We start from the raw sequence: 133819 nt of genomic DNA on the forward strand, positions 1-133819 counted from the left end.
GTGTAAGGACAGAGGATGTGAGGGTGTAAGGACAGAGGATGTGAGGGTGTAAGGACAGAGGATGTGAGGGTGTAAGGACAGAGGATGTGAGGGTGTAAGGACAGAGGATGTGAGGGTCTAAGGACAGAGGATGTGAGGGTGTAAGGACAGAGGATGTGAGGGTGTAAGGACAGAGGATGTGAGGGTGTAAGGACAGAGGATGTGAGGGTGTAAGGACAGAGGATGTGAGGGTGTAAGGACAGAGGATGTGAGGGTGTAAGGACAGAGGATGTGAGGGTGTAAGGACAGAGGATGTGAGGGTGTAAGGACAGAGGATGTGAGGGTCTAAGGACAGAGGATGTGAGGGTCTAAGGACAGAGGATGTGAGGGTGTAAGGACAGAGGATGTGAGGGTGTAAGGACAGAGGATGTGAGGGTCTAAGGACAGAGGATGTGAGGGTGTAAGGACAGAGGATGTGAGGGTGTAAGGACAGAGGATGTGAGGGTGTAAGGACAGAGGATGTGAGGGTGTAAGGACAGAGGATGTGAGGGTGTAAGGACAGAGGATGTGAGGGTGTAAGGACAGAGGATGTGAGGGTGTAAGGACAGAGGATGTGAGGGTGTAAGGACAGAGGATGTGAGGGTGTAAGGACAGAGGATGTGAGGGTGTAAGGACAGAGGATGTGAGGGTGTAAGGACAGAGGATGTGAGGGTGTAAGGACAGAGGATGTGAGGGTGTAAGGACAGAGGATGTGAGGGTGTAAGGACAGAGGATGTGAGGGTGTAAGGACAGAGGATGTGAGGGTGTAAGGACAGAGGATGTGAGGGTGTAAGGACAGAGGATGTGAGGGTGTAAGGACAGAGGATGTGAGGGTGTAAGGACAGAGGATGTGAGGGTGTAAGGACAGAGGATGTGAGGGTGTAAGGACAGAGGATGTGAGGGTCTAAGGACAGAGGATGTGAGGGTGTAAGGACAGAGGATGTGAGGGTGTAAGGACAGAGGATGTGAGGGTGTAAGGACAGAGGATGTGAGGGTCTAAGGACAGAGGATGTGAGGGTGTAAGGACAGAGGATGTGAGGGTGTAAGGACAGAGGATGTGAGGGTGTAAGGACAGAGGATGTGAGGGTGTAAGGACAGAGGATGTGAGGGTGTAAGGACAGAGGATGTGAGGGTGTAAGGACAGAGGATGTGAGGGTCTAAGGACAGAGGATGTGAGGGTGTAAGGACAGAGGATGTGAGGGTGTAAGGACAGAGGATGTGAGGGTGTAAGGACAGAGGATGTGAGGGTGTAAGGACAGAGGATGTGAGGGTGTAAGGACAGAGGATGTGAGGGTGTAAGGACAGAGGATGTGAGGGTGTAAGGACAGAGGATGTGAGGGTGTAAGGACAGAGGATGTGAGGGTGTAAGGACAGAGGATGTGAGGGTGTAAGGACAGAGGATGTGAGGGTCTAAGGACAGAGGATGTGAGGGTGTAAGGACAGAGGATGTGAGGGTGTAAGGACAGAGGATGTGAGGGTGTAAGGACAGAGGATGTGAGGGTGTAAGGACAGAGGATGTGAGGGTGTAAGGACAGAGGATGTGAGGGTGTAAGGACAGAGGATGTGAGGGTGTAAGGACAGAGGATGTGAGGGTGTAAGGACAGAGGATGTGAGGGTGTAAGGACAGAGGATGTGAGGGTGTAAGGACAGAGGATGTGAGGGTGTAAGGACAGAGGATGTGAGGGTGTAAGGACAGAGGATGTGAGGGTGTAAGGACAGAGGATGTGAGGGTGTAAGGACAGAGGATGTGAGGGTGTAAGGACAGAGGATGTGAGGGTGTAAGGACAGAGGATGTGAGGGTGTAAGGACAGAGGATGTGAGGGTCTAAGGACAGAGGATGTGAGGGTGTAAGGACAGAGGATGTGAGGGTGTAAGGACAGAGGATGTGAGGGTGTAAGGACAGAGGATGTGAGGGTGTAAGGACAGAGGATGTGAGGGTGTAAGGACAGAGGATGTGAGGGTGTAAGGACAGAGGATGTGAGGGTGTAAGGACAGAGGATGTGAGGGTGTAAGGACAGAGGATGTGAGGGTGTAAGGACAGAGGATGTGAGGGTGTAAGGACAGAGGATGTGAGGGTGTAAGGACAGAGGATGTGAGGGTGTAAGGACAGAGGATGTGAGGGTGTAAGGACAGAGGATGTGAGGGTGTAAGGACAGAGGATGTGAGGGTGTAAGGACAGAGGATGTGAGGGTGTAAGGACAGAGGATGTGAGGGTGTAAGGACAGAGGATGTGAGGGTGTAAGGACAGAGGATGTGAGGGTGTAAGGACAGAGGATGTGAGGGTGTAAGGACAGAGGATGTGAGGGTGTAAGGACAGAGGATGTGAGGGTGTAAGGACAGAGGATGTGAGGGTGTAAGGACAGAGGATGTGAGGGTGTAAGGACAGAGGATGTGAGGGTGTAAGGACAGAGGATGTGAGGGTGTAAGGACAGAGGATGTGAGGGTGTAAGGACAGAGGATGTGAGGGTGTAAGGACAGAGGATGTGAGGGTGTAAGGACAGAGGATGTGAGGGTGTAAGGACAGAGGATGTGAGGGTGTAAGGACAGAGGATGTGAGGGTGTAAGGACAGAGGATGTGAGGGTGTAAGGACAGAGGATGTGAGGGTGTAAGGACAGAGGATGTGAGGGAAGGACAGAGGATGTGAGGGTGTAAGGACAGAGGATGTGAGGGTAAGGACAGAGGATGTGAGGGTGTAAGGACAGAGGATGTGAGGGTGTAAGGACAGAGGATGTGAGGGTGTAAGGACAGAGGATGTGAGGGTGTAAGGACAGAGGATGTGAGGGTGTAAGGACAGAGGATGTGAGGGTGTAAGGACAGAGGATGTGAGGGTGTAAGGACAGAGGATGTGAGGGTTAAGGACAGAGGATGTGAGGGTGTAAGGACAGAGGATGTGAGGGTGTAAGGACAGAGGATGTGAGGGTGTAAGGACAGAGGATGTGAGGGTGTAAGGACAGAGGATGTGAGGGTGTAAGGACAGAGGATGTGAGGGTGTAAGGACAGAGGATGTGAGGGTGTAAGGACAGAGGATGTGAGGGTGTAAGGACAGAGGATGTGAGGGTGTAAGGACAGAGGATGTGAGGGTGTAAGGACAGAGGATGTGAGGGTGTAAGGACAGAGGATGTGAGGGTGTAAGGACAGAGGATGTGAGGGTGTAAGGACAGAGGATGTGAGGGTGTAAGGACAGAGGATGTGAGGGTGTAAGGACAGAGGATGTGAGGGTGTAAGGACAGAGGATGTGAGGGTGTAAGGACAGAGGATGTGAGGGTGTAAGGACAGAGGATGTGAGGGTGTAAGGACAGAGGATGTGAGGGTGTAAGGACAGAGGATGTGAGGGTGTAAGGACAGAGGATGTGAGGGTGTAAGGACAGAGGATGTGAGGGTGTAAGGACAGAGGATGTGAGGGTGTAAGGACAGAGGATGTGAGGGTGTAAGGACAGAGGATGTGAGGGTGTAAGGACAGAGGATGTGAGGGTGTAAGGACAGAGGATGTGAGGGTGTAAGGACAGAGGATGTGAGGGTGTAAGGACAGAGGATGTGAGGGTGTAAGGACAGAGGATGTGAGGGTGTAAGGACAGAGGATGTGAGGGTGTAAGGACAGAGGATGTGAGGGTGTAAGGACAGAGGATGTGAGGGTGTAAGGACAGAGGATGTGAGGGTGTAAGGACAGAGGATGTGAGGGTGTAAGGACAGAGGATGTGAGGGTGTAAGGACAGAGGATGTGAGGGTGTAAGGACAGAGGATGTGAGGGTGTAAGGACAGAGGATGTGAGGGTGTAAGGACAGAGGATGTGAGGGTGTAAGGACAGAGGATGTGAGGGTGTAAGGACAGAGGATGTGAGGGTGTAAGGACAGAGGATGTGAGGGTGTAAGGACAGAGGATGTGAGGGTGTAAGGACAGAGGATGTGAGGGTGTAAGGACAGAGGATGTGAGGGTGTAAGGACAGAGGATGTGAGGGTGTAAGGACAGAGGATGTGAGGGTGTAAGGACAGAGGATGTGAGGGTGTAAGGACAGAGGATGTGAGGGTCTAAGGACAGAGGATGTGAGGGTGTAAGGACAGAGGATGTGAGGGTGTAAGGACAGAGGATGTGAGGGTGTAAGGACAGAGGATGTGAGGGTGTAAGGACAGAGGATGTGAGGGTGTAAGGACAGAGGATGTGAGGGTGTAAGGACAGAGGATGTGAGGGTGTAAGGACAGAGGATGTGAGGGTGTAAGGACAGAGGATGTGAGGGTGTAAGGACAGAGGATGTGAGGGTGTAAGGACAGAGGATGTGAGGGTGTAAGGACAGAGGATGTGAGGGTGTAAGGACAGAGGATGTGAGGGTGTAAGGACAGAGGATGTGAGGGTGTAAGGACAGAGGATGTGAGGGTGTAAGGACAGAGGATGTGAGGGTGTAAGGACAGAGGATGTGAGGGTGTAAGGACAGAGGATGTGAGGGTGTAAGGACAGAGGATGTGAGGGTGTAAGGACAGAGGATGTGAGGGTGTAAGGACAGAGGATGTGAGGGTCTAAGGACAGAGGATGTGAGGGTGTAAGGACAGAGGATGTGAGGGTCTAAGGACAGAGGATGTGAGGGAAGGACAGAGGATGTGAGGGTGTAAGGATGTGGACAGGTGTAAGGACAGAGGATGTGAGGGTGTAAGGACAGAGGATGTGAGGGTGTAAGGACAGAGGATGTGAGGGTGTAAGGACAGAGGATGTGAGGGTGTAAGGACAGAGGATGTGAGGGTGTAAGGACAGAGGATGTGAGGGTGTAAGGACAGAGGATGTGAGGGTGTAAGGACAGAGGATGTGAGGGTGTAAGGACAGAGGATGTGAGGGTCTAAGGACAGAGGATGTGAGGGTGTAAGGACAGAGGATGTGAGGGTGTAAGGACAGAGGATGTGAGCTCCCAAAGCGCAGAGCGACACGCCTGCGCTGAAGGTGTGGAGGAGGAGGAGAGGAGAACCGAACCCAAGCTGTTAAACGGTTTAGAGAGAGAGAGAGAGAGAGAGAGAGAGAGAGAGAGAGAGAGAGAGAGAGAGAGACACACACACACACACACATACTGCTGCTGTGAGGTTAACGAAATGGCGAGAACCGGGTAAGATCTGAACTCTGAAGGAGCCGCTGTGAGGATTACCGTGCAGCCCCGCTCATCTGACCGGTGTACCGGGAACCACAGTCTGCACCAGTGACTGAAAGGGGACAGACCACAGCATGGCGCAGGGTGACGGTCGTTTGTGCACCTGGCAGGTGCTGCTGACCATCTCCATGGTCATCACCCCTCTGTCTGCTCACGGTAAGTCCACCATTACATTACATTACATTACATTTTTTTTTTTCCACACCTGCATTGGCATATAATGAGGACAAATGACATGTCCATGTATGCGGCATGGGGATGCGATAGAACATGTGAAATGTGTGCATTGATGGGTAATGGCTATTCAATCATGTCTTTATTGGCAGCAGTCTATTGATAGTAACACGCTGGGTATTGGTGGGCTGGTTTTTTAATTGTGTGCTGTGTGGACACTGATATCTTATTTTAGATGCATTGATAAAACATTGCAGTGTGTTATTAATAATGTCATTGGGTTCATCACAATTGCATTCAAAAGACATGTCAACCAAGCTGACAAATCCAATTGTATATGATCTGATATTTTTCTTCCCACATATTTGCTGTCATGGTGAGAGCTGCTGTATTGGTTAGTTAATGACACTTAATGAGACATTCAGAGTCTGGGGAGGAAAAGAAAAGCCTCACCCTTCTGTGGTATTTAATATGAAAGGCAATGACTTGTTTTAAATGTTTTAAATGGAACATCTGTATGAAGAAAAATGAGAGAGAGAGAGAGAGAGAGAGAGAGAGAGACATTTGACAGTTCAGTCGTCTACCGGCGGTGCGTCGCCAGGACAAAGGCGGGATTAGGTGCACCGCAGCCCGGCTACAGGAGGCCTATTCACGGCGCTGAAAGGATGAATTCCTCCAGACAGTCAGGGGGAAGCCCGAGACAACCGTGCCCAAACACCTCTCCCCTCCTCTGCCTTCTCATTGGCTGCCCATCCCTTGAGGCAGTGTGGAGACGAAAATCTGGCATAGGGAAAAAAAAAAATAGGGAAAAGTGGAAAATCTGGGGAAACGAGAAAATGATCCCTGCCCAGCAACAGGGTGGCTCACTGTGACATGTTGACCAAGACACGCCAGTCTCTGGGGTTTAAAGCATGACAGACAGGACGTCTGTCATGCTTTAAACCCCAGAGACCACGTGGCTGTCCACATATGTGTGTTTCATTAAGAGTATTCACTTTTCTCACCATCTGGGTGGAATATGGTGAGAAGTGCTTATAAAAGATCAACAAATGGGGTAAATGAGCATAATGATTCTTAAAGCACATGGGTGATGAAGAAAAAAGCAGCAATTGTTCACATTTGAGGAGTCGGAATCAATTAAGTTTTGGCAATTTTGCTTAAAATGGTTCAAACAATTAATTCCTTTTTAAAAAAAAAATGGTTGCAGATTACGTAGATCTTAATCAGGTAATCATTTCAGCTCTATGTCAAACCAATAAGCCAATCCACAAAACCATACAGAAACAGATTGTCCTTGATAACCACGTAATATGGATCAAATCCAGACACGGGTACTCTGAGAGAGTGCATACTGTGAGGTCCATCTGCCCTGCAGCCCCAGAGAGCTCACGATATGTCACAATAGATCAGATCAGCAGCATCCCCTTGAATCCTTTTTATTCACATGCGCACACACACACACACACACATTTAGAAAAGGTGAGGAAAATAATATATAGGCATGGATATAATGGGCGGATTCTGCAGGTTGACCAATCATTAGTTGGTTGTAATTTAGGCGAATTGGAGTAGTTGTGCCTCGTGTATTATCTTGGACCTACATCTAAGTGCTGACTGAATATGGTGGTGGAGGTAAGAACAGTGTGTGGTTGTGCACAGTCACAAAGTAGGACTGGTTGTGTCTCCATCCAGCAACAGTCTGCACAACGACACCTATCTACAATTCCAACTGTGTCTTGCTGGTTAGGCCAAAAGGCTGATGGGAATCTGGACTCTAGCCAATCACAGTGACTTCAGGTATGATGTGTCACCATGGTGACACGCTCGCCGTGATGCCAGAGGTGAAGAGCTGTTAAAGGCACAAATCTCACCATTTCGAAGACAGAAATTGCTCGGTAGGGGCATGTGCCTTCAATTTGCTCGTCTTGCTCTTGTAATCTCTTCATGTTCCCTTTTTGCTCTTGTAATCGCTTCAAGGCTGCCATCTGCTAACAGGATGCTGCATTGAAGTCTCAACAGAGAACAAATTGGCAGATTGAACCTTTAAATGAAATCTGAATCAGTTGTAATCAGTTTTAACTGGAGGAGCATGTCTATCTCCTTCACAAAACTGTGAAGCATTCAAGTTCATTCCACCCAGGTTTTCCCAGAGATGGAGTTGGCATCTTACACTTACTGCCTGGCAGGCTGATTGATTGAAAAACAAGAGAGCGCAAGAGCATGAACACTGGATTCTCTGTTTCCACTGCAACTCCCTCGCTCCACTCTTCCTTTCAACATGGCACCTCTTTACATCTCACCATGGCAACTGCAGTGTGTGTGTGTGTGTGTGTGTGTGTGTGTGTGTGTGTGTGTGTGTGTGTGTGTGTGTGTGTGTGTGTGTGTGTGTGTGTGTGTGTGTGTGTGTGTGTGTGTGTGTGTGTGAGGTGGATCTCGTGGTTCCTCAGCCACCACTAGTCTTCGTGACTCGAGGCACGTTCAGATGGTTTTAGTATTAGCGCTGAATGAAGTGCCAGACACTGAAAGCAGTGATCTCATTGGACACAGTGCTTTCAGGGTGGCAGTGGGAGAGGAGTCATCCAGCCAAGTATTTTTTACGCTTTGGCTGTTTGTGGCCAGTGGAAAAGTGTGAAGAAGTGGCTTTTTGAAATTCTGTCAACTGCAGGGACTTCTGTCTTTCTTTCAGCTTTGTCCAAAAGTAACAAAATCCACTTACCAAAAACTCAAGTGCAGTTCAGAAATGAGCTTTAGAGGCGCTGGGTTTTTATAAATTTAGAACACGGTCAGGCTAGATGTTTCTACTAGTTTCCAGTATTTGTGCTAAGCTGAGCTAACTGGTTAATGTGATATCTATACATTTAGCATAGAAAGACGACAGCGCTATTCATTTAGAAAGCAAATAAGCAAATTTCCCCAAATGTATCCCCAAATCAATATATCCTCTACTACCTTACAGCATCGCTATCTTGATTCGAGTCACATTATGTTTACACTAAGTTGAATACACAAACCCCAGATTCCATGTTTTTTCCAATTCTTTACACATTTCCCAAAAATTCACTCTGTTAATTTTGGTAAATGAGAAGAGTTCTGTGGCTTTGAACAACGTGGTTGCACAGCATGACTTTGTAATCACTGGCCCATCGGTGGCCTGCTGTATGCTAAAAGGTTTTAAGACCTCCCTATCCTCTGTCTTTTCCTCTCTGTGTGTGGATATTTCACACAAGATTGCTAAATACAGGAGAAGTGTCTGACCAGTCAGTCTCTAACCTATTGCTCTAAATCCTAATCTAATCCTCACCCAGTCTCAGTCACCAGAGCACATTAGTCAGTCACTCAATGTGCCTAATCCTACATCACTACAGTCCGACTACACGTCAGTCTTCAGCTCTTGTTCTGATTTCCTTGACAATTCATCACTTAGCTCTTAAACCAAAGCAGGTTTTTTTTTGCTGAAGCGCACTTTTCAACAAATCAGCTCTCTGATGAATACAGATTTTGAGCATATAGCATATTTTCATTGTATTCAGCTGAATTTACGACGAAGGATATTGTGACATAACAGTATTATTTTATAAAACCAGCCTGATACAGCCTTAAGGCATCTCTACTATACTGTAGGGATCCATTTAAATTATTCATGTCTCATCCTTGGGCCATAATCTTTATCAAACAAAACACTGTCAGTACCTTGGGATTAGCTCCAATACAAATGAGAAGAGATGGGTTAAAGGCTCTTAGATAAGGTCTAATAAAATAAAAAAAGACACAATTAAGATTAATTATGGGAAGTGTAGCACTTTTTTATTCATCTTGACCCATGGTTGATATCTCAGCCTCTAGTTGGGACAATTTTATGATCAATCTGTCTCTTGTGAGTCCTTAAACTTTATGGAATTACAACATTAAATTACTGGATTACTTCTTTAATGCCTTTTTTTGTGTCTGTCTGACAGGGAGGCATTCACTGACCAGGCATCATCACCACCACAACCAATCATCTGTCCACAAGGAGGCCCTGAACACCAGAATGGTGCTCAGTGATGACTCGGCTGAGAGGGACCACCTGATCGGAGCAGGGCTCGGGGCTAAACTCCCACTCAGCTCAACCAAACATCACCATTCTCACAAACATGCCCACCTAGACGTTGAAGAGGAGGACTCACCTGAGCTCACTGCTGGAGGGGCGGGTCCAGACCAGCCGGGAAACCCATTGTCCGATGACGTCATCACCGTGGAGTTTCACAGCCCCGCACCGGATATTGTGCCCTCTGATGTTGCCCTGGATTGGGCCAAAGCCCCCAAAGCCCAGAAGCAAAAGGGGGGAGACCCAACTGCATGGACGCTTTCTGACTTTTACGACTACCTGGCCCCTGATGACGACCTCTCTGCGCTAGATACGACTCCAGAACCTGAGCCCACGCCTTCACCCCCGCCTGAAATGGAGGACGAGAATCCACTCCTGGCCGGTTCTCCTGCTGCCCCTGAAAACGTGAGGCCTAGCGTGAAAAGCGAGCCCTCCTCGCCTGCTCCTCCCATGCCGGAGACGGATAAAGGTGATGGGTTAGGTTTAGGTGGCGCCATGGGGGCCGACGGCTGCAGGCTGGGCTTTGTGCGCTCTGGTCCTGGGGTTTGTGTATCTCAGTGTGACGTCGAAACCAATTTCTGCTTCAATGGAGGAGTGTGCACGGTTGTGGCAGGAATGGGAGCCTTCTGCAGGTGGGAAAAACACAAATATATGTTAATTTCACCAGCTGTTTTTTTTTTGTTGATTGGTAAATTGTAAGGAGGATTACACAGTCTTCTTTTCTTCAAAGTGGTAATAAATGAAATAAATGTCAGTTGTTTTAGTCGTATTAAGAAGCAGGCAGGGACTTTTTAAAGGAAAACAAGTACATATGTACTGTACAGTATGCAAGCGGCAGCAGGGGTGTTTGGGGATTTTGTTGGGCGCAAAAAACATTCCCCCTTTTTTAATTGTTCCAATATGTTCCCTTTCCAACGACAAAAGAAAATATTTAGGACAATTCAGACAGGCTTACAGACCGTGAAAACACAGACACGCGCATAGAAAGAAGGTTGGCTTAATGTGTTGAGAGGGTTCGTAGAGATCACAGCCGGGTCGCCAAAGGATTAGCTCAGTTTTGGAGGTAAAGAGTGTGTGTGTGCTCATAGCTTGTTGACAGCTGATGTAGACACACACAGAATGCACATATACAGTATAAGGACAATACAGTAAGGTCATGGAGGGACGCACACACACACACACTCCTTGTGCACTTACACACACACATTCACACAGACACACACACACACACACACACACACACACACACACACACACACACACACACACACACACACACACACTCAAGCACATACACCACGCCTTCATAGCACCATCTGTTCTTTCCAGTAGACTCAGTGTAAGCTCAGAGGTAGACTGTTGCTCATCTCATCATACCTGCTGAGTAACAGCACACACACAGGTTTACTCACACTCACTCATGCGGGGACATTACAAACACGGGTTCAAACACTTGCATGTAATTGTACAGAGAAATACGTGAATATGGAAAAGATGCACACACAATCACACATGCACGCACGTATGCTGAGCCTTTGATCTCATTAAGGGCTAGGCGGCAGGCCGAGTCCCTGCTTTGCTGGACAGACCTCAGGACAACATGTCATCAGCTCTGAGTACCATTTTACACTCTTTACTCTGGCTTACATGCTTTGGCTATAAATATGGTAAATACGGAAGTTCAGTGGGTTTAAATCTCTTGGCCTTTTTTTTAAACAGCAGGTCAGCAGCATTATTTAGTGCCGTTTTTCTGATTGCAAAGTGTTTAATTGATCAAAAAGGCCAATATCACCCCTTTTTTGTCACTTTACATCCAGGTGCAATGTGCAGGACTACATCTGGAACAAAGGCACCCGCTGTGATTGGGCGGTCACAGAGTTCCAGGTGATGTGTGCGGTGGTGGGCGTGTCCTCCCTGGTGCTCATCTTCCTCTTCATGATCATCGTATTCTTTGCCAAGAGGCTGCACCACCTCAAGAATGAGAACAAGCGCCTTCGCAAACGCAGGTGTGTGTGTGTGTGTGTGTGTGTGTGTGTGTGTGTGTGTGTGTGTGTGTGTGTGTGTGTGTGTGTGTGTGTGTGTGTGTGTGTGTGTGTGTGTGTGTGACTGGGAGGTGAGAATGTAAAAATATGTGTTACTTGTTCCACTATGTGACTGGGGCTGAAAGAGGTTGGTGTGACTGTGTAAATGTGTCAGTCTAATTCCTGTCAGGCCTTACAACCTGAGAAAGAACGTTGAAATCCAATGATAAAGAGGGCATAGGAACAGTAGAGGGGGAGAGAGGTAAGAATGGAGTTAAATGGAGATGAAGTCAATTGTCGACAGTAAATGGTAAATGGTGAAAAAATCCATCTAATCCATCAAATTAGATTTTAAAGTCATGTAGTCTTTAGAGATGATCTAATCCTCTTTGGTATCCACTGAATTATTTATGTTCTTAGAACGTGATGATATATTTTTTGTGAATGATGTGTGTGTCTACCAGAGGATTTAACCCCGCTTTCACTGTGCAGAGCAACGCAGTACATGGACCACAAATATGAGCTGCAAATATTTTTGACACAAACACCGCTTATCTTTGCCCTCCTGCAGTAAGTACCGCCCACAGAGCAGCGAGCCACAGACAGACGGCCTCTCCGTTTCCACAACAGCCGACGGCTCACAGCCAAACGTAAGGAAACTGTGTGACACCCCTCCGATCGCTCCCCAAGCTCACACTCACAACCTGGCGTATTATGACAACATTATCTGTCAGGTACGCCCAAACTCTGCTCATTTTTATTCTCCTTTTTGTCCCCTTCCATTCAACCTCTTTGTATTCATCATCTTCATCTAACTTTTCAGTCCCAATCTACGATTTATTTTCTCTTTGTCTGTCTGTTCTATTCTCCGTCTGTTTTCCTCTTTGTTCATGATGTTCACTCCTTTGTTTTCTCTCTGCCAGCTTACATAGTGATTTGACTTTAATATCTGTTTGTCTTTCTGTCTCTATGCATGGCCATCTATCTGTTGCTTTTCACAGTAGTCACACCAATTAACTTAAACTTGTAGTGTTATGCACACATCTGTGTAAAGTCCCCTGTTAAATGATATTTCCACCAACAATTTTGATTGTACAGTATGTGTGTTTGATGCTATCCCCATCAGAGGCCATCAACAACCAGCTATACCTGGGAATATAAACCCAGAAACTCTTATAATAACTTCCAGGTAAGCACAGTGAATACAGCAATCTCCCTCCCTGGCTTTGAACCCAGTGTGCAACTGCTAGATGCCAGATTCGGCCCTCCATTTACTGCAAACCTCACTTCCACAAACTCTCTCTATGCATCTGAGCTTGTATCAGCTGCATTCCAGGAACACTGTAGATAGAATTGATTAATCACCTCTTCGCCAGGAGTCCTGCAACTAGTAGTTAAGCTGTGTGATGAAATAGCTAGTTCCCACATTTGCTGCATCTCTTATCTGTGCCTTCACAGCTTCCTGAGAAGCTCGATGGGAAAGCTGGGCCTCCATTTTGTTTTAACTGCTGGCTTCGTACCGATTAAGCTCAGACAGCCATTTTAGGGTCCCTGTGTTGCAGGTTTCCCCTTTCACCAATTCTCTGCAAAAGGTTGTGCATGTAGTGCTTCTATAAAGTGAGTTGCACAGCAGCATTTGTGTCATTGAATATGAATCTGTAAGCACAGAAGCATTTATTTAATTCCATGTTTCTCTGTGTTTGTGGGGGTTTGTGCCCCTGCTATGGTATACAACAATCACAGCAATCACTTAGTAACCCAACTGGGTTAATAAGCCAACGCAGTATATAGGGTAACCGATGCATGCCTAAATTCTCAATCTTAATAAATAATGTTGAATCTTGTTAACCGAGGCAGATATAAACAGAGATTAACCACAAATAGCATATAAATCCATAACAGAACAAAGACATTTTGCTCCCTGAACTATAAGCTTTTTGAACTTGTTGTCTCTAGTGTGAAAGGGCGTTTAGCGAGTTTTGTCCAGCGGTAGCCAGTGTGACCGATCGATGGTGCCCTACTTACTGCCTGCTGTGCCCATGACCTTCTGATATCTAGGACATGCCAATCAATCGATGGCTTGGTCATTTACAAGCTGACACATGCAGACCTACACAACTGTTTTGTTTTCATAGACAAGCAAAGCTCTTCAAATGATTATTGCATGCATTTGACATTCTGCAAACACAACAACAGACGGATTGGATTTTCAGAATCATATATTAATTTGCGGTCCATTAGCCATTCCTAGCTGGGCTAAATGAAGTGAACACATTGTGACTTGCTTTTTTAATAAAAACACTGCTCTTAGAGCTCCGTTGGCATTTCGGTACAGTGGTTATAGATGTGTGTCTGTGACATCCGGATGCTCTAAATGTCAGGTCTGGAGGCTAAAAGGCCCCTGCAGACACTTGGTCTGCAATGCAGTTTTTTAAATGTCAGAGGTCTGATTGATATTTCTTTTTAAATGCTAAAGCCTGATTGGTTGATTAAATAAAAATCCAAGCAACAGGTGCAGTATCAGCCCATACAGTTACCCGTATCAGCTCAAGAATTATCATCTGTAGCATGAAGAAGAGCTTCCTGGGAGATTTCTGCTTTGTATATTGCTGAATTACACATTGTAATCCTTAGTTCATTCAATGGTAAGTGAAGTCCCTTGTTTAGCAAGTCAAAAGTGCTTAGAAAACCCAGCATGACCAATGCTGCTGGGATGTTCTTGTCATTTATAGTTCTAATATTATGTGATTCCTTCAATACACATGATGTAGCCAGCCTCTTCTTTTTACCTCTTGGCTAGGGGCTTACCTGTGATGATGTAATGCATCACAGAAGTTTATGCAATCATTCTATTTTGTGCAAGTTTTGTTGCACACTGCGTTTGCCAGAGGACAACTAGTGGGGTTTCCTGTTGAATTATTTCCTAGAACAGTGAATTGGACATTTCAAGAAATGTTGCCCCATCCATTAAAATGATGTGTAATACACATATTATATACAAGATATTATACAAACATGAATTATGGTTGGAAAGGTACTAAGTATTCAAGAGACGCGTGCAGAAAAGCATTTGTGGCTCCGCACAGACTCCCACAGGTGCACACACACTAAAACATACTTACACAAGGAGCTGATGCACTTTGCAGAACATCACTTTGCAGAACATTAACTCCCCTATGTCCTATGTGTCCTGTGTGTGTATATATTCACGTGTGTTTGTACATGTCAGTGCAAGGCAAGTGTAAAAAGTATTAAACCCTCCCCACAGGATGATCCTCAGAAGCAGGAAGAACCAGCAAAGTCCCCACAAGCCAAGGAAGAAGGGTCAATGAATATCCTCAACTCTCATTCCCCCAAACACGAGAACAACCGTCCAACGTCTGTCGTCCACGACCAGGGCCACACCCCTGACAACACCGAGGAAAACGCGGAGGTAAACTCGCTCCAGAACAACCTGGTATAATATCACTATATGTCAAAGTGTGCTGCTGGAGAATCAGATCAAAAATATTTAACGAGCACACAAACTACAGAAAATTGTTATATATTGTTGTAAAGTGCATACTGCGTATTTTTAAACAGTCCAATCAGGCCTAATGTCAAAAAGTAAGCACAACATGAATTAAAGGATACAACTTGAGAAGCACAATAGTCCTGTTTACAAGGCTGCCATGCCGATGCTGATCACATAGTGGCGCCTCCCTTCTTTCCTCTATCGCCTCTTAAGCTGGACTAAAATCTCTGGCTTGGACCAACTAATGACTTACTTTCCTCTCATCTGATGCCCTGCCTTGGTCTTCGGCCAATGAACTCTCGCTCCTTCATTGTCTCCTCTCCCGTTTCCCCAAACCGACCCCCCTTGCCTCTGCCTGCCCCGCCTTACTGTCTCTCTCTGCCCGCATGCATTGTTGTTATTGACGAAAAAGTGTCTGAAAACTTAATATTTGCAAAAGAAGTAAGTGGAAATTAAGTGAAGCTGTATTTGCGAAATATTCATGTTTGACATTGCTAATAAGTGGATTTGTCTAGATTACATGAGGTCAAAAGAATTGCTTGAAGTTGATATTTGAACCTATATACATATATTACACACGCTGTGTCTTGGTTTTCAATGTGATTTATAATACTTTAATGTACTTGAGGTTCTTTTGTACTTTTTTGGGTATGGAGGATTATAGTTCACAGTTGTTGGAATAAATCTTTTTAATTTTATCCAGCTTGTCCCTGTGTGTTGCTATGAGCACTACTTTCCTTCTCTTTCTCTCTCTCTCTCTCTGCATGTCTGCTCATGATAAAGCTAACTACTGCCCAAACTGCTCCCCTGCTAATAATAACTGACTGCACGGCTGACCCTGCTTTTGTGCTACAGTAGGCTGCTCACAGATTACACCTCGCAAACAATGTGCCCATTCAGCACCACGGACAGCTCTCCAAAATGAATGGAAGCTACCACAGGAGCTTGAATTTTTTTTTTGAATACTCCCTCTCAGAACATCTCAGAAAATTTCAAGCTGACTTTTTAATTAAAATCCCAGTGTTGTTGCTGGGAAAACAATGAGTAAAACATGATATTTAGTGGGGACCCAAAAAAACAAAGCTTATTGGCGAGTTAGTATTGGATTTATAGTCATTCAATGGCCACAAACACGATTCCAAATAAATGATAATGTTGCTCCATTTGCTGGATGTGTTAATAGGCAAGTATTGTCGTTTTTACTTAAAAGGTGATAATAACATGTCAGTGTTGTGTTCGCAACTTGTACACACTGCCCCCAAGTGGCTAAGGAATCAGTTGTTGCAGATTTAAGATAATGTGTCTGTGCCCAGGAGGTTTATTGTCTCATTATTCATCAATGCCTGTATTTCTTTGTAAATTTTTCCATTTCTTCATTTTGGCCTCTGTGACTGTTCCTACATTGTTCCATCCTTCTCTACTTGCCATATTTCCACATCAGGATGGAGTCACTATTGGCCTGGAAGTCCTCCTCCCCAAAGAGGCCAGGCTACACTCAGAGACCAGCTCGCCTCTTCAGTATGACGTCTTCCTATACAAGGTGGCCAACAATGGAGACTCCGCCTCTCCCAGCCAAGCCCCTCACACTCACAGTGCCAACTCTTACTCCTCTCACCCAATTCCTAAATCGCCCAAAACACCCAAGACGCCCAAGTCTGCCAAAGTGACTAAGTCGCCCAAATCACCCAAACACACCAAGGAACACCCATCCAGTAACCATGAACCCTTGTCCGGGAGGAACTCCTCAACTTGCCGTCAACCCTCACCCGGTCGCCACCCATCACCCAGTCATCACTCTCCTCCCGGTGGCCATCCTTCACCCACCTGCCATCCGTCTTCCCATCACTCTCCCTCTCAGTACAAATGCAGGCCCACCTCCTCCTCCACCCCACCTCAGTTACGCAAGCCCAAAGGTCAGTCGCAAGGTCCCGGCTCGGAGTGCTCTGGGACTGGGAGAGAGTACCAGAGTGGCCACCTTCGTCCGTCACCCTCCTCCCCTCACCTCACCCAACCTCCATCCCCATCCAGGGTGAAGTACAGCCCGGTCAGCACCCGGTCTCTGCCACCACTCTCTTGACCTGGCCTCCACCCAGCCTAATACATTCACACGCACAAACATCTGTCTTAATCTAATCTAACCAACGGTATGTCCATCATGGCTTTAACTTTTTAATTAATGATATATAGATTATCCATCCATCTACCATCCATCCATCTTTGCACCTTGAGAGGAGGAGCATGTCACCTGGTCTGGGTCCATGGAGCCAGGAAACTATAACTGGGACAACTCTTCATACACCACACTCTCTCAAACTCAGACATGGATGCCCCGAAATACACAGATACAACCACGGGCAGTTGCTGCAGCCAAATATTCACACCTTCATGTAAATAATAATAATCTCTCAAAGCTCAGGTTACTGCTCACACAAGCACAAAATGAACCACTACATGTGAATATGCTCTGCTAGCATGGTGCCAACGTCAGAGACTGCTGAGGATATTGTTCATTAATGTTTCATATAGGTTAAGGTCATTAGAGTTAGTATAACAAATGGTTTGTATAAATGTTTTGCTATACAGTGTGTAAGATTATTTCATGTTTTCACAGGCTTTTTTGTATGTTTTTCATGTTTCTAATCCTCAATAAATAGATAATACAACACAGCATGCAGTATTGTATTCTAAAGATGGGAAAAGCTAAGAGGAATGAAGAGAACACAGACTAAAAAAAGCAGCAAGACTAAGAGAAGAGAGAGGTTTTTCCATTAGTTGTTGCCAAGCGGCGAATTAAAAAGATGTGACGGACTCTGTCGCCCCCTCGTGTCCACAGCAAATACTGCAGCTCCAGGCACATTTCAGGTTTAAAGCCATCAATGAACTTATAAAAGCAGTGAATCACAGAACTCTTTTGCTAATGCTGTGACTCGTTTTTAATGGTCTGTGTATCTCTACAGTAAGAACTAGTGTATTGATTATGTAGCCTACGTGTGAGTCTAAACTGACCAAAACTTCATTAGCAGGTAACTTATCTTCAGTTGTTCAATTTACCACAGCTGATTAACGTTATCTAATTAACTCTAGCTACCATTATCAGTGCACTTTTCCCTGTTGAACCTTATTTTGGTCGCTCGTGTATTATTAGAACAATCGTAGACAAATTGATTAATTGTTTGTACATATATGTAATAACTTAAAGTAACATTATAGACAGATATAAATTACATTTTTGAAAAATGTGTTTAACTTGGATCAGGAAGAACAGGCACAACCAGGAATCTCCTGTTAAAATCTTTTTTTAATCAAGTGGACAGAATAATATTTTTTTACAGGCAGGCTGCTAAAATTGTATTTAAACATTAATAAAACACATTCACAATGGCAGTAAGAGATGTTTAATTACCACGTGGGGCACTGTCACAAAACCAAACACAAAAGATACATTCTACCTTTTATTTTATGATTTTGTCTCAAAGGGAAATATGCGATTCATAGAGCAGAGATGGATGTTTTAGCAGAAAAGAACATTCAAACCTGTCAGATAAAACAGACTAACCTACTCATACTGATTTAACAAAACTGGAAGTATTCAGTCAGGATCCATCCAGTTCAAACACACAGAGATCATTGTATTTCTTTTGAATCCTTTCATAGCTTCTCTTGCCCTTTTCCCCTCATGTTGTTACTGTATTATTTATAACATGAAGGGTAGTGCTTCTACCCTCTCTGGCGTTCAGGACGTGAATGTGCTTACCTCTTGCAGAAGGCACTTCTGTTTCTTCAGGCAATTCTAATTAAACATCCAGGGCCCATTTCACACAATGTGACCTCCTCCTCGGTGGTTAACAGCTCAAGGCTGCAGTGTCTTAACCAGCTTTTGTTCTCTGACTATTTCCTGGCTGAAAAGCACTTTCTCATTCCAGATGGATCAGGTGAAGGTGAACTTATCCTTCCTGTTGTACTCATTCATCAGAAATAGGCTGTGCTGACATGAAAAGAGGAATTGACAGGTTTTAAAGTGTGTCTGTATCTCTCAGAGACAATCAGAGCCTCTGAAGAGCCCTCCTGTCCGGCTCCACCTGCAAGGTGCTTACAGTTTGTCCTTTCCTCAATTGTCAATCTTTTAAGCCGTTGACGCATTGGGAAATGCCCCGAGCTCTTTCTAAAAGGACATGTGGTCACAGTGGGCCTAATAACGTTTCTTTTTGGAGTGACATTGAAACTAAAATAGTACTTACTTAATTGGAAATATGATGATGATTTTCTTGGAATCTTATTTCTCTATTGGTGCATGAAATAAAAAACATTTTATTCAACATTTTAAATAACAAAACAGCTGCAATAAAGGATATGACACATATCCGTGTGTATATAGATGACCTGTCCATTCATTAAATCCATGTATAGTCACGATACATGATGCATTTTATTACATTAAAAAGCAGATTATTGTGGAACAATACCCAAATAAAGTGTCTCTCTGCAAATTTCGGTTCCTTTTATCTTAGCGGGGTCCACGTTTGGGGGTCAAGTGATGGTTGCATGACCTGATTAGAGTGCAGGTCAAAGGAATAAACAGAGACTTTTTTCACTTTCCAGGTTTCTCCTGTAAAGAGGTCTGTTGTCAAAAAACGCAACCAGATGTAGGTCAGCCTGCTCGAACAAAGTAAAAAAAAACAACTTTCAGGCTTAGTCTGTGTGTATCACAGTCAAAACTGAGAGAATATTTAGAGAAAGAGTGACGTCATACACAAATAAATTGTGAATGGGGAAAAACATGCTCATAAATTATTTTATTTTTTAATGACTTATTTATTGTCCACATCTATTCCTTTTGTGACCAACTGAGCAGAGAGATTTTTCAGATCTTTGAAGTCCTAAACTAGCTGCCTGTATGTAGAAACTCAAAACACCACTTTTCAGAATATTCCAGCAATGTTAGACAATTTTAAAAATAGATCAGTATCACGTTATACCATGAACAATTTATGGTTATAACAAGATATTTCCACTTGATGACATCACATCACAAGGCTATAATATGTTACTGTTTATCTTGTTATAACGTGAAACATTTCAAGTAAACATGAAACTCATGTTTGAATGAGGAAACTGTGCGCAGACAACGGAATACTTCTGGAATATGGCTCATTTACACCATTCATGCTTGGGTTAAGACATGCCCAAGGCTGCTTAACTCCTCTGAGATGTCACCTTGTGCAACCTCCTCTCTAACCTGCTCCACTTCTGTGTGTAGCTGTGTCTGTGTTTGTGTGTATGTGTGTGTGTGTGTGTGTGGGTGTGCTCAGCTCCTGTATAAACCACTGAGTGGCAGCGTTGCCCCACAGTCCAACGTGCACAGCTGCTTTAGATACAGATAAGACCCCCTGGCACTTTGAAACCGCTGATCTGCATCTTCATTTGCATTCACTGTCGGTCGACTGAGGGAATGTATGCTGATTCAACATGATACCGTGATAATTGATATTGTTATCATGTAGATATCAGGATGATCTCGGATGATCTTGGGTGTTTAAAGCTCTGCAGGGGACGAGATGAGAGCTGGGATAGTGCACAGTTGTGTGCCTGTGAGTGTGTGTGCACGAGGAATCATATGTGATCTTCAGTTAATGCTGAGCTGGGTTGATGAGACGATATCTCTGCATACTGTATGTGTAGATTGTGTGTGTGTGTGTGTGTGTGTGTGTGTGTGTGTGTGTGTGTGTGTGTGTGTGTGTGTGTGTGTGTGTGTGTGTGTGGTGTATTGCCAGCTGGGAGCTACATTACTGCCTCTTTAAGTAAGGCTAAAAGTTTTTTTGCTGACCCAAAACAGATGTAATTTCTCTCTCTCTCTCTCTCTCTCTCTCTCTGCCCTCCCTTCTGTCTTACCCCCACCTTCTCACACACACGCGCGGTGCACGTGCACACACACACACACACACACACACACACACACACACACACACACACACACACACACACACACACACACACACACACACACACACACACAAATTGTCTCCTGAGATGCCTACATAGCAGACGAAGGATTTTATAATTAGTAGAATAGCCTTCCCACACAATGCAGTGAATTTACTTTATTTTCAAACAAAGCCCAATTTGATTTTAATCAAAGCGTTGATTCATCCGTTTGTTTACTTTCATAAGCAAAAGCAATATTAAACATATTTTCTGCCTAATCTGAAATAATGACTATAATAATCCATAAAATCTGGACAATATGATTTTTAGACTTTATTTATCTAATGTTCATCCTCAACAGAAACATTAACTACATTTGTATGTATTTGTGTATGTTTTGTTATGTAAGTTTTTATGTTTTCATGCTTCTTAATGTATTTTACGCTCCACAATATTAAGAGTCTCCCGCCCACTCAATGTCTCTCTCTCTCTTTTGTTGTTGCTTTTGTGTCCGCTCCTCTCTATGAGTCAGGCTAAATGGCTTTCTATTCAGTAGTGAGAAATGTCATCACTTTGTTGCAAAGGTGTTTGCAAAGGAAAAGTGTGTACTTTGTAAAGGGTAACTCCACCCAAATCTCAGAAACTAATATTCCCATTTACACATCTTGCCATGCAAATAGTTTGGGTTTTATTCATCTTGACTGGTTCAAATGTCATTTTTTTATTATTATTATTATTATATTTTATCTCCATTGATTTCCTTTGAGTTTACCTGCATACCTAGGTACCACTATGTGTTGTATATGTATGTGTGTGATTTAGGTCTGGTGATTTTCTATACCTTTCTATTGTCAACAAATCCCATGAAATGACCAAAAATGTAGTTGTTGTCTAAAATCCATTAACAACAATGAGTCACATGACGTGTTCTTTTATCACGATGAACATGGGGACTGTAGTTTATTTTGAGTCAATGCCACACGCACCATCCTGCTTCTGTAAATACCCACTTACACACCAAATGCCCATTAATCCGCAGCTGAAAATAGCCCCCAACAAATTCACTATTTACTTCTGTTGGAGTGCCTAGCTGGTTTAAAAATAACTACACAGATTAACCTGCTCCCAGAGTGTCAAATGTCAGACAGGAAGAGCAGTTAACTCCTCTCAAAGTCTTCTCTCCCTCCTTCCCCTCCTTTTCTTCTGCTTCTTCTCCTCCTTGTGCTGCTGTCATTTAGGTTTTCACCCGCGGTAACATCCCTCTCTCATTTTGACCCCCCTCCTTTCAGCCTCCTCCCCTGGCTTCCATATTGATTTACTTGGTATCCCGTCGTCACATTCTTGCGGTGAAGGTTTCCGGCTGAAAACCGCTGACATTTACCTCCCAGTCACCGCACGGCTCATTTAAACCCCACAACACAGTGCACTAGCTTTTACAGTTCATGCTGGGAAAGTTAAAGGATGATTGCAGACATTTTGAACATCCAATGGTGTAATGAACCACTTTGCTATATCTGAGAAGTGTGAGTCAAAGGCCTGAATATTTTTGGTAAACAACTATGGTCACGTTGGTGTTTGTTCCCAAACTTCGCCTTCTCCTTGTTCCCCGTTTTCATGCCGACTCTACCTTTCATTCCTCCCTTGGCCCTTGTTACCATGGAGATGTCTCAGCCCTAAGGTGGACTTTAATTGAGAGTTAAGAGGGAGACAATGAAAGGCAGTGAGAAATACTTTTTTTTAAGGTCAAATAAGAAGAGCCACACACACACACACACACACACACACACACACACACACACACACACACACACACACACACACACACACACACACACACACACACACACACACACACACACACACACACACACACACACACAACATATCTGAGGGCAGGATAGGAACACCTGTGGAGAGGTAAGTGGGAACCCAAAGGCTGCACCCTGCTTTCACCCAGTGGTGCTGGAAGGAAGGAACCCAAATTTACCAACAAGGGTGGGAGGCATTACACACACCGCACACACCGCACACACAAGCAGACACATGCTCATGAGACGCAGGTGTGCACAATTGGGAGGGGCTCTTACCACAGCAGGACCACCGGCAGTGAGGCTTAGAGCGATGTGCTGTGATTGTTGTTAATGTGAAAATACAAGCAGGGTTCGTCTCTCTTTTCCCTCCTAGACCTGAAAAAGCCTCTTATTGGATTAAATTTTAACAAAGAACATCATTCAAATATCTGTACTTAAGAATCACTTCATCTCCATCGAGCTGTGGAAGCTTGAAGAAAATGTATGTCAATAATTTAAGGGTTTGAGTTGACAATGCATGTTCTGTGCCTTGATAGAAAGAAAACATCATGCAATACATGATGCAGTGCAAGAGCTCGAGATGGAACAATCAGTGGCTCTATTATAAACTTCAAATGTCACTAAGAAGCCTCTGTTTGCCGACTGTGATTGTATTGAGTCTAATAAAATAACTTCATATTCTCTTTCTGGTGAGAAGATTAATCCTCATATTAATTGACTTGAGAGCTTATATAAATACGTTATAATTCCATTGCCTGCTGATGCTGAAGTCGGTGTGAAATTGCATTAACATTCTCTCATTTCCCTCTTCTCTCCTGTTTAGTGACTCGCTCCCGTCACCACTGACTGTTACGAGTGGCTCTCTGACTGAGCGAGTTAATGTGTTCAAGAGCCAGCTGTCCCTCAAATAACACACTCAATAATTCATATTGCACAAACACACACATGCTGATCTGTGAATATGTGTGTGTGAGTTAGTGTGTGTGTGTGTGTTGAGATGCAGGTCACTTCAACACTTTTTGTGTAAGCTCAGCAAAGGAAGTAGCAGCATAAGTGCTGATAAGTCGAGGGAATAAAACAATGTGTGTGTGTGTGTGTGTGTGTGTGTGTGTGTGTGTGTGTGTGTGTGTGTGTGTGTGTGTGTGTGTGTGTGAGTCACAGAAGGTGTATGTGTGCAGAGCAATAGGGATGGAGGCTGTGTATGTGTGTTTGTCCTCTTTACTAATGGAAATCTGATCTCTCCCGAGTTTACCCAGCAGAGGTAGAGAAGTAGATCCATCATGTCAGACTGAGGTAACAATCCCACGGCGACCTTCCCTCAAACGCTCCAAGTTATTTCTCCCCAAAATGTTTACATTGAGCCAAAACCTTTCCCTTCTCTTTAATTTACAAACGCAAATGCATTCAGGGATCAGTTATCAGACAGTTTGACAGAGAAGAGCGCACTTAAATATGAAGATATACACTTAATGATCTAGATTTGTTTTGAATCTTGTCTTATAGGCAAGAAAAAAGTCTTCATAAGCACATTGAAAGTCTTTCATGTCTCTGAATGCTGACCATTAAAAGTGCACACTATTTGGCAGTTTTTATTCTTTCCAAGCTGTAGTTGTTTTGTTGTATATTAGTAAGTGCTAAAGGTACAATTTGTAGATCTTTTGGTAGTAATGGAGTATATTGTTCATAACTAGGTTTTCATTAGTGTATGATCACCGTAGAATGAGCCCCTTCCCATCTTCATAGGAAACGCGTCCTCTTCACAGTCCCCCATGTTGCACTGCGTTTTTTCTATATTAGCTCAGAACGGACAAACCAAACACTCTAGCGAGAACCTTTTGCTTTACGCTACTGCTCATGTTACCGTAGTTCTCCGACAAGCTTGAGAAACTGTGGTTACATGAGCCGCAGAGTGCAAAACTGTGGTACTGCAAGACACCGTCTGACTTCTATTACTCTATTGAGTATGGCCTCTTAGCCAAGCGAATGGTGTTACCACGGTTCTAAACACACTGTCAATTAATTGATCAGTTGATCATCTGAAAATGTATTTGCAACAATTTTGATAGTCGATAAAATTGATCACCCAAAAATTCCAACCTCTCAAATGTGAGTAATTGCTGGTTTTCTTGTTGGACAAACAAACAAAGAAAAGCATTTACAAAACGTCAACTTGGGCTATTGGAACTTGTGAAAGGCATTTTCTCCTTCTTTCTAACAATTTGTAGATCTAATGATTAACCAATTAATCACTAAGAAAATAATCCACAGATTCATCAATCATGAGACCAAGCATTCAATGTTCATTTAGGGACCCAATTAGTCATATCAAGAGGCTAATAGCGAAAATGGGTTTTCAAAATCATCTCAAATACGCATCTCTGATTTTCACAGTTCACACAGCTGCGGTCTGGAAGGGAGATTTAAGCAGGTTAGTCTGAAGGCCAGGTCAAATGTTTTGGCCTTATGACCTTGACATCAGTGTTTGACAGCACTGTTGTGGGTAAACCAGTGATGACAGTGGAGTAACTGATATCAAAGCACATTTATTGATCCCTCTAAATACATTATTATACACCATAGATACTGTACTTGAATCCATCCAAATTTTCCAGGTGTTTTTTTTCTTCTTTAATCAGGTCATTAGTTAAAAATAGTGGAATGACACACTAAAAACTGACTGACTTGCTGTTCTTTTACCATCCAAGCACACAGTCACACCAGGCTGGAGTTCATCTTCTCCTCTTTCTGCTCTGCTGCTTTAACAGGCAGCGAACCCCAAACCCTCCCTCCCCTCTCTCCCCTCGTCCACCCCCACAAGAGCCTGATGGTGTGCAGGCTCCACAGAGCAGGACTTTCAAACGATATCATTACCATTTCAAAGAAACCTGCCGCTGCGTTATGGACCTACAAGCTGTGGCATGTTATATGGAGCGGGTCGTTGTTTGCCACAAACTAAATCACCTCCTTACGTATTTTTTATCCAAACGACAACCAACTGCTGTATGTCACGCATTTCTCCTGTGAGGAGTCACTACCACTTGTTTCAAACAAAAGCCTTGTTTTTGCTGCTGTCTTTAACATGGCTGATATACAGCAGAGACCAACAGAGAGAGGGGCTGAATCACATGCAGGCGTCTGAGGATGCACTTACACTAAACAAGACTCTAACGAGGATATGATTCTTATTTTATTATTTCTTGCACAAAAGAAAGAGGAGGGGTCCCACACAGTGCAGGACATAATCCGCCAGCCCACCAGCTTGAGGCATTCTTATTTTAATACTGCTAAACACAAACACACAGACTTAAGCGCCCAGCAGTTCCTGCTGCAACATTAATGCCCTCATTTATCCTCTTGTGCACACAAATGTCAACCTTTGTCATGCAGCCTCCATCCCTGCCTCTCCTTTTCTCCCCCCTTTTGTCACCCTCCACACCTTCACCAACAGCCTCTCCCACCCTTCCATTTCTCCTTTGTGTTTGCCTCCATAACTTCTATCACATTCATTCCTCCATCCCTACCAACACTAGATCCTTTCCCTCCTGTTTGTATTCCTCTCTCTGCTTTGTGCAACTCATTGTAACCAGCTCGCTCTCACCCCCCCTTATCCTGCACCCCTGCATAGATATTGCACATTTCTCCACCACATCTGCCTCTCTCGTTTTGTTTCAGTCCTTTTTTCTTCTTCTCTCTCTGCTTGGGGATCCTCTAGTGACATCATCACTCCGACAGTTACCATGGTTTCGGGGGGAAAGGGAACGTAATAAATGTTAAAATCAAACAGACAGGCTCTGTGCTGTTGCATCTCACACTAAAAAAAACTAGAGGGCACAGATCAAAGCAATTACTCTTTATTACAAGATCCAGACATGGTTTGTGGGTTTAGATGAAAACAAGACATTTGTGTGTGTGCGTGTGTGTGTGTTTGTTTGTTTGTGTGGGTGGTCAGGTCAGTGTTAACGATGGGTCTGTGTGAATGAACAAGTTATCGTCGTACAGGTCTTCGTCCAGGTCGCCTTCCTCTTCTGTGAAATAGGTTGGGAAAGGAGGGCTGAGCAGGGAGGAGCTCCTGGTTGGCAGGATAGTGTCTCTTATCTGGAACACACACACACACACACTCTTTGTTTTATTCATTTCTAAATAGAATATCTTTGCGTTTTGGACATTTGGTAGAAGAAAACAGGCACTTTGGTAACCTGGTCACTTTGAGGTCTGTGTAACCACTATGTTCTAACATTTTTTCAAATCTTTTCGGCAGTTCTCAAACTTTTTCTGAAGCAGGAAAAACTTCAAGAAATCAAAGCCATATTTTTGATGCTATTTATGGTTGGCAACATAACATTACGGTGAGTCATTACCTCTCTACATGGTAGTTTTCACTGTTAGTGGCAGAGTCTGCTATTCCTGCCCTGAATGCAGATGAACATGAGGCAATTCTCAAGGGAACGAGGCATTCATGTACAGGTGTCATCAAATCAACGAGGATTGAAATCTTCATGATATAATTATTCTTCCTAGTAGTCTTGTTACAACTTTACATTTTAATCAATGATTTACGATATTGTGGGAAAATCGGTGTTTATTACGTGTACCAACATGAATCATAATTTCTTTCCTTGTGGTCATACTGCAGTGGGTCTAAAAGCTTCTTTTCTTTTAGTTGTAGCCTCTAGTTTTAATTTTAATCAATAAAACAGTTATTCCTCATTTACATAGAGACATTAGAGCTACAGAGAACAATAAAAACAAACAATGAAAAAACATTATAAACCTGCATGTTCGCCCTTTAGGGCAATATAATATAAGTGAATCTAGGGTGTATATATATGTGTGTGTGTGTGTGTGTGTGTGTGTGTGTGTGTGTGTGTGTGTGTGTGTGTGTGTGTGTGTGTGTGTGTGTGAGAGAGAGAGACAGCTGAGATGGGTGAAATGCAATGCACATTTGTATTCATTATCGCTTGTCTGCGAAACAAATAATAGGCTGAGTGTGTGTCCGCGCACACACAAAAGGAGAACACAACGTGCTGAGTAGGGAGATGGATGCTGTGGATAATATTAACATCATTAAGATGCGCACTCCCATTCCCTCGCAGAAGAACACACTAACAGATGCATACACACACACACACACACTGCTGATCCAGCAGTGTCATGAAGATGGATCACAGTGTCTTGCAGGTGTGAAGGTGTTTTACAGGTGCAAGGTCACTTGGCTCTGTAAGAACACTAAGCATGCTGGGATTGACCTTCGATTTCATACTTCACAAGTGTGTCTGTATATGATTATTTTTACCTTCAACACACAGTTCCTGTGGCCGGGGACAGAGCCGTTAACATACAGCACGTTATACTTGGTATTGACCCTCCATACCTGGAAGAGAGAGGAGGCAGATGAGCAGAGGCAGAATTGAACTGACGTTGCAGTCGAGGACAAAATAGTTCAAAAGCCTGACTGTGTGCGTGCGACCTTGTGAACGTTTGTACCTTCAGTCCAAAAGCTGTGACAAAGATGTTGCCCATCATGCCGGGCATCTTTTTCCCTTTGAAAACTTTGGCTGGATCCTAGACACAGATTAATAAAAGACACACACGCTCACATGACTGGATTATGGGAAGCCAACTGTTCATATCTGGCATGGATGAGCGTCTTACACAGTATGTGTGTGCGTGTGTGTGTGTGTGTGTGTGTGTCTTACCCCTCCAGGTCCAGAGGCTCCTGGTCTGCGATGAGTTTTGGTTTGGCCGTGGGTGGCTGGCTGACCTTTGAACCCGTATCGCTTCATCACGCCTTGAAAACCCTTACCAATGCTACACACAAACACAACAAAATTCATGCTCATATTTTTACATTCAAGTGTGTTGACTTGTTGCCTCAGAGGATAGAAGATAAAAAAGAAAAACAATCTTCAAAACGTGATGCTGGAGTAGTAGGAGCGGAAGCCAAGAGGAAGCACCAGAGAGGAGGGAAAGCTGGCAAGAGAATTAACTTACGATTTGGCTGTGACGTCCACAAATTGGCCTGGACGGAAATGTGCCGCATAAAGAGGAGTGCCTGAACACACAACAAACAAGATTACATTGCAAGATTTGTACAAAATAAAAGGAAAATATAGTAAATGAGTATGTATTTACGTATGAGCTAATTCACATGTGTATACCTGGCTTGATGAGGGCGTTGTCTGAGACTTTGAAGGTGGTGACTTTCTGTTTCGGGGGCACGCCTGCATTCCTGAACATCTCCATCTCCTCTTCAGACCTCTGTCAAGTCAGAGTGACGGGAAGAGAGATGATTGTGAGGATGGGGATTTAAGTGGTAAAAGAAGAACGAGCAGCAGTTGGACTTTGGCATATTAAAATGAACAGTGGGCCTGTTATGACTGTACAGGAGCCAAACACACACACACACACACACGCGCACACACACGCAGGCATACGCACGCACACTTGGCAGTGAGCTTCTCTGACATTTGCTTTCACTCGGCTCGCTCTCATCTCAGCCCCTCCAGTCACTCCAAACTCTCTCTCTCTCCCTTTCAACAGAAGGGTTGAAAATCAGCCTGCCAAAGCTTCTCACTCCGACAAACTCTGCCGCTGACTGAGAGGCGAGTGGCTGTGTGAGAGGGATTCTAAACAACTTCACATTTGACACCGGCCCATCAATCTCTCAAGACCCAATGAATAAATTACACTTTGATTTATTCATCCTTGTTCATTAATGGGGGTTTTTTAACCTTAAAAAGACAGATGCAAGATTACAAAACGAAAATGCCTCCTCATTCATACTAAGAGGTGATTTTCTTAAAAAACAAACAAAAAAAATAGTTTTAACTGTCTATCCTTTTTTAGAAACAGAGGAGCCAATGATGCTGCCTGTCACTTTAGGCTACAGTGTTTTATTACAAGGTCAGATATGAAGTCTGATGCAGTGATGGGACCTCAGAGTTTATTACGAGCATGAAAGACAATTTTCAAATGCGTGTGTGTGCTTGTCAATGTTTGCAGGAAATAGCAGCGATACAATCTATTGGATCCAGTTTATTTAGACGCCTGAGATGACAATGTCACCGATGGTTAGTGGCCGAGTATAATGTCCCGACTATGGATCCGTATTCATAAACAGTTTCAGAACTGGGAGGCCTGATATGAGCTCAATGCTACAGGGAAATGACAAAACTAAGTTATGCTTCCATAAAGCTGTCACACTGATAGGATTACATTTTTTATGATTATGAAATGTAGCCAGAACTAAAATAAGCAAAAATGGACATTGTGATGCGACTAAAGATATGGCGCTGGCCGCTCTGCTGGTATTAAGAGCATAGTGACTGGTATGATGAGATATGATATTCTCAAAGGTTACTATTTAGTACAAATTGAACAGTTCAACATGTCCTCAGTTTCAGCCTTGTTTATGATTCATGTAACGAATACTAAATATAAAGTAATTGTCTAAAGTGTTGCCATTTTTGAGTGGGATTTTTTCGTGAATAATGAAAACAAAAAAAGGGGAATGCATTTCTATTTCTTGTATTATCAATTACATTTATTTTTAAGTTGAGTAGTGATGCATTTTTCAAGCAAATATGCAAACCATAACTATATGACGTGTAGTAATGTGGTAATAAAGCAGGGGCATTTCAGTTTTCTATTGCATTACATTACAGTCATTTGGCAGACGCTTTTATCCAAAGCGACTTACAATAAGTATTACTTATCATAAACATAATCCAAGTAATATTTTTATCTAATATCATAATATCACATATCTCGCTCCACTATGTTCACCAGCTTGTCTCTACTAACTTTGTATGTCTGCTATTTGGTGTTGAGCAAGAAGTGTACAGTCTTTTTTGTGTGTGTGAAAACAGCTTTCTGCTGCATGTGAAAACGACGTCTTAAAAGCGTTGTCAGTGAACCAAAACAGTGAATGGGCAGACCAGACAGCTGAACAATGAGCTGAAATCCACGATAAAGCTCTTTAAAGCAAAGGGAAGCAGATTAAAGTGATCTACAGATTCATCACTACGAGCAAACCTTCTCACACACGCACACACATTGTCCTCTGATACCTTGCCTTCATTAAATATTGATTATAGCCTGCCTGAAAAACTAGACAAAATGACAGCTACAATAATTTACTCTCCAAACACATTCTAAGTAACATCATAATGTGTCAACACACCCAGTTTCAAAGATAAGATGAACAAACATGTATTTTTTAGGATATTAACAGCTGTTTCTTACATGGAAGGGTGATACGGTTTTCCCTCCTACCATGAGGGCAGCGGTGTGTCCATCAAATTCTTCCTTGGACAGGTGCTTTATTACATGGCAGTCCTGCACCTGGGAAAAAGAAGAGAGGCTGGATTAACAAAAGTCATAGTCTGATTGAAGCTTTCACTGTAGAAACTTGTTTGCTTCTGACCTACAACAAACAAATACGCATTATCTGAAAGTCCCTGGTGTGAAACACTTAAATATGGGGCAACTGGCTTACGCACAAAACCTCACTATCACTACATTTTTGCTAAATACAACAATAGGATGACACCTACAATTAGAGGAACATGATACAAGGCAAGTAAATCAGAGGACGAGGAAAGAAGAGAAAAATATATACCCCACAAAAATGTCAAAATGTCATTTTACAAAGAAACAATTAAATCTGTACTCATTCACTGACTAATTACATACTTTCAGTTTTGCTTCAGATAGAACTTGTAGCACAATGCCAACGTGGTGGGAGTATTTTCACTCTGAGAAAGTAAATTTAAATGCTCTACTTTTCATCTAGCACAGACTGTTCCCGTATCAGCCTGAAAGAAACAAGTGACTACATGTGAAAAGTGAATCAGCAGATTGGTGAAGTTTCTGTTTGTCCTTGATTCTGATCTGAAGTGGAGGTGATGACAAAATGAAAAAGTCTGACTATTAACATTGACATCTTACTCAAATCGCAATAGGAGTTTGTTGTGCTACCCACTACAGTGTGTCATTATCAATAAATAGGAGAGTAAGCACACACGGCTGCAGTTTGCAATCAATTCGCTTCGCTGACGGTTTTGTCGATGAGTGAATCGTGATGTGAATAAACATCAAATATCTTCAATATTTGCTATTGTTCCCCCACACTCTACAGGACAATAAACCCTGCTTTTCATTTCATTATGGATCACAAACGCACATTATCATTCCTGAAGAACGCCTGCTGTTGTTGTGATGCAAAGCTAAGGCACAACCGGTGTGTGTGTGTGTGTGTGTGTGTGTGTGTGTGTGTGTGTGTGTGTGTGTGTGTGTGTGTAGCTGTGTGCTACCTGTAACATGGTGACTACATGTCTTTCGCCTGATTTCGTCCAGATAGGAGCCATCCCCAACTTCACGGCTACTAGCCCAACTCTTCGGCTACCTGTGCAGAGGAACAGATGAAAAGAAGATTCAGGTGTGAGCGAAACAGAAAGGGGATTCATGATGCACACAGCTCTCACCGATCATGACACCTACCCTGTGTCCACTCATGGCGCTGCCAGGGCTCATCTTTGAGGGGGTTGAGCTTATCAGCCGTTTGCATCCTGCCCTCCTGTGCCATGCTCTTTCTCATGTACTCCTGGTTGTCCTCTGTGAGGTTTTCATCAAACCACGTTGAGGTCTTTACTGTCCTAACACAACTCACCACATGGGCAGGACTACAAGAAAGAAAATTCAGGGAATTAGTTGCAGTTATTTCCCAGTAAGACCATTACCTATGTCCAGAGCTCACAACAACTCTGTCCAATCAATACAAGAGTATCAGGTAGCATACTGAAAATAATAATTATTTTTGCCTTTTCGCTTAATGCTACATTCTTTTTTCCAACTAATTTCTGTTATTTCAATGGAAAATAGTTAGATATGCCCATTGCATTGTAAAGAGTTTGAGGGGACCACTTTGGATAGCTTCTTTATTCTCCAAACAGCCCCAAACTCAAGCATTATGCAGTTAACAATGTTACCAAATAAACAAACCATAAGCAGCACATTTTCACATTTTAGAAGAACCCTTGACATTTTCCACGAACTAATTTAACAACCGATTATCCAAATTGTTGTCCTTCATTTTCAGGAGATCATCATTCCAGGGCTAATCTATGCATTCACTGCATAACCTGTAGTGAAAATTGCCTCGCTGGCTCTATTATCATACGACTCTGTCACTTCAGTTGAATAAGTCAGTTCAGTGACATCACTGATATGAATAGTTAGAAGGTTCGCACAGTCACAAGAACACTTTGTGCGTTTTGAGACCATAAATATGCTTCATTTGCACGAGTTCAACAAAAGACACTGTTGCCAAAGCACAGACGGGAATAAAAAAAGTTAAAAAGGACTGAATGAACCATGGTGACATTTTGCCCACGACTGCTGGCAGATGGGCCCCAACACTTGACTCATCTGTTACTGAAGAGTGCTTCATCACTTCTTTCCTTTATAACACTCTCTACATTATTCATTCAACATTATTCATGCAATACAAATATTATACCTACATTCCAAAAAAAAAATAAAATATTATACCTACATAAAACCTAGAGAAACACAGACATTGTTACATTGATTATGGGACGAATTATAAAGACACATTTAAGTAATCTATGGTGGTATTAAATGATAACAGTAGCTGATGTATTTGCAGACACAAGGCTAAGATATAAACAACAGGAACAGCGTAGAAGTAAACTGAGAACCTGTACAGTGAACGCATCACATCAACCTACGTACTGCAGCCAAGTACAGTTCAGGTACATTAAAACCACTAGCCAGTTAGCATTAGCCACCTTTCAGCTGCTGCCCGGAGAGACATGACTCGAGTTCCCCGCTGGAGAAGAAGCCGGCAGCTCCACGACGCCATTGTGCTCTTTTATGTGCACACTTACATATAAATATTAAAAAGACTACACAAAATCTAGAGGTGCTTGAGGTCTCACAACATACGCGACCATGCCTTCGTCCTGTTCTAAAGTCACCCTGACTGTTTCCGGTACGTCACCAAAACAGTTCCGCTGCACAGAGGGTCATGAGAATGGTTCCGCACAACTCATTTATTTTATTTTATGATCTGATATTTAAAAACGCAATTGTTTTTTTTTTTTACAGTTATGTACAGCTTCATGTTTCTTAAGGTTTGATACAAATAACCCAACAGAAACGAAACTAAATGCTGAATTTCAAAGTTCCTTTTTGACCTTGGAAACAACAATTGACATTTTCACCTAAAGGTCAACTCAATAGTTTTGGAGCTGGATTTTGCTGTTGATGTTGATGTTTTCCATTTCCATTTTTGAGTTCTAAACATTGCATAAAATAATAAAGAACAAAGATAAATAAAACAAATAAGCATGTATTGTATATATATTGTATTGTATTTTGAAAGGCATCAAGTAAAACACTGATTCTGGGTTTCTTGATGTCTCGGGAATTTTAACTACAAACTATGTAAAATATGAGACTTGTTTTTAAATGAATCATTAGTATTATTGACTTATAGTCCCAGGTTATTGTGTTAAATATAAAAAATATAGCTTTAGATAATGATCTTAGATTTTATAATAGCCCAGAAAAGAATAATATAGAAGGTACAATATTGCTCCTTTTCGGTGGTTTCTCCCAGCCTTTATACAACTGATCCACTCTGTGTCTCTCTGATGTTGTTGGTCTCTGAAAGAGATATCAGGCTGCTCCTCTGTTGAATACTGATCTGACTTTTAGAGACCGAGGCACGTATGGAGTGTACTCCTAGGGCTGCACAACTTTGGTTTGCCCTAATTAACTATATGGAGATTTGTGAGATAATATATTCTTGTATTTTAATTTCTGTCTGGGAGACGTAGAGAGAGTGGAAGAGAGATGTTGTGGATTAAGGTGTCAGGAACCAGCACTCCACAATACTTGAAACTGCCACACACACAAATAACGGTGTCAACTCACAGGGCTGTCCATAAGAGACAGAGAGAGAGGTATGTGATATCTAACCGCAGTGGAGGTTTTTTGATTTATGGCACTTGGGTACACATATTTACAGTGGGGCAAAAAAGTATTTAGTCAGCCACCAATTGTGCAAGTTCTCCCACTTACAAAGATGAGAGAGGCCTGTATATTTTCATCATAGGTATACCTAAACTATGAGAGACAAAATGAGAAAAAAAATTCCTGAAAATCACATTGTCTGATTTTTAAAGAATATATTTGCAAATTATGGTGGAAAATAAGTATTTGGTCAATAACAAAAGTTCATCTCAATACTTTGTTATATACCCTTTGTTGGCAATGACAGAGGTCAAACGTTTTCTGTAAGTCTTCACAAGCTTTTCACACACTGTTGCTGGTATTTTGGCCCATTCCTCCATGCAGATCTCCTCTAGAGCAGTGATGTTTTGGGGCTGTCGCTGGGCAACACGGACTTTCAACTCCCTCCACAGATTTTCTATGGGGTTGAGATCTGGAGACTGGCTAGGCCACTCCAGGACCTTGAAATGCTTCTTACGAAGCCACTCCTTCGTTGCCCGGGCGGTGTGTTTGGGATCATTGTCATGCTGAAAGACCCAGCCACGTTTCATCTTCAATGCCCTTGCTGATGGAAGGAGGTTTTCACTCAAAATCTCACGATACATGGCCCCATTCATTCTTTCCTTTACACGGATCAGTCGTCCTGGTCCCCTTGCAGAAAAACAGCCCCAAAGCATGATGTTTCCACCCCCATGCTTCACAGTAGGTATGGTGTTCTTTGGATGCAACTCGGCATTCTTTCTCCTCCAAACACGACGAGTTGAGTTTTTACCAAAAAGTTCTATTTTGGTTTCATCTGACCATATGACATTCTCCCAATCCTCTTCTGGATCATCCAAATGCTCTCCAGCAAACTTCAGACGGGCCTGGACATGTACTGGCTTAAGCAGGGGGACACGTCTGGCACTGCAGGATTTGAGTCCCTGGCGGCGTAGTGTGTTACTGATGGTAGCCTTTGTTACTTTGGTCCCAGCTCTCTGCAGGTCATTCACTAGGTCCCCCGTGTGGTTCTGGGACTTTTGTTCACCGTTCTTGTGATCATTTTGGCCCCACGGGGTGAGATCTTGCGTGGAGCCCCAGATCGAGGGAGATTATCAGTGGTCTTGTATGTCTTCCATTTTCTAATAATTGCTCCCACAGTTGATTTCTTCACACCAAGCTGCTTACCTATTGCAGATTCAGTCTTCCCAGCCTGGTGCAGGTCTACAATTTTGTTTCTGGTGTCCTTTGACAGCTCTTTGGTCTTGGCCATAGTGGAGTTTGGAGTGTGACTGTTTGAGGTTGTGGACAGGTGTCTTTTATACTGATAACAAGTTCAAACAGGTGCCATTAATACAGGTAACGAGTGGAGGACAGAGGAGCCTCTTAAAGAAGAAGTTACAGGTCTGTGAGAGCCAGAAATCTTGCTTGTTTGTAGGTGACCAAATACTTATTTTACCGAGGAATTTACCAATTAATTCATTAAAAATCCTACAATGTGATTTCCTGGATTCTTTCCCCCCATTCTGTCTCTCATAGTTGAAGTGTACCTATGATGAAAAGTACAGGCGTCTCTCATCTTTTTAAGTGGGAGAACTTGCACAATTGGTGGCTGACTAAATACTTTTTTGCCCCACTGTATGTACCCACAACATTATTAATAGAACCATGCACACAAACATCGGATCACACCAAATTGAGAAAACCAAAGTGTCTTTATTATAATCAACATGCAGAATACAGGAAAAAACGGTTTTCAACTCACAGATGAGTGTCTACCACAAACGCTTTGCTAACCTCTCAAAACTCTTTACAATGTAAGAAGGTTATTAAGAAATTATTACAATTATTAAGTTGTTCATTTCCATTTAGCAAAATCTCAAACAAATCTGTAGAAAAGAACCCAAGACAACCCTGAATGTCACTCGAATGACAGAGATACTTTATTTCATAACTAGCAAGCGGGTACTGGAGATTGGATATTAGCAGGAGCTGAATTATTCATGCATTTATGCAGTACACTAACAGGGACACTACCGTTTCCATAAATAACATTTGCAATGCTAATTCTAAGCATTTCGACCTATGCCGTCACACATTTTTTTACTGCCCATATATCTTTTGGTTTACGTAGGCTACTTGCTAGTTATCTAAATAAGGTAGGAATGTCATTTATTTGGGTGGGCTATGGTCTGAGTCTGCATGCTGGTTCAGAAGACTGCTCTTATTTCTATAAACATCTTTTAGATATACATTAGATAGTAATAATTTCCCAGGTGACGCCATTGTGGCCAAACATGCAACAGTCATCAACGGAATATTTCAAATTGTTTCACCAGAACGAGCTAATTCTCTGAGCTAGACTACTGTATGTAGTATGTAATATGGTTATGTGTCCATGTTTGTTTGTGTGTGTTTTGTGCTTTTACATGTGTATATGTATCATACAGTACATACGTTTATATATGTATATATATATATATACATGATATATGTGTGTATTTGAGTGTATGTTTGCATGTAGTCCATTGTCAGGGGCTGAAGGTTCTTGTGGACTCATAGTCCGACATACACTTGGGTTTGATGCCTTTTGCGTTGTAGTAATCCACCACCTGGTTGGGGACTTCTGCCAAAACACTCTTAGCCAGTGCGGCTGGTGAGGCCTGGAGACACAGAGACAGAAGGAGAGCGAGGAAGAGAGGGGCCACAAATACACACACATCATCAGATATCCAGGATTCTAGGTTGCTAAGATTTACTGCTGTACTGCTATCAGTCTGCTGCTGTCAAAGGTCTGGACTACTGAGACCGATGATATCAGACAAACTCATTTGACAACCTCAACACATCCCTTTCACCTTTCCGTACTCTAGTATCATAGTTTCAGCACATGAAATCCTGCCTATTCATTAAAACAATGCATGAAAGTAAATGATCATGCATTAAACCTAGGTACAGATAGTACTGGAAAGTAGTCCAGTCGTGTTTGTTCCTTTTTTTGCTATTATTTAAAAAAAACAGAACAAAAGGCAATTCTAATTTTGATGGGCTAGCATAGGTTTATGGAAAAGGTGTATTTTCCTAACAGGATCCATTGCAGCCAATAAGATGACCTCCATACTAAATAACAAAAACACTTTCCTTGACGACATTAATTGGAGCTATTTGTATCTAGGATGCATGTCGTTAAATTGAGAGCATTCAGGCCTTGCAGAATTGTCATAATCACCTCAGATAAGTGTTTATTATTATTCATTGTATTCTGATCTATTATGTCCTATGTGGATGGTTCAACACTGAGGCAATTATTTCTGTGCTTCTATGTGTGTGTGTGTATATGACTTGTTAAATTATTTATGTAATAAAAAACTAACAAAAAACAGTTAGTCACAAAAAGCCCTTTCAAAATCCAAAGGATGATGTGAAGAATCCATTTTCAAGTTTAAATTTAGATGTCTTATTCCATTAAAGGACTAGATTGATGATGAATTAAATGTAAGACTACAGTAAGAGTACAATATATTCAGATAATGCAAAACACTAAAGACAATACTTACATTCAGTACTGAAAAAGAGGAACATATTCCTATGCGTACATGAATTCACACACATAACTTTGCACACATACAGGTCAGCCACTCGTCTGCCTGAACACACACATGCTCCCACACCGCACACACCTCCAAATCCTCAAAGTGAGAGTCTGTCGTACTCCGTCTCACATAATTCCCAGAGACAATGCACCATCAAAGTGCACCCACCCCAAACCCCGCTCCCTTTCCTTCCTCCTCTCATTTCCAGCCTCCCTCCCTGCTCCTATCTACCTGTTATCCCCCCCCCACACACCCCCTCTGCCTGTCTCACAGCAGCTCCGTCCCGCTAATCCCTTCTGAAAAGAAACGACAGAGCAGAAAATCACCTCTCCACCTCTGTCACACACTCCCTCGCTCCCTTTTGTCTTTAGCTCAGGTCTCCTGTTGAACCCCCCTCTGCCACCACCACAACCACCAGCGGGCACTGTCTCTCTCTATTCATATTCCTCTTCTGCTCCTCCAAATTTTGTTCTTCACCTCACCTCTCTGACTGTGTACTTTCAGGTATATGTTTGTCCTCTGTCGTACATTCTCCCCCTTCTCTCTCTGTTTAGCTGGATGTAATTTGTTGATGTCTCAACCTGTCATAGACCAAACTCACCATAACAGACCGGGCCAAACAGACCCTGTCAAAGTCAGGCAAATTAATGCCACCAGAGAGACACACGTACACACACATGCACACACATACACACACACATGCACATACACAGGCACGCAGTGAGAAGATGGCTGATTGGTTTTGACGAGCACGCCAAGCATATTACGCCCACACATTCACACTCGTTACCCCCTGAATACAGCACTTCTTGACACCCACCCAACACACACACACACACAAACACACACAGATAGAGCCACTGCTGAGTAGAACGTTTTAAATGCTGTTGCTTGGTGTGCCCCCTCGGTGCTGAACCTCGATACTCTTTGAGTAACAAGAACTAATGTTATCTCACACTTTTATCCCACGTTTCCACACATTTCCTCTATATTTCTCCACTGACTCCTGAAACTATCAGTGGCTGCAACCATGGGTCATGCAGACAAATTATGAACGTCATTCCTCAAACACGAACTGTCCTTGGTGAAAGTGCTTTTAAAGCTTTTGCAGCCTCGACTTTGAGTGAGCTACTAAGTCACTTTAAACTACATTATTTTATAAACACAGAAGATTTTAGGGACAGCATTAAGGACTATATTTGAACCTTGAATGCACATGTCCTGTTACTGAACAACACTGCTAATTCATGATGTCATTTGTTTTAAGACCATGACTTGTTTCTTTTATGTGAAATTTCTTATGTTGACATAACTGATATGCATAATTGTCTGCTATTATCCATTTATGTATTTATGCTGCAGATATAAACATAATTTACTGAAGCAAAATTCTAATCTAATTTTATCTAATTCGATCTAATCTAATCTAATTTAATATATTCTAATATAATATAATATAATATAATATAATATAATATAATATAATATAATATAATATAATATAATATAATATAATATAATGCCAAAGCAAGTTACAAATCTCAAAGTGAATATCCTGGTAAATTGGAGGTGAAATAAACAACATCAATAAAGTAATTTGAGTTTGACTATGGGACATTTCTTTAGCATTAGGTAGCCAACACATGTTTTCAATATGTTTTGTTTGTTAAATTATTTCACTAGTTAATTTAATCATATGTAATTTCCCCCATTAGTAGGTAAGGGCTAACAGCAAATCAAGACTAATTTATGTGATATGTTTATTCTCTGTTGAAGTACAGACTAGAGAAAAACTGTGGGCTACTTGATACAAACTTGAATAAAAAGTGCTGCTCTTGTTGTTTTTGTTGCCTTAAAGATACTCTTCAGCATGCCATTTTGGTTCAGGTGCCCCCAATTTGTGTTTGTGAGACACAATTTGTCATGGTCAAATAGGTCACAGCCATGGGATTAAAACTGTGTTTAAATTCAAACACAAAGCTATCAACTTTTGATGATGAACAGCAAGTGGCCGTAACAGGACAACAGAAAACATAGTGTAACGAAAGCACAAGTACAGAAGTGTCAAAAAGGGATCAAACTAAATCAATAATGTCAGCTGCATAACAATCTCTATCAAAAGTTAAGCCACCATCAGCTACTGGTTGTACCAGAACAAATAAGGCTGTATTTGCAAAACCCCTATACAGGAATTGCCGCACGAGGCACAGGAGCGGTTTGAATGCTGGTCTTCATGTGGGGGCATTGATTATTATAGAGGTTATGTCACCATATTTACTGTGTTTCACATGAGACTTTTGCATACGTTTTTATCTGCAGTATATATGTGAAACCTTTGTTTTTCAGTACATTACCTCAGGTGTTGTTCTGGCAACTGTATTGAAAAAAACACTTGGGCCCACTTAGAGGCTTTTTTAAAGTCTGCAGCCTTGAATTCGAAATTCCTTAACGTTTCATGTCCAGGTAGTCTTTTATAACTTCACATTTCTTATGCCCTTTTATGTTGTTATTCAGCTTGAGAAAGCTCTTCAGTTATGTAGTGCCCCCATTTGTATATTTCTTGATGTTGCCTGACCTCCCTGGAGAATTAGTCATATTTCCTGCCCGAATGCATTGCATCAAGAAATTAAAAACTTTTATCCCTCGCCCCTTTACCCCTCCTCAATCACCACCCACGTGTTTGAAGTCCTTGAAGGGGACGAACTGAACGATGTCGCGGAGGACGGGCTCGCCCTTTGGTGAGCGCAGGATCCCGTCGTCCCCGTCCAAAATCTGCATGTCTGTGAAGTCTGCGTTGCCCACACCGACGATGATGACCGACATGGGCAGGTGGGACGCATGCACAATGGCCTCCCGCGTGTCCGCCATGTCGGTGATGACGCCGTCTGTCAGGATCAGCAGGATGAAGTATTCCTGATGGGAGGGGAGGAATAGATGTTCGATGATTTTTCATGTTTTAAAAGGGGCTTCTTGTCAGGGGCTAATTTGAATAAAACTCATTCTAATCCACTAGAGAGCAAGAAAGAAGTGGGAGGAATTACGGCAGAGAGGAATTTGTGCTCTAAAATTTATGACTGGAATTAAATTAATATCAAGCACTTCCTCCCTCTCTTCAATGCATCTCCTCCTGCCCATATAAGTCCCATCTTTTATCCGCTCTGATGTCTCATTTTCAGTTTTTTCATTGCTATTTGTCTTTTCCTTGTCCTCCTGTGTGCCAGGGCAAACACCAACAGTCACAAAAAAAGGAACAAAATAGCCAAGACTTTCCTTTTTCAAAAAATCGTTCTCATTCTCTCGCTCACCATGGCCTCTTTGGTGTGCATCTCCTCTGAGGCAGACGAAGCAACTTTTTGAATGATTGGGGCGATGTTGGTGGGCCCGTAGAGCTGGATCTTAGGGAGGCAATTCTGGTAGGCCTCAACCACGCCTTGGATCCCTGCAAAACACACACACAGGTTCTTTTGACACTTCTATATTTATCTTCCCCTCTATTTGTGACCTCTCCAAGTCAGAGTTCTTGTTCTTCCAAAAGTATCTGCTAAAGTAAATCAGTGATGTGATTACACTACAAGGTGACTGGGCATTTTTCAGAGAGCATTCATACCAAGTCCACAGCAACTCAAACACACACACACACACACACACACACACACACACACACACACACACACACACACACACACACACACACACACACACACACACACACACACACACACACACACACACACACACACACACACCTTCACGGCAGGAATGCAGCTATGTGGGGAGAAGAGCTCAGAAGCCCATTTCACACATAGAGATTAGTGTTGTTTTTCTCTGTATCTTAGAGACCGAAATACTTCCTGCAGCATAGTGACAAATCTCCCAGCTGCATGTGTGTGTGTTAAAGTGTGTGTGTTTGTATATTTGAGGGGAGGAAACAGAGAGTGGGGACAGATTTAAAGGGAGAATTATGGGAATAACTGGGAGGGAGAGATGAGAGGCGTGCAGCAGTGCTACTGCAGGACTGCTTTGGTCCTGTGGCACATCAATAAAAGTTTCTGTGAGTCAAGAAGTCTGTGTAAATATAGTGTAGTGTGTGTGTGTGTGTTTGTTTAATAGCTCACCAGCACATTCAGGATTGTCCTCATCAAAGTTCACGGCGAAATCATGTGAAACCTTCACGATAGGCAGAAAGAGAACACAGAGCCGTTAAGCGCCACATGTTCAGTCCAATTTACAGGTTGACAGATGCATTCTCTTTTCATGTTGATCAAAAGCAATCTGTGCCTCACAAAGAGAACTCAAATCTAAATCTAAAGTAACCAGAACTCCCCCTGCTACTGCAGACACACACACACACACACACACACACACACACACACACACACACACACACACACACACACACACACACACACACACACACACACACACACACACACACACACACACACACACACACACACATGTCCTACCTTGAAGTCAGGTGGTATCAGTGCTCCAAAACCAAACGCAGGGAACATTTTATCACTGGAGAAAGAGAAAGGCACGTGATTCACTGGAAACGATCGAGAAAGGTACAGAGGCAAGGACAAAAAAAGGACAAAAGCCTAGAGAGGGAAAACTAGTGTGTATGTGTGTGTGTGTGCGCGTGTGTCATCGATAGATAAATGATGATTGATGAAGTGCTTTCTACCTGTCATAGTCTTGGCAGATCTCTCCTACAGCCACCAGTGCTTTGAGGTACTCGTTGGGCTGGTAGGGGTGGATGTAGTGGAGGGAGCAGCTGTTTCTGGGATCCCCGTTGGATGCTGTGAAGTCTATTGCCACCTGAGACAGAAACACACACACACACACCGCATGAGTGGGCATGGACAGAAAATGACATGTTGCTATAAATATTGAGGAGATTATATGTGACAAAACTCACTGTGAACTGGATTTGGCAGCCTCCCATGATGTAATCCAGGAAGGAATACATTTTGATGATCTGTCAGGGGGATGTTGAGACATGGAGTCAAGGTAGCATATAATAAAAGCTGAATGAGGTGGATTTAGCTGTGCTTTATTTGATTTAATATCTTTGTTTTTGTACTGTAGGTTGGACAAAACAGGCATTTTGAAGATGATACCTTTGAGAATGAAGCATTATTCGCTGTGACATTTAAACAGTAAACAATTAATCAGCTAAACAATTAATTGGCAGATTAAAGTTACCCTGTGGAGTTTTCTGTACACAAGAAGTGCTATGATTTTACGAGGGGATTATATCCGGGGATGCACTCAAGCTACACACACCCAAATTCCTGCCACGGATTTCACACTACTCCATTAAGTAAGAGTTGGTCAACGATAACGCACCAAGAAGCGTATAAATGAGGCCAATAAAGGCAGGGAAGAAGAAGAAGACTGCTAGCAAGCAATCATTCAAAAAGACACACAGTGCTTTTATGGTGAGACACATTGAATGTTAATATAACTCCACAGGGCATCTTTAATCAATAATGAAGACAATCATTCCTACTTGACATGTGGGACTCATACGGGGAGAGACTTCACCTTGCAGTGGTTGAGAATGACAACGCCAGAGTTTCTGTAATTCTTCTTCTTCATCTGGTATTTAGGGTTGATGCACTCCCACTGAAGCTGGCCAAACACACACACACACACACACACACACACACACACACACACACACACACACACACACACACACACACACACACACACACACACACACACACACACACACACTCGTAAATGTCATGTCATCCAAGAGGTCTGAAATATCTATTTATGGTGTACCTACTTGCTTTACAATTTTCAGTATAACTTATGTTAGTGTTTGTGAACAGATGCATGTGTGGACATTTTTTCCAAATGTTTTGATTGAGTTCTAATTGTATACGTGTTATATGTTTTGTAATTCTGAGATGTTTATCTTCCGGCGTGTTGGATGGTTAACCTGTCCTCATCACCAGCTTATTGGTATATATACTGTATATAAAGGTGTGACAAAGATCCAACTATTATCAAACCATTCATCTTAATGGTGAGTTGGCGTGCAGTCGTTACTCTTTCCGTCTCCTTGTGTGTGCTCACCTGTTTGCCCTCCTGCTCTGTTCTCATCTCCTTAAAGGTGGTCTGAAACTCCCCAATAAAGTCGTGTTTTCCATTAGAGTCCCAGTCCCAGACTGTGCACTGGAACAGACACAAAGAGACACACACACACACACACAAGTGCACACGTTCATTCATTAGAGTGTAGCTGCAACACTGTCATCTAAATGTACACACAAACACATACACACGTGCACCCATGGCATGCAGGGAAATGCCATGCTGAATGATTGATAAGGCGGTGTTGGTGGGGGGGCAATGGAGCGGTGAAATATTAATCGGAGGATGCTGAGAGGGACGTGGCTTAAGAGAGCGCTTTATGTGTGTACGTGTGTGTGTGTTTCATCGTAATAGTTTGTTTCTCTCAAAGGAGCTGCCAGGCAAGATAAATGGCCTCAATCACCAGTGAAATGTGCGGGTCAGCGGGCCATGGCTCTGCACATAATAAAGAAACAACATTATATTTTAAAAAAGGTGTCAAAATGGCACCACTATCTCGACTGTCCCACCGAGGTTTTATAATCAATAATAATACATCACTATGGTCAACAGAGACACTTACCATACAAGGGAGAGATAGATGCTTCTGCCCTTCACAAAGATTTAATGGCTATGCATCGTGTCATTTTGCTGTTGAGCTTTGTGACCTTCTTGCCTGAGGTCACTCCAACATCTCGTCTTCAGAAACAATCCAACAACGATTGATTAACAGCAACCACTGGCAGTAATCCCCTTATTTCCTATCTCCCACTTTAGCTTACAAAGTGCCTGCACCTGAAGTGCGTGTCTGATCATTTGTAGATTGTATGCTTGTCTGTATTTTCGGCAATCATTTTTGTGTGCGTGAGAGAGCGAGCGCTCGATTTTGCAGACTGGCTTCTACTTGAAGTTGCTGAGAGCTGTGCGAGTGAGTAATGAAAAAAAGAAGAATCTCCGTTCCCTTCGCTGAATACTAACAGTTGGCAAAAATAGAGAGAGAGAGAGAGAGAGACCATCAGAGGGACGCTCAGAAAAGTAGAGAGGTGGAGGAAACGGATAAGGAGAAACACAAAGCGTGAGACAGACAGGCTATAGAGGAGGGTTATGCATTTATGCATTGGTCAGTTAAGAGCGCGGTGTAAAGGAAGCACTGGTCTGAATAGAAATCTCTGCCCTGCCATTTCTCACTATAGCTCTGATGCTTCAAACAGGTAGCCGTGGAAACCATAGCCGATGGCATGCATGTGTGCGAGTGAGTGTGTGAGCCCTTTCTCCTGCTGTCAGGAGCCATGCAGAGTTAAGACGCCTCTGAATATTTAATGAACGAGTTCATGGTTATTCATGGTGAGAATAACTGTTTGGAGCTGATGTGCGGCCACCGCTTTCTCACATGCACAAACACGCGCGCAAAGATCTATTCTGGCAAGTAAAGGTGAGAGTTTAGGACGACCACTGAGCTCTTTCACACCAGTCCGGCTCTTTAAATAACACATCAGGACGAAAGGGAAAGGCAGCACATGACCTGACCTCAACTCATGACTCTGGAAGGAGATGATTGAGGCTGCTTTGTTTCTTGCTCACAGGGTTTGATTCATTTATATACGTGTGGGTATGTGGCACTTTGTGAATGTTTTTACAAATCGCATCATTTGTATGCTGCACAAAAACAAAACACCTTGCAAAGAAACACCTGCAGGCCTTCGGGTGCTGTTTGGCCTTTCCCTCTTAATGTGCATTATGTCTCCTTGGAACTTAAATAATGAAGGGAACTTTAGCCAAGGCTCAGATTGTTGCATATTATAGTGAAGGTTAAATAAAATGATGTAAGAAATAGTTACAGTTGCAGACTCACCTTTAGCTCCCTATCGTGGTCACCACTGCAGAGTGTGTTAAAGGAGACTTTGAATGATTTCCAAACTGGGCTCAGATTGTTCATGATCGTCTGCAGAGCAAAAAACATAACAGTTTTTGTTAATCACAGGCCTGAGGCAGAAAATAATACTTCTTTATGCGTGTTTGTGTGTGCATGTAATTACCTCAGTTCTGTGTACCAGCGACTCGGTCCCGTCATCATTTATTCTAAAAATCTCCAGAAAAGGGTCTGACTTGCTGAAGAAATCCTTTACAGGGAAAACACACATGTGAGGCGTTGCCTCATAACTGCCTTTGATCACCATAAATCATTCAAACACTAACAGAATCATTATTTCACCCCTTATTTCTTCCTTTCTTCCACCCATCCCTTTCCTGTCTTCTCCAATTTATCCGCCCCTCCCCGGCTTTCTTCTATCTTTCCCCTAAGGCCCAACTTGTTTGGATTAGTCATCCGTGGCCATGTGTGTGTGTGTGTGGAGGCTGACAATTAATATAGTTATCTGTGTGTGTGGTGGTGTGGCTTAGATAGGAGGGATTTATTGAGGAGAGGGGGCTGCTCACCTATCTCAGCAGGCCTCCTCTAATGCCAGATAGTACTTTTGTGTATTGTGCATGGGTTGCTTCATCGCCATTTCCCAAAGCCCTCCACCCACATACTTCCTCACATAGACACACACACACCTGCCTGCACAGCACACATTCAAACAAATCTCTGAATATTAATTCCTCCCATATCTGAGGGAAAACCACAGGTTTTTAATCTTTTTGAAAGATCACACACAATCACACTAACCTTGTCGTCTAGCTTACGAGCGCTGAAGGAGAGTTCAACGTAATCGTCGTTACCAGACAACTCCTCTGCTGTCACCTTTATAGGGGGGAGTGGAGAGGGGAAGAAAAGGGGGAAGAAGATGAGGAGGGGGAGGCGTAGAGAGAGAGGGCGAGGGCGAGGTAGAGGAAGGAGGTGAGAGAAAATTAGATGGAAATGACGAACAGAACAGATTGAACAGGCAACAACATCAAATTAATTATCTTCAGAGTGTCTGACTGCAAGAGAGGGTGCGTGAGTGATTTGTGGGTGCATGTGTGTGTGTGTAATAGTGGTGGGGCTGACTCTGGAAACAGTGGCGTACAGTTATGGAGGACTTCCCAGCAGTGTTTCCCTGTTTGAGTAGAGCTTTGGTCAGTTTCCTCTGAGAGACGATCTGAAACAAACAGAAACAAAGAGTTCACAACATCAGCTCACATATTCCGGTGTTTCTCCTCGGAGGGACAAGCTCTCCCTGTTACTGTCACCCTGGTGTTACCTCGCACTTCTCCTTAACACTAGCATACAACTGCCTACTTTACACATCCAATAGACAGAAAGCAGCATGGTGGAGTCACCTTTCTCACTACCTGTCAAATGTAATTTTCTCAGGTGTTGTATCTCTGGTTTCTTCTGCCAGCTCCTGGACTATTTTCTCCCATTATTATTTTGGGCTGGCCAGGTGTTACACAAGCTTTAAGTGACTGCTCGAGTTTACATTGGGAGGTCGGTGAGGGTGTCCGACACACAGACAGGCAAACTAAAACAAGGAGCTTTGTTTCTCTGCAGTACCATTAATGCTTTCATATTGCAGGGAGTCATTTGATTCAGAGTTAATCTAAAAAAAACAAGTGACACACAGGTGTCAGTTTAGATATACAAATATAAAAAAGGCTTTAGCTATGTTTTATTTTAAAATGAAATATTACAAGGAAAACAAACGTTTCCTGCCTCCAATTTCATTATTCATAAAACCTGAAATAAAAATGTTTTGGCCACTTGGGGAGAGTAGAAGCAAGCTTGTAGACACAATGCTGACATATTATTTTTAAGTTGATATGCCAAACGTGTTAGCAAACAGTAGCCTTTTTATAATTCATTTGGAACAGTATTTCTAAATGTATACATTTTCCTTTTGATTCGTTTTTGGTCTTCACCAACTCCCAAGAAAGAAATGTGGCTCTTAAGATGCTAAATGCTCAATTATGTTAACAAGAAAATTTAAAAAAAAGTGTTGAAAGATGCCTTAAAGAGGCACACTGCTGAGTTGGGTAATAATTCTCTGTAGTTTTATCACATTGGTAGTCATGTGATCAATTGGTAAAATATAAATATTGATTGAGATGATACAAGGACCACATGTCTTGTATAATCGCTCACATGCTGTCTGTGTCAAAATCACTGACACAATGCATCTGTAACATCGCTTCCCCCTGGCTACATTTTCCAGTGATGAAACCAGCAACTATAGGTGCCGCCACTGAACACGCAAAAAAGATCCAAAATAAACACAGTAAAGCCACAAACAGCATTATATAACACTCACTTTTCTATTATCTGTCTCAATTTTCTACAACATGGATTTCTATAAACAGATCAGTAACAATCACTTTTGAAATGATCAAATGTGCCTCTGGTGCTTTCTTATTGCACTTATATAATGCTCTCCTTTTCTTAACAACACTCTGGATAGACCGCAGCAGCCTGAATGTTGTTGTTTGAACACATACAAAATGTTATCCCTCTTCAATGAACCTCGCTGGCTCTCGCCTACAGAATCCCTTTTGTCCGTGTCAGTTATCTCAGCTCTCCCAACTATTGTAAATCCGAAAGCTTTATGTTGCTGACAGTGTCTCTGACAATGGGTAGTGGACACAAACACTTTAATACTTTTTGGAACTTGTGTCCTTTTTGCCATCACTCTATTTCCTTTTTCTCAGTGTGACTCCGCCTGTGATATCCTGAAATCAACTTGTAAATAAGGACTACAGAAATTGGAATATTTTTTATTAAATGTTCTTGGATATTTAAAGCACGTAAACAAAACACATCTTCAAATCAAAGAGAGGCAACAACACCATTTAGTGAGAAAAAACGACATATGTATAAACGTCTGCACATATAAATGCTTTGAAAAAATCTAAAGCAGTCAGGGCTGTACGTAACTAAGGACTCGAGGACATCGAAAGCTCAATGTAAATGCAGATAGTGAAAGAAAGCGACCTCAAGTGAAAAGACCACATAAGGATTTCCTCCACGTCTAAAGTTGGCCTTTCTAATCTTAAAGTTGCTCTCTTGCCCTTATTAAAGTACACATTACCTGATGCAGACGTTTAAAATCCCAACAAGCTCCATTCACTTTACCAAAGGATTATAAACATGAGCCTTTATGTCTTACACTCTGCATTCATGCCTGCATAGGTCTCACAGAGATGTACATGCTCTGCACTGGTAGACATAACACCCACACCGTATGTGATATACTGGTTTAATGCAATTTTGCATTCACTGATGCACATAAATGCACTCCTGTCATGCATTCACCTGTAGAAGCATGCTCTTATCGTTCGCAGTTTAGATGTGACCTCCACACTACACTCTCACGCACCACTTAGCTTGTGCAGCGACCTACCTAACATGCTGTTTCATATTCATTTAAATAAGCTTGGCTTGTAGGAGATGTCTCTTTTGATGAATAGTGTAGAGTGGAAGGAGACAGTAATAGCAAGTTAACATGGGTATTGCAGTAAGAGTCCAGAACTCTGCTAAAGCTTCACTAAATCACTTTTTTGTGTACTTATCTATCATATCATACTCTGTTTCACATATGCTCCCCATCTGGTCAAGCACTGACCAGTGAAATAGACACACTGACCTGTCCTAAGGTGCACTCCATGGCTCCCAGAAAGTCAGCGTCGCGGAGGCCATTGTTGCCAGAGCTGATGTCATGAAGTTCAAAGCGGAGCCTCTGGACCTCCTCAAAGTAGTAATCCACCAGGAAGATCTTGGAGAAGACTGGGCTGCTACTGCTGCGAATCACCTCTGTACGGTCCACCTGAAAACACACATGTGCATGCATGTGCACAGAGGCAAGGGCGCATGGACACACACACACACACACACACACACACACACACACACACACACACACACACACACACACACACACACACACACACACACACACACACACACACACACACACACACAACACACAACTCCAGGTTAACCCTAGTTCATCCAATGAATTTATTGGAATCTAAAAGAAGACAACTTCTAGTGGATTTAAATGTTCTCAATGACACCAGGACTTTCACGGCCAAACCCCTAGAGGATCATGTAAATGATAGCAGAGTTGGTAAATGAAAAAATAATCTGGTATGTGCAAGTACTACAACAGTAAATACAAAGCTAAACTGTCAAATTGATTTCTATTATTATTTCCATATGAATCAGTCTGTCTCATTGTTTTATTACTTTTTAAGTCCAATTAAAAATACTTGAGTGAGTAGTTTTATAATGTAATTTATTTGAAATATCAACTCTAATATTAATCACTGTTTTTATTGCCTAATTAAATATCAAAATACTACTTTAAAACTATTTTAAGGACCAACAACGTCTTTCATACAAAACACATGATGACAAACAACAAAATCTATTATTCATTTTCTGTTATACAGACTGCTAACACACAGTTTCTAATGTTTTTCATAGATAAGAAGGATTTTTTTGAGTTTCATAAAACTGTGTTACTGTATTGTTTATTAGTTCTACTTTCAATTTAGTTTTTTTATGGTCTTTCCAAAGTAGACTGGAGTATAAATATTTTATTCAACACCCAACACACGTCACTGTGCATTGATTGTGAACTTCAGCAGATGTTTTCTGCACTGAAGCAATTACCACAAATAGCTATTACCACATTGTTTACACTTTTCAACTTGAGGGCATTGGACTGGGAATATGGATTTTGGTTTTGATGGCTAACATCGCACAAGCTGTTTGACAACACAAAGAAGCGACTATCGTTGGAACATTGATCTCCCATTTTCTTCTCTCTAACTGCCTGATGCAGAGAGCAATAGAAAGCCAAACAAAAGTCTGGCTCAGCGCTGCCGACAAAACCTATCCAAGCCTAGCAGCAACAACTGGGTCCCTTTTATTGTTGATAACCCTTTGACCCACACACACAAACATACACACACATGCAGACACAAAAGTGAATGGCACGCCAGCAGACTCAGAAAACACACACACAAACAGATTTGGCCTTTTTCTCACACTAACCCCAACAGGCTGGCATCTTATCAAAGCAAAAATAATCATAAACACAAACACACACACACACACACACACACACACACACACACACACACACACACACACACACACACACACACACACACACACACACACACACACACACACACACACACACACACACACACACACACACACACACACACACACATACATACACAGCCCAGTGGCTTGAACACTCTCTCAACAATTATCCAATTACTGTATTACACTCTGATTCTGATGGGCAGTGATAACATTTGCCCATTCCCACACTCCCACTAAGGGGCTTCTTGTAACACACACACACACACACACACACACACACACACACACACACACACACACACACACACACACACACACACACACACACACACACATGAATACACACACACACACCAGAACACTGCACAAAGTTTTGTGGAGTCTCCAAAGACAGAATAATGCTGCACTACTTTCTGAGCACTTGATCTTGAGCCCCAGTGGAAATCCATGAATGTGTGTTAGAGTGGGTCACTAGCACTGCATGTGTGAGGACGTGTGTGCATGCGTGGGTGTACGTATCTACATATTTAAATAGAAAGATAGTGCACTCAGCATAAGTCTGTCTCACCCAGAAATAAGGGAAGGAGAAGAAAGACGCACTAAGATCCACTTCTTCTTCTTGAAATTCCTCTAGATTTATCTTTTCCCTCATGCTGTGTTCTTACAAAGTTCAGCTAATACAGTGGGAATTAGATGTTTCTCAAAGTAGAATATTCCATCTGAAGCCCCTGAAAGAGCAGGTTGGATCATAGAGATAAAAGGAGGAAAAAGGGAAAACTTACTAGCAAAAAGACCTTTCAGTTTTTTTTTCCAATTTCAGCAGTTTGGTCCATTATCATATAAATCGTAATTTTCTAAATCAAAAATGATCAACAAAATGAATGGGAAAGACAATTTGTTTTGGAGAGCTAATTTCAGAGAAGAAACAAAACCACCAAACTTTTCATTTCAAGGTGACAATAAAAGCATTTGGATAGATAAATACAATCTGTACAGCAATCTCCAAAAGTTATGATTTCTGTAACCTTCTGACAGAATCATCATCCATCATTTATTAGAATCAAACATACCCCGTAATTTAGCGTGAGAAGGGTTAGCAACACAATCACAGCTCTGCATGACAGCGTAGGTCCCTAATTGCACACGATCATTTAGTCAAACATGAATTCTATGATGAGCTTGAATAACTTCGAGTGTTGTATTCAGAGAAATCCTCGAGGAACATAACACTGAGGGCTGATGAAGACGCGTATAATATGCCTCGTAGATCAATCAAGGCCGATGGTGCGGATTGAAAACCCTTCTTTTCATTTAAACTGACGATAAAGGTTTGTAGTAGAAGCAAAATACCCTTCATAACTCAAAGATAAATTGTGTATGAAAAGCTTCAAAGGCCATAATGTTATATCACTAGGGGATTGCTGTAAAAAGCTTTTATGCCAATCAGTCCTATGGGCTCTATGTGGACTCCCACAGCGAATGGCTGAATGAGTTTTACAAGCAAGGACACTCTGACTGATGTAACCATTTTACTTTCATTTGCTGTTTATGAAACTGTGTCATAAAAACACGTCTCTCTGGACTGGAGACACACTTACCCCAACCTCAACCCACCCCCATTACTTTACCTCAAACCACTGCCCGTGCGACTGCATCTTCAGCACCACGCATGGGTCGGGTTTGGAGAGAGCGTCGCGGTCCGAGATCCCCCGGCAGGCCACTCTCAGCTCCACTTTGGCCAGGCACGGGGAGCTGATGAAGCCCAGCGTGGCCTCTGCAGACTCATAGATGTTACTCATGCTGAACACACAATCACACACTGAAAGGAGAGAGAGAGAGAGAGAGAAGATGAAAGACAGGGTTACTTTCTTAAAGATAGACTGACAGACAGACAGATAAATAGACAGATAGATGAACTGTTGTTTGCTTTCACATGAGCAGATGCAGCGGCCGTGACTAAGCAGACAGCACTCAAACCCTTCAAGGTCAGGACTCTGGAGCTACTGAATAACAGACAAGGTCCCTAAATACACACAAATACACACATAACCTGCACAATTAACACCAACACACACAATTAAGCATATGCATGTTAATGCAAAACTTGCATTCGGATGTCTGTACATATTCTGTATACACACGCGCATTCACATACACACACATACACACACAAGATCTGCTGAGCAACCAGAACAAATTGGCTGGGTTTCTCCTCAGGTTTCCACAGTGTATAATGTTCACAGTCCCCAAATAGAATACTGAATACTGTCAGCATCTAATCGCCATGACAGACGTTTTTTCCCCCATGATAAAGTGAAATGAATTGTTAATTATGAAATAAGTCTAAATCGCATTTAAATTGCAAGAAAACAACCCGCATCACAATGAGGTCTGAAAATATCTGGGGCTTTTTATTTGTTCAAGGTGAGAGCTGATTCCAACACAAAATCTAGCTACTCCTGCTTCAAGGTAATGAACTATAAAACAAATCCTAAAGGAGGTTTTGTATACAGCAGTGATGGTCAATATGACACACGCATGTCAATAAAGTTTAATGTGTTACAAGGGACAACGCTCTTGATCTTTAAGGCCGTGCACATCCATCAACCACCCACACAGGTGTGTTCAATTATTCTGCTTAATTAGACCTGTGTGGGCATGTGCAGACTCGGCTTGATTGACATCTTCCTCGCTCTCCTTTTAGTTTTGTTGCACCTGTTCGAGTGAAGCGAACACCTTTACAGTTCTTAATAATACATGGACTCTTGTGACTTGGTGTAATTCCCAGCATAATTCCTTCCACCTGCAACCTGACCAGAGATATTATGAAGTACGGAAAAAACTTGTGTGGGTGTGCAGGACCTTTAGAGGAATAGTTTGACATTTCGGGATATGCGCTTAATCGCTTTCTTGCCGATAATTAAATGAGAAGATCGATACCATTCTTATGTAGGATATGCCTGACGCTACACCTAGGAGCTTAGCTTAGCTTAGCATAAAGACTAGGAACAGCTTGTCTAGCTTTGTCTAATTTACACTTTCTAACTCATCATTCATCTTTTGTGCAAACATTGAGTGAGCTTTAGGTGGACTTTGTTACCTTTAAACAAAGCCAGGCTATCTGCTCCCCGTGCTTTCAGTCTTCATGCTTTGCTAAGCTGCACATCTCCTGAGTGTAGCTTCATATTTAATGGAAAGATATGACACTGGTATCAATCAGTGCAGTACAGAACACTTTGTACAGGACAGTAGATAGTACACTTAAGAATGCATCAAAGTATAATCAATAAAACTTTAAAGAGCTTCTCACATGTGCTCTTTACTCAAAAGCCTACAATTTCTACAGCAGGATCCAGTTGACACCACCTAGAAATCTATTACTATTAGTTTGGAAACACATTATACGTGGCATATATAATTAATCTTAAAAGGCATTTTCCCAGCCCCATAATGTACACGGAGAACTGGGCTGAAACCCTGAGTAGCCTCAAGTCCAGTTAATACAAATTAAAGGATAACCCCAGGTCTGATGTGCTAGATGGTACCAACTGAATATTAATGCAGTGGTCTAGTAGTATCATCCTTAGGGAGCAAAGCTTTTGGAACTGGGTCTGACTCTGACCTGGATGTATCCCTCTCGCTCTCTCTCACTCTCTCTGTCTTCCATAATTCATGTTCCATGTGTGTGTTGGCTGCGGTGATTATTTTTAGCTAAACTCACTGAATGGACTGTATACAGACAAACGGGTGTGGACAGAGCCACAGGGCAGGTTTGTAGCATACAGCAGAGACCTGTGTGTAGGTGGTGCGTAGCTATTTTTTTTTTCTGCTTGTGCCCCGCTGCATGGTGGTGACATGTCTGCATGTGTGTGTTTGTGTGTGTGTGTGTGTGTGTGTGTGCGGGAAGCAGCAGATGCCAGTCTGTTCCGGGTGACAGCAGATGACACCGATAAGTGACAGAGGATGTGGACGATTTCTACAGCAACTGTATTCTAGGAGAGCTGTGTGCCGGATCTGCCGTTACTGTACAGCAAAGGATCAGCTGTCACATGTGTTGCACATTACCAGAGGTGACAATGAAGTTTCAAATCACACTTCGTCACAGGATCTTGCAATAGCCTTTTGGCGAGAAAAAGTCCCAAAAGGGTTTTGGAAAGCTGACAGATGTTTTACATGTACTGTTGTAAAAATGAAATGCATTTGTGGGGAAGGTTTAGGTACTCAGAGCTTGACCGACATCATTTCTGTGTTTTTCCCCCAAGAAATATGACTACAGAAAATGCAATTTCTCACCGTTTTACTGTTGATGGAAGTTACAATCACCAGCATAAACATGCAAACTGCAGATTTAGAGGCTGAACGATTTGTAACAAACTGTTAAATGTGCTCTGAAATATGTGTGGAAATCCAAATAATGCCCAAACGACAAAACTGAGTAGTAATGATTGATTTCTGGGCAGTGAGAGACGTCTAAAGGTAATTCGTAAGATCCTCACTGTCAGCTTCTCCACTCTGTGACAATCAATCATGCCTTAGCGCTTGATTGCCATGACCCTGGCCTTGACCGTGTGTGTTTGTGCAAATGTGTATATGTGTGTGACCATTCACCTTCACGTTTGCACCTGTGCAGAGGGACTGTGGCAAAAGTGGCATTAATGATTCATCCAAAGGTAGGTCTATAACATCAATTACTGTAATTGCTTGTTCACATATTGATTATCAGTCAAAAAGGAGTAACATCGCCATCCAGACACAACACGGGTAGCAAAAGAACTAAAGAACTATGTGGCATGTTATGCAAACCCTATTATGGAATATTAATCATTGACAGTGACACCAACATGCTCAGCTGAAAGAGTGCACACAGGGAAGGCGGCTGGGTGCGAGAAAAAAAAAGACAGAGGGTAGTATCAGAAGTGAAGCAGTCTGGTGTTGCGAACTCGCAGTGTTATTAGAGCTGACACAGAGAGAGAAGCAGTGAGAGTGAGGGAGACAGAGGTTGTGAGAGGGGGGATTAGAGGGATGGAGTGAGACAAAAAACTGGAGAAAGGAAGGCAAGTGAGAGTGAATGAAGCAGAGGAGCGAGAGGAAAAGACAGACAGAGAATGAAGCAGATCTCCCTCTCCCATAGGGCTTATCTTGTTTTGTAGCCCTCAAGCAGAGATAAATTAAAGCAGAGGCATTTCAAGAGTAGCCTTCGAGGTATTTCACAGTATTTCCTCTCAAATCACTGTGGTATTTTAATAATGATAAAATGCTGTTGCCTAAAACCTTGTAAAAAATGACAGTTTTAAGTTCTGTTTAATTCTACAGAATAATTTGCCTTAAAAAAAAAAATCGACAAAGTCTCCCAAGCTGTTGAATAATAAATATGACACATCTGGTTATAAACAATTGATGAACAACTGATATACTTATAAGTCAATACAGGAAAAATGCACAGGGCAGATGTTTGGAATAACCTCCACAGCTGTCATGCAAGCAGGTAAGACATGCATCTCCTGCAGAGAGAAAACTCACCTCAACGACCTGGAGAAAAGATCCGAGCAGAGCCGAGAGAACTTCACTGCCGTTTAGCCTACTTGACAATCAGGGATGCCTCACCGCCTCCGGACCCATCTCCCTCCTCTCACTCTTTGTCTATAGGTTCTCCTCAGTCCCCTACACTGCAGAGCCCGGACGGTTTTGACGGAGACAGTTGCTGCTTTCCAATCCCCACAGGGCGGTGAGGATGCAAGATGAAGAGGAGGATGAGGAGGAGGAGGAGGAGGAGGACGGTGCGCCACTTAACTGGAGTTTGTAATCCGCTGGCTCCACCGGGGGCCGCAGAGAGCGCACCGTGCCCGGGGACCAGCTGCCTTCGGAGCACGGTGCATCAGCGCCATCTGGTGGTTGTTACAGTGAACTGCAGCGTATAAAAACTGATTTTCCGGTTTCTCAGCTTTGATTGGCTGCGATGTGCTTCAGCGGTTTAATAACAAGCGATGACCGCACACCTGAGACCACTTGGTAGTTATTAAGGTTCACACTGTGCCCAATATTCATTGGTTCAGATCCATTTAAATCGCCTGAGCATAATGTATGAAGCGTTTTCTGCTGCTGTAATTAGAAAATATAGGTTCTCCAAGTGCTGTTTTTAAAGTTTTTAATGGGTTTTGTTGGTTTTCGAATTGTTTTGTAGTTTACATTTGTTGGCTCCTGTTTCATCACCACCTTATTACCCACCAGGGTTATAAAACAATATATATTGATCTTATATCCCTGCTAAACGTGCACTGACTTCTAATATTCTCAAAACTGAATGAGTGTATTGAACTGCAAAAGTAGGCAACTTTAGATGTTTAATACAGGGCTGTATAACTTTACTTGTGTTATTGTCTAAACCTGTTTTAAAATCACTGGTGCTCTTTATTTCAACTTTTAATATAGGCTATGCATATTGGTCACTTTGAAGTGCATCCAATTCCTACATGGTATTACAGCTTTATCTCAATCCTGTGGATTTAGGCCCAGTGCCATATTATTCACAAATCAAGGCATTAACTTACGAGGCACATTTTAAGAGGATATTTAGTCTGAATCGGATTTGTGAAAGCCCAATTTATCCAGATTTATTCTGATAAATCGGCCAGGACAAGCATAGGGCACACTGTAGCAAAAACTATTATATTATTCAATTGTAATAGCCTATAATTGATATAATATCCTTGGCTTTATACCACTAGAATACATTGGTTCATTAGACCAGTGGTTCTCAAATGGGGGTACGTGAGATACAAATATATTAATCCTTTAAATAGTTATTTAATACATATTCAATACAAGTGTTTATAATAATATGCAATAACAATATAAGTAAGTTAATCAATTGATTTCAATGCAACAATGCAATCTTCAGTGTTGACAGTTTAATAAATCAGACACAGATGTGTATTACATGCATATGTGTCCTTGGGCAAGACACTTAACCCCAAGTTGCTCCTGAAGGCTTGCCATCGGTGTGGACTGGATGTTGCATGAATGTTAGTTAGAGTCTGATGGTGGCACCTTGATGGTAGCCTGTCATCAGTGTGTGAATGGGTGAATGATATGTAATATACTACTGATTGTAAGTCGCTTTGGAGAAAAGCGTCTGCTAAATGACTGTAATGTAATGTAATGTAATATAATATCCTTGGCTTTATACCACTAGAATACATTGGTTCATTAGACCAGTGGTTCTCAAATGGGGGTACGTGAGATACAAATATATGAATCCTTTAAATAGTTATTTAATACATATTCAATACAAGTGTTTATAATAATATGCAATACAATATAAGTAAGTTAATCAATTGATTTCAATGCAACAATGCAATCTTCAGTGTTGTCAGTTTAATAAATCAGACACAGATGGCACAGTGCTGTTTATTACATCTTTTATTTTCAACCAAAAATGCTTTGAGCTGGTTAGGCTGAAAAAATATTTCTGCTAAATGACTGTAATGTAATTTCACAGGTTTGAGAACCACTGCATTAAAAGCTATGTAGTTCCCAGTCAACATGACCCTATAATGGTATTACATTAACCCCCCCTTCAGCCTGTTTATCACAGATGTGTTTTCTATATAACACACTCATTTGTGGACTTGATGACCGGTCCAGATGTGTCTCTCTGCGGGGACCACGCCCCGGCCCCGTTGAGCGGTGCACCAGGCTAGCTTAGCACACGGCGGCTACATCCGGGTACTCTGCTCGATATATACAACAAGCCCTGCGAAGATGGCGACTTCAGGGAGGAGTGCATTATTATCCTCCACCTCAACTGGACCCAAAAGCACACTGGATAACTCCAACCAGGAGGACGATGACGGACAGGACTTATGGTGGGCGATATGTGGTTTTATTGTTATTATGAGCAGGGTTTGAGGACGCGGAGGCTCCACTGAGCCGGGGACGAGGATGGTTTGACAGCTAGCATGCTAATGTAGCTAAGCTAGCATCAGCACCACACTGACTGGCACTTAGCTCGTTGTTTGTTAATGAATGAAGACGTCTTGTTTTAACCGTGTTGTAACGGGACTGTTGTGTCTGCAGGTCCACCATCCTGAGTGAAGTGTCCACCCATTCAAGATCTAAGCTACCGTCGGGGAGAAATGTCCTGGTCATGGGTGGGTATCTGTGAATGTGTGCAGCCTCCCGGCTAGCTGCTGAGCACGGCTAGCTCTGTGCTCATCTCCCCTGGTTGACTTAACGCTAGCTTGCTCAGGGAGTGATTGTGCTTTTGTGTTCAACAGAGACAGAGAGACAGAGACAGGTGTATGTATTTTTATTTATTTATGTTTCTGAGAGCCTGCACAGACGCACCTCCCCCTCCCCTCCTCCTCCTCCTCCATCATCTTATGAGGGAGAGTCGGGCCGCTTTGAAACGCTGCAAGTCATTCTAGCATTCAGTGGTGCTAGTAGCAGCTAGGTGGAGATGATGCTGAGGGGAGAAGACAGACCACCAGGATGTGCCTTATTATTGAATGCACCCACGGGGCTTTGTGTGACCGAGGCTGAGAGGACGCTCGGTCCTCGTATCCCCTAACACACACACACACACACACACACACACACACACACACACACACACACACACACCCGTCTGGGATAATCCGCAGCCTGCAACCCATTCCAGCTAATCAGCGATTTTGTTTACCGTCGTATGGCTTTAAAGCTTTTGCCATCCATGTCAACATCAGCAGGCTCTGCTTGTATGATGCATTGCATGATGTGGCACAGTGCAAGAATTGATGCTGCCTTGACCTTTACAATATAACACAGTAACAATAACCATGTCAGGCTGAGGTTGTAAAAAATAAAGACAGGACAAATGCAGATACAGTCTATTGTCAATATGTGTACGGTATACAGCATGTTAGGGCTGTTTGATCCGACGTGAAAACCCTCTACAATGAAGCTGTGTAGCTCTAGACTATTGCATTTGTGCTTCACACACATGTTTAGTGCTGAAGTAATGAGTTGATTAAGTAAATAGGTGATCAACAGAAAATATACCTGCAAATATTTAGCTAATCAATTAATTGCTTATGTCATTTAACGGGCAAAGATTATACGTTTCTGGTCCCTTTTTTGTCCTTTGTGATTCTAAACTGAATATATTTGTTTATTTGCACTGCTGGTTGGGGTTTAAGAGAGTGTGATGGGACATTTTCAGGCACTTTCTAAACCTTATGATAAATGAATCAAGAAAGTAATGTGCAGATTATTTGTCAATGAAAATAATCTTTAGGTGCAGCCCTATAATTGTGCAATTCTAATTAGGAATGGTGTTTGGTGCACACTACATCCTTTCACTTCACCCTGCATTATGTTACTAATGCAGCTCAGAGCATGATAAATAGCAGCAGGATGCATAAACAAATGGTTCATCTTTAGCAATGGTGTGTTGGCTTCAGTTAGCCATTTAACATGCTTCTACTAAATTAGGATTTTTTGCTCCCTGTCTTTTAAAATGAAAGATTTTATGGTATAAGTACTAAACTGCATTGGTGTTAGCACTATAGTAGTGGAGGCTGGCATGGACGAGGCTACAATCCATAATTTGTATACTACCCATTGTGCTGTTATTTACTGATTTGTGTGTGTGTGTTTAGGTGAGGTGGGTTCGGGGAAGACCGCCTTGGTTGCGAAGCTGCAGGGGGTGGAAGAGTTCATGAAAGGGCGTGGCCTGGAATACCTCTACTTCAGTGTCCATGACGACGACATTGATGGTAACCAAGCTGCTTGCAGTTCATTGACCAATAAATGTCTTAAGTCCACCACAAAGCACTTCTGATGTAATGTATTTATCTTGATGTTTTTTTGTTGTGTGTGTAAAGACCAAACTAGGTGTAATGCCTGGGTGTTAGACGGAGACCTTTACCACAAAGGTCTGCAGGGAGTAGCTGTGCCAGTGGACTCGATCGGCAACACGTTGCTGCTGATAACGGTTGATATGTCGCGGCCATGGAACGCCCTGGACTCTCTCCAGAAGTGGGCGGCCGTTGCTAGGGAACACATTGACAAACTCCGGGTCGCCCCGGAAACACTGCGGGAGCTGGAGCACAGACGTGAGTCATACTGACAGCAGTCAATATGTTTAAAATGATAACCCACGTCAGGTCTTAGTATTTTCTACTTTTAGTGCGTTAATGTTGTTTTTGTGTGTGTGTGTGTGTGTGTGTGTGTAGTTGTAAAACAGTTCCAGGAGTACACAGAGCCCGGCAGTGGAGAGGATGGCACCCAACAGAGGAGGAGCGATGAGGAGGAGAGTGTGCTGCTGCCGTTAGGAGACAACACACTCACACACAACCTGGGAATACCAATGGTGGTGGTCTGCACCAAGGTACACACTCACTGCTGGCTTATAAACATATTATACTTTTACCTTAAAATCATAATTGTACTCTGTGTGCTGGGACTAATGAAACTTGTGTGGGAATGTTAAATCATTTACATCTACGTACACACATTCACCTGTCTCTGTCACCTTCTTATCTGACCTCAGTGTGACGCCATCAGCACATTGGAGAAGGAGCACGACTACAGAGACGAACACCTGGACCTCATCCAGTCTCACATCAGACGTTTCTGTCTGCAGTGTATCCTTCATTTCTGCTGTGAGCCAATAAGTGCAAAAACAAAAGCTTATAGCTTCGGGAAAACAAAATGAAACTATGGGTCTCAGAACAGTCCACGCAGGGGTTTTAATGGGGCTGTTGATCAATACCACTGACTTTCACCGTCAGATGCTGAAATGTGAGGCATTCATTCACATTTTGGCCTGTAGTCTCCTAACGTCCAACTGCTCAGAGATGAAGGATGGCGATACAACTGAGTGAGTTGCACTACAAGCCTGTTTTCAGGCCAAAGGCAAAGCTCCCAGCAGTACTGTTATTGCAGTATTTTGACCAGTGTAAGCTGTATCCGAACCGCTGTTGATATTGCTTTGTTGCAAAGAGAATTCCATAAAAGTCATCCTGTAAATTACCTAGTATCGCATGAAATAGTTTGTTTTCCAGTCCCAGTCCATTCTGAATGAAAACAGTATTAGATTTAAAGGGTTATTGTGTTTGAAATGATCCAAGATTACACACAACTTTGGTTCTTAAATCTTTTGTGTACTAGTCGCAATAAGTCTAAGCTAGAATATATATTTCTGTAGTGCTATTGTTATTGGGAGATGTAGTTTTATTTTTGCTACTGTATTTAGAAATGGTGGTGTTCAAAATTTCCTTGACAGCCATGTCAGACGGGGCATCTCTGGTTTACACATCAGTGAAGGAGATGAAAAACCTGGACATCCTGTACAAATATCTGGTCCACCGACTCTACGGCTTTGCCTTCCATTGCCCCGCACAAGTGGTGGAAAAAGATGCCGTCTTCATGTAAGCCTGCCTTTGTGTGTGTGTGTGTATATGTACTACGACTTCTGGGCCACCTGGATTTTGGTTTGTAACCCTTCCTCTGCTTTCTCAGTCCGTCAGGTTGGGACAATGAGAAGAAGATTGCCATACTTCACGAGAACTTCCAGACAGTAAAAGCAGACGACAGCTTCGAGGAAGTAATAGTCAAACCGCCAGTCAGAAAGGTACAGCTCCTACTAAAAACGGCTAACTTTGAAAGCTCCTCTAAGGCAAGCTAAGCTTACAGCGCAACAGATGGATTGATGCTGTAATATTATGTATACCTTCTGCATCATTTTTACTGCCAATGTGCTAAGGAAGTTCCCTGCGAGAATCATGAAAGTTTTATCAAATCTAATTAATTTGATGCTGTAGAGCTTTAAGGAAGGACTGGCATTCTAAAAAAACTATTTTTTCTTGCTTGTCACCAGATTGTACATGAAAAGGAGATTCAGGCAGAAGATGACCAAGTGTTTCTGGTAAAACTCCAGGTCAGAGAACATTTGGGTTGTGTTAATGCCAGTTGGTTAGCTGCTTGTCGGTACTCCAGTTAAATCTGACTTGAGGGTCTTGATATGTTAATTGAATACTAATTGGAGTGAGTGTGAATATTGTGCTCTAATTTGCAGTCGCTGCTCGCCAAACAGCCCGCTGTGACAGCAGGGCGACCAGTGGTGAGTGCTCCCTTTTTCCTAGTTTTGGCTCTTAAGATTAAGGAAAGCTCCCTCCGATGTCCATGTGTGTGAAACAATCTGTCGTCTTCATAGGACACCACCAGTAGAGCACCCACCGGCTCACCCAGGACAAGTAATCGCTCCGCAGCGGCCAACGTAGCAAACGCAATGCCACAGTCGGGTAAGTCATGCATTTCATCTCTGCGGTGCATGTCTTTGTGTGTGTGTGGGTGTGTTTGTGTGTTGTTTTTAAACTCTGGTCTCTGTATCCTGCAGGTCAGACCAATGAAGGCGTGTTGGCCAACTTCTTCAACAGTCTACTGACAAAGAAAGCTGGGACAGGGGGGCCCGGGACGCCAGGTGGCGGTAACAACACTCCAGGGACAGTACGCAAGTCAGGTGAGAACACACACATAGGTGGTAGAGGCTGTTACAATGCTCTGGTTTAGTTGTGAGTCCAACCGTTTATCATTCAGCGTTATCGTTTAATGCTATTTTCAGCCACCCCTCATTACTTAGCTTCTTTTTGGTTTCCACCTCTTTATGCCATACTTCATTTTCTGACCTCTTTATTCTCCTGTCCTCTGCTCCAGACATGAACATAACACATGGTAAAGAAAATCATAAAAGGGTCTGACAAACACCCCTGTTTGTAGCGTGTGACTGTCTTTTCATTCCTAACTGTGTTGTGCAATCTCCCTGTTAACATCACTCATAATGTGTGTATGTGTGTGCACTAGTCAGAGGATGTTGGCCACGTTAAGGTGTGTGTGAGAGAGATATTCCTCATTTATTATTGCTTGTGTATGCACTTCCTTTCAGAAGCATCCCTGTATTTCCTTTGACCCTTTTTACACCCCTGAGCATCCAACTTTCTCCAGCAACCGAGGAGGAACATTGCCAGGATCAAGCTTCCTGTATCACCCATGTACTTCTTGTACAAAAACACATGTTAAAGGGAAAGGTTGCCGATTTTCAACGGTCTTTGTTTTGTTGCAATGTGGGTGGTATGTGGAATTGAACGATGCTCTGTGTTACCGGCGCCCAAGCTTCCCGCTAACCCACTCAAAATAGTCCGCGGGATGACGTAAAATGGCGCCAAACATCATTAGTTTGCACATACCACCCACATTTTAAAGAAATTGAAAATCCCCAAAATGTCCCTTTTAACCTGTTTATCAAGACTACTAGATAACGTGAAAGTCAGAAACTTCTGAAAAGTCTAATTGTGGTTCAGGAGATGATCCGATGGCTATTGAAATACTTTTGTACCACATGCCTGAATGTTGTGGTACAGTACTGTTTAAGTACTTCAGTAGTGTAGTGTTTCAATACTTATTTGTAACACAATAGGTGTATTCATTTCATATTGGTGGCAAGATCCAGAACTATGTAAAAAAAAAAATCAGAGCTGCATTCTTTTCTTTTCACAAATTTGGTTGGGGCGGGGGAAAAGAACCAGTCATGCCAGGATTACTTTATTTGATTGACAGATGATTTAGTGACATTTGCACCCCTAATGTTTCCCCTCTGCGAACCCTTTCACCATTCTGCTCCTTTACATTTTTTTTGGCATGCTGCATTGCATTTCTCATAACTAACATCTGCCACAAACATTGCACATGATTCTAACTAAGATTGGGCGATATGGGAAAAATATATTGCTCTATGCTTTTCAACGTATTAGCCATATTCTGTATACCCAATATTCAGTTTTTGTCTGTGAAATTATTTAAGGTATTATGGTTTTTAGTAACAATGCAACGATCAGAAATGCTCAATATTACAATGAGTCTTCAACTTTGGTTTGTTTCAAACTAGGTAACTACAAGAAAAGATACAGTAGATCCTGTTTTTATTAACATATGAATCATACAGCTAAAAAAATTGCAGGCCTGTCATAACATTTATCTCTTGCATTAAAGACTATTTTAAAGGAATGTTTGACATATTTAGTGCAGTAAGAACTAATGTTTGTACAAGATGAGAAAGAAGATGATATGATATAATTTGTATTATGACAATATAGAATAGTTTATTGCAATAAACTTGGATGTAAACAATTTGTTTCATACTATCTTAACATCATAGGAATTACATTGATAATTATTTATAAAAGCTGATCCAATCGAAAAGGTTAAATCAAAGTATTTTACCACCTCTCTATCACAGCATGCAATCCTCTATCCATTATAATACTGGCCTTGCAGCTCTTCTTTCCTTCTCAAATGATATGAGATTGCTGAAACCAAACCAGTCTTCTGAAATGTTAGTAACAGCCTAATTAACAAAATGAAATCAATATTTTACCCAGATCTTATTTTAACTATGTGTAATGCCTGATTGCTTATTGCGTTGTGCCTTAACCACTTAATACTGTGTCATTTATTGCACTGCTAAAATGTTTCCTGTGATATAGTACTAATTTGTTTGTATCGACCCACACTTAATGCAGGTTCGAAGCTGGGCCTGAGCGACGTACAGGCAGAGCTGGACCGCATATCCAGCAGGGAGACTGACTCTGACTTGCCCAATGCCAACGACGCCCCTGCCACCGACGGCCAGGACACATGAAGACCAACACACTCCACCCTGCTCTCCTTCTCCCCACCCCCCACCCCAACCCTTTCCACCTCAGACATCTTCCACCTCCCTTGTTCTTCCTCCCTCTACTCCATTACAGAGATGCGGTGAGAAAGAGGGATGTGGGCCACACTACTTTTCCACTCCATCGTCCTTCACTTTCTCCTCAAGGAGAAGAACTCCCCCTCTCTTCCACTACCGCTTTTCATGCACCCCCCCCCCCCCCCCCCCCCCTCCTCTCCCCCTGGCTGTTGCGCTAAGGGCAAGCATTTGTCACTGTTACATACAAGACTGTCTGTTACATGAGAGTAAATGGGTATGGGGGACCAGTTGGGGTAAGGAGGTCGGGATGAAAGAAAGTGAGAGGTGGGTTGAAAAAGATTGATTACAGGAATGAATGAGAGGGTGTTTTATCCATCCATTTCTTGTGATGGTACAGTTGGTGTTTTTACCGTAGGAACTGGTAAAGGGTGCATGTTGAAGAAACTGCTCTTTGGTTTACTATAGGGATGATTGTGTGTTTAATGTACGTGGGGCAGGTCACACTTGGCCAGAGGAAGGGACTGAGAACAACAACAACAACAACAACAACAACAACAACAAAAAAATGCCTGAAACAAAAATTGCAACCAGTCTTGTTTTTTAAGATGAAGGGACAAACATACCAGTATTTGTGTGTGTGTGTGTGAGTGTGTGAGTGTGTGAGTGTGTGAGTGTGTGAGTGAGTGAGTGAGTGAAAGAAAGAGAGATGGCGAGGCAGATAAAGAGAAGGAAAGGAAGTTACTTCAACCTAGACCTGTTTGTCGAGAGATTTTTGGCTGTTTGCATTTCAACCAAAAGGCAAAAAAACATTACTATGCTCTTACACTACAAGCTCCTTAAACAATGCATACACTATTATTACAGCAGCACCGTCTGATAGACTACTCAAGCCAAACATGACAAAAAATAAAATAAAAAAAATACACTTCAGATCAAAGTTCAAACTCAAGCATTAGTCCTGTGTGGAGGGCACCCAGGTCCATCATGGCACCCGGTTCTACAATTGGCCAAACTTCTCCTCGTGGTAGATACTGCTCAAACCTGTAGATAACAAGACAGTGCACTGAAAAGGGAGGGTGGTAGAGGGTAGGTGGGTAGCTGAGCTTTACTTGTACAGAAAGAAGCACTAGTTGATCAGTTTGATAGTTACTGCGGGCGGGCAAGGGAGTCAGAACAACGGAGGGTCACACCAAGAATGTACAGTCATTGTCTAGCTGATTGGTCCTGTTATTTCAGAGCTCTGTGTTGGCGTTTGTATAATCAGATCTGTTAATCAGTCAAATAAAAGGTGTATTTATTCGGATTCATCCACCTGGCTTCCCTTTGTTGTTTTTTTACCCGTCATTCCTCTTTTCTTCACTCTGAATGAAATGTTATATTTTGTGATGGGTGTTAGAAAGGACAAAAACAGATTCCTTCAGTTAGATACATGTGTTTAAGACCATGTTAGTAAGCATCGACCTGCTGTAGTGACCTTGTGAAAGATGCTGCATTTTCTTATTTTCAAGGAATTATTTAGAAAACATCCACATGGCAGAACATGGACATATGAGTGGCTGAAATATAAACAGCAAATAGTGTCATAGGCTCTACTGTTTTGAGTGGTTTCTTCCTCAGGTAGAAACAAAACAGTAATAGACAACAAGACATCTTGGACATATTTATCAATTAAATTGGCATTTATTTAAGCAATAATGTGTTTTACAATAAGTTTTGGTTTTTGCCTACTTACTAGCCTCAAATATAACTCAAATGTATGGGCCACACCACTAAGGAATTCACTGTAGGCTTGTTGCCGTGTAAATGGTTAAACCTATTTTGTCCAGGCTCTATGGCTGCTGCTGTCTTTGAGATTCTGATCTCCATCCGCTCTGAAGGGGGGGGCTGGGCTGATTTATATTATTTATATACAGTATATATGATCCTCCACTGTCTCGTATCAGAATAATTCCTCTTGATATCTTTAAAAGAATAATGTTTATGTACAGCTTACTGCAATGTGTCATGTGTGTATTGTCATTAGCTTAAACTGATAAATACAAATACATTTCAGATTATTATCATGAGAAGACTGGAAATGAACTTGCATGACTGATTGCAAGGAATAACAGAGACTCACTTTGCCAGATAGATAAAAATATGTGCTTGAAAGTGTTTTGCATTACATTGCCAGGAGATGTTGCTCCGTGGACTGTCTTATTTTCTGATGGTACCTTGCAGACGTACAGTTGTGCTTTCTATTGTCTTTTTTATTTAATATGCAGCGTCTGCTATTACTTGGGTAAATTAAATAGACTTCCTCCTCTCTCTGCCATAGTTGGAGACAGTGGATGAGCTCCATTTATTTTTATCCTGAGGGTTTGATGTTCCCACATACTGACAAAAGAAGCAGAAAATAATGAAAATCCATAAGCAGTTGCTGAAATAAATGTCATCACGTCACACTTCCATTTCGCTCTGGTAGCATGTGGTGGTCTGTTATTTCTCTTCCTCACTCTGATATTATTCATACCCCTTGCAGGCATGTGACTGAATATTTTTATTAGCATACTACACATTTCAGTCACTGTTTGAACGATGATGTGAATAGAAATTATTCCAACTGGTTGTGGCATAACATAAATGATCAGTTTCCTTTTCTTTCTTCTTGCGGTATCACAAATCTATGCTTCCCTACACTTTGGACTTTGACCTTTTCTACTCCATGGCACGCATAAGACACATGAACACTTTCTCTTTTGTTCATTTTCAATTAATCTCAACAAATGATCTTTTCATATAGCTATAATAATAGGTCAAAACAGGTTATCCTGTCTGTTCTGTGTAGTTAATGCTAAGAAGCTAAAGTAGATGCACAAGATGCACACTATTATTTAAGGGGACCGATGTTAGGCACTCATGTGCATTGCAATTTGATTACAGGTAGGCTATGAATAATTGCCCAAAATGGAGATGCATACATAAGCAATTTATAATTTCAATAATAAACATAGGCAATGTGTTTAACTCTTTTAAGCCACATGTAGCCGACTTATAGCCGAGTATGTGTATTATTTTACTGTCACCTTTAATCAGTTAGTGATGGATTAAACTCATCAGTTGTCACAAATTGTGCAGTTCATGTCACCACAAAAGCAATTATGGAGATAAATGATCAAATGCCATTTTATCCACAGCAGTTTTTCTCTCTCCCTATAATCAATGAATAGTTGTTAAGATGGGCTCTGTATGTTTCATTGGATCGTATTATGGATTTCTATCGTAAACTGAGATTCAATCATCATATTTTACAACTTCCTAAATGACTTAATTATGTGTTTTATATAAAATTGTTCTTCTCCATTGAATCACTGCAGTTTTATCATTTTGCAAAATAAGTCCCAGTTTAACTGAGAGGTAAAAGTATAAGATAAGATAAGATAAGATAAGATAATCCTTTATTAGTCCCGCAGCGGGGAAATTTGCAGGCTTACAGCAGCATAGAGTTAAAGTGCACACAAGAGACATAGTAAAGAAAGACAAGATAAAAAAAAAAATGAAAATAAAAAAATAAAAATAAAATAAAAAAACAAGTATTATAAATAAGCAATAAAAACAGTAGAAAAACACAATAACTGAAATATAATATTTACAGACAGAAAAAAAAAAAACTATATTAACTATTATTGCACAGTGTTTTTATTGTCATGTGTCATGTGGTCTGCTGGGAGCAGAGCTGGTTGTGAGAAACGTGGATGAGAAAGATCTTTCATGTTTGAATTGATAAGATAAGATATATATATGGATGAATGGCATGAGCCTGGTAGGGGAAATGTGTGTGTCTCTGAGTTAACTGCATGTTAATTAACTCCCTCCATCATATCACAGCAGCTCATGAATCACATTCCATTCCAATGAATGCTCCTCACCCTCCCCTATCACACATCCTTCATTTACAGGAAATGTACAAAACTGAAAAGGGGCCGACCTCCTTTAACATAAAATTAGTTTAACATCCACCAAAAAAAACACCAGTTTATATGCTACAACTTTATTTTAAAAGGCGCTCTATTTTTCCTAGTGCGGCAGAATACTGTTTTTTTTTTTTCCACTCGCCATCTTGATAGATCGCACAGGCGGAAGCAGCATCTTCGGCGGAGCAGCAGCGGGTGTGGTTCGGTCTTCTACGGGTGGTTCACCTAGCAGCCCTTTTTATTTCCAGCCAAGAGAAAGGACAAACATTCCCCGACAAGAACCACGGAGGAGCCGCTTGACTCTGGTAAAGACAGTGTGTGTGTGTGTACTACAGCTATGATATAACGTATTCTCTGTTTGCTTGACCAGAGAAAACCATCTTTATCTAAGGGAGGAGGGGGGGTTTTCTCAGTCACAGCAGGTTCTGCACGGTGGCGCTTGGATCTACTTTTCTCACGTCCTGGCTAAGCTAGCTGAGCTAATCAAACCCAGCATTTAAAAAAAAAAAAAGAAAGAGTTCGCTTGAAAGTCAAGATCCGTGCAATGCTTTGATTTGTAACGAATAATGTCTGCTTCTCACAACAAGTCGAAACAATTCATGCTTTGTGAGTGAAACCCTGAAGTGTGTTTGTTTATGTTAGCTAGTTAGCTAACTAGCGGAGGGATTCGCTACGCATGCTAGGTTAGCCTAGCAAGGTAAACTAGCCGACCTGTTAGCTAGTGTAGGGGAGGACACGCTGGCGCTTTGGCCGTGAATGATGTCTCTTTTTACACGTGTTTATGGGTTGATGTAATCCATACATATGGAGGTGTTTTAGTTTTATTAGGTAGCTCGGTGCGGTACTTCTTAGACACCCCCAGGAGAGGAGGAGTCGGGAGTGATTGCGGGGTGGAGGGGGTAGTTAGTTCCTCTCATTGGAAACCCAAGCTGCGAGGTCGGAACTTGGCCGTGGTAGGGGGAGGGGGAGAAATATGCCTTTGATGTTCTTTGCCGCTGAATGGTGAATTGTGTTCGTGCTGGCCTGGAAATACCCACCACTTTGCTGTGGAGGTGGAGGCGGAGGCATTTCCCTCCTCCTCCTTTAAACAAGCAAGAATCACAGAGGAGCTGGTACAGGTAACGTTAGCGCAGTGGATTAATTATTGAGACCACGCAAAGGGGGAAACGCATAAACATTAGGGTTTGGCTCAAGCAAACAAGAACTCAAGGTTGAGTGTGTGGAGTTTTCTGATCCCCCCCCTTGTGCACTTGTTTCCTTTTACGCAGACATATTTGCTGTGCGGGCTGAGTGCAGGCAAGAACAATGGCTACCCAGTGTAAGTATGAAAAACTTTTTTTATGAGCTGTTTCCATGTTGATATGAACATAGCCCTTCAGGTTGGGTTTTCCATGTACATAGGAGTTTACATAAGAGTGTGTCTGTACATAGTTACATAAATACCTTTTAAGCCGTGTGGCACTGTGTAAATTGGGGGAAAAATGGGAGCCAGGCAAAGCACATGTCACTTTATCCCAAACATTTGTGATGGTCTTTTGTTACATCGGAGTGTCTTCTCCAAGAAAAACTTGGGGATTGAAAGCGGAATTTAATGTTTACGTAATTCAATTTACGATCAGTACCTGAGGGCATGAGCACAGAGGAGCACAGATTTCTTTCTTTGTTCTGTTTATTTCTGCATGCCTAAACAGAAATGCTTAAACTAACCTTGTTTGATTCTAACAACTAATAGTTGCATTTCTCAATGTTACCCAGTTTATATTACTTACAAGATTACTCAAACCTTTAACAGTACTTTAACAGTATTTGCATAAAACAGGAAACTAAGTCAAAGCTAGGTAAAGATTACCCTTACTCTCCTTATCTTTCATACCTTGTGTTTTACCTTATTTCTCCCTTTTGTGTAGCTGATTTGATGGAGTTGGACATGGCAATGGGAGACAGCAAGGCTGCAGTGAGCCAGTGGCAGCAGCAGTCCTACCTGGATTCAGGCATTCAGTCTGGCGTAACGACCACAGCACCATCTCTGAGTGGAAAGGGAAACCCTGATGCTGAGGAGGATGATCCAACTCTCTACGACTGGGAGTTCAACCCGCCCTTCACTCCTGAGCCTACAGGTATACGAGATACTGCGTATATCATGATATTTGCAACATAATGATGGCTACTACGGCATAAATGGTATACATCTCTTATTGACATTGTCATGATATTAATCGCCATCTTGCATTGCTTTCAGACATGGAGGGCTATGCCATGACCCGGGCCCAGCGTGTGCGTGCTGCCATGTTCCCAGAGACCTTGGAGGAGGGCATCCAGATCCCACCTACTCAGCTGGACGCTGCCCACCCCACAGCAGTGCAGCGTCTGGCAGAGCCCTCTCAGATGCTGAAGCATGCTGTGGTCAACCTCATTAACTATCAGGATGATGCCGAGCTGGCTACTCGTGCCATCCCTGAGCTTACCAAACTGCTCAATGACGAGGACCAGGTATGTGTACTAAGGAGTGAACTATCACATGGACACACTCAAATGGTGCCTGACGAGTAACATGTGTCGTGTAAGTTAGTGGCAATGCACTTTACACCCCGTTCTGAAACACGCACCCCTAACAAATATTGTCTCTGTCCTAGGTTGTCGTGAATAAAGCTGCTGTAATGGTGCATCAGTTGTCTAAGAAGGAGGCATCGCGTCACGCCCTGATGCGCTCCCCACAAATGGTTTCGGCCGTTGTTCGTGCCATGCAGAACACTGGTGATGTGGAGACGGCTCGCTGCTCCGCTGGCACCTTGCACAACCTTTCCCACCATCGTGAGGGGCTCCTTGCAATCTTCAAGTCTGGTGGCATTCCTGCCCTGGTCAAGATGCTGGGGTAAGAAACTTGAGGAATTGTGGTGATCTTCACAGCATATGTGTCCACACATCCAAATGGTTTATAGCTAGCAACAAGATGCAAATAAGCTGGCTTAAAGGGGTTTGTGTTTTTTCTTTTTTCTTTAACCGAACCATTGAATGGCAGCTAAAAATATAATAGCTCTAATACCATTTTACAGACTTTGACTATTGAGTTTGTCCCATTGGCCACTAACAGGACATGTTTGTTTTCAGGCTCAGATATATCGAGCAGAGAGCTATGTTCTATTAATCACATAGGCCTTTAAGACGATGTTACAAATACAAACTAAAATGTCTTCATTATCTTACTCTTTCTCTAACTCTGTTACTTGTGAAGGCTGGACACGGTTAAAAAAATACAACAGTGTACTCTGCTGCAACATCTAAGAGCCTATCAATCATGATTAAGCACATAGTTAGTCATCTGCAAATAAAGACAAGCGGTGTTAAAGGTATAGCTAAGCATTAGCCAGATTCACCAGCCATCAGCTCACCATAAACAATCGTAACTAACTAGCAAGTAGACTAACAATAGAAAGTCTAAACTGACTCATCACTTTGCTTGGATGTGAAAAAAATCACTGTCATATAGTGGCTGCATTCTAAAATAACCTTCTCAAAATCATCACCCACTAACTACATTCTCAAAGAATACTCCACAATGCGACCTATTTGAAACTGTTAAAATGTCCTCCTTTCTTGCTTTTCTCTTTGAAATCCCCATGAAAAGCCAGAACATACAGTCACAACACTAAGTTGGCTGGCAAGTTACAACCTGTTGGATGTCACATGTGTGTGTTTGAATTTGCACCTGGAATCATATTACAACACTTCAAAGGGAGGATAGAATAGTTGCTCTACCCAGTGTGGTGATGACTACCCAATTTTACAAGACAAACTAATTTTGTCAATATGTTCATTTTCCATGAATATTGTATTTTGAGGGCAGATGTACGTCCAACTATGTCATACTCATAAAGTGCTCCCAAGTAACAGAAATCTGGTTTAACTTAAAGCTAGTTTAATTCCAATACTAAAAGAATGTGAGTTCATCCCGACCACACTGCTGCCTCTTAGCCCACAGATGACTGCAATGAATTGAACCAGTTGTCTCCAACACTTACACTTTCTAAGAATATTTTATGTGATAATTGTTTGAATTGAAACTATAGTTTGTAAAAGGTGTTTTGAACTGTGGTCTTATTTTTATATACTTTATTTTTCAGCTCGCCAGTGGACAGTGTGTTGTTCTACGCCATCACCACGCTCCACAATCTGTTGTTGCATCAGGAAGGGGCAAAGATGGCAGTGCGCCTGGCTGGAGGACTGCAGAAGATGGTGGCCCTGTTGTCTAATACCAATGTCAAGTTCCTTGCAATCACTACTGACTGCCTGCAGATCCTTGCATATGGAAACCAGGAAAGCAAGGTATTGGGAGATAAACATATTCATTCATTCTATTCAGGTTCAAATGCCCCTGAGGTGTCTGCTGATGCGGCTTGGCTGGCAGCAGTTTGTAGCACATATAAACATAAACCTGTGTTTGTTTTAGCTGATCATTCTGGCCAGTGGTGGTCCCCAGGCCCTGGTCAACATCATGAGGACCTTCACATATGAGAAACTGCTGTGGACCACAAGCAGAGTGCTCAAGGTGCTCTCTGTTTGCTCAAGCAACAAACCTGCTATCGTAGAGGCTGGTAAGTAGAGAAATTGGAAACAATAAAGTGAAAAATACAGGAAAGTCCTGGTCTACATTTTCTGATTGTGGTTTGCTACTATGGGAAAATGACCCTGGTGTAATGCGTTTGTTTGTTGTGCTTTGGCTTGTGTGTGCAGGAGGCATGCAGGCCTTGGGGCTTCACCTGACAGACCCCAGCCAGCGTCTGGTCCAGAACTGCCTCTGGACTCTGAGGAATCTTTCAGATGCTGCCACTAAACAGGTAAAACACACTCTCTGGTCACAGACGCTAACTTCTTGTGAGCCCCAGGCTAAATTTAAAATTGATAGTTCTGATCTTTTTTGAATGGGAGGTTATATGAGGTACTTATCCATAGTAGCAGACAGGAGTACATTAAGTATGTATGAACTGTACAGAATGACAGGAGCCTCTAGCTGGACAGTTAGCCCACTCATAAGATTCCATTTAATATAAAGTATTAGATCAAATTAAATGCTAAATTATTTATGATTTATTCATTCCACTTCTCTCATTTGTTTCCTTTTGTCCCGTCCAACCCTTCCTCTGCTCTCTCCAGGAGGGAATGGAGGGTCTTCTGGGCACCCTGGTCCAGCTGCTGGGCAGTGATGACATCAATGTAGTGACATGTGCCGCTGGCATCCTCTCCAACCTGACCTGCAACAACTATAGTAACAAACTCATGGTCTGCCAGGTGCGTATTATACACACAACCTTCGGCCATAACTATGCATCTCTGTGGGGTGTAGATGTTTGTAATAACGTGCATTCCACTGATTGATTCTGTAACATGATAGGTTGGAGGCATCGAGGCTCTGGTGCGAACTGTACTTAGGGCCGGCGACAGAGAAGACATCACAGAGCCAGCCGTCTGTGCCCTGCGTCACCTGACCTCCCGCCACCAGGATGCTGAGATGGCCCAGAATGCTGTGCGCCTTCATTACGGCCTGCCTGTGGTGGTCAAACTTCTGCACCCTCCGTCCCACTGGCCACTAATCAAGGTCGTTAGCCATCTCAGTTTCTTTGCATACTGTCTGATCAACATTTTATATCCTGACAACTTTGATTGACATGATTTAAGTCCAATTAACTTAAATCAATGTTATTTTCGCCTTATCTAGGCTACAGTTGGTCTGATCCGCAACCTGGCTCTTTGCCCAGCCAACCACAGTGCTCTGCGGGAGCAGGGAGCCATCCCTCGACTGGTCCAACTGCTCGTCAGGGCTCATCAGGACACCCAGAGGCGCACCAGCATGGGAGGCAACCAGCAGCAGTTTGTGGTGTGTAACCAAGCAAACAACCCTTTGAGCTATCTTTTATTTCAAAATTTTGAGATTTCACGTATTTGACCTCCCTCTTCTCGACTCGAACACAAACAGGAGGGTGTGCGTATGGAGGAAATCGTGGAAGGCTGCACAGGAGCTCTGCACATCCTGGCCCGGGACGTCCACAACAGAATTGTCATCAGAGGGCTCAACACCATTCCACTCTTTGTCCAGGTAAAACATAAACCCCAATCTTACTAGAGACAAACAAAAACTATTACATAGCCATGAACATTTCTTAGTTTAAAACATTTAGCAATAAAACATTTAAAAAAAATAAATCTGTTAATTAGCAACTATAATTCTGATTATTTCTCCACTACATGCATGTCAACAACCCTCTTTTGCTTTTATCATACATCTAACCTTTCTCTCTGCTTTTCGCTGTGTGTAGTTGCTGTATTCTCCAGTGGAGAACATCCAGCGTGTGGCAGCAGGTGTGCTGTGTGAACTGGCTCAGGACAAGGAGGCTGCCGAGGCTATTGAAGCTGAAGGAGCCACCGCTCCCCTCACTGAGCTGCTGCACTCCCGTAACGAGGGCGTTGGTCAGTTTACGTGCAAAAATACAGGCTGGTCACACATTTTTGATTGTCTGTGTACTTGTGTAGACTCGGTGTACTTGACTTGTGTTTCTGTGTGTTGTCTCCTGTAGCAACCTATGCTGCAGCTGTCCTGTTCCGCATGTCTGAGGACAAACCCCAGGACTACAAGAAGCGTCTGTCAGTGGAGCTGACCAGCTCTTTGTTCAGAACTGAGCCCATGGCCTGGAACGAGGTACACACACACACACACACACACACACACACACACACACACACACACACACACACACAGACACAGACACAGAGAGCGAGAGATAATCAAGTGATGGTCAGATGCAAAGTAGACTTCACACTGTAAATGTGAGCAACATTTTGTAATGTACTATAGAGATGGGCCAAAGAACTCTACTCCCCTGCATTGGCTGACTTCTGTCAAGCTTTACTCATGACTCTTTTGCCTTTTTATAGACTGGAGACCTGGGACTGGATATGGGAGCTCAGGGAGACCCTCTGGCTTACAGGCAGGATGGTAAGTGCCTTTATTATCTTTAATGAAATCCCCACTCGGTTACTCGCCTCTTATTTCATCATCATGGTTTATGTAATTTGATCTTTTTTGGCGTGTTTTGATATTGATAGAATAATATGCTGTAACTGTATTGAATGTTGTGAGTGGACAAAACAATTGTATTTCTGCATAGTAGCTTTTAGTCCCTTTTCAACCCACAACTTGATAAAAATCCCAAATATTTCAAGGAATATAACACTTAATTGTACCTCATCCTGCCTCTTGCCTCCGATATATTGTTTGGTGCCACCCAGCAATGACTGCTGATCACTATTCATTTGTTTAGAAAAAAATGAAATGTACGAAATGTATCCTTTTCACACATCGTTCATTTTATTTTTTTTGTCCTTCCAGATGGAGCCTACCGGGCCTACCCAGCAGCCTACGGCCAGGACTCTCTTTTGGACCCAATGATGGAAGGTGCTGACTACCATACTGACACTCTGCCCGACCTGGGCCACCACACTGATCCGCTGCCAGACCTTGGCCACACCCAAGACCTGATGGACAGCAACCAGCTGGCCTGGTTTGACACAGACCTGTAGGATGGTAAGTTAGACTTCCAGAGAAAACGTAACTTGAAAGTTTACAGTTGAAGCAATTTTTGATTTAAAAAGCAAAACACTGATTAAAAACGGTGTCCTGTGCTCTTTTGCAGTTGTAATCGGATTGAACCTCCATTGTGATTGGCCTGTATTGTCTGAAGCAGCATTATGATTGGCACGTAGAGTGGTTAAAGGTAAAGAGAGGAATAAGAGGTCTTGGAAAGTGCCACACACAAGAAAATAAAGAAGATGGTTGCCATTGGAATGTTAAAGCAAGTTGAAGTGGGAGGAAAAGAAAGGGTTAAAGTATCAGAGAGATGTGGAATCACACAATGGAGCAGGTTACCTATATGGATGAGTGCACATGAGGTGGATCTTAAAAGTTTGAAACACATGTTTTAGCCTTGCCTGTATTCTTATCAGTTTTTTTGTTTCTATTTTTCTTATTCTATTTTTTTATTTCTTTTTGTATTACTCATTCTCTGTTATGGTACTGACCCAGCTTGCCTTCGCACTAGCCATCTTCATTTTCTCTTCAATGCTAATCATTTGTAATTCTTATTTTTTAAAACGTATATTACATGTAGTGTTAAGTTATAGTGATATTATACAATGTTCCTTTGGTTTATGGCCGAATGTGTAGAACACTAATAATCAGTTGAATTGTACTCTGACTTAAAGTGTAACATTGTGTAGTGTTTTTTTTATAATCTCAAAAATGGAGAATTATGCATTCTTAATATGTGCTTGTTTAAGCATAAAATATGTCAGTGTCACAAATGTTCTAAAGAGGGAGATGGGTAAAATTTAGGGTGGGTCGGGGATAAATCTAGAGACAAGTGTTTTATATACAGTATCACTGGTAGGTTAACAACTATTTTGTATGCTATCATTGGATGTCTGATAGAAAAGTCTTTAACGCTATCGTTGGTGGTCTAATAAAACCCAGTTTTATGTGCTATCAAGGGTAGCTAGGTTGATGAACCAGTTGTAGTCCTGCTGTGCTTATTTTGGAGACGAGGTTATGACACGGCTGAACAATAAAATGGCATTTTATTTCATATAGCCTCTGCACTGGGTCTTTTGTCCTTCCATTTGATGTTGTGATTGTTTACGTTCATAGAGAGGTCTGTGTTTTCAAGATTTTACAGTATAAAGGAGAAATGAATGAAATAGCCTTAAAGTTAAGTCACGCTATCTTGACATAAATTCAACCAGTATTTCTTAGTAGGACAAGTTAAAATGTTTTACTACTCAACTTTAAGTCACTATCCTCTGCAATCAAATGTTAAACAGACATTGAGGGAATATCAAATGCATATGAGAGTATTTCAGCAAAATGTTATAATAATAAAAAAATGAACGGCAACAGCTTAGTGAGCTAAAATAAAACTGAATTTCAAATATTAAGTCCAATATGTCTAAATCAAACTCTTGATGCTAGTTATGACATTTATTTTATAATTGTTTCACTGCCAGTCTAAAGACATTTGTATATAGACTGTTGATTGTTGCAAGTCATGAAAAGGGCTCAATACTGTGGCGCACTGTAGTCAAGGTTCCTGTAGTTTTTGCCTTGTATTTCAGTAACATTTAAGCACCATATGACTGATTAAAAACAGACTGAAGGTACTTTATGTGTTTAATGGATGAAGAGCATATCTTAAAAGCACTTCAAAGACTAATTTAAAGGGCAAGACCAAAGCTTTTCCATCCTCTAAAGGCGCTTTCACATTAAGTCAAGGTCAAATATCAGGTGGGCAATTCTAATAATATATCCAGACATTGTATGAGCATGTTTGATATTTAGCTGACACTCCAGTGGAGAGGAGTTTGATAGAGAAAATCAAATATCCAGATGGCTACTCTAGACGGTAAGGAGCAAGAGTCATGGCTACACAGCTTCAACAATATTTTCAGTGAAGGTTTAAGAGTGAGACATGCTGAAGAACAAGTCTGAAGTGGTTTATGAGAGCGACTCAAGGAGGAAAGATCAGCATGGACGTTCACTTGATGCTGTAGTGAAGGTTGTGACTTGTCTGAGAGCATCACTTACTGCAATAGCAAGAAGTAAGAGTTTTGTTTTGAGTGAAGGGATATTCTTTTTTTTTATCCCTTAAATAAATTGGAAACCATTAAGAGTTCATCTGTTTATTTGCTCTAAACCAAAACAGGCTGTTTCAGTGATATGGTTATAGTTGTTAAAGAATAATTATTCCATGTCCTTTAAAGGTTGAGGTTCTCACAGCTTCTCTGGAAATCATCCATCATTGAAGGCCTTTAAGATCAATTAGACATAAGAGGGAGAGCGTGTATTTAATGTTAATAAGGACTTTTCATGAGTGAATGAGGTCTGCATCCTCAGGTAGGGTTGTGTGCATGATAATAGATCTTGCCCAATCTGTCACCCGGAGGTTCAATAGTTTTGTGATTGTAACTGTATGTATTGGATTCATATATCTACAGATTTAAATGACACATTGTGGGCCTATCTTCATCCCATCTGGATTCAATAACTCATGACAGCCTTAACTCCATGGACTGAGTTTATTTTATCCTGTGATGATAGTCTGATGACACTGAATAAAATAGGAACAGAGAAGAATATTTCTTAAACATTTTCTCGCTTTACTCAAGTAATGATAAGTCGTATTAGTTTGAAATGTACTGAAATAACACTGAATATTTGTGTTAATATCAGTAAAAGAGGTTGAATTTATAATCAAATTAGATTAGTGGAGCTCTGGTCCTGCCGCAATATTTAAACCTCATTAAAGTAACAAAAGGTCCCCATTAACCTGCAGTGCACACCCTCTAATGTCTTATTGTCCCAACAGGACTTAAATCCAGAGCTGACCACTTCAGGTCCACATGTGCTCTCAGTGAGGTTGTGATCCCAATACTCTGAACTCTGAAACCAGTTTGTCCCTGCATAAAAAAAATTACCATCTGAGACAACCCCTGCAATAAGGAGAAAACACTTTAACGTGGGTGAGTAAACACGAACAATGCTGCTTTTTAGTGGAAAGCTGTTGGCAACATTCCAGTGATTTTCACCTCATCTGAGCTCCACTGTTGAGTGACCAGACACACGGTTAACATGTATGACATTATGTTGTGTGGATCCATGTACTCATGGGCTTGGAAACAATTTGGAAGTATTTGTACTTTACTTAAGCTACCTTTTGAACTATGTAATACATGTACTCCACTACATCTCAGAGGGAAATATTGGACATTTTACCTCACTACAGTTATCTGACTGCTATAGATACTGGATACCTTACAGATGAAAGTTTTACACGCAACAGCTGTGATGAAGAAAATAGACGTGTGTTATTTCAGAACAGAAGCCCCTAAGACTGTCAACATCATGTCCCATTGATGTTCTGGACCTTCCTGATTGACACTTATTGGCTTTTTTCACAGGTGACAGTTTGACATGCTACAGTAGACAAAGTACAGGTGAAAATGATAACGATGTTTCAGTTTCATGTTGTCTCACGGTCACATTGTCACAACTTACTGGGACACTTGAATAGTGCTTTTGCACTATGACAAGTCAGAATGTGTGCTGTTAACGAGGCATAATGCTCTTGATTACTAATATTATTAATCTTATTGAAAACAACCAATAGCTTCAAATGTTTTTCAAGATTTATTAAAAAACATAAAGTGCTGCAGAAAGCTGAAATGTCAGGACGCATTACAGGCAGAAACGGAGAGCATCATGGGTATATGTGGGAACACAGTAAGTGATGTAACGGCTGTGTAGGCTGGTGAAATAAGGAGCAGCACTGGCTCTTGTGTAGACAGGGAACGAGGACTGAGTGCACACATTTCCCCTCTCGATGGGCTGAGCAGCTCCAGTAGCAGTGAGTCCATGGTGTGTGCTGCCCCCTGTTGAGCAGATGACGGAACTACCAACTGAAGCTGGAAGTAGGAGAGGCTCCTCAGGGTCCCATCTGAAGCTCTTCTTTGTCCCAACCTGTCTGTGTGTGGATGGAGTCTGCTGCTCCACTCTGACCGGCACACTGGACAGAGGAGAAGCTCTGGAGGTCCGAGCAGAGGGACTGTCTCTCTTCAGGAGGGACTCAATGGAGAAAGGACTGCTGAACTTCACCTCACATCTGATCTGAACAGCTCTGCAGGCTGCAGGTTCAGGGGAGTGCAGAGCTGAGCAGTTCTCTGACGGTCTGCTCGTGTTCTCTGTTTCCACTTTAGATTCCAACTCAGGGAAGAGCTGCAGGATTCCTTTGAAGTGACGACGCGCCATCTTTGCTGTGATCAGACTGGGGTCCAGTTTCCAGTAGTTTCTCTTACTGTCCAGTGAATTAGGAACCACGGGAATCTGAAATATACAGAAAAAAGGTTATAGAGACAGATTTCATGTTGTTTATTAAAATAATTAAAATGAAATTTGAAATATCCATAGCTATGAATTCGAAACTTACCTTTACAAAACATTTGTGAGTTGATAAACAAACTCTAAGGTTGTTCTCAAAAGATTTTCTGTCCTCATAGATTAATGGTGTCAGCCTGTCCATCAACTATAAAAGAAAATCAGGTGGAAATTAAGTTTTTGAAATGACAATCTGTGTTTCATACCAAAGTATTCATACCAAAGGTGTTTTATACAATAGCATTCTTTAAAAGTTATTGTCAAATGCCTGGACTCTTTCTTACCTGAGTAAAAGTGAGCATCTTGCCTGGAGCGTCTTGGAGGACGACAGCGATCTTAGCCAGGTAGGTGGTGCTCTTCCTGAACAGACCTCTCTGAGAGCTGCTGGCTGGAACAAAGGGAGGCAGCTGACCTCCAAACTTCTCAGTCCTGTTCTGCATCTTGTTTGTTGGAGAATCAGAGGAGTTAGGTCCCATGCAGACACTAGTGTGTTCACAACCTCACTGAGAGCACATGTGGACCTGAAGTGGTCAGCTCTGGATTTAAGTCCTGTTGGGACAATAAGACATTAGAGGGTGTGCACTGCAGGTTAATGGGGACCTTTTGATAAGTAGATGAGCCGTTACTGCTGGAGGTGGAGCCAGTGATCACCAAAAAAGTATATTTCCTAACATTCATCAGAATGTACTTTGTTCACAATATCATTTACTCACTAAAAATTGAATTACACAAAGTTCATATAAGTTCCTCATATAATGTATTTATTTATTTGTATATACTGATATTCAAACCTGTGTAACATCAAGGTGCTGATCTGTTTTTGATTCAGTCCATTACAGAGTCACTGTCATTCAATGTCATTGTGAAAAAAGGTCTCACTCCATTCTCTCATTCTGTAACATATATATGAAAAAAGACAACAATATAAATGTGTACATGTCTATGTCTTTTTTTTTTCTAGTTTTTGACCAATAGGTTTGCTAAATAATAGATAACCATCCTCTCACTCTACTGGTTAGTCTAACATAATAAAGGTGTGCAAGCTACTGCTGACAATGATGAGGACCTTTGTTGCTCATTTTAAATACATTTTGACATGTGCAGTTAAGGGTATTTTAAATTTGCACAAAAAAGACACCATAGTCCTACCTTGCATTGAGCCCTTCACAATATTAATTAAGCACAGTATCTGTTATACATCCAAAGAGCAACTGTATATGATTACCAGAAAGTAATCAATTAGATTTTGAAAATGGATAAAAACACTCCAAGAATTTGCCAAGTAAACACTTATATTTCCCCAAATTTGTACAGTTTTTCAAACAAGCTGGGGGTCCGATTAGGTGTAGAAGCTAACAAATATCATAATTAAGATTATGAGGACTTAAAACAGACTCATCGCAGAAAGACTCTTCTTCAGTATCCTCACACATTTGTAGGTTTAGTTAAGCTGACTGTAGGTTCTGGATTTGGTCATTCTTTATTGACGTCTTAAACAGTCTAATATTGATGTTTTTGATAATTAAAAAAACCCCACTGCAATATTTTAAAACTTTTATTCATAGACGAAGATTTTACCTTATCAAGCAACATTTTCTTTTTCTCTAATGTTGTGTACATAGATGATTTAAATAAACACAAATTTAGTGGATTAAACTACTGTGCCCCTTCACAAAGAAGCACATTGCTCTCACAGACAACGGCTGTAATAAGTACTGGAATGTAACAGTTTAAATGGCTGAACACATCAAACATAATGATTGTGAGTGGGATGTAAGTCTTTGGTTGCATTCCAGTGGTTTGCACCTCATCTCTGCTTCATTCATATTCAGTTCAACTGACCAAACAGACGACTGGAGTTTTCCACTAACGCACAGTAAAAACATTTTAAAGTATTGTAAAACATTGTACATTTTCAGTTTCAAGATAACAGTGCATCCGTTTATTTCTTCCATGGCAATAATACACTAAATGGATTGAACAAAAAATGTTTACTGAACTTATATTAGAAATTATTTTATTATTATTATATTAGACTTTATAGCTCTGGAAATAAAAATGTCACCAGCTAAGGAAATAATAAAATTATCCCTTTTCATTACTAGACAAATAAATTACTCATAAAAAAAGAATAATCAGAATCCAGCTGTGAAGTGAATAGCATCTCTTTAATTAATACGAGGCCTTTGTTGATTTCTAAGGGGAATAGAAACTATGCACATTGAGTCTTCTTTTGGGAGATACTTTTATTTCAGGAACAGGACCGCACCTCAAACACACCTCACTCCTGTCATACATCTATAACGTCTTCCAGTCCTGCAAACCAGTTTGTTCTTGTTTTTTGTGCCCCACCCTCTGTGCATCTTCTCTGTCTCACCTCATAGCATCTGTCACTGGTCCCCTGGGAGCCACAATGCAGCCTTTCACATCCGCCAGTCACCACTCATATGTTTCATATTCAATACACACTTTCTTTTCATCTTGTTTGATGATGTGGTCCTCATCTGTGAATCACCTTTGTGGTCTGGGTCAGTCAATGTCTATCAACATTCCTAAAGTAGACTTTATATTTCCATTCATCTGGCAACTTTCCTTAGTAACACCTGGAACCCCCTAAAATCTGGACTGGCCAATGTTCAGCAATGTAACCCAGAGCAGCTGAGTAACTCTACTTCAATCAAAGACAAGTGATATCAGCTGGACTTGTTTTTTGTCAAAATGGAAACCTGCAGGCTCAGGCCTCCATCAGAGCCAATCTCTAGATCTGTTTTTAGAGCTTTCAGCACAGGTAATGTGTTTATGCATCTGAATGAGGATCACTGATGTAAATTACCTGTGTCATTATGTGGAACAAAGGGCAATAGGTTTACTTTAAAGCAGTGATGTGCAAACTGCTGGAATGTGATTAGATTGCTCATTGGAATGTCAGTGTCCCTCAGCTGTGTATTGTGGAATATCAGCACTTGAAAGGCTGAAAAAACACATGTGTATATACACAAAATGTGACAGGGAACCTTGTAGCTTCAAGTTTATGTTAAAATGACTGATGTTAAAAAGGCCACAGCATCAAATATAAGGAACAACCCACACCTGCAGATAGCTGAGAATCAATAAGCTAAAGTTTGTCTTTTGCTCCACTGAAAACAACTTCAATGTGAGTGCTGCACATCTCACCATAAACATTATTGTGAGTTCACTTGAAAGATTATTCAAAAGTTTACTACTAAAATATTAGCTAAAGCTGAGAAGTTATCAATGTAAATCATTGTTAAAGTTAGGTTTTAAGAATTTGTTTAGATAATGTCTTTAAAAGTTGACTATACTGCTTATTTGTTCATTTGTATAGTAAATTGGTCCTCACTTGTACATTGCTTTGGACAAAACGTATATATTAATATATTTAATGTATATGTTCTAATACAAACGTGTGTCAAATTGAGTGTGTATGCAATGTTAGACTTGTATAACCTTAATGAAAGTTCAGATATAAAGTCTCACAATTTAACTGCTAATGAGCGAAGAGGCAGATCAGGCTCTCAGAACATCCATATAGACATGATGATGGCCTTTTTGGAAAAGTACTTTTTTGGTGATCACTGGCTCCACCTCCAGCAGTAACAGCTCATCTACTTATCAAAAGGTCCCCATTAACCTGCAGTGCACACCCTCTAATGTCTTATTGTCCCAACAGGACTTAAATCCAGAGCTGACCACTTCAGGTCCACATGTGCTCTCAGTGAGGTTGTGAACACACTAGTGTCTGCATGGGACCTAACTCCTCTGATTCTCCAACAAACAAGATGCAGAACAGGACTGAGAAGTTTGGAGGTCAGCTGCCTCCCTTTGTTCCAGCCAGCAGCTCTCAGAGAGGTCTGTTCAGGAAGAGCACCACCTACCTGGCTAAGATCGCTGTCGTCCTCCAAGACGCTCCAGGCAAGATGCTCACTTTTACTCAGGTAAGAAACAATGACTGACAAGAATAATGTTTTATGAAACCCAGACTTTCATTTCAAAAACTTAATTTCCACCTGATGTTTTTCAGTTGATGGACAGACTGGCCCCATTAATCTACGAAGACAGAAAATCTTTTGAAAACAACATCAGAGTTTGTTTATCAACTCACAAATGTTTTGTAAAGGTAAGTTTCGAATTCATAGCTATGGATATTTCAAATTTCATTTTAATTATTTTAATAAACAACATGAAATCTGTCTCTATAACCTTTTTCTGTATATTTCAGATTCCCGTGGTTCCTAATTCACTGGACAGTAAGAGAAACTACTGGAAACTGGACCCCAGTCTGATCACAGCAAAGATGGCGCGTCGTCACTTCAAAGGAATCCTGCAGCTCTTCCCTGAGTTGGAATCTAAAGTGGAAACAGAGAACACGAGCAGACCGTCAGAGAACTGCTCAGCTCTGCACTCCCCTGAACCTGCAGCCTGCAGAGCTGTTCAGATCAGATGTGAGGTGAAGTTCAGCAGTCCTTTCTCCATTGAGTCCCTCCTGAAGAGAGACAGTCCCTCTGCTCGGACCTCCAGAGCTTCTCCTCTGTCCAGTGTGCCGGTCAGAGTGGAGCAGCAGACTCCATCCACACACAGACAGGTTGGGACAAAGAAGAGCTTCAGATGGGACCCTGAGGAGCGTTTCCTCCTTCCAGCACCAGCTGGAAGCTCCCTCACCTGCTCAACAGGGGGCAGCACACACCATGGACTCACTGCTACTGGAGCTGCTCAGCCCATCGAGAGGGGAAATGTGTGCACTCAGTCCTCGTTCCCTGTCTACACAAGAGCCAGTGCTGCTCCTTATTTCACCAGCCCAGACACACGTTACATCACTTACTCTGTACCCACATTTACCCATGATGCTCTCCGGTTCCGTATGTAAAAGTATTTTTACTACTTCTGAGTTGCACTTTTATATGTTATATGTTTTTGAGTGGACCATACACCCCAGAGAGATTTCTCCTTTATATCAGACACACTTTTAAACCACACAAGGCACATAAATGGTCTCATGTGTGTCACTTTGTGTCATATGTTTATTTTATTTGTGGCTGTATTTTGTCGGCAGAAAACTCAGGGTTTAAAATCACCTGAAGCTCTACCTGATAAGCTGTGTGTAATATGGCTTCTGGGGTATTTTGTGAATTTTTTAACATTGTTTCTTATGTGTTTGATGTCAGCATCTGACCAAAGGAGGGCAGCATAGTATTTCAAGGTTTATCTTGAAATACGTCAAGACACACTCTTGTATCAAACAGATGATTAAAGATTTTTCTCCTGCATCCTGGTACTTTTGGTGTTTTTTTTATTATTATTATTATTATTATTATTATTATTATTATTATTACTATTATTAGTTTGTTTAAAGTTGTGCCTCTGTATTCTTCCTAAACTCACCTGACAGTCTAGGTCATGCAATGTTTACAAACCAAGCCAATTGGTGAAGTTGTTAAATTTGAACTTCAAACCCTGTTTCCTGAGGCTGCAGCATGGGGCTTTAGTTGACTGACCACCGTGGCAAGGTTAAGGTGAGCAAATATGTAATAGATGAAAGCTGTTTGCTTTTCTATTTGCAGTGCTTCTGTGCTGCAATGTACATCATCTGAACCATAACCTACTTAGTCCGTATGAACAAGTTGCATGATTAAGTTTGTGAAGGCAAGCAGAATTGTAAGCCGTATAGGATTTAGTCAGGCTACAAATGCCCAGAGTTAGGGTTGATTTAAAAAAAAAAAAAAAAAAAAAAATTTGCACTCTGGCTCTAGTATACTGTGCTGACAAATTTTAACACAAAAGAGAATGGGAGGCCATTCTGCATCACCACGTCTTGCTGTCAGGTCGTTGTAATGTAATAAAAACAGGCAAGACAGGTATTCATTTAACACCCACTCAGTCAACAGTTGAACTTCAGAAACGTGGCAGCAAGCTGAATGGAAGACTGTCAATAGTGGGATTACATGAGATGTTTAAAGCACGAAACACTAGAAGAAAGCTAAGACTGAAGAATCCACCGAGTCACTCTGCATTCAAGAATGTTGTCCAGCACATCAAACCCAAGTTCATATCAAAGTTGTTCCAATTCTTCTTATTACAGGAGTAAAAATAAAACAGTAGATTGATCTAAGGTTGGTAGTGTAAGGCTCGACCTACAATCCATAGAATAATGTTTACAAGGGGACAAACAGGGCCAACTCTCCACCTTTTTTGAATCTAGTCGCCACAGTGCATTGGTGGTAAAAATGCTGTAACTCATATGGTCTGATTTGAAATGCTGAGTGTCTCTTTGTTTGAGTTATGAAGCAAATAACTCAAAAGATCTGAGGTCTTATTTTATTCATTGAATCTACTTGACAGCCCTTATCAAGGTCAAGAATGTCTGGCAGATAACATCAGAGCATGTGATTCTTGCAGTCCAGGTCCATCATGAGGCTGGAACTTGTCTTGGCAGAGTGCAAGGAAGAGGAGTTGAGTGAGCTCAGCATTTGTCATTGTGTGCCCACAGCATAGTTCCACCCTGTGGGATTACTGGTGAATGACCTAGATTGCAATGCAGCCCTCCTGCCTTCCATCTCTTTTTCCCTCCCTTCTTGCCTCCCTCCCTCCCTCCCTCTGCTGACTGGTAAACAGAGATTACACTCAGGGAGTAAAGTCTGGCAGTCAGACAGAGCGGCTGAGCATGTGACTGGCTGAGTGACACACAGAGGAACGGAAGACAAAAAAACACTTCTTCCTTTTCTTCGCTGCTTCTCATATCCCTCATCTCTATTCCTCATGCTTTTGTGTCATTTACACATTGCCATTCATCCTCCCGGGGAACCTCTTTAGGGATATTTTATTAAGTCCTATCCTAGGGTGAAAAGGGCTTAGCCAAACACCGAAACTGCTTTGTTTTAAATGAAACAAGTCCCAGATTTAACATAGAAGTGTTGAGAAAATGATACCAGGAGATTGAACTGACAAGATTTACACGAATTGCACAATTAGAGAAACTGGAGCTCTCCTGTCTGTCTGTCTGTCCACTGTTAAGGATTAACATCCGTTGCTTCTTTGTGTTTACTGATTGAGTAAACTGGTTCAAGTAGTAATCCCCCTAAATGCTGCATTGTGCAGTTTATTCTCACTGTATTTGCTGTACAGGCCAGTATCACTCTGGATGTCTCAGATTTACTGACTTCACCCGGTGTACGAAGGTCTCTGTATATTTACCTGTTAATATACATATATACATAATTACGCTGTTCGGGAAATGGTCTCACAAATCGTTAACCCAAAATGTAACCTTAACTGCAGTTAGATGTTAGACCTCATCCCTGAACAAAAATATGCCTGTCCTCTGCTTTCAAATAATAATTGACCATATTGTGTACTGACCCATTGCATGAGTGTGTGTGTGTCTGTTTGTGTGTGTGTGCAGGTCTCAGACTAATCTCTAGACAGTCCTTCCGCAGCTTGTTTACATGTAGGCCGGGAGACACCATGGGGACCTGCTTCGCTGAGGTCAAACGCACTAATATTAGCACTCAACTTCCATTTCCTCCGATTGGACAGTGGAGTCTCTAGAGTAATGAATAATAAATACTGTCATTATTACTGAATGTCTTATGCTTTGTACTATTGTAGCAAATAAAAACGTAAGCGATTGAATAATATTAATTAATATTAATTATATAATATTATTAATTATGTATAGTATGTGTATTTATTGTCTGTAGTTGTATAGTATGTGTATTTATTGTCTGTGTCTGTGTAGTTGTATAGTATGTGTATTTATTGTCTGTGTAGTTGTATAGTATGTGTATTTATTGTCTGTGTAGTTGTATAATGTGTATTTATTGTCTGTCTAGTTGTATAGTTGTATAGTATAGTATGTATTTATTGTCTGTGTAGTTGTATAGTATGTGTATTTATTGTCTGTGTAGTTGTATAGTATGTGTATTTATTGTCTGTGTAGTTGTATAGTATGTGTATTTATTGTCTGTGTAGTTGTATAGTATGTTATTTATTGTCTGTGTAGTTGTATAGTATGTGTATTTATTGTCTGTGTAGTTGTATAGTATGTGTATTTATTGTCTGTGTAGTTGTATAGTATGTGTATTTATTGTCTGTGTAGTTGTATAGTATGTGTATTTATTGTCTGTGTAGTTGTATAGTATTTATTTATTGTCTGTGTAGTTGTATAGTATGTGTATTTATTGTCTGTGTAGTTGTATAGTATGTGTATTTATTGTCTGTGTAGTTGTATAGTATGTGTATTTATTGTCTGTGTAGTTGTATAGTATGTATTTATTGTCTGTGTAGTTGTATAGTATTTTATTGTCTGTGTAGTTGTATAGTATGTGTATTTATTGTCTGTGTAGTTGAGCTGCTGTCAACAGTATGTGTAATTTCTGTGTAGTTGTATAGTATGTGCTGCAACACTATTTCATGGGGATCAATAAAGGAATATAATAATAATAATTATAATACATAGTTGTCTGATGCAAGTACCAGAGTAAAATAATAGAAATATATTAACACATAATTAAAATACTTTAGGAAGTACCTTAAACATAAAATAATTAGCTACTTTACCATGAGAAATACAAATACCACTAAATATCTTTAATGTGTGGCTGCCTGCCTATAGGGGTGAACCATTGTGTTGGTTTCTCTTAAAGCTACAGTAGATTGTACTTCTGAAAGTACAGTGAGATTACATAATCTACTGTACTCAGTAAACTCATAGTAAGTCCTGAGTAAGTACACGAGGTGTCACTGAAGGTGTGGTGCTCTGACGTCAGAAGATAAACAACAACATCGACATCCGTTCACAACAAACAACAATCGTGGCAGTCACGTCCTGCTCGTCCTCCTCGTCCCGGCCCCGCCCACAGCAGCTGCTGTCATCCTGAAACTCCCGAATCATCACAACAGCCTGCGGGCCTGTGCAGCATTCAAGAACCGTGCATACAGACATGTCTTAGTTGTTGGCTGTTGTTTCTATTTTGAAATTTGCAAGAAGCTACTCTGTACATTCTGTGAATAAAATAAAAACTCCATTGAGTTAAATGGCAGTATGCTAAATATGTTTTTATGTTTATATTATAATCTCATTTTCCATCATATCTGGCCCATCAACATCACATTTTCCATCAGAAATGTCACTTTTTAATGCAATTTAGCCTAAATATTTTTACTTATTAAAATATAAGTTTTTTTTGGGGGGGGGGATTTACCAGTGAGGTCAACACACGCTGCCAGTGCTACAACATTACATTACATTACAGTCATTTAGCAGACGCTTTTATCCAAAGCGACTTACAATCAGTAGTGTATTACATATCATTCACCCATTCACACACTGATGACAGGCTACCATGCAAGGTGCCACCATCAGACTCTAACTAACACTCATGCAACATCCAGTCCACACCGATGGCAAGCCTTCGGGAGCAACTTGGGGTTAAGTGTCTTGCCCAAGGACACATCGACTGCCGAAGCCGGGTATCGAACCACCGACCCTCTGATTGGAGAACTACCTTGCTCTCCACTACGCCACAGCCGCACAACATTAATGTAATGTGTTTCTGAATCTCACATTCCTGTTACAGGCCTGTTGCATCACTGTGGTTGTCGTGACTGGTTGAATCTACCTTAGTGGAGTGCCACACAAAGAGCCTGGCATGGGCGTGTGCTTTCAATAACTTAGGTAACATTAATTCCCACAGGGGATCAATAGTATTTCTGATTCTGATAAAGGTGAAGAGCGAGCAGATGTTAGTAACCAGCACATATCAGTATTTTATTAAATGTTATTACTAGTGATGTACAGGATTCAGCAGTAGTCAGTGAAATTGATGAGCTTTTACCTTTGCGAGCCTCATAAACTGTCTGTCTTTTATTATGCCTCTGCAATGATTATATTACATTATAGTATGACACTCCACTCATTTCTGACATTGAGCAGTCTTACTTTTTATACTTTAAACACATAGACTTTTAATCATTTGAATACAGGGCTTTGATTCATAATGGAGTACTTCACAGTGTCGTTTTATTACTTTTTCTTTAGCAAAACATTTGAATAAATCCACCACCACTGTCTTTTTTCTACTTCATTAAATTTCACAGATGCAGTATTTACAACAGCCCCCGAAGGCACCATTACACACAATGAATAGGCCCTTGTGGTGTTTACTTAGTAAATTCTCTGTTAAGTGCTAGGAAGTTGATCTAGAACTGTTTCAGTTGTAAAAAAAAGTTCAGTCGAATGTATTTTTTATCTGCACACAGGGATTAATCAAGGATAGTGTTTAAAAAGTATTATACTTTATAGAATATCAAGTCTTTTATCTTTATATAACATGCAATTTAAATCTCCTTGTGTCAATGATAGTTTACAGCCCTATTCATTTTATATGATGTTGTATAACTTGTATCAACAGTACTGAGAAATGTTTTGTCCTCAGGCGCTTGGCGGTGACCTTTGATTTACAACAGTGTTGGTAGGATTATATTATCTGCTTTTTAAGAGGGCATTGTTTGCTTATCCTCACTATAAGGTTAATAAGGAATAATTAAGACCTGGGCTTTCTGAGTCAACAACTAATTATCTATTAACTATTGACAACAACAACAACTGTGAAATTTCACAGAGCTCCAACTTCTCCCAAAACAAACTGTCAATAATTGAAATAACACTACAGTATTCACTCCTTTCGAGAGTAGCGGCATGGTTTAGCCTGCACTGAGTTAATCAGCTGCAAGTGTTCATTGGCCGTGACTGAATCTGTAACTTTGAGGACACGCGGCCAGTCAAAACATCCTTCACACACACACACACACACACACACATGCACATTTTTGGAAATACTTTAATTTGTTCTTAAACAAATGTCATCTACAACATACCACCATCCCTGATATCTATTTCATCGTACTCCCCCTCCCCCGAACCTCATCTGTCCAAACAGCTGTGTCCACTGTTTATCTATAAACCCTGTTGTTCCACATTTCATCAACTAGTTTTCCTGTGTCGAGGACGAGTAAAAACACAGTCCCACCTGCCACACAGCAGGGGCTCACAGTTTCCTCTCTGTATGTCACTGGACACAGACCGCCACTTTAAAATGTCCAAGAGGAGGCATATGATACATTTTTTATTTTCACTTTTATGCTCCACTGATTCCAATCAACTTGATTGGAACTGATTCAAGCTGTGGCAATACATGTATATGTAGATAAGTTTTGAATCTTACACGGTGCAGTCGTAGACCCACCAGCTCCTGTCATCATGACCTCACATATTTTCCTCAGGAATCAAAACAGAGGCTGGTTATAGGTGCAGCTTCCTCTTTAATAAACGGTAGACTATCTTTATCTGTGCAGGCCAACCTGCTGGTCCTGCCAAATGGAAATGCAGTTAAATCACTTTGAAAGTTGGTGGGATTTCTACATGCAGGGAACGATTAAACAATGTGAAAGGTTGTTAGCGTTACAGGCACAATGAAACAACATAATAAATCTGTTGCCAGTGTAAACATTTTTTATTTTCATCTCATTGGCATTCATCTGTAAGGGATTCCTGGGTTGCACCAATGCCAAGCCTGTGCACAGCTACAGTAGAGTATCTACACATGGCACCAAGTGAGAGTGCTTGTCCGGCTTTGTTTTAGTGATCAGTACTGTGCCTTGGCTTGTTTACTGTGTCCAAAAATATATTAGAGCTATGGACAGTGACAGTGGCCACGGGAGGATTAGGTTAGCTAACTGTTTGTTTATCTTCTTGTCTTATGCAACACAGAATGCGCTCAGTCAAATGCATGCTGGTCATTCATACAACCGCCATCCGCTGTGTACTGCATTGCAGGATGGAGACTATTCCCCTTAATCCTAATGTTTTCCTGAATTTTGGAGTATAAAGCCAAATATCAGATTGTCACTTGACTGCATTGTAGATAATTATTTGCACGTAATCAGTTAGACAGTGTGAATACACGAATGAACACACTTTAATTAGTCACAAGTCTTGTGCTTTTGCTTTTTTTTTTTAGAACAGGCAGAAGGTTGTTCATAATTATAGATTTCTTTGTCTCACTGCTTTGAGAATGTGTCAGCCGACTGTCCCTGAGGTAATGGGACTAAGCTGTGTTCAAAACAACAAGTCTGATTTCCGTTCTTTATCATGGTTTACGTGTTTTCCAAGATTATACCACCTGCATTAGATGGGAGTAAATATTTAGGGAAAGACCTTATGAGAGTGTTCACATTGCGTAGGTGTCGGGTTAGTTTCACCTTTGCCCCCAGGAGCTCACAGACCAAACAAACAATGTTTTTAAGGCTTTACTTTTTAATGGCGACCGTTACACATCAGTAACCACAGTCTGGTTAGTCACTCAGTAACAACCTTATCAACATCAAGACAAAACAGGACAGTCTTATCATAGCAGTTACTCCCCCTTATAGAGATAATCAATATTCAATACAAGCCAGGTTGGGGAAAATGTCACATCAGAACAAGGCAGTGGCTGACACCACCACTGTGGTTAGCTCACTTTACAGCCAAATAAAAATGCAGAGGGTTTGTTTGTTGGCCTATAATATGGTGCAATAATTGTATGCTGTATGAATTCATAAAATGCCTGGATGCTTGCTGTAAAAAGATATCTTTCTAAGATAACAAGCCACGAAATACCCTTACTTACAGCTGTGGTTTACAGTAACCATTAGTTGTTAGTTACGTCTGTTAAACTAAGCAAAAAATAAATTAGACGTGATAGAAAATGTGATCTATATCTGAAGCATTTTCTTTAGTTTATAAAGTAAAAGTTTGACATTTTTTCCCATCTTAAACAAATGAGATTTGACTTGTTTATGAATGAGCTTCATATGTTCTGGTTGGTGGATTTTGTTACTTCAGACAGAGCCATGCCAGCTGTTTCCCCCTATATACATTATTTTACGCTAAGCTGAGCTAAGCTAAGCTAAGCTAAGCTGACCTAACTGACCAGATAGACATGTGAGTGGTGGCTGGCTAACAAAAACACACAAACTGCATGTAATGATTTATCTTGACCCCACAGGCAGCTTTGGAAAGTTGAACTTTTCAACATCGTTTTTTAAACATTTACCACTGAGGTCAACAGAGACTGATGCCTTGCTTCTCACTGAAAATACAATGCTGGAGTAAAATAACCTTACAAACCATTTACTACGTGACCTACCAAAACATTTCATGTCATGTGTGTCTGAATCATACTTCCCTGTTACAACCCTATTGCATCACTGTGGATGTCATGAATTTAATCTACTTTAGAGGAGCGCCACACAAAGACTCTGTGATGGGTGTGTGTATTCAATAAAGGCGAGGAGCAAGCAGATGTTAGGAAACAGCCCATAATAGTAGTTTATTAAATCTAGCTACTTTTGCTGTAGAGGAATCAGCAGTAGTCAGTGGAATGGATGAGCTTTGAACTTCAGTGCTTCATAATCGGTCTGTTTTTTTTATCATCTGCTCTGTTTGCAGTGAACATTGTGGTCATGAACTAAGACATCAAACACACTTTGACTGGGTGACCCCTGACTGGCAGGGGGGAGATACAGAGGGCAGGAAACAGGTCCAGCTAGTGCTATATCTGGATATACAGTATGAGACTACTGTATCAGAGGAAGAGAGGACGAAAAGAGAAACAAGACAAATTAAGGACACGAAAAAAAGGACCCTATTTGTTGTAAAGTCAATATCCGAAAGTTATGCTTTTGTCATTCTGTTAACAGAACGACGGGCCTTAGATGCCGTGTCCTTACACCACGGCATCAATTGATTTATTTCTCTTTACATAACACCTAGCTCCCAGAACTCACTGTGCATAATATTGCTAAGAATATTAATAGCTTTATTTGCATAGTTCTTAGAAAAAATCCTGTCAACAAAGTGCTTCACTTGATGAAAATAAGAGAACACAATAAGATTAAATCAATGAGAGGTTACACAACAATAAGGGCTGACATCAATACAGACATGAAATGAGATTAAAATGGTTAAGAGAGGGAATGAAAAACAATATAGTATTAAAATAAGAAATGTGATTCTTTTAAAAAGACAGAAGCTGTCGAGTATCATGTGTGAAGGGGTGAAGCTATGAGGACCTGAGGAACTCTGGGTTTATCTAATATGCCTTGTGAAGGCTGCCATCTTCTTCCACAAACACTGCAATCAGCCCGGTGAAAGTCCACCGGTTTTATCAGGTATTGAGACACTCTGTGACCCACATGTTCTGCACGAAATCTATCACAGTTGGCAACCAAATGCTAGAAGCTGTGGGGTCGGACGCACGCATTCACACACACAGATGTCACTATGTAGTGTTTTATGGAATGGCCGGATATCTAAAAATATTTTTGTTTGATTCATGGCATTGATCCCCATGTTCTGCAATGTACAAAGTGACTGAGCATTAAATTAGCGTAGTGGTCATATTATTCCTCTCAAATGCACCCATTGTCCGATGTGTTCCTATCGTGGGCCTCACATTACAAGCCCACAGTGCGGCTATTGTATCTTGACAAGGACCTTTGACGCACTCATTGCCAATACAAGCACTTATTGGCAGATCCACAGTGTAACAGTCAGCCTCGTGCAGGTGTGGAAATTTCCACTGCACTGCAGATAACCATCTCTGTTGTGGTATTGATTATTGCTTTTGTAGGACAAGCTAACTTTGAAAAGGCAACAGCAGTGTGCTATCAAGGAAAGACGGAGAGGGAAGGGCTTCCCTTTGTACAGACTTGTCTCCTCTTGGCCTTTAATCAAGGTTGCAGGCCTGGCTGCATTCCTTACCCCGGAGCTTCATACATCAGCCTCAAAACCATCTTTTTAAAAAAAAGTCAGCTCGTAGATTGCCAGCGTGTAGAAATACCATTATGGCTTCTAGTCCTCAGTTATAGCATGGTGAGTTATAGTTTACAGAAGGCCCTACGCTGATACAAAAGAGACAAACAGCTTTGTCGAGATTCCTGTCCACACCCTGCCAGCTCCTTGTGCAGAGAGGAAGCTCTGTTATACCACACCAATTACCACCTAACCATGATAGTATCAAATGTGTCACATGAGACACAGTGAATATTGACATTTGACACATATTTCTTCCAGTTTTGTCAGCACCACAACAACAACAACAAACTCCATATTAAAAATGATAAAATAAAGAAAAAGTGAGCCCTTAAAGGAACACTGAGGAGTAGTTTGGTAGTACTGTGGGAATCGACCATGGAGTATTTTCACCAATGAGTCGCTGTCATCAGCTTCCTCATCATGTAACCGCTGGAAAGAGTCAAGCTGCTATCAGTCCCTGAGCTGTTGTTGCCCAATAGAGAGAGCAGAGGGGGAAAGTGGGCCGGGCTGCACACCCACCAGCCTTCATACAATCCCCTCAAACATCCGCCTTCACCACGTTATAAATAAAGCAACGCTTCTCCCACTGCAACAATTTGCGCTGTTTGAAAAGAGAAGAAGAAGAAAAAAAAAAGTTTTTGTGGACTTTTTTTTTTCATCTCCGGAGTGTTCATCTCAGGACAATCACAAGTTTAATCCAGAGGTAAGTTTCTGCTCCAAGTGATGACTTTATTGGAATGTTTTGGTTGTTTCATAAGGAACTGGGCGCGTACTTATCAGATAGTTAGTTTTGCAGCATGTCTGAGCACGTTGTCATCCCTGTTTCGCAGTGAAACTCCATTGAAATGCAGTTTAACATTTTTTTTTAAAAAGTATAAAATATAATAAAACATACAGATCAAAACATATATTTCGGAATGTATTTAGATTTTTGTGCATATTAAGGAAATGCAAAACACAAGTTATTACATGTGGATAAACTTTTTGGGAGGGCGTGTTTATGTTTTTAAATACTTACTAAAAAAATACTAAGAGGATGTGGTATGCAGTTGTACAGTAAGGCAGGGCATACCATGTGTGAAGCATTTGAACAGGTGCAGGAACTTGATCAAAGATCAGGATGCTTTTCACACAGTGAAACTTGAAGCACACACATACACACACACACACACACACACACACACACACACACACACACACACACACACACACACACACACACACAGGGTGCTTTTATGGCAAATGTTGCAAATAATATGTGACCCATAATCGCATAACAAATCCTCTTTGTTGTCTTTGATATAAAGAAAACAATCCAAAACATGCGTGAGGGTGTGGCTGGGGGGAGGGGATAGAGCAGAAGTTTTTTTTTTTTTTTTTTATTAACTTAAGGTATTAATTGCAGTCTGCTAAAAATATAAATCATTTCCTGTATTGGTTGTTGTCAAAACAACACCGTATCCTGACCTGCTTTAATGCTGTTTAGTTTTCCAGCTAATTCTAATGGCCTGTCTAAGGCCTTTTTAGTGATGCAGGAGGATACATCTCACAATAAACAGCTGCTTGAAAACCAGCCTGACCCCCAACACACCAACTTACTGTAGCACTGGAGACACACACATTTTGATATCTTTTACAATCTGAAAATGTAGGTCTGTTATGGCTTAGTCCGGCAGGCCTGCTGCCGCCATGCTGATATTTCAGAACCAGGGATTTGACAGATTAAGCGAGTTCCCAAAGATTAGGGAAGCAATCATTGTTTCTGCAGATGGACTCCACAGGCTTGTGGATTTAAAACTGTAAGGAAGCAATGCAGGGAGGATGGCCTGGCCTTGATTCTGGCTCCCTAATATTGAGACTCGCTGTCCAAATCTAATTAGTACATATGTTTCTCTCCCAACCAGGCATAGAAAGAGTTTGCACTCATGCGGTTTTGTAACTTGGATGTTGTGGCTTAAAGTAGTGTGTCATATCTCTGGATTTACTGTGGCAAAACAAGCACTAATGTGTTATGTTGAGGCCCGCATCAGTGATGTTGTTCTACTCTAAAGCTCAAGCCACATTATCTCGCTTTCAAGTGAAAACAAGTCCTCTTTTCAGGAATCAACATATAAAACCTAATCCTGAGAGTTATGGCTATTGTCAATGCTTGGAAGATTAATGGATTATCAATTGGCTGTTAAAAGCATGTAGCCATGTAAAGGCTTTATTATAGAGCATGTTGTCATGGGACGTCATGTTTATTTACAAATCTTTTTTTTTTAAATAGTGAAACCTTACCAGAAAGTATTGAGTATTGAGTATTGAGTTTGTATTCTTTGTTATGCAGCTGATCTTGGGCCACACATCGTCCTGTATCCTATATCCTCCCACTGTTTCCTGTTCATGATTGCACAACACAGTCTCACTTCTGCCAGGCCAAAGCTGTGTCAGTGAATATTTAGTTTTCTTCCCCACAGCACAACAATAAAAACACATGTACGCACACCCGCACACACACAAGTTGCGACAGATAATATGCTTGTAAGAACTGGTGTGACTCGGTTGAAGACAATGTGTGACTGTTGCCAATGACACCAAGCCTATTTTGGAGTGAAGCCCGTTTAAAGAGAGAGCCCCCTGCTACAGCAGCAACATAAAATCCCTGTGAGAAAGAGATGCACTGCAAAAACATCTCGTCCCTTTTGGTATATTGTATCTAGGCCAATTTCATCTGAGAAACAACATAATACTCTTCATCATTTATATGTATATTTTGAATGTTGCAATGATCATTTGACATGACTTAACTTAATTTGACCAATCGTTACATAGCAAGTGTCAAGACGGCAGTACTCATATTCTATTACTTGGGATTATGATCCTGTGGGGTTAAACTAAAACACCTCCATCCCTTTCCAAACTTGGCCAGGTGAAACATTAGCTCAGCAAGTCGATCAACTGGAGGAACCCCACTGGGGTAAACAGCAGGTGACCTAGTTGTCTCAGCCTGCTGACCAACATGCTTACTGGTGGTGATGGTGGCCAAGTACAGAAGATGTCCACTCTCTGTTTGTGTTGTTAATAAGCTCTCTAGTCTAGTTTTATTTAGCAGTGTTTGCAAATAGGCTTGAAATTAGGCTTAGAGGATTCCCCCATGTTGATGCACCCGCTGATTTCCCCGCCCATTTTTCTATTCTGAAACGGCCTGAGTAGTTTCATATTTCAACTTCATGAACACTTCTCACATGGCTGTGGAATCTCAGCGGGGGCTGATCTCTTGTCCTCTTCAACAAAGCTCCTGCAGTGCGATGGCGGCCATGTTTCTGAAGGGCCTCAGCAGAAAAATGAACCTGTTGTTTGATACTCCTCTTCCTCAGTGCTATTGTGAGATCCGGCTGGCTCTGGTCTCTGTTCCCCCAGTCAGAGGAGCATGTGTGTACTTGTGTTTAGAGCCAGTTCTGTCAGACATCTCCACATTTGAATAGTAATGAATCACTTCCTCTAAAAGACCACCCTGTCTCCTACGGCCACACTGCAGTCCTGGAGGTCGATGTTGATAAGTTGTCTGCTTTTGCTGTGTACAAAAGACAAACAGAAAGACGGAGAGCACAAAACAGATGGAATGAGTGCGGTAAGAGCAAACATAGCAACTGCAACCAAGCAGAAACCGAGAAGAAGAAAAAAGTGACAGAGAGCTAGAGAGCCAGCAGAGGGGTGAAAAGAGGCTGGGGTGTATTGATGGTGACAAGAGTGTGATTTTACTTCCTATCTATGTGTGGGTCAGTGAGGGAGAGAGGAGGGCAGGCCCCTGGCTCTCAGGAGCCACCCGAGCCAGTGGACAAAGAGGTCTTTTAACTGGCTAATTTGATTTGCATGCAGAGCCTCTGCCTGCCTTTCCTCCAACACAGCATCATGACCCACAGCACAATCTGACGCCTGGCTTCTCTTCACACTCCCCCTGTCCTAGCTTTGTTCTACCCCGTGCCTTTTTTCGGCCTATTTCTATTACTCTATCAACGTGTTCTTTTGTTTTTGAAATATCCCAAATCTTGAAACTGTTATCAGGGAGGGATTGCTTCAGTCTTTAAAAAGCGTGGACGGTTTGGGCCACAGCACAGTATTTTATGTTCAGAACGGTGATAATTACTCAGAATTCTCCAGTTCTTTTATTTCTCCCCCTCTACTAGACCATCCTGCCTGTTCACTATGTTTCCTCCTCATAAGTCTGTCTTTGTGTCTCCGTTGTGGGCGTTGGGCGGTTTGTTCACAGGTGTATCCCGTTATGTTGCCTACATGTCAGTGCAGATCACAGCGCCAGTCTCTGAACATTCCTATGTCTGTGCACCTGTGTGGGTCTGTGTGTACGTGTGGGGATTCAGGTCCACAGTAGTGTGGTTTTATGACGTTTGTGTAAAACACACCCAAAAGTTCAAGCAAACTGTCATTGTCTGCAAGTGAGCAAACTAAAGTCCGCCAACCTTTGCCGCACCTTTTTAAAAAGGGGTTGATACTAGATCATTGAAAAGAACACGCCTTTGGGAACTTTGGGAAAGGCAAATATTTTACTAAACCTTTATCCCACACATTATCCAATATAAACTGAAGCTTCTTGAGGTTCAAACACAGGTTGAACCAGTCACTCACAAACTACTTTGTTCTCTTTGACACCCAGGCTCTGCAGCTCTTTGAAATGGATGACATCCAGATTGTTGAGTCCAAACCCCTGCTGGTTGACAGGGAACTGCCGGTATGTATCCTGAACAGAGCCAAAACAACAGTGTGTGAGAAGAATCGCTCGGCTTTGCATGATTTGTACCTGGTGAAGTTGCTTGTAGGGTTCATTATTACATCTATGATTCAACCAAATTTAGCATTTAGTTAGAATTTGTGCACATTTTATACCACAGGTTCTGTTCACAAACAAATATACAAAGTGATTTCAAATTACTATCTGTAAATCCCTCCTTTAATTTATTAGAATAGTCTGACAAAAACATTGAGCCATCAAAGTAACTAACTAGTAATTTTGTTGATTAATTATTTTATTATAGGAGAATACACAGTAATATAAATGTTAAATCTTCATCTGGATTTGCATTAAGATACAAACAGTGACATGCAATCATGTCTGCCAAGTTATTTTTGTTCAAGTAAATTTAGCAGTTCATTAGAAAATAGGAAAATAATTGTGATCTGAGCAGTTCATAATTGTGGACCTTGATTTGATCCGCACCAAACTATTGATAATATTAAGTATCACACTAATTTAACAACATACAAATAAATGGGATTCAAACCATAATCTCCTTGTGAAAAGTGAAAAAGAAAGAGTTTTCTAATCATGGGCAGCCACAATGTGAAGATATGAAGCTTGCTGATAGCTGCACAATGCCTAAAAATCTCACATTTCTCATTTTCTTCACCAGATTAGATTTCATTCTAATAAGTAGTTTTATTCATAAGTAGGTTTGTGTGAAAGTTTCTGTGCAGCACAAGTACTGAAGGTAGTTTTCTGACCTTTGTCCACAACTACAAAGCTGTGCAGTTGAAATTATACTCAGTGCCTCCTATGACAGAGGTCATATGGATGTGAAAATACATTCAGTGACAGGATGGCGCCCTCAGGATATTAGATTATAGCATGTTACAATGTAATTGCATTAGTTTTATATTTTCATCACTCTGTTCTTTCCTTGCAGGGCTTGAGAGAGGCTGTGCAGCAGCTCGTTATCAAGGTATGTTTGCAGACACAAGAAATAAGATCCAGCATTTATCATTCCCACCAGCTTTATTGTTTGAAGCTTGTGTCGACTCAAATTACTGATTGTATATAGAGACAGTTTCATTCTATATCTTATTATTTTAGTCTGTTTGATACCATCTAGTGGTGGATAAATATAAATACTCTGCCGCTTATCGACATAGTTGCTGCAGTGGCTCATCCATCATGGCCTTTCATCTGCTGTGATTTTATCAAAACACAATCTTATTTGGCCCTTGCTAATTCAGTAAGTAGCTGAGAGTAATGGGACACACTTTGGACAGATAATAAAGCTACAGCGCATCAACCCTTTCTCGTGCCTCTCCAGCACATTGACACAGATATTTTGAATGGTATATGGGTGCTGCTGAGTCTGGGGGCCTATCAGCACCTTGGACAGTGCTCAGACCCTCACAGTCAAAAAACATGTAGAGCAGTTTGCTGATCTTAAAGGTACAGTTTAATTATGAAGTAAATACGCTTTAAAAATGCACCGACCTTTATCTCAAACATAGATGCAGAGGTTATGGGTCTTCTGGTCGGATGGAGATCTTTCACCAAGCTTTTTCAAGAGCTAATTTACCTATAAAGCCGTCTCAATCACTTTGATGTCACACTCACAGGTTAGATGATCTGAATTATTATGATGTCTCTGTAGTGGCCAATTTTTCAACAATTAGCGATGAAGGATTAGTTAAATGTGACAATATTGCGGGTTTACTCCTGACTTTCACAGTAAAGGCATATGCACTTAAGCTCAGGCACATGTCAGGTTGGAAGAATTATTTTGCCTGTGTAGCCCACGTGCTTGACTGTAGAGGGGGAGGGTGGGTGAAGCACGGTGAATCCTTAGATGTTTTTACGCACACTAAATAGGTTATATGCCTCCTTGGATGTTCTTCCAAAACTGGTTTGAAAACAACCCAAATAGGTCATCTTGAAGACCTAAAGGTCAGGCCACAATAGGGGATACTTTTGCAAGGATTTCATCTGCATTCAAAAATTCTGATAAAAAAATGCAATTTTAGTGAAAATATAGCAATTTATGGCTGTATAAAAGCATTTTCTCATATAATAACGCTGTTCTGACCATCAATTTATTTTCATTAGAGCTATTTTTTTAAACAAGAAGTTGTCATCAAAAGTGTATTTCTCATTTTGATATATAATTCCTCTTATACAGACAAATATTGAGATCAAACAGCATTCAAAGATAAGCTTTTATATTGAAATACATTTTGTCAACATTTCTTCAGGTTATATAAGCCTAATAAATCAGTATTTTTAGTGAATATTTATGATTTTCATTAAAAGTTTTTGTTAAGCTCTTCATAGCGTTTGCTGCTGTGGTACATTTTAGTATTTTAGTTAAAGGTTCCTCTGTTCAGCCTTTATTATAAGTGATGTTTTCCGGAAAGTCTTCCCCTCCCCAATTCATTCAGCATGTTTTCTCAATGATCCCACACTCATATGTACTCATCATGTCAACACAGTAGCCAATGCCCCTCTGTCTGACATTGGTTGATCCAATTTAGGGATCTCTCCATCTAGAGTTAGCTTGTTTTGACCAGCCTGCAAGGCGTCATGGGAGGCCGGGAGCTTAGGCCAACTGGTAAGTAGGGGGGGGTATATAACGCAGCTCTCAGAGCAGGGCTAAACAACCTCAGAGGCTTACTAGCATTTGGATCTATAGCTCAGGGAGCCGCCGCAACTACACTTTTTCAGTAGCAATCAGAGCTTTACTCCGACAAACATGGTTCTGGAGGATTCTGACGTGGAAATGATCGTTGCTGAGATTGAAATCAGCGTGAGTAAAGAAAGGCTTTAATGAAATGTTTGCACTGAGTAGTTTTCATGCATTGACAGATTATGCTCCCTGCTGGAGTTATAGAACAGGTGTCAGCGCTGAATAGAGAATGATTTTATACTTCTGATATTTGTCTTATTAGGAACGGACTGGATTTAAATGAGTGGAACATTTTTTAAATGGTTTTGCAGTTCTGTAGTTTGTTTGGTGAATCGAATGGAGGATAAAAAAAAAAGATGGCATGAAGAATATTTTTAAAACCAAATGAGGCAATACTAAAACATTTTGCGAATGCATCATTGAACAAGAAGTGCTTGTGTCGTTATTTGGTTATATAATTGGGTTTAACAGATTTTAAATGCAATGTAGTGGTGTTAAATGTATTCAGGTTTGACATATCCCTCATGTGCAACATTTTTCTCATCTTTGTAACTTAAAGCTGAATCTCTTGATATGTTAACTTGTAATGTTGTAGAATTCTTTTTATTGACATATTTTATGACAAGTTTTTTCATTTCTTTCTGCCTCTGTAGGAGACTGATGTGGAGACTCCTTATGGAAGAATCCACTGTACAATGAAGGGGGTTCCCAAGGGTGACAGACCAGTCATCCTCACCGTCCATGACATCGGACTGAACCGTAAGCCTGGCGACCCATTCAGCTCAATCTCCGTGATACATCTGTTGTTGTGCCTAAAGCCTTTGGTGTTTTGAATTACCGCACCACGTGGGACCAGATTAGGATCACGAAGATAACTTTTTATTGTCAAGTCTATTAAATCACAGTATCTAAACTCTTACTGATAAATTTTAGTGATAGTGTCAAATATTGTAAGACGATGAGGCACATCATCTGCATGTCATACAAAACAAATCTTGCACTTATTCTCCGGTTACTTGAGGTCATTTCTATTTACCAGTCAAGTATCACTTATCCACCTTTTCCTTGGATTGTGTTCCAGACAAGAACTGCTGGGACACGCTCTTCAACCACGAGGACATGTCAGAGATCATGCAGCACTTTGCTGTATGCCATGTTGACGCCCCGGGGCAGCATGAGGGGGCTAACACCTTTTCCTCTGGGTGAGGCAGACACACACAAAGTCACAAACACACCCACACACACACACACACACACACACACACACACACACACACACACACACACACACACACACACACACACACACACACACACACACAAGCACTTAATGTATGTCGAGCAGGCTTTGACCTTTGACACGACAGGTAGATCCCTTCGGATGAACTTAAGACGACCTAATTTGACAAATGTGTTGCAGGGACAGGTGTTTACCTCGTTCAGCCTAATCTCTGCTTTGACGGCGGGACTTTGCTTCATGTTAACGCTACCTGACCTGAACATGACATGAAAACAGATGGCTATTGCAGGCTGATATCAACAATACAGAGCAATATAGATAAGATAGGGGTAATTAAGAATTTACCCATTTAACCATTCATTTGTAACAATATGTTTTTTGTTTTCCAGATACGAGTACCCTTCTATGGATCAACTCTCTGAGACCCTCCCACTTGTGTTGAAGCACTTTGGGTAAGTTGAGCTGCAGTTTCCACACTGACTTTTCACACTCAAATTTAAGATTTTTTCTAACCGTTGTTCTAACAGTATCCGTGTATGTCTGACCGCAGGCTGAAGAGTGTTTTAGGAATGGGCATCGGAGCCGGGGCCTACATTCTGACCAGATTCGCTGTAAGTTTGCCCCTCTCCCTCTCAGTCAGACTTAATCATTATTATTTTTAATCATTTTAGGATTAACAGAGTCAGCTAATGCGTTTTTCTTAATGCTGATTTTGGCAATATAACGCTGCCTATTGCTTGAGCCTGCTGAGCCATGAAAGCTTCAGGAATGTTCCAGCTCAACACTAACATTGTGCACAGTAGGAAGTCTCACTCTGTTGACACAAGGCTGACAGAGATACAACTTTTAACTCCTTGCTGCAGCCTTCTCTGTAAATAAGTTAGGTGTCCATAAAAGGACAATATATATAGTTATTTTATTAACTAGGAAAGTCTCACTGTAACACAGAATATATCACAAACTTTGAATTAAACAGAAATTAAATTGTAAGGAGGAAATAAATCTGATGCAATCATGTAGAAGATTTAATCCTGAATAAACCTTAATAAAAACAACCCTCAGCTGTCTAAAACCACACAATTAACTAAGACTAATACAAAACATGCCTTAATGAGACTAAAACACACAAGATTTTCAAATAGCACAACACATTGGCAACCTGAAGAGGGAGCACATACATTTAGCTAAATGTAGCATTATGTGTTACAGTAATAAATTGCTAATATCATGTTTTGTTGGTTTTAGCTGGACTACCCGAACATGGTGGAGGGACTGATGCTCATCAACATCAACCCATGTGCTGAGGGATGGATGGACTGGGCTGCACACAAGGTAACACACACTAATAGCTCAACACACATACAGACGGAAACATAGCCAGAAGCTACCTGAAAACTGAGGACTTTGGACTGGCAGCCAACAAAAATATAAACGCTGCATCAAAACTTTATGTTTTCATGTTTGATTTCAGATCAGCGGCTGGACCCATGCCATGCCTGACATGATCATCACCCACCTCTTTGGAAAGGTACAGATTCATATATTCTCCTTTTGTTATCGGGCAGTGTGATGATGTCTTCAGGTCTCAGTGATTTAAACGGAAATTGTGTTTGGTTGCTTAAGGAGGAGATCTACCACAACCACGACCTGATCGGAACATACCGCCACCACATCATGCATGACATGAACCAGTTTAACCTGCATCTCTTTGTCAAGGCCTACGAAAGGTAAATAAAAACCAATCAACGTCAGTCAGCTAGAAATACATTAAGTTAGGTACAACCTTAGCGCAACATGTTTTCTATAACATATGTTTGTCTCTACAGTCGGAGGGATCTGGAAATTGAGAGGCCGATCCCAGGAAGCATCGCCAGAACCCTCAAGTAAGTCATCATCATTGAAATCACAATGTTATATTAGTTATAACTTTTCACCAATGCTGATTTGTCATGTATGTGTCTCATTATCCAGGTGCCCTTCACTGCTGGTGGTTGGCGACACCTCTCCTGCTGTGGAGGCTGTGGTGAGTTGAGGCACAATCTCTGTCGTTCACACCGCCGTTAAAAACGAAGCTCCAATGCTAATGATTCGATTTCCCACAGCCATTAACCCGGCAAACTTGTGCTGGACATGTTCCATTCACTCCAGTTCCTCTTTAAGCCCAACATGTAAGATTACATGCTTAAGGCCAACTGTATAACATGACTTAGGCCGCAACAAAGTTGGGAGCAGAAATCAAGTGACACAGAGTAGTTTTAATCTATTAAAGGTCAAAGACTGTTACTGCTTTGAGCTCAGGGAGGCGCCCCAAATCCCCCAAAAAGCATTAGATTTCCCAGCATATATGAGCCATAGCCGGCGATAACCTTATTTTTGAGTTCAACAAAATGTAACATTTTATCTCACAATAAATGTGCCATAACAACTTATTTATTCAACCTGCAAAATATGATTACTAATCTTAGATAATTTAATGAATATTTGTGTTTTCTTTGTACCCACAGGTTGAGTGCAACACCAAGCTGGACCCAACAAAGACTACCCTGCTTAAGGTAAGCAGACCTGTTTCTCCGCCTCATGCACGTCCTGTCCCATATTCTCACTCAGATAATAATAGCCTTGATGGAAACACATCGGCTGATAAGATTCCAGGGGCTCAGCATTTACCTGGTGACTTATTAACCAGGGGTAGGAGAGCTGAACGCGACCTCAGAGGCGACGTGCTTGGCATTTCGCCTCTGAGGACACAATCTGCTGAACTGACCTACTTGTGATGGCCCTCGGCAACCTTTTATGATCCACACCTGAAACCTAATAGCTGTTAGAGCTAAAATGGGGACCATTTATCAAGGTTAATTGTTCAGGGTCTAGAGGAACACTGATTTTAGGTAGCAGGGACAAGGTGTTAGACGTGTTCAAATGGGGGTAATGGCGCGTGTCCACTGCTGTGCGAATATACAACATGCTAAATGCTAATGGATCTTTTGTGTTTTCCCTCTTCTCTCCAGATGGCTGACTGCGGAGGCATGCCCCAGGTTGACCAGGTGTGTTTGTCTGTGTTTTTGTGTAGCAGAGTAAAGCTTTGCGAGGACACTGTTAATGCTGAAGAGCAGGCGGTGCAGGGCTGGATAATCGCTGCACAAGGGTCAGGTGGACGGGTGGATGGCATAAGAAGGTTGCACTTAAGAGCATTAGCAAGTGGCTGATATGAACCACAGTTGTCAGGTTGTAATCCTCCACCCTGCGCTGCACCTGCTCATAGCAGCTGTCATATCTCAGACCCTGAGCAGTGAGCTGCTGGATGAGAGGTTGAGTTTGTCAATGTTATGTAAACAAGTATGATAATTCATGACGAGTGGACTAATTATCTCCCTATTTGTGTTTTTTCTCTCTCTCTCTGCAGCCTGCCAAGCTGACAGAAGCTTTCAAGTACTTCGTTCAGGGCATGGGATACAGTAAGTACTCAAGACATGCAGTATTTTTACCTAATCAACATGCACTTGATGTTAAATTTACAGTTTTTGTGAACAATTTAAAAAAAAAGAAAATATTCTCAAAATTCCTGGTGCCATGAGTGCAGAGTTCACCTCTCCTTCTCCTCTTCACCCCTGTGTCGGGTTAATAAATGACCTATGTACTCACGTTGTCACTTTAACCTAGGGTCAACTCCAGATGTTTGTTGTACTGCATTGTGTGCAATGAACAGAAGTAGAAGAAGCACCACTACTTTAAAAATACCCACTGTTCTAGTAAAATGGTTTGTGTCACAGTTATGGTGTTATGTAAAATAATATGATAGCATTGGATATTCATTACTTATAAATATGAATACCATTTTAAATTTGTAGTTGGTCGAAGTGGAACTGATTCTATGGATTATATATACTGTAACAAGTAACTATATTGTTTAGAAGTATATAGTGGTATAAAAGGTACACCATTTCCCTCTTAAAGCAAAAATGAAAATACTTGTTAAATGTACTTATTTCTTAACAGTAGCACTAGAATAATCTTTAGTCAAAACTGCACTTACTAAATCCTCCTCCTCTCCCTTTAGTGCCCTCTGCCTGCATGACCCGCCTGGTTCGCTCCCGCACCGCCTCCGGCTCCAGCGTCACCTCCTTCGAGGGCAATCGCTCCCGCTCCCACACCAATGAGGGAAACCGCTCCCGCTCGCACACCAACGAGGGCAGCCGCAGCCGCAGCCATACGACCGAGAACCAGCGCGGCCGCTCACACACTGGCGGCTCCATGGACGGCGCAGCCAACAGCAACGTGGACCAAGCTGTGCCCAAGTCCACCGAGGTGTCCTGTTAAGTGAACCTTCACTCTCCAGACACCCAAACCTCTCATGGTCCCTTCGGCTTGTGCTGCGGTGCCTCTAACTGACACACCGCTGTGGAGAAGGACACTAAGATAGCATACCTGGTATTGTAAAAAAAACGCCCAATGGACACTCACCTTTAGACTAATTAGCGCAGGCGAGATGCCCCAATTTAAAAAATATGATGTCTTTTAAGTGGGAGGTCAGGGTCAACTGTATGCCTGTTTTGTCATTCTGGGGGACACATATCAGAACAGGAAATGCTCCTGAGCTCCTCGGCAGGGTGATTGTGTAGTTAGGGGCACCGCAGCATCTTGGGACACCGAACGGAGAATGTCGGAGAAAGCTGTTGGGAAGATTACACCAGCTTGTACATGTATCTCTCATAATCTCTCATGCATATATAAAAAAAAAAAAAAAAAAAAAAAAAAAAAAGTTTTTAATTTCCATTCCTGCATACTCTCATCCCATTTTTATCCATTTTTACCATATTGACACAGCTTTCTCAAATATACCCTGACTGTAAATGACTGTTTTCTGTTCTCACTGTAATTGTTTGATCATTTATTCTTTATTTTCCATGTTTGAAGTGTTGTCGTTTGTACGTAGGAGCAGATTTGTAGATGTGAAGAGAGCATATTGAGGCACTTCTTTAATAAAATTGGCAGTTTTTCTCACAAATTGCTTTGTAACTTTGAAATTTAAGGGACCAACTTCAAGTTTATAATGTTTATACAGAATATTGTTTCACTAGGACAATATCTATTAACCTTGATTTTTTTCACAAACATCTGTTTTTTTTTAACAATTATACATCTGTTCACTGTTAACTGGAATCACATGATTATTTTGAGTACATTCCAATGAGGCTGTATGCTTTGTCATGAATCAAAACACAAAATTCAAAAGCTTTTGCATTGTATGCTTTATTAATGGATCATGGCTCAAGACATGAATTTTTTTCTCTTTTTTATGATGCTTTCTATGCAATCAAGCACAATGGAACAAAGATGTGCCATGGAAATGTTCTTTTTTTTAGATGTGATGCTCCTATGTGGTTGTGGATGTTTGGGTGAGTGAAGTGATAGTCCACATTTTTAACATGAGGATAGCCATAGAACTTACCCAACACCTTCTACTCCTGTATTTGACTTGCACTACAGCAATGTTTTGCTTTGTAGAAAACATACACAGCTTTGTAAAGTTGCGACAAACAACCGTCTTATGCTCTAGGAAAGCATTAAAATGACATAACAGTTTGTATTTATTAAAAAAATGATAATAAAAAACGTGTAACCGATCTTCCCTGATTCTGTCATTATTCAATATTTGGAAATGTTGTCCTAAAATAAGGCTTTTTCTTTGGCATCTCAGTCCCTTTCTGTCTTTTTAACATTTCTTATAAAGTAAATTTCAAGAAATATAAAGGAAGATATCTAGAGTAAAGCTTTTTCGTCTAAGTGACTTGTGAGTTTAAAGACAATGTCGAATGTTCTTGAAAGCACGTCAAGAACATTACATATGTTATTTCATATGCATAAAGCTACATAAATAAATTAAGCCTTCAATATTTCACACACTCACTGGCTAAATATTTTTTCATTAGCAAAGCAGTGCTTCAAATATTCTTCAAAAGCACATCATGCTTTATGAATCCAATCTGGAGACACATATATATTTCATATTTACAGATTTTTCCAATAGGAAACAAAGACCGTAAAATAATCCCTTATACATAATCATAGGCATCACAAATATAAAACATTACGTAAGACAAAGAAGCCAGGAGTAAGTCAGGCACCTCACACAAGCAGAGCGCATGATTGCCACCTGTTAGTTCATGACTTCCGGTTGATTGTAGTAACTCTCCAGCTCAGCAAAGATGTCGTTGGGGTTTTTGCAGCTGAGGTTGCAGAAGCAGGCCTGGACCCACAGCATCTTCCAGGTGAATCCCGACCCGTTAGGACACTCAAACTCCACGTCGATGGTTTTGGACTTGTAGGGGATGCAGCAGCGCTCATCTGTGCAGACGCCGCAGTATTTGGGCCTATACTGCTTCCTGCTGGTGCAGCCAGAGATGGTGAGGTTTTTGGGCAATTCTTCCCTGTATATGTTCAGACACTTCTTTCCCGGCTGATGGAGAAAGGATGTAGAAAGGTGTAAAGTCTGGGAAGCTTTTTTTAACATCCAGTTTTTATCATGCACATCATCGTTGAGATATTAAACAGAATTACTACCTTGATGTGTTTGGTGATGTCGACATCACAGGGCCGCAGGTTGCACAGGCGAGACTCTTGGACCAGCTCACACTCCTCGTTGGCGTTAGAGATCCTCAGGGACAGGCCACGTCCACAGGTCTTTGAGCAGGGGCTCCATGAGGTAGTCTGGGGAATGCAGTTCTTGTGCCAGCTCCTGGTCTCAGCTGGGGAAACTGGAAGTGAGGTAAAAAGATCATTTCTACATACTGCTACAGTTCGTTTTTAATACACACTGATACATCTTAGTTCTATTTAGATAAATAACTAATGAATACAATAATGTTGAAGGATAAAGATATCAACATAAAAGTATAAACTGATGACAAAGAAAGTCAAAAGCCCTGAAAACTGTTTAAAAGGTTTTGAGAAATGTACTGATAAAACAGATTGTCAGTTTGAGGGCCAGTTAAGGACAGTTTCTAGATTTGTAATGTTTTACCAAGAGATGCATTGGAACCTTCTGTTGTCTCTGTTTTTAATCTAAATGGCCTCTTAATCTGGATCTGATCCATATCCTCATGCAACACAAAGAGATCTTCATTCGCATTGATCCTCCACAGCGCTGCTGCAATAATAAGACACTAAACCTGACATGATCCAAACACTGTGTGAGGGCTTCCACAGGAAAGGATCGGTCTGTCCCTGCACACACACACCCAAACCTCATGATCCTGCTGGACCACAATCCAGCTAATTTCAAACACAGCTGCTGCTACATATCAAATCCAATCGTATCCATCTGTTATTGAAAAAAATATGACTTCTTGCTTCTACAAAATGTAAATAAACAATATATTATCAGTAATATCCAAAGAGTGGAAGATATATAAAGTCAATTTGAATACTTTGCAACCTTTAACATGTGCAATATATTCAACTGTACAAAGTTATTCAGAGAACTGCATCTACAATGATATCCTCCAGATCAAAGATCTTTAAGAAGCCTCCTGAACCCAATAATTATTTTACATAACCATGTTCATAAAGCAATGACAATGCTTTTTAAATAACAAACAAAAACCAGTTTATTCCCCTCTAACATTACCTAGTTTCTGTGTCTAACTATACTTAAAGCTTTCCCTTTGATTTAGATGGCCTTGATGTTTTCTGACTCAACTGTGATGCATTTCAGTGTGCTGGAAAGAAATTAGGGGATTTGGCAGAGCTATTGGGAATTTTAAAAGGGAGAGTTTTCAAGCTAAAGCCCAACTTCAGCAAGTAACAGCGTACCCCCCCTTGTGTGTACATAAAGATATATATATATAGTAGAGGTGTCTTACCCTCTACTGCGTGTCGTGGCGCCGTCTTGCGTCCTCTTTTGGGTTCATCACAGATCCATTTCTCACAGCATTGTCCCTTGACTTTGACCCGGCGTGGGGTTTGGCACCATATCCGTGGAGGCTGGGACTCTAGGCACAGCCCCACACAGCCAATGGCACCGTTCACACAAACACACTGGTATTTACAGCTGGGCTTGAAGCTCTGCCCACTACGGTAGATCACACCATCATGCTCGCAGCCTGTTCCCCCCATATCTGGCAGAGAGAAACAACAAGCAGTCACATATTATACCGACATGCCAGGCATACTGCAAACACTTAGAAGCTATAATAATTTCATAGCATTTGTAATCCAAATAGTTATTAATTTAATTATTCTAATAGGTAAAAATGTGTGACATTGTAGGATAAATTACTTTGTGATTGATTCTGTTGCAGGCCGATTTATACAAAAGCAATACTGTAAATAATAAAATGGTTAAATGGAACATTTTATTTAAAAGTGACTATATTGTAATGTACAAGCCAACATTCTCTTTTTTTTTTGTGTGAAAAAAATGCAGTTTATGTCGAAAAAAATCTAATGTCTACATTACATTTAGCACTAAAACCGGGGCAAGTGAAACTTATTAAGAAATTATGATACTTAAAATGTTTTGCATGTCAGTGAGTTGGATATAATTTCACGTGTCAACATCTTCAAAAGATCTGGAATGTAGGCTCATGATGTCAACAAGACACTACCATACGTGGTAGCTCTGCACAAAAACATATGCTTTCAAAATGCCTCATGCAACTATGAACTCCTGAAACTGAAAACCAAAACCACAGGAGGTGAACAAATGGCTTGTATGCTGCAGCCTGTGGTGCCAAGCAGAAATACATAAACTGCATCAGTATTCTAGTCAAGTGACATCTGTGTTGTTGCTAGGACAACCAGCATTGATATTGCAGCAAACACTTGCTTTACACAAATAGCCTACAATCTTGTTACTTGCGGTCAGGGGCGCCGCTAGGGATTTTGGGCCCCATGAAAAGAATCTTTACAGGGCCCCCAACACAGCGGCAAAATTTTTTGATGCTATTTTACATACAATTATGCATTTTAATGGTATTTTTGACTATCATTACCATATTTGTGAAAGAAGAACAGCATGACAGTTGACATGTACAGTAGGGGAAGAACTGAGCACTCTGAATACAATGGAATTCATTTTGAGTCATTTATTTGCTGCACCACTGATTCTTAAATTGGAAATAAACTCTTCCATGAAAAAATAGCAATTATAATCAGTGGAGAGAAAAAAATCTCAGCAAAAACAAAAACGCCATCAGAATACAAAATGGCCATATATGATTTCTCATCATTTAATAACTTAGTGTCATTATTTTTTCTGTATTATAATTTCATCATCATTAGGGGCCTCTCTGGGCCCTCCTCCATCATGGGCCCCTAGAATCCGTCTCCTTTACCCCCCCTTTTCGGCGCCCCTGCTTGCGGTCTTTGCTGCAGTGTGCACACTAAACACTAAAATACATCAGAAAATAAACTAGAACTGTGTAAAATCTTTTGTTTGTTTTGTCGGTTTCGGTGAGTAAAACTTACATGCACACACTCCTTTTTCGTACCTAGGCTTGTCCGAGCTGTAGTCACAGTAGAGTCCCTTGTGGTAGTCGCATGTGACCGCCTCGTTGCACACCTCGCCCACCTGACAGGCGCAGGCCTTGCAGCAGTCACATCCATCCATGAGGAGGCTCACGCCCGGTGGACAGGTAGGGGGGACTTTGGGGCAATCGCAGGGCCACTTGCAGTACTGTGTGCGGTTGTAATAGTCCGCACCTGGGGATGTGACGGCTGTCGCAGGCGGCATGGCAGTGGAATTCTGGGAGTAGGCCTTGAGAGAGAAAAGAGGGCAAATTAAGCCTAAAAAATTGGCTCAACAAAAGCTTTTTTAAAATAAATGCTGTTTCTGTGCAAAATCAAAATGCCATCTTTTATTACAAGAAAGGTATTTGAGTTCATGCGGCGAGGCAATATTCTTAATATCCTTAATCCTGAATTCTTTCATATCCTGACCTAACAAACACCTCTGTTTCACTGCCTACACGGGTGAAACACATGGGGGCCTGCTAATATCCTGCTCTGCAATAAATCAATTAAGCCTATGAAGATTAATTAAACACCCAGTGGAGTTAATCTCATTAAAGCAGTGACATAGTAAAGTCTTGTTTGTGCTTAACACTCTGGAGGTGTTTCATAATCATATTTAAAATCTGCTACTGTGCTGAGCTGTTACAAAATCCTGCCAATAAAACTTAATCATCTCCCCCACAGTTTTGACTCTTACAAGCTGCTCTTTGAAGCCAAGGTAACACAGTAAACAGCTCAGCCGTTCTTAAAAGCAGATGTTCTCATTAAAACAGGCCACATGAGCCACATTAACAGCCTAGCATTGGAGGTTAGCTTTGGACAGTGGATGCATGGGACTCAGCAGAAGAAGCTTGTTGTTTTTTTAATACAGAATGTGTTCTTATGACAACAGATATCCCTTTTGAGAGGTCAAATTCAATTATACTTGTTTTGAGAACACAGCGTGCTTTAGAAAAATGTCAGAGGATGTTCTTTGGGTCATAGTTCAGTGAGTAAGACACTGAAGTGTGCTTCCAGACCCACACGTGTGGGTCTGCATTTCAGTGGAATTATGTTCATATCAATTCCTGCTTTGCAAAGTGCTGAAAGCTAATGCAGATGAAGTAGTTTTAATCAGGGCTGTGCCAGTAAGCCATTCTTTAGAATAATAATTCACCCCCAGTTATCAGGCCAATTAACAGAGATGAAGAAAAAGAAAACACTGCTCAAAAGTTGTCAATCACTCTAACAAAGACGGAGTGGAAGTTTCTTTCTGGAGTAAGCATAATGTAATCAACCTTTGTTATTTAATCTCTGTCAGGGAAAGGGTGGAGTAAGAGAGCACTAAATGCATTAGAGAAATAGATATTTCTTGAGCAAGACTAGATGCAGAGAAAGACGCTCAAATAATTTGTTGATCTCAACATATTCCGATTTAGATATTTGTAACACAACCCCTTGTCCCTGTCAGACAAGATGACCTTTGACCTGTGCTCCAGGCATGGACAAACCCTTCCTCAGGGAAGTGGGAAAAAAATGTCAAAAAAGGCCAGTGGGAAATAGACAAACTACCATTGGGTATTGTTTTCATAAAATCCCCCCCATATGCTTGGGACCCTTAAAGAGGGAAACATTGCTTTAAACAGTTTAAAACATGTTCATACTTTAAACAATGCTATTAAGGTAAGAATAATGTATGCCTAATGCATTATTAGGCCACTAGATTACATTTCATAATCATCTAAAAGGATAACAATAATATTTATATTATTGATATTGTTTTCTTTTACCAGCATCCAGGATTTAAAAGCTGAGCCACAGACTGATACATAACGTTAGATAATAGGGGACTGTGGAAAACATTAATGAAAACTTAAAAAAAAAGTTGTTTCCTTTAAAACCACGAGGTGGCAGCAAAGTGAAACAAACGACGAGAAGTGAAGCTGCTGTGTGGCCACTGACAGCATCTCAAGTTTAACTCTGGGATGAAGATGACAAAACGAAGGCATTAGAAACATATAGAGGGAATGATGGGCTCAGGTTACTCAGCCCATTCAGTAATGCATCATCCTTTTGATGTCACATCTATTTGTTACCTCAAACCATTATGATTACCATAAACTTGAGTATGCTACCAAAAAAGTCCCTATATGGATTATACAAATACTTTATATTCTTTACAGCAAGAGCTATAAAAACAAACTTTCATAAGTCAATTAAACTTAGTGTGTAGTACTAGCAACACACTACATTTCATTATGGGAAGTTTAATGTTTTATGACACTAGGCTATGAGTTGATATATAGAGATGCACATTTTCAGAATAATGTTGAAACCTCACAACTCCTCTGCATGCTGGATGTGAGCTCAGTATGCACATTTCTCATTATTTAAAACAAAAATCTGTCCTCCATCCCACCTGTTGAATGCCGGCTGCAGTTAGAATCCACAACAGGAGCCAACTCATCACTGGTGAGGAACTGCAAATGCATTGACTCCTGAAAATAAGTCCCGTTTTAAACGCACGACGCGCCGCTCTCCGCAGGTGATCTACATCCTCCTCGTCCCGTCGCTGTCAGCTCTGAGAGGACGAGCCCCGCATACTTCTGACAGGGGGACGGTTTCTTCAGTCTCCCTCTGCTCCACTTTCACCCGATCCTCCTCCTCTCCTCCTCCTCTCCTCCTCCTCCTCCTCCTCCTCCTAAAGGGTGTGTCTAGAAACCTAAAGCCACTCAGGTCAATAGGCATAGAGCCCCACGTGTTACACACATGGCACATGCCAGCTACAATAAAAGAGTAACAAGTTGCTTTATTTTCCTGATTAAGCTAAATGATGGGTCATAAAATCCACAGACCTCATTCAGTGCAAAAACATTCAAACTTTTTAGTGCTTTATTCCATCTTCCCTCCACAGCAAGTCTTTAAATATGCAGAATATATGTACATGTGAATGTTTTTGAGACAAACCAGATTCAATTCAATGAGTACACTGCACAGCTCACATTGTTACAGTGGGCTTGATTGTCTTGCACATGTTTTATACATTTGGATTAGATGCCCCCATGCATGAAAAAAACTGTCAAATCTGAGCCAAAGATGCCACTTTTTCAACTTTGTGAACTTTATTGTATTTATTGCACTGAATTGCAATGTACATATTGATGATTTTGAACTGTTTCACTCAAATCAAGCCCCAAAGTTTCACAGATGTTTCATTAGCATCTCATCTCATCTGAGCTCATCCATATGCATCTTAGAGCCACTCAGATGTTGCCATAACATAAATTGTGTTCCCTGCACACAAATTATTTATACAAAGCGAATAAATATACACCTCAGGTGGCCTACTTCCTACCAACAGTACCTATTTTAAGGCTGGGTCTGCGCCTGGTCTGCAGATGTTCAGTTTGAATCAATGATGTCATCCATCTCAAAGTCTGCTACTTTGCTTTCCTTTCTTTTTCCCAGAAATGTGAATGTTTCTCTTTGAGATGACGCAGATGATTGCCATAAGAATTCCACTTTGCCCTGCTGTTAAACCATATGGAAAATGTATTTTATTCCAGCAATGCTGAACCTCTCCTGTCAGTGGTCTGCTGATGCAAATATCACTGAAAATGATCTAAACTCTGTGAGAATTAAAGGCATTGTTGGCAACAAAGAGAGAGAGAGAGAGAGAGAGTGATAGATGATAAATGAGAACTCTGTCAAGGAGCAGGGTGCCCCGTGTCTGAACCCCTATTATTTACAGGCAGTCCTCTAAATCCCTGTCAGGGAGCTGTCAGCCTCTGAGCTGATCTGAGTACAGCGCTTCTCTCTCTGCTCTGACCAAGACGACCTGATCCGACTTCACAGCACAATGTAACCACTCTCTCTGTCTCTGGTGCTCTCGTTCTCTCACGCTCAATTTCTCTCCAACTTTACCTTTCCGTCTCTGTCACTTTCTATTGCTCTCTATCTTTAAAATCTATCTTAAATAATTTGAATAATTTCACATTCATACAAACTAAGAACCCTCTGAGACCATATGTCGCAATCTGAAGACATCATCAGTTTTCAAATTTTATCCCATTCTGTGTTGTCTAAGGAATTCATTAACCCTATGTGATTTCCCTTTCCATAAACATAAAAAAAATGCTAAAATTGGTCAAATTTGTTATTCACAAGTGCAATTAAAAACAAAACTAATTAAGACATACCGTGAAATACATAACTAACTAACACATCACTTTAAAGATCAGGGAGCTCATTTTGAGACAACCAGAAATATTGAAAAGGTGCAGTTCAGTCATTCATTAATGAAAATGTTCAAAATAAAAAGAATATGTGCATAATCCACTTTCTCAGTCTCTCTCTTCCCATCTTTTTTTTTTAATCCTATAACATCTCTATACTTATACACCATACTTATTCTTTTTCAAACTGGCTCACTAAAGGAAATTACCATTCTCCACTGAAACAAAACAGAGACAGGAAAGAAAAGTTTCAAACCACAGGTGGTATCATTCACACCCATGTCAGCATCTGGCCTCAATCTTCTGGTCTGATATGATAGTTGTAGTTAGCGTTAACTGCGGGACTTCACATGGACCAATATGCATCATTAGGTGACGTCAATCAAAGCACTGCATGACAACATCTCTGTTATTCATGTTACTGTTGTGGTGCATTTGGCCAAAATATGTTATAATGAAAGCCAGGTTGGAGGCGTCTAATGCTTTGTTCTCACATGAAGTGGATATAGGGCTCAGTTTATCAGCTGCCTTGAATTCATAGTCTTTATGATTCAGTCGAAGTTTAGGGTGAGGGTTGTTTAAGGGAAAGGCTGAACAGGGAGTGAGAGCAGAAACAAATAGCTCATTTGTTTGAAAGCAATAGTTGGACATTTTGGGAAAAACGTTGATTCACTGTTTTACCAAAAGTCAAATGAAAAGATTGATACCACTCTTGTCTGCCTGCAAAATATGAAGTTAAAGCTAGCAGGCAATTAGCTTAGCATAGCATAAAAACTGGAAAGGGGAAATAGCTAGCCTGGCTCTGTTGAAAGGTCACAAAACTAACTACAGTACTGTAATTAATATAGTATATTTTGTTTGTTTAATCTGTACCTATACTATTTCTGTCTTGTCATCACTGTGAGGTTGTCAGGCAGCCAGCAGCTTCCTCCCAAGAAAGAGTTCTAGCATATTGTTATTTTAACATTTTGGTTAATGTGTTAATGTGAAACACTGAGGGGTGCTGGTAGGCAGATTTTTAAACTTTAAGGATTTAGTTTGCATCAATCTGAGCCAGGCTAGCTGCCTTCACCAGGATCCAGTCTTTATGCTAAGCTAAGCTAACAGGCTGCTGGTTGTAGCTTGATATTTAGTGTAGCCTACATGAGAGTGGTTGCCTACTGATCAACTTACTCTTGGCAAGAAATCAATTAACCGTATTATCCAAACTGTCAAACCATAGAGTACTGCAGGAATGACATAACCTATATTTGTAGGCGAACCCCAGAAATTAGCATCACACTGGTTCCCTTGACAAAAAAACATTGATTTTGGAATATTGCAGAAAATAAGTTAAATTTTAATACTTTTTTAATACGTTTTGTTCAGCAAGATAATCCACCCAAATGAACGGCACTTTCATGATTTTTGAAGCGTGAATGCAACAGGCAGCAGTTAAAAGCTCTGCATGAGAGCGAGTACACAAAACGAGTCTGAGAAGGCTGACTAGTCCACGTGATCATGTTTTGTAGTCTCATTTAGCCACTTGTTAGCCACTGCCTTTTTTCTGACTTCTAAAAGCTTCAAAATTCAAAATCGGGGAATTTACTGAAATATTTTATATTATAGAACAAAATGCAAATATCTTAACCTTGTGTCATCCACAGACATGATTTAAGGCATTGAACCAATGCCAGACCCATTTACTCTAAGCCGGATGTGCAAAAATTCCTAACTAAGGACTAGGACTCATTCCTGCAGCACTCTATTCCTTTCATCCTCTTTAGGCCTTTAAGATATCTCTGCATTTATTGGGTGGAGAGCTGGAAACACTGTCTGTCACTCCTTCATTCTTATTAATGGGGAGCTAAAAGTCAACACTTGATTTGCATAAACTGTCGGGCTAGAAACATGCAATCCCTGTGCTCAAATGGAATTGAACCTGAGGTCAACAGCCATAATCATTGACACACTGTGTCACCCTATGATTCCATGTATGCTACACTCCTTGGATGCAACACATTCCTGTATGTGAGGCAGAATTAACCCCCCTGAGCTCTGTGCAGTATATCTGTGAGAGTTAAGGAGCCAGTAAAGCACTCCAGGTACAACAGTGTGATAGATGGCCTGATTACAGGAGCCGACCATCTATGACTGGAGTCAGAATCCCCTCATTAAAATCCCCTCAGCTCACAGAGGAGCCTTGAAGTCAAACCGTGTTTTGGAAATCTTTCCAGCTTCAAAGTCAAGTGTAGTCGGTAATCCTCCTTAGAATGGGAGAATGAATTTACAACACCTTGAGGCAACCAAAAACTGCTGAGGTGACACATAAAAAAAGTTCCTTCACTAGTGTGGGAAACTGTCAGATTTTCTTTTTCCTCTGCAGCTTGCAGCCTCAAATTAGACTCAAGTTAACTTCTTAAAACAGCAGAGTGAGTTTTCTCATCTTGAAATAAAAAAAATTAAGATTAGAACCATCAGTCTTGCAGCAATACTGTTTTTACAGTTAAAGGGAAGTTTGAAAGTTACCTAAGTGCAGTGCGATTAAATTATTTGAATATTTCCTAAATTAGCAAGAATAACTCAAACTAAAATAACAGTAATATATTATTGTGATGAAGATATTTTAAGCAGGAATAATTTGTAATTTATGGGAAATACGCTTATTCACATTCTTGCTGACAGTTAGAGGAGAGTTGTCCGGATGGCCTTTCGTTTCCTCGAACAGAGCCAGGCTAGTTTCTTCACCAAAGTGTCCAGTCAGTATGTTCAGCTATATTTACAGTACAGACATGAGCAGTAAAACCTTCTCATCTAACCTTTCAGCAAGAAAGCGTAGATGCATGTTTCCCAAAATCTCAAACTTGATTGAACTCTGTGAGCCATATGTAGGCCTACGTGCTTAAAGTTTTTTGAGTGGCTTGTTTGTTTGTGTGTGTGTGTGTGTGTGTGTGTGTGTGTGTGTGTGTGTGTGTGTGTGTGTGTGTGTGTGTGTGTGTGTGTGTGTGTGTGTGTGTGTGTGTGTGTGTGTGTGTGTGTGTGTGTGTGTGTGTGTGTGTGTGACAGAGAAAGGGCATGGCAGACTGAGCTCAGACCAGTCCAGTAATTATACTTTCTTTATATAGCTGTGGTCTGAGACTCATGGACTGAGGAAAACATCTGCTGGGCTTCACAGATATGAGAGACCTACATGAACTTAAAGCGGTCTAATAGCGAGCGGTTCCTCATGCAGCTTGCTGTTAGTATTTGTTAGCACAGTTTACCATCTAACACTGTATTACTTAAATATATACCTATAACATTGTTGGCACAAGCCAACAATGTTATAGGTATATATATAGGTATATATTTAGCACACAGTTTAAACAAATATAAGCTCAAAAGTATGCGACTCAGTCAGCTATTTAAACAGATGATTTATAGCATGAAAGGCTCTCAGCATCTTTTATAGGTAAGGTATAGTAAGGTATAGTAAGGTAAGGTTGGGTGAAAACACAATAATCGATACATTAGTCCTTTGACATATTGCACAACTGTAGATGATTCACAACCTTTAGTAACTTCCAGTTCTTGAACAGAGATGTTTGTATAAAAAACAAGTTTCCATTTATGCCTGTGTTTGTTGGTAAGTGGAAAATCCTCACACGCCTTGCAAACATTTGGAAAGTGAACCACCATGCCAAAAACAACTTTATTTTAGTTTTTTCCAATGCTGTCGGCTCTGTTTAATAGGCTTTGTATGAAAAGTGGTGTGTTATGCAAATGCATGCAGACATTTCCACACAAAAGAACACACACCAGGGGCTAAAAGCTTAACAATACTTTCCTTGTGATTAAATGATTTATACCAGCAGCCTTTAGTGTTTATCATTATTCTCTCCTAGCAGCTGATTTCCACTGGCTGACCCAGCGAGGCTAGGTTCATAACTTTGGCGAAACATTTTTGTCTGACATTTCCTGTTCCTTTCAAAGACTTGCTTACACCTCGCCAATAACATATCAATCAGGATAGTGCTAGTCTGACTAAATAGGGAACAGAGAAATAGAAGTTTAAGGATGCAATCTTTATTGTTGGAGTTCTGGCTTGGATTACATTTTAAGGCACATTTGTCCACACATTATCATTGCAGTAAAAGTTGGTATGGAACTTTTTTTTTTTTTCATGATCATGATTGGGTAAAACCTAAGAAAGAGAATAAAGAATTCAGAAACCAACACCAGCGGACAAAGGATTTATACAAGCCAGATACATGGTTTGCCAACAGGATGGAGTTGAAAGAATAATACAGTGGTGCGCTGGGCTTCATGTTATCAAAAACTCAACATCTGTGTGAATATAGCTTTTGTGTCCAGGTAACTTGAGCTGAAATTCCTCACCTCACGTCAGCCTTGTCTGCGATTTAAATCCAGGCTCAGGCATGCCTCATGTGAGTGTAGTGCACATCTGCCAGCCAACAAGCATTATACTCTTTTAAAGTGGCTGTGCGTGTGTGTGTGTGTGTGTGATACTGTCAGAAGTGACACCAGTGCCTATGTGTATGTATGAACATGATGTGCCTCGAACACACACTTCTGCAAAGGTCGTGGTTCCCAACTCACAATTTAGGGGCCCGCTGGAGTGGAGCTTCTTGTTGAGCCTCTAACACACTGTGCTTGCATCGAGCTTTTGTACTGATTTGTTTATTTTTTGGCAGGCGGGAGGTGACATGTAGACAAAGTGAGGGACTTAGGATGCTGCGGGATCCCAACTGCCCTGAAGATCATAACTTTAAACCAAAGCTGTCTTTAGTGCGTCTGTGTGGGTCAACAATAAGCAGCCCAGTGAGGCGTATACGTTCCAGCTCAGTATGGCTTTGGCTGTAATTCAAACCAAACACAGTTTCTTTACTTTAGACATTGACTTTTTCAAAACACCATCACATGACTGTTTTTGAATATGTCTTGCTTATAAATGGCTGATTTGTCCTGGAATTTCTTGATTGCGTAAGCCCAGCCCACCGTAGGAATGCTTGGTCTTACAGTGTTTGCTTTGGCTGACCAGCTATCTCTAAAGGCCTAACCTCAGGATGTGTGATTTTGAAAAGCTTCCATTTGCAGCCAAGAATAAGCACAATGTGCTATCTGATATGCAGATGGGTACACAGCACAGAGATCAGTTCTCAGTGGCTGTTTATCACAATCCCCCCTTGATCCTGTGCATATCCAAATGACTGACAGGGCTAAATGACTTTGAGGCATTCTTAGGCTTTAATGCCAGATATCTTACATCGGCTGCTAATCCCCTCAGCATTCATGGAATCAATCATTTGCACTTTTGATATGATCAAGTTGATGGTTTAAAATAAAAATTATGAAAGGCTGGAAGAATAGCATGCACCATCAGTAACACAAGGAAAAATAGAAGAGAATAAAAGTATATAATCTGTGTGAGAGTCCAGGATGCCTTATCCGCTCCATCTGTTGAGAAATTCAAAAGGTTAAGGGTACTCTTGGAGCCATCTTGGCTGAACGGATTTTTGCAAAGTGAAGTGAAGCTATAAACGAGATTTAGAGTTAACCCCATCCCTGGAGAACCCGCTACGGCAAAAAAAAAAACACACTTTAAAAGTCTGTCTGGTTTATGCAATCGCAACTCCAAATCTGCAGAGACCAGTTGAAAATGAGACTGTATGACGGGCTGTCCTTTTATGTCTTGCTCTATCTTTATAGTATTGTATAAATAAGAAGACTGCAAAGCTGTCAGCAATTATTCCAGATAGCTCCAGTCTCGATCCTTTGACCTTTTTCTACTTTGTGAAGTTGGAAATGGGAGTGAATGAAGGCCAATTACACACTGGGATGAAAAACAACCTGCACACAGTGGAAGTCTCTTTAGTAGCGTTTACGACCATTATATATATCTTGACACAAAATTAATATATTGTTAGGATCAGAGTCTCCTCAAGGCATGTGACTGCTGACATGTGATGCATTCCATCAACATTTGTTTTTGATTTATCATCTTTGAGACTAAAGTACTTAAGTGAATCAACTTATCCTTGACATTTTGATGAAGGAAGTTGAGTGAGTGCTGGTCAGTTCAGGTGTCAAGGTGAATTCCAAAGTTAAAAATAACAGACAGGAATGTCGGGAAAGAGGGAAATGACAGGAATCAAGTTACACATATTCAGTGGTGGTTACATTAGTGGAATGAATACTGGGAAGCTCCCTCACAGGAGTACAGAAATGTTATATTGTTAATTCTAAAATATAATAATAATAATGATACTACTACTACTAATAACAATAATAATAAACTGTTAAATCTGTTGAGCTTCAGTATTTAAGTGAATAGATGGAACGTACAACTATCTAGTTTTTGGTCATTTGAAGTCTTCTAAAGTGTTTGCTTAAGCGTTGAAAGTCAAAGATAAGATAAGATAAGATAAGATAAGATAAGATAAGATAAGATAATCCTTTATTAGTCCCGCAGCGGGGAAATTTACAGGATTACAGCATCATAGATATAGTGCAAACAAGGTACATAGTAAAAAAACAAACAAGTATTTTAAATAAGTAAATAAGAAAAATAACATCCACAATAACTAAAAAAAAATATTATATATACAGACAGAATAATTATAGTATTGCACAGTGTATTTGTATTGCATTTTTGTGTTTTGTGGTCTACTGGGATGGCAGACAGAGCTGGTTGTGCAGCCTGACAGCAGCAGGAATGAAGGACCTGCGGTACCTCTCCTTCACACACCGGGGGTGAAGCAGCCGGTGGCTGAAGGAGCTGCACAGAGCTGCCAGGGTGTCCCGCATGGGGTGGGAGAGGTTGTCAATCAGGGATGATAGCTTGGCCATCATCCTCCTGTCTCCCACCACCTCCACCGTATCCAGTGGACACCCCAGCACACTGCTGGCCTTCCTGACAAGTTTGTTGAGTCTCTTCCTGTCGGCTGTCGAGATGCTGCTGCCCCAGCAGACCACTCCATAAAAGATGGCTGATGCCACCACAGAGTCGAAGAAGGTCCTCAGGAGTGCTCCCTGCACTCCAAAAGACCTCAGTCTCCTCAGCAGATAGAGTCTGCTCTGACCCTTTTTATAAAGTGCATTTGTGTGATCAGTCCAGTCCAGTTTATTGTTCAAGTGAACACCCAGGTACTTATAAGATTTCACAATCTCAATGTCCTTTCCCTGGATGTTCACTGGTTCCGGAGGAGAGTGTTTACCCCGGCGGAAGTCCACCACCAGCTCTTTGGTTTTACCAGAGTTGATCTGGAGGCGGTTCCGCTGGCACCATCCTATGAAGTCCTGGTTCAGTTCCCTGTGTTCCCTGTCATCACCGGCGGAAATGAGGCCGACGATTGCAGAGTCATCAGAGAACTTTTGCAGGTGGCAGTTAGCAGAGTTGTGTGTAAAGTCCGAGGTGTTAATGGTGACTGACTCACACTCCCGTATCCGCACATACTGTGGACGATCATGCAGAGAATAACATTTTTGCACTTCCACAAGGCCACTCCTCTCTTTAACTTAAAACGGTTCTTTCCGATACATTAAAGCTGCATTATGGGCCTCCAAACAAAATATTTCAAATTTTGGTCAAAAAGTTTTTATTACAGTTGCATTAAAAATGTTGTGAAGGACAACTGATTATTTTATTTTGAAATATTCAGACACCAACTACGAGGTAACTCAAAGGATAGTGCAAGCTCTTGCTGAAAAACGGCTACTTTGGTCACAAGAAACAATATCAGGAAAGCAGAAAGTGCTAATTTAAAGTTTGCTAACATTAACTAACATTAGACGCCATGCGCTACTGGTCATACCAGACCAGGTAAGGCTGTAGCAGCAAAACCCCTTGGATGTTAAAATGAACAAGGACAGGTTTTATCGCTCATGAAATCTACTTTCAATTTGTAAGAGGGGGACTTTGTTATTCATATTCCGATGGAATTCATTTTCACAGTTCCATTGTGGGTTGTTTCTCAGAAAGTAATAAAGCAAAGGACCTGCCTGGAAAGCCAGGAGGAGCTGAAAGGTTTCAAACACCAGCCAGTGCAAAAATAAGTTTCCTTTATTATGCAACAGTTGCTTGGATTTACTTTTCCTGAAGTAGATACATCATCATCAGATAGTCAGGGCCCAGCTCGTGAAATAATTTAGTGTCTTTGTGTCACATCTTTACTTGGAGTTTACCCTTTACTGAGATCAGGTAGTAAAATATGATTTGATGTAAAACCTTTATTTAGGTAAACTAACTGATATAGATGCTTGTTTAAGAAAGGAGATGCACTTATGACTTCTGGTGACTAGTAGTTCTCTTGAATACCTATGTTGAATACACTTATTGTAAATCGCTTTGGATAAAAGCGTCTGCTAAATGACTGTAATGTAATGTAATGTTACATAACATTGTTGATTTCATGTGAATTCAGCTAACCCGATTTTACATGAAATTATCTGCTCAGGACTGCAAATTATTACATTCCACAAGTTATACGTAATGTCACTCATTAACGTTCCATGTTTCCAGAGCGCAAACACATGTTTACACCAAAGCCGACAACAGCATTAAAGTCTTTATCAGATCAGGCCCCGTGGCTTTTTTTGGATCTTAAAAACAGCAGTGTGCCTACATGTTTGTAGGGGGGGTGGATGTACTTTCACAGGTGCACAGTGAAAACATGCACCATGAAAATAGCTTGCTGGCATATAATGACTAGGTAATAGATGATGACACAGCGATAGATGGTAAACTCCCATCTGGATCGCTGAAGAGACCGCCTGCTTCCACTGAGGCAGACTCTTATTATGGGCTTGGCAGGGCTGGCTGGCAAGGTAACCGATAGTTACCCTGCCCTGTATGTGAAGGCTGGCATTATCCTTGATGTGTGTGCGTGTAAGCGTGCATGTGGAGGTGGAGGGCGGGGCTTCCAGAATACACAGGTGGCCCACATGAAATCACTGATAACAGAGTTTGAACGATGCTCTGACTTTAGGAACACTTTCCCCCTTTGCAGAGCACACCTTTGGAGATTTTACTGCAGAGAGACTTGTTAGTTTAATGGAAAAAGTAGTGCAAGTCTACGCCTCCTCCACTAATGGATGCATGATGTCAAATCTGTCCTGGAATAACCTAAGGTAACCTTACTGACTTTGAGAATTAAAAGGGCTCTCAAGAGATTTGACACATCAAAGTCAGTTTACTCGTCATGGGGAGTACTACTCAGCCAGTGAAAACAGTTGTACAATGTCTCTAGTGGCTCTGGGGGGAGATTTCTTTTGAGAAAATAACTCTGACAAAGTCATCAGGTAAAGAGAGTCTAAAATAATATGCTATTGGGTTGCTTTATGGGAAATTTAGGATCTGCTGTGTTTTTGGAGCTGGAGCGCATAATCAAGGCTGAATGATATCTTGGCATCTACTGTATCAATGTTGTCCATTCATCTTAAAATGTGTTACTTGCAACACAACTAAATCTCTAGAGAAGCCATTTAAGCCCTCTTTCAGGAATTGCATATTGTAAATGCATGTTTCCCATGTATTTACACAAATAACTGTGTTTGCTGTCTCTTCTTAATGTTGTAATACATTAAAGTTGTAATAATATTATTCCTGGTTGATTTTGCAGCAGCCATAGTTACCGTGGAAGCAGAAAGTGCAGGTTAATTACTCAAGCAACCACTCCATGAGCAAACATTGTGTCAAAAAATACAACAGAGGAGAAGCTGGTGTATCTGTTTACAGTGCAGCCAAACAAATTCATATTGTTACTAGCATTATTATCTATAGCTCTAACTGTGGGGACAAATACATTGGGTTTCCTACGACTGCTTCACAATAAAAGCCACACCGTTTATAGCCAGTTGAATGCTTTTAATGTGAAGCAACAACTGTTGGGTTTTGCAAACTCTGATATGGCTTTGTTAGAATGAAAAAAATTAAAAACAGTTACACTGGATTACATTGTGCATCGCTTCAGGTGAATCCCTCATGCATGTAAAGCCAATTTAAATCCAGTGGAGAAATGACAATCTCCGCCACAAACAATGAAATCCTCTATATAAAGAGTTAATTAATGAGAAGGAATAGTGGCTTCACATGTTAGTTATTTTGCCATGATGGTCCAGTCACAGTTCTCCTAAGTACCTCCACTTATTTAAGTGCCATGACATGACCCTGTCCTGAATCATTTTAATGGCGGTCGTGGTTCACAGTAATGTCAGTGATGTAATTCTTCTGAGTAATATTTTCCTATACAAAGCTGAAAAAAAGCCTTTAAGTCAGTTCTCATTATTGCAGCAGACTGGAATGAATGTTTCAGGTCTGGAAAGGTTTTCATGTCTAATAGTTGTTTTTTGTTGATTGAAGGACTTTACTTTTGCTTTCCTGCCAGAAGAGACCAAACACAGGACACATTTACAGCCCTGTGCTCTCTCCCCTCACAAACTCTGCTATAATGATGCTGTGGTTTGCAAGTGCAGGCTCAGATTTCTTAATGCAATTTCATCCAATTATGTTACCATTAAAATCACCAAAATGATTCTGCTGAAGTGGGCTTGTGGATAAGATGCTATGTTATTATAGTTATTTAAAATCTCTAAATAAGCAAACAGAAATAACACTGCTGCCAAAATTCATCTGAAGATTATTCTCGAGAAATATTTCTGAAAGCTTTGAGTAATGCATTAATGGATGTGAGAAGCAGGGATGGCTGATTACTAGTGCAGATGGTTTGGTGGATAAGATGCTCCAGATGCCTGAATGACCCACATGCAGTGACCACATTACATTAATGATTATAGGCTAACTGGTGGGGATTTTGGGTTCTAGATGTATGTAATTTTGGCTCTAAGTCTGTGGCTAAAAAAGCAGCAGATACATATATACGTTCACTTATAGCAACACACGCCCCGTTCCTGTCAATCCTGTGGTGTGGACACCAGTAGGGTCAGTCTAGCTACTGTATTTAGATACTGCTTATTACAGTGAGAGAACACAACAACCGCATAAGGACTAACTACCGGTGGGCCAGAATGTGGAATGTCTATTGTTTTTAGGAAAAGAGGAACCGTGGAAAGGTTCATTATAACAACACTCATCTCTCTTGCTTCTACTCCCTGTCACAGAGCTTTAAAGGCATATGAACACTTCTTGATTTAGACTTCTAGAAAAACTAAATTATGAGGGGAATTCCTTATAGTCAGTAATTTTGTAATTTTAGACATGAGGGCGTGGGAATCACATCTCCTTGAAATGTTCAAACACATCCAGTCTCCCACACAGCAACCAATGGCAACTGTGGCCAACATCAGCCACAGGCGTAGAGCATCTGTCTTTACAAGAGGCAGAGAAAGACGGTGTTGCCCAAAAAAAATGCTTACAAATCATCATCTTCAGAGTTGGAGTTTAGACTTCCCCCAACATGTGTTACAAAAGGGCACTGGGACATCAATCATGCTGACCTCTTTCACAATTATCCACGTGAGGAGAGTCTCTGACAGGTTTACTGCCAGTGTAACACCTGCTCAGCCGTTTTTATGAACATTTCATGAGCAAAAACATTTGCTCCAAGTTTATTTAGGTATTCACTCAAGGAGACATGGAGCTATAAAAAAAGATAACATTTGAGTTCAAGGTGTTATCTGTGATGGTAATGGTGTGTGGCAGCGTAATGCCCACTTATGATTTAATCTCTTCCTGTTTTTTAGCTGTGAAGCCTATAAAACATTATTCATGACATTTGCCAAATAAACACCTGTCTAATCCAATTATGAACAAAGCTTATTAATACAGGTTATTTTAAATGGGAGGGAGTCTCGAACAATTACCTTGACTAAATGGGTAATACTTCTCTCATCCAAATTTCACAAAGGATCCATTGAGCTGAAGGTCAGCGTGAACGGCCTCACTGGTTTAGTTTCACCTGTGTTATGTCTGCTAGTGACTCTTTTAAAGAAACACATGGCCCTGGCTCTGTCAGTGAGCCAAATAAGCCTTGAAGAAAAAGCTGTTTATTCAAGGAGGAAAATATTCCAGAGTGAAGTAATAGCCTTGTATGCCTAAATACTTCATATTTAAAAACCTATTAATCTTTTTCTACACTATGGCTTTTGCATTTTTCATATTTGCACCTCTTCCAAATTCTTTCCCTTTGAAATCCTTGTTATTGTTTTGAATTAACCAGGAAATGTAACTTGTAACATCTACTCAAGAACTGTACTACAACTTTAGTACTTTAGTACATTTTATTAAAGTACAGGATCTCAATACATAATACACTTACTTCTTCTTCCACTGTCATTTAGATATATTGATCCTGAACTTTGCTGCACCTCCCCACCTCCTCACTTTGTGATATGGTGCATTGGTAATACATCACTTGCAAAGGAAATATACAGTAAATAAAATAAAAAGTTGAGTGACACGTTTTTTTAAAATTTGTTTTGTAATGCGGCTGAACCAACAGTTTTTTATGTTTTTTTAAAATTTGTTTTGTAATGCGGCTGAACCAACAGTTCCCAAAAGATCACAAAAGAAGATGGAGACATTTCCCTGAAACAATAAATACAAATCTACTTTCAAACTTTCTTAAAATTAATAAAACTGGCCACAGGAAATGTGGCAAATTCTTTTCTGTGAGCCCTCTACACCGTCATCACACAAGCTACACATTGACCTTGTATTTATTTTCATCGAAGAGGAAGACTTCCTTCCGCCCTTACAGCCACAACAGTCAAGAGTCCTGGCATCTGACACCAGCCACCACCCACCAAGCTACAGCAGCTGCTTTTTTTCTACAACCGGCAGAAAAACTCTTTCGAACAACCTATAATGAAAAGGTGTAGCAGTTCAGTTTGGACATGATTAGACGTACAATTATTGTGTTCTTCCTCTGAGGAATATTAATCTCTGAGATCAGACTGCAGCGCTCTCTCTCTCTCTCTCTCTCACACACAGACGCACACTCACAGCAGGAAGCCAAAAAAAGGAACTCACAGCTCAGTGTATTCTTACTACAACTAATATCCGCCAGGACTTAAAAAAAAACTCCACAGTGACGACAATATGAAAAGGGTTTATATGATAACCCTACTTTTAAATCCCCAAAGATAAGTTTACTTTAATAATGAGACTGATCGCTTTCTCTGTCGCAGTTCTTGTTTTATTGAATCACTGTCCTGCATACAGAAAGGAAAGATGGCAGGAGATATAGGGCTTATGGTCTGGAGCGGACTGATCCAGGTTTAAATATTGAAAATAAATGAGCTAAGTTTTCCTGAGAATAGTTAAGGGAGGCACAGAGGAACATTCTTATGTAACTAGGAATCTGAAGCAGAATACTGTGATTCAAATACAAAAAAACACATTTGTGGAGCTGAGATGAGAAATAAATGTGTGCTGAAAAGAAGAAAAAGCTAAATAGATATGAATGAGAGATAATGAATCACAGGGCAAGCAGGATATGAGACAGGGAGTGAAAGGGTTTGTCATTCATCACGAGTGAAGGTGGAAAGGAAAGTCTCGATAAAACTTCACTCAGTCTTTTATCCCGGGATAAAAGTGGAGCAGCTAAGAAAATCACCACTGAGCATCTTTGTGAAATCAGCAGCAGTGTGTCAAAAATATACGTTTATAATACATCATGCAAATACCATAGGTTACTGACACACGGATAATGAACGTTTAAAGATATGCATGTTATACAGACTGTGATGACTGTTTCAGAAGATCATACATCTGAAACTGAATAGTTTTAGGTTCCCTAATTTGAACTTCAGCGTTATTTTTCTGGGACACTTTCAGACACCAAACACAAAAGCTGAAGATAAGACTGACACATCTCCAGTTTCACTTCTTTAGATGGAAAGATTCATGAGAAATTCACTTGGGTGCTGTTATTTTCATGTTTCTGTCTCAATCAATAAGTGTATTTGTAGCTAGCACTTAGAAAATGTTATCACATAATTTGTCTGACCAGCAAATTACCACTATGGTATATCTAACCCTTGGCATGTCACATTTCTAGATAATCACAGTTGCTGCATGTCACAGGGGTGTGTTGGGAGATGAAAGCTGGTAAAAGCTGACTTCCTCTACGCATAAAAAAGCTATTTCACTAACTAAAAATAACTTAACTATGTAAAACATGTCGATTCCAATAAATATAACTATTTCTATGCTTCTGGTGGACTTTAAGAAAGAACGGTTTAAATACTTAAGCACAGCCACTTACTTTGGGGCTGCAAAAAATACTTATTTTTATTTCAGATTTATCTGCCAATTATCGTTTTGATTAATTAAGTATAGGAATAGTTTACCATTTTGGTAAGATGAGAAGACTGATAACAATCTCATGTTTGTACGGTGAATATGAAGCTATTATTTAGCCAGAGCCGAGTTAGCTTAGCTTAACTACAAATTGTAAGTCCCAGTAAGAAGTCACTATCTTCCAGGAACCAGTAACTTCCTTTGCTCTCTGCTGGTTACCCAACAACTGGTCCCAGCCAAGATACA

General features: G+C 41.2%; 8 protein-coding genes across 16 annotated transcripts; 4 read left to right on the forward strand and 4 right to left on the reverse strand.

The window, feature by feature from the left end:
- Nucleotides 1-26510: 26510 nt before the first annotated feature.
- On the reverse strand, nt 26511-33704 carry mrpl3 (mitochondrial ribosomal protein L3). The gene is made up of 10 exons (XM_054606324.1): nt 33485-33704; nt 32171-32356; nt 31988-32075; nt 30918-31016; nt 28832-28931; nt 28665-28725; nt 28370-28481; nt 28158-28235; nt 27967-28044; nt 26511-26768 (listed from the first exon to the last, which is right to left on the reverse strand). The coding sequence occupies exons 1-10, from the start codon at nt 33556-33558 to the stop codon at nt 26619-26621; spliced, it is 1026 nt and encodes a 341-aa protein (XP_054462299.1). The 5' UTR covers nt 33559-33704; the 3' UTR covers nt 26511-26618.
- A 3403-nt stretch (nt 33705-37107) lies between these two features.
- LOC129097634 (copine-4-like) lies at nt 37108-57452 on the reverse strand. The gene is made up of 17 exons (XM_054606535.1): nt 57404-57452; nt 57104-57292; nt 53036-53226; nt 49933-50112; nt 47383-47454; nt 47043-47117; nt 46411-46494; nt 46227-46316; nt 44378-44476; nt 43835-43921; nt 43206-43265; nt 42972-43105; nt 42751-42805; nt 42400-42451; nt 41590-41723; nt 40961-41197; nt 37108-37354 (listed from the first exon to the last, which is right to left on the reverse strand). The coding sequence occupies exons 1-17, from the start codon at nt 57450-57452 to the stop codon at nt 37223-37225; spliced, it is 1920 nt and encodes a 639-aa protein (XP_054462510.1). The 3' UTR covers nt 37108-37222.
- Nucleotides 57453-59110: 1658 nt separating this feature from the next.
- Nucleotides 59111-67049, forward strand: dync1li1 (dynein, cytoplasmic 1, light intermediate chain 1). The gene is made up of 13 exons (XM_054605963.1): nt 59111-59272; nt 59484-59557; nt 61046-61162; nt 61271-61501; nt 61622-61776; nt 61939-62032; nt 62683-62818; nt 62910-63021; nt 63268-63327; nt 63466-63510; nt 63604-63691; nt 63787-63909; nt 65966-67049. Exons 1-13 carry the CDS (start codon nt 59169-59171, stop codon nt 66082-66084), a joined length of 1458 nt encoding a protein of 485 aa, XP_054461938.1. The 5' UTR covers nt 59111-59168; the 3' UTR covers nt 66085-67049.
- Nucleotides 67050-70212: 3163 nt separating this feature from the next.
- On the forward strand, nt 70213-78721 carry LOC129097025 (catenin beta-1-like). Of its 2 annotated transcripts, none has more exons than XM_054605703.1 (17): nt 70213-70393; nt 71357-71406; nt 71996-72205; nt 72328-72578; nt 72722-72960; nt 74210-74411; nt 74536-74680; nt 74820-74923; nt 75240-75374; nt 75478-75681; nt 75802-75960; nt 76060-76179; nt 76400-76550; nt 76658-76779; nt 77016-77076; nt 77470-77664; nt 77774-78721. In XM_054605703.1, the coding sequence occupies exons 2-16, from the start codon at nt 71394-71396 to the stop codon at nt 77658-77660; spliced, it is 2307 nt and encodes a 768-aa protein (XP_054461678.1). In that variant the 5' UTR covers nt 70213-70393; nt 71357-71393; the 3' UTR covers nt 77661-77664; nt 77774-78721. The 2 variants fall into 2 exon arrangements, with proteins under 2 accessions (XP_054461678.1, XP_054461679.1); XM_054605704.1 differs by lacking the exon at nt 70213-70393 and adding an exon at nt 70954-71206.
- Nucleotides 78722-81343: 2622 nt separating this feature from the next.
- LOC129097444 (forkhead box protein Q1-like) lies at nt 81344-84596 on the reverse strand. Of its 3 annotated transcripts, none has more exons than XM_054606306.1 (4): nt 84578-84596; nt 82347-82611; nt 82115-82210; nt 81344-82011 (listed from the first exon to the last, which is right to left on the reverse strand). In XM_054606306.1, exons 2-4 carry the CDS (start codon nt 82536-82538, stop codon nt 81367-81369), a joined length of 933 nt encoding a protein of 310 aa, XP_054462281.1. In that variant the 5' UTR covers nt 82539-82611; nt 84578-84596; the 3' UTR covers nt 81344-81366. The 3 variants fall into 3 exon arrangements, with proteins under 3 accessions (XP_054462281.1, XP_054462280.1, XP_054462279.1); XM_054606305.1 differs by lacking the exon at nt 84578-84596 and adding an exon at nt 84440-84567; XM_054606304.1 differs by lacking the exon at nt 84578-84596 and adding an exon at nt 82854-82905.
- A 145-nt stretch (nt 84597-84741) lies between these two features.
- On the forward strand, nt 84742-87341 carry si:rp71-45k5.2 (uncharacterized protein LOC560783 homolog). 6 transcript variants are annotated; one of them, XM_054606301.1, is made up of 4 exons: nt 84742-84850; nt 85863-86018; nt 86105-86200; nt 86303-87341. In XM_054606301.1, exons 2-4 carry the CDS (start codon nt 85863-85865, stop codon nt 86945-86947), a joined length of 897 nt encoding a protein of 298 aa, XP_054462276.1. In that variant the 5' UTR covers nt 84742-84850; the 3' UTR covers nt 86948-87341. The 6 variants fall into 6 exon arrangements, with proteins under 6 accessions (XP_054462276.1, XP_054462273.1, XP_054462275.1 ...); XM_054606298.1 differs by having other exon boundaries at nt 84746-84850; nt 85754-86018; XM_054606300.1 differs by lacking the exon at nt 84742-84850 and adding an exon at nt 84872-85249 and having other exon boundaries at nt 85754-86018.
- Nucleotides 87342-97514: 10173 nt separating this feature from the next.
- ndrg1a (N-myc downstream regulated 1a) lies at nt 97515-111231 on the forward strand. The gene is made up of 16 exons (XM_054606456.1): nt 97515-97640; nt 101592-101666; nt 102619-102654; nt 105021-105126; nt 105449-105569; nt 105997-106059; nt 106158-106218; nt 106853-106939; nt 107079-107135; nt 107231-107334; nt 107434-107490; nt 107579-107630; nt 108112-108159; nt 108616-108651; nt 109011-109062; nt 109665-111231. Exons 2-16 carry the CDS (start codon nt 101610-101612, stop codon nt 109922-109924), a joined length of 1197 nt encoding a protein of 398 aa, XP_054462431.1. The 5' UTR covers nt 97515-97640; nt 101592-101609; the 3' UTR covers nt 109925-111231.
- On the reverse strand, nt 111178-117708 carry ccn4a (cellular communication network factor 4a). Its single transcript, XM_054606458.1, has 5 exons — nt 117519-117708; nt 115076-115364; nt 113470-113724; nt 112169-112362; nt 111178-112064 (listed from the first exon to the last, which is right to left on the reverse strand). The coding sequence occupies exons 1-5, from the start codon at nt 117564-117566 to the stop codon at nt 111765-111767; spliced, it is 1086 nt and encodes a 361-aa protein (XP_054462433.1). The 5' UTR covers nt 117567-117708; the 3' UTR covers nt 111178-111764.
- Between the last annotated feature and the right edge of the window lie 16111 nt (nt 117709-133819).

This window comes from Anoplopoma fimbria, chromosome 10 (assembly GCF_027596085.1).
Source record: "Anoplopoma fimbria isolate UVic2021 breed Golden Eagle Sablefish chromosome 10, Afim_UVic_2022, whole genome shotgun sequence".
Classification (NCBI taxonomy): domain Eukaryota; kingdom Metazoa; phylum Chordata; class Actinopteri; order Perciformes; family Anoplopomatidae; genus Anoplopoma; species Anoplopoma fimbria.

Excerpts from the sequence above, each read along its gene's own strand:
- LOC129097634 (XM_054606535.1), bottom strand. The coding sequence starts at position 57,452 with ATGAATATTGGGCACAGTGTGAACCTTAATAACTACCAAGTGGTCTCA. Across the intron at positions 47,455-49,932 it reads TGGAGTGCACCTTAGGACAG|ATCGTCTCTCAGAGGAAACT; the intron begins GTCAGTGTGTCT and ends TGTTTGTTTCAG. Across the intron at positions 46,317-46,410 it reads CGCTGGTACACAGAACTGAG|ACGATCATGAACAATCTGAG; the intron begins GTAATTACATGC and ends TTTGCTCTGCAG.
- LOC129097025 (XM_054605703.1), top strand. Across the intron at positions 75,961-76,059 it reads GCAACCAGCAGCAGTTTGTG|GAGGGTGTGCGTATGGAGGA; the intron begins GTGTGTAACCAA and ends GAACACAAACAG. Across the intron at positions 76,551-76,657 it reads CTCCCGTAACGAGGGCGTTG|CAACCTATGCTGCAGCTGTC; the intron begins GTCAGTTTACGT and ends TGTCTCCTGTAG.
- ccn4a (XM_054606458.1), bottom strand. The coding sequence starts at position 117,566 with ATGAGTTGGCTCCTGTTGTGGATTCTAACTGCAGCCGGCATTCAACAG. Across the intron at positions 113,725-115,075 it reads CGAAAAAGGAGTGTGTGCAT|ATATGGGGGGAACAGGCTGC; the intron begins GTAAGTTTTACT and ends TCTCTCTGCCAG. Across the intron at positions 112,065-112,168 it reads ACATCACCAAACACATCAAG|CCGGGAAAGAAGTGTCTGAA; the intron begins GTAGTAATTCTG and ends TTTCTCCATCAG.
- ndrg1a (XM_054606456.1), top strand. The coding sequence starts at position 101,610 with ATGGATGACATCCAGATTGTTGAGTCCAAACCCCTGCTGGTTGACAGG. Across the intron at positions 107,136-107,230 it reads TCACCCACCTCTTTGGAAAG|GAGGAGATCTACCACAACCA; the intron begins GTACAGATTCAT and ends TGGTTGCTTAAG. Across the intron at positions 107,491-107,578 it reads AGCATCGCCAGAACCCTCAA|GTGCCCTTCACTGCTGGTGG; the intron begins GTAAGTCATCAT and ends CTCATTATCCAG.
- LOC129097444 (XM_054606306.1), bottom strand. The coding sequence starts at position 82,538 with ATGGGACCTAACTCCTCTGATTCTCCAACAAACAAGATGCAGAACAGG. Across the intron at positions 82,211-82,346 it reads AGATGCTCACTTTTACTCAG|TTGATGGACAGGCTGACACC; the intron begins GTAAGAAAGAGT and ends TTTCTTTTATAG. Across the intron at positions 82,012-82,114 it reads CTCACAAATGTTTTGTAAAG|ATTCCCGTGGTTCCTAATTC; the intron begins GTAAGTTTCGAA and ends TGTATATTTCAG.
- si:rp71-45k5.2 (XM_054606298.1), top strand. The coding sequence starts at position 85,827 with ATGGGACCTAACTCCTCTGATTCTCCAACAAACAAGATGCAGAACAGG. Across the intron at positions 86,019-86,104 it reads AGATGCTCACTTTTACTCAG|TTGATGGACAGACTGGCCCC; the intron begins GTAAGAAACAAT and ends GATGTTTTTCAG. Across the intron at positions 86,201-86,302 it reads CTCACAAATGTTTTGTAAAG|ATTCCCGTGGTTCCTAATTC; the intron begins GTAAGTTTCGAA and ends TGTATATTTCAG.
- dync1li1 (XM_054605963.1), top strand. The coding sequence starts at position 59,169 with ATGGCGACTTCAGGGAGGAGTGCATTATTATCCTCCACCTCAACTGGA. Across the intron at positions 59,273-59,483 it reads GATGACGGACAGGACTTATG|GTCCACCATCCTGAGTGAAG; the intron begins GTGGGCGATATG and ends TTGTGTCTGCAG. Across the intron at positions 63,692-63,786 it reads AAACGCAATGCCACAGTCGG|GTCAGACCAATGAAGGCGTG; the intron begins GTAAGTCATGCA and ends TGTATCCTGCAG.
- mrpl3 (XM_054606324.1), bottom strand. The coding sequence starts at position 33,558 with ATGGCGTCGTGGAGCTGCCGGCTTCTTCTCCAGCGGGGAACTCGAGTC. Across the intron at positions 31,017-31,987 it reads ATGTAGTCACCATGTTACAG|GTGCAGGACTGCCATGTAAT; the intron begins GTAGCACACAGC and ends TCTTTTTCCCAG. Across the intron at positions 28,726-28,831 it reads CAACGCCCTCATCAAGCCAG|GCACTCCTCTTTATGCGGCA; the intron begins GTATACACATGT and ends TTGTGTGTTCAG.